The sequence below is a fragment of the Gossypium arboreum genome, chromosome 9, assembly GCF_025698485.1.
Source record: "Gossypium arboreum isolate Shixiya-1 chromosome 9, ASM2569848v2, whole genome shotgun sequence".
NCBI lineage: Eukaryota > Viridiplantae > Streptophyta > Magnoliopsida > Malvales > Malvaceae > Gossypium > Gossypium arboreum.
Window position 1 is genome coordinate 1,419,490 of NC_069078.1, and position 144,179 is coordinate 1,563,668.

The window sequence follows — 144,179 nt, forward strand, 5'->3', positions numbered from 1 at the left end:
ACATTAATGACCATTTAATATGTGTATATTATATGTTTAAATAAAGGTTAAATTTGTAAATATGTAAAAAAATCTATTATAATAAAACAAAATGTGTTATGGATGATTTATTCATCCTTTTTTGCCGAAAATCAAAGGAAAAATAAAATAAAAAGAGCTCTTAGGGTTTCGACACTTTTATTGGTGATAAAGGTATGGATTTTTGTTCGGTTTTTGATAATTTCTATGTTTTTTTGTGGTCGTTGCTCTGTGTACTATCAAGCCCATGTCTCAATTTCTAATTTTTTTTATGATTTTGAGTTATGCCATTGATGAAACTATGATATTTATGAATTTTGATGTTAGAAAATGAAAGATATGTGATAGATTACTAAGTTTTGTCGTTGAATTTTTGATGAATTTTAGTACTTTGGGCTAAATTGTAAAGATGAGATTTTGAGGGACTAAAATGTGAAATAAATGAAATATGTGGGCTTGTATGAACACCATAAAGGTTTGGCTAAGCATGAGTGTATAGAAACGTGGTGTATTTTGTGTTTTGTGAAATAGGGACTAAATTGTAAAAAATGTGAAATGTCAGCGGCAAAAGTGTAATTAGCCCATTTATGTGTTTTTAGATGAATTTGATTGAATATTTGATTAAGTAAGTTGAATTTGTATTGAAATAGATCAAGAAATGAGAAAATCGGATTTGGATCGGGGAAAGTCGAAAATTATCGAATAGTCGTTTCGGTCTGTTCGTGTTAGTACAAAATAAGTTCACAAGTAAATAAATGTTGATAAATTCAAATATATAATTTCACAAGTAAGTTCGATTTTGGATCGTTCGAATAGGTGAAATTGAGAAAGTTCTGATAATGTGACAACGTCTAAAAAGCGCCGTACAAATCATAGGAATAGTTAGGATACATATGTCATGACATAGGATTCTGATATGTGTTATCGTGTAAGACCACGTCTGGGATGTTTGCATCGATTTATGATTTACATGTAAGACCATGTCTGGGACATTGGTATCTTATATGATTTCGTGTAAGACCCTGTGTGGGACAGTGGCATCGATATTTGATTACATGTAAGACCACGTCTGGCATGTTGGCATTGTACGAGCTTATGTGCTATCCGAGTATCCTTATTGATTCCGAACGGTTCAATGGGCATTCCGAGAAAAGAATGAAAATATGAGATGTGTATCCGATTCAAGTACATATGAAATGTATATTAAGCTTAAGAATGAAAAGTAAGTATATGTTTATATGTGTAAACATATGAAGTATGTTTGTATTATATGGAAATGTGATGTACATGTGGGAAAATGGTTCTAAGTATTTGAGCTAAATGAGTATATGAATATGCATCTGAATCAGATATGTTGCGAGATATATGAAATTAAGTAATGAAAGTGAGTATGATTATGATCTATTGATATGAACTATGTGAAAATGAGATGTGGATACTAGCAAGTGAACTATGATCAAATGAATTATATGAGAAATGTGGAATTATAATTGTGTTTTGCCATATATGATTCAGGTACATGTGATTTGTATACGAAATTCTAATATGAAATGTGAGTATGATTCATATGACGATATGTGAAATATATGACAATGAACGATGTATTATATATGCTCGTTATATGAAATTGTGCAAGCTTAATTTATATGAATGATCTAATAATCGTTATTTGAAATTGAAAGTACAGTTTATATGTTCACTGATAAATAAACCTAATGAAGTTACTTAATGTGATGATGTTGGATTATATAAGATAAATGATTGAATATGTGTATGAAGTTAACTGAATTTGGCTTATTCAAGTTGAATTATATACATGATCTTGTGAAGATTTATTTACTTATGGCTTACTAAGCTCTCGAAGCTTATTCTGTGTGTTTTTCCTATGTTTATAGATTTTCGAAGATCAACTCGGGTTGGAAGTCGATAGAGACATCATCACACTATCTGGTTATCATTTCAGCAAATAATGTTTTGAGATTTGGTTATGTGGCATATATATGCTAGAAGTATATGAATATGGTTTGGTTTTGTTATGGTTTATGTGATGAAGAAATGTATGATTCGATGCATATGAATGACTAAATGAAATGGTCATATTGGTAAGATTGTGGTTTGTGCTTAATTGAAGAATAGGTAAAATTATGGTATGTGTTTGAATGAAGTAAATTGAAGTTATGAAACATATGTTTTGGTATGACTTTGGATTATGATTTGATACGATTGAGTATAGATTATAAGCTTGAATTTGGTTGATAATAATATGGCATGAATGATGTAAGTTTTGGTATTAAAATTGGCTGAAATTATAGTGCAAATGTGCTTGGTTTGGTGCTTGTAGGTTTGACCAAATTGGGTGGCAAATTGGCTTTTCAAATGGCTTATTTTTGTCCACACGGGCAGAGACATGGGCATGTGTCTCAACCATGTGTGACACACAGTCATGTTGCACGGTTGTGTGTCCCCTGAGGTACCCTTCGATTTTAAGTCAGTCTTGAGCACGGCCAAGGCACTCGAGCATGTGGCTAGCCATATGACCCAAGTCAATTTTGACCACAGCCAAGACACACGGGCATGTCTTGTGGCCGTGTGATTACGTCAGTATGTATGCCCTGATTTGACACGGTCTAGACTCACGAGCATGTGACCTCTGTAACTTAGAAAATTTATTAAAGTTTTGAAAAATTTTGTATGTGTTCAGTTTGGTCCCGAACTTTCTCCAAAGCATGTTTAAGGTTCCGTAAACCTTCTAAAGGGACTATTAATGTATGAATTGCAATGATATGATGATGTATGATTATGATTTTGTAATGTTCTGATATGTCTGGTAATACCTTTTAACCCTAGTCCGGCGATGGATATGGGTTAGGGTTGTTACATTTTGGTTGGTATCATAGCTATGGTTTAGTCGGTTCTAGGGCTACCATAGTGTATATGAGTCTTGCTACACATGCCACATTTAACCTGTGATAGTGTGATATCTCTCAACTCTAACGAAAAAAAATTATTTTAATGAGATAAATAAGTTTCCAACCGAGCTAATTCTGATAGTACGGAATGTGTACTCGAATGTTTGAATGAAAATGTGTTGATTATGAGTTGAAACTCATAAAGGTATGGATTAAAAAGTATGATATTTTGTTATTGATAAATGTTATAATTATATGAGTATATGAGATATGATATTAGAGTTATGATTGCTATCTGAAATGCTTTAATTGTGAATTAGTAATTTGAGTTGGTATATGAACAATGTGTCAAGAACCAAAGTGATTAAAAGTAAAAGTTTATAAGATGATTTGAGAATGTGAAATTAGAAATGAACTGATTATTTGTGATAGTATGTGTTATGTGCATTTATGTGTAAGTTAAATTTGAGGCTTTATTACCCTCACCCCCCTATCAGTGAAATGTTAAAACAAAATCTATAAGATTTGGTTGAATAAGTTCATGAGTGTAGAGTTACAGAAGTCCGTGTTCGGAAGATTAATAAAATGGTCAGAAAAGTGAATGAATCAGCAAATGAAGACAATATTAAATGAGATATTGGATATTTCTGGAGACTATTAGACTATGTAAAGTCACTGTTACAGAAGAAGTTAACTCCGATTAAATGACCTATTTAGGTAAGTTATCTAAGGAAAGTATTAACTGGAAGCTTCTCTAGATTGATTTCTGTTATTGATGTGATAATATGAACTTAATGATGACAGAATTAGACAGTTGAATAATGTTTGAATTATATTGATGGCTGAGTGCAATGGTTATAGTTGGGCAGTTACTATGACTTCTTTTGGACATTCTATGTGTACATTTATCTTCAGAAATATATGTGATTGTTTATTTTAGAAAGATTCTTATCGTATGAGAACATTAGTTAAACATATAAATAGATGAAAGTATCATTGGTCTATTTGAGTTATGTTCGACATTGCTATATCTTTCTCTAGTATTTATTCCATTGTGTGGATATAAAAGTCGACGGTAAAATCTATATGATGCTAATACTCTGCTTCTCTGGCTATTGATTTCTTGAAAATATGTGAAGATTATATTACTTTTGTTACTGTGGATTTTAGTATTTATGAGTAATATTGTTCTTTATGGACATTTTCTGGGATATCATCGGAGTTGATATCATTCTATATGGATTGTAATGTTCTGATATTCTGTGTAGTTACAGATGTTGAAAATTTCGCTATTCTGGTCTTCTTATAATTCTGTATGATTATCTATAAGAGATATCTATTTGACGGAAATGGCTATATCTGTTATAATCATAATTTCTGTTCTGAAATTTGGGAAGTACTGCAATATCGTTTTCAGAGTTATAAAAGTTGTGTTTCTGTATTGGTTGCTGTTCAAATCATATTTGATTTTCTTCTGGGTTCAAATGCTTTATTAACAGCCGGGATATTATCTATTGTTACGAGTGAGATATCAGTCTTATTATGATATTATGATTTCTATCTGAGAAAAAAAAGTGACTTCAGTATAATTCAGAACTTCGATGATTAATATATGAGACAGCTTTATTACAAACTCTTTTCTAGTTCTCATGAAAGGTTCGACATCGGCAGAAGTGAAAATGATAGAAGATCAAGATCAAATCTGTAAAATGATATGTTTAGGGTTATCCTTTTAATGAGAAGAAAAGATTTCTTCAGAAAGACTGATTCAGTGGTTAGTCTGATTTAAATTATTTGATTGAAAAGATAATTGGGTTTTATGTGTGAAATAAACTATGAACGCACATGTGTGAAATGGGGGATAGTTTGGAGGAAGAATTCATATTTTCAAAGACCTGATACAGAATTATATCTATCGGAACAATTCTATCTGAGAAATATTATGGTAAATTAAAGTTAATTTGATTGTTGAAGTTTTCACATTGTCAATCGAAACATCAGTACTGGTTCAATCTAGTTTGAAGAAAAAGCTTATGATCTTCAGTCATGCGTCAATGAATGATTTGAATTGTGTTCTAAAAATAGAGTTTACAGAGATATCATATGATTTCATATGGTTAAATCTGTATGAAAAGAGTTATGTGACATATTTGATGGTTACAAGAATTTAAAATGTTTGACGTTATAGAGTGAGATCCGAACTTGGCACAGCAAAGCTAGTTTGAATTGTAGTAAAACTTTTGATTCTGTAAGTAAATATTATTATTCGAGGGAAATGATTATAGTTTCAAATGATCTGAATAAGAAAATTTTGTGTGTTTATGAATGATGAATATGTGATTGATCTTAACAAAGGATGATTATATGTTAACTGGATTAGAAGTTAAATTGATGTTTATTAAGTGAATTCGTAAAACTTAGAAATGTGTTATCAAATTATAAGTTAAAAAGGGTTCATCATAAATTGGTTTCTGATTCAGAACTTCAGATGTGGAATTGATAATTGTTTATGTATACCAAGAAGCTCTAAGATTGTATAATCATTGTTGCAAGAGGCTCATAGTATCAGTTAGACTGTTCATACAAGAGTAACAAAGATGCATGATAATCTAAAAAAGTGGTATTGATAAATGGGTACAAAACGTAATATTTCTAACCTCGCATTAGATGTCTGAGCTATCAACAAGTTAAAGTTAATTATTAAGCGTCTTTAGGACTAATTCAACATGTTTTGATATCTGAGTAATGGTGAAACAGAATGTTGATGAATTTTGTATTAGGATTATCTCTTATCATTGAAAAAGATAGATGTTATTTGAATTATTGTTGACTGTCTGAATAAGTCTTTCAGTAAGCATGGATTTTTCTTTTGATAAATCAGCTGAGTTATTCGTACAGAGACTGTCAGTTTGCACATTGTGTCAGACATCATTGTTTCAGATTAAAATCTAAAGTTTATCTGATAATTTTGGAAGAACCTACAGTAAGCTATGAGTACAAGGTTTTTTTGAAAATTCTTGAAATACTATTTATTCGTCACTGTGTTTTAGAGTTTCAAAGCAACTAACGTAGATTGTTGCTGTTTTATAAAATATCGGGTGAGTATAAAAGTAACATTGTATGAGATATTGTATGTGGAAGTTACCTAACTCTAATGTTCAGAATCGAGCTTTGTAAGAAAAAGATTCATGAGATTAATATCATCAATGAAATAAAGCAGAAAATGAAGGTAACTCAATACAGTTAAAAATAGTTTCATATTGATATGACGTTTAGCGAAAGACAAATCACAATTTCAATTGTGAGATTAAAGAGATTGAAATCTAAAGCTATGTATGAATTTGAAATGTACTGTGTAGAAGCAAATCCTTAATCTACTTTCTGGTAAGATTTTTGGGGATGAAAATCCTTAAGAAGGAGAATTGTAACAGCTCGGTTTAGACCCTAGTTAGAACAGTGCTTTCGGGACTACAAATCTGAGTCAGAAAAATATTTTAATATTATATTCTATGCTTAAAGTATTTGAATTGATATGTGTGAAAGTTTTGTATGAAAAGTTTATTATTTGTGTGCTCAATTTGCAAAAATAACTTAATCGCGTAAATTGTAAAAGTGGTCTTTTATTAGTTAAAGTGCCTATTTACTATGTCTTTTTAAATGAGAGGTCCTTATGTTGCAATTATACCTTTGAAAGGGTTAATGTACATTAATGACCATTTAATATGTGTATATTATATGTTTAAATAAAGGTTAAATTTGTAAATATGTAAATAAATCTATTAAAATAAAACAAAATGTGTTAATGGATGATTTATTCATCCTTGTTTGCCGAAAATCAAAGGAAAAATAAAAGAAAAAGATCTCTTAAGGTTTCGGCACTTTGATTGGTGATTAAGGTATGGATTTTTGTTCGGTTTTTGATAATTTCTACGTTTTTGTGATCGTTGCTCTATATACTATCAAGCCCATGTCTCAATTTCTGATTTTTTTTTTTATGATTTTGAGTTATGCCATTGATGAAACTATGAGCTTTATGAAGTTTGATGTTATAAAATGAAAGATATGTGTTAGATTACTAAGTTTTGTCGTTGAATTTTTTATGAATTTGAGTATTTTAGGCTAAATTGTAAAGATGAGATTTTGAGGGACTAAAATATGAAATAAATGAAATATTTGGGCTTGTATGAACACCATAAAGGTTCGGCTAAGCATGGGTGTATAGAAATTTTGTGTATTTTGTGTTTTGTGAAATAGGGACTAAATTGTGAAAAATGTGAAATGTCAGGGGCAAAAGTGTAATTAGCCCATTTATGTGTTTTTAGATGAATTTGATTGAATATTTGATTAAATAAGTTGAATTTCTATTGAATTAGATCAAGAAATGAGAAAATCGGACTTGGATCAGGAAAAGTAAAAAATTATCGAATAGTCGTTTCGGTTCGTTCATGTTAGTAGGAGGTAAGTTCATAAGTAAATAAATGTTGATAAATTCAAATATATATATATATATATATGTTATATGGGCTGAATTGAATTATAATAAATATATGTGTATATGCCAAATTGAATCGAGCTTTGGAGAATCTGTTTTGATTTTGGATCGTTCGAAAAGGTGAAATTGAGAAAGTTCTGATAATGTGACAATGTCTGAAAAGCCCTGTATGAACCATAGGAATAGTTAGGATACATATGTCATGACATAGGGTTCTGATATGTGTTATCTTGTAAGACCATGTCTAGAATGTTGGCATCGATTTATGATTTACGTGTAAGACCATGTCTGGGACATTGCCATTGTATATTATTTCATGTAAGACCCTGTCTGGGATACTGGCATCGATAATTGATTACATTATAAGACCACATCTGGGACGTTGACATTGTACGAGCTTATGTGCTATTCGAGTATCCTTATTGATTCTGAACGGTTCAACGGGCATTCCAAGAAAAGAGTGGAAATATGAGATGTGTATCCAATTTAGGTACATATGAAATGTATATTGAGCTTGAGAATGAAAAGTAAGTATGTTTATACGTGTAAACATATGAAGTATGTATGTATTATATGGAAAGGTGATGTACATGTGAAAAAATAGTTCTAATTATTTGAGCTAAATGAGTATATGAATGTGCATCCGAATCAGGTATTTTGCGAGATATATAAAATTAAGCAATGAAAGTGAGTATGATTATGATCAGTTGATATATGAACTATGTGAAAATCAGATGTGGAGACTAGCAAGTGAACTATGATCAAATGAATTATATGAGAAATGTGAATTATAATTGTGTTTTGCCATATATGATTCAGGTACATGTGATTTGTATATGAAATTCTGATATGAAATGTGAGTATGATTCATTTGACGATATGTGAAATATATGACAATGAACGATGTATTATATATGCTCGTTATATGAAATTGTGAAAGCTTAATTTATATGAATGATCGAATGATCGTTATTTGAAATTGAAAGTATGGTTTATATGTTCACTGATTAAAAAACCTAATGAAGTTACTTAATGTGATGATGTTGGACTATATAAGATAAATGATTGAATATGTGTATGAAGTTAACTAAATTTGGCTTGTTCAAGTTGAATTATATACATGATCTTGTGAAGATTTATTTGCTTATGGCTTACTAAGCTCTCGAAGCTTATTCTGTGTGTTTTTCCTATGTTTATAGATTTCCGGAGATCGGCTCGGGTTGAAAGTCGATGGAGACATCATCACACTATCCGGTTATCATTTTGGTAAATAATGTTTTAAGATTTGGTTATGTGGAATGTATAGGCTAGAAGTATATGAATATGGTTTGGTTTTGTTATGGTTTATGTGATGAGGAAATGGTATGATTCGATGCATATGAATGTCTAAATGAAATGGTCATATTGGTAAGATTTTGGTTTGTGCTTAATTGAAGAATTGGTAAAATTATGGTGTGTGTTTGAATGAAGTAAATTGAAGTTAGGAAACATATGTTTTGGTATGACTTTGGATTATGATTTGATACGATTGAGTATAGATTATAAGCTTGAATTTGGTTGATAATAATATGGCATTAATGATGTAAGTTTTGGTATTGAAATTGGTTGAAATTATAGTGCAAATGTGTTTGGTTTGATGCTTATAGGTTTGACCAAATTGGGTGGCAAATTGGCTTTTCAAATGGCCTATTTTTGTCCACATGAGCAGAGACACGGGCATGTGTCTCAACCGTGTGTGACACACGGTCATGTTGCACGGTTGTGTGTCCCCTGAGGTACCCTACGATTTAAATCAATCTTGAGCACGGCCAAGGCACACTGGCGTGTGGCTAGCCGTGTAACCCAAGTCAGTTTCGACCACGGCCAAGGCACACATGCATGACTTGTGGCCATGTGATTAAGTCAGTATGTATGCCCTAATTTGACACAGTCTAGACATACGGGCGTGTCTAATGCCGTGTGAGGCACACAGCCTGTTCACACGGGCATGTGACCTCTGTAACTTAGAAAATTTATTTAAGTTTCAAAAAATTTTGTATGTGTTCAGTTTGGTCTCGAACTTTCTCCAAAGCATGTTTAAGGTTTCGTAAACCTTTTAAAATGACTATTTGTGTATGAATTTCTATGATATGATGATGTGTGATTATGATTTTGCAATGTTCCGATATGTCCAGTAATACCTCTTAAACCTAGTCCAGCGATGGATACGAGTTAGGGGTGTTACAATTTCATTCCAAAGGATTGGTAATTCCAAATACAATAAGTTGTGCTTGTATGTTGCAATGCTACTCATAGTGACCACAGCACGTATAGTACTGCATAAGTCATTTGCATATCTACCTGAACAATTAAAAAATGAAGTTTTTTATATTTAATATGAATACATTAAACATAAACTTATCAAAGAATAATTAATTTAGCTTCATGTTGTTCAATCATTAATTGTTGAACTTTATGCCAAAGAAAATTTTATTTATGTAAAGTTTAAAAGTAGAGTAACTAACCAGAAAAGGTCCATTTCAAAAAAAAATTGCGAAAATGGGGCGTTTTAAGAATTTTGACGCGAATGGTCCGAAAAGAGTAAAACGCGATGAGCTGGCATTGTTTTCAAGGGAAACGCAGAAAAGTGCTTCCAGCTCAGCTCTTTTCCCCCGAATGCCCATTGAAACGCTTCCATGTCAGCACTTTTATGGAAAAAGCTTCCATATGGGCACGCTTTTGCCCGTGTTTTCCAACGACCAACTCCAATTGTAACTAGCCGTTGGACCCCAACAGTAAAAAAAAATGCCAGCGGTCAAAAAAAAGCATGAAATCCCCCCAACACATTTTTCACACTCAACTCTCAAAAATCTCTCCTAAATTCTCACATTTCTCACAATTCTAAAAAATCTCTCAAATTATTTGCCTAAAATCTATTTTTATTATTTTTATCTTCTATTCTCAAATTTCAAAAATCTCTCATTTCTCCTATTTTTATTATTTTTATCTAATTTATTAAAATCTCTCACAATTCTATTTTTATTATTTTTAAAAATTTGTTCGTGTTCAATTATATATTTAGCAATTGTCGGGTCTCTAACCCGTCTTGATGACAAGCACATCTTCGTCAATCAATTGCAAATGGTAAGAATAAATTTTAATAATTTTTTTTTATTTCATAGTTATAATTTTAAATTTTAATAGCTTTTATGCAAATAGGCGGAAGATTGAATTTTGCAATGCCATATTCGTAATCTACCCGATCCTCCATCACCGTTGATCGAAACATACCTGAGGGAAGCTGGTTTTTTCATGTGGCCCACTTAAGTCGGGGTGTAAGTTGGACCCGAAACTCATAAGTGCGTTGGTGGAGAGTTGGAGACCCAAGACACATTCATTTCATCTTCCATGTGGTGAGTGTATTATCACTCCAGAGGACGTGCAATTACAATTGGGGTCACCCATGTACGGGTCAGTAGTCACTGGGTCTATTCAATCTGCTGATTGGGGAACCATATATTACAATCTTTTTAGTGGGGTACTGAAGACGATTTTCGGAGGTTGGATCAAAATGTCCTAGCTACGAAATAATTTCACGAAGCTAGAGGAGGATTCTACTGAAGAGAGAAGAGAACAATACACTCGGGCGTACATCCTCCAGATTATTGGGGATATTCTGATGCCGGATAAGTCACGAAACCTTGTACGTCTAATGTGGCTACTAAAACTCGTTGATTTTAGAGGAGATGGGGAACTTAGTTGTGGGTCGGTAGTGTTGGCGACATTTGTATTGGGAGATGTGTCAAACGACAAAACCAAAAAAAAAAATCAAAATTGGTGATTTCCTTTTACTACTACAATCATGGGCTCGGTATTACTTTCCATTTTTATGTCAAGTGGACTACCCATATACATTCCCACTCGTAACAAGGTGGAATCATGCCCTGAGTCACGTAGGGTTACCTACCGAGTTTGAAGATATACGACTTCTATTAAACCAACGATCAGAAGTGGATGTATGTATTTATTTAATTTTGAACTATATACAAATAACGTAGTCGATTTCATATTTAGTATTCAGTAGCATATAAATAACTAATGTTTTGATCATGTTCATATAGTTTGAATGGGAGCCATACGAGGACTCGGCAATTCGAGCAGTAATTCCTAAATCCCAATGCTTGGCATGTTAAGGTCCCATTGGTAGTATACGTTACTGTCGAGATGCACGAGGCAGATAGAGTGTTGCTGCAGTTCAGATTCTAGCAATCAATTCTCGTGGCACCTCAAGAGCTTAATGATCTACATCGTATCGACTTATGATGACTAGATACAAATTGGTCGGTATTCCACTAGCAATACATCAACATGTTGAATAATCGGTATGATTTTTTACCTACTTGCGACACAATTCTCATTCCGGAGTTAGAATGCGATCTAAATTACATGTCATGGTTTAGGATCCATGGCAAGCCATATTTGTTAGAGGAAGAGGCGAGGCATCAGCGTCGGCGTCGGCATCCCAATATAAGTAGGCCACGACGGGCCCCTTTAAATCCAAGGGGTGGAGAGGCGGGCCCATCATCAGCGTCCACGTAAGAACCAACCCAAGAATTGGCCCCGACGGCCTCAGCACCGCCGCCCTCATCATACCCCCTTCATTATGTATCGCCTTATTCTGGTCTATGTCTTAACTCTTTTATTTTCACACAAGCACAAAATATTGTACCACATTTTTCTACTCCTAGTCCTATATTAGGTTGAACTGTTGGTCATCCATCCACAATGTGGTACACGCTTGGGCCATTTCATTTCCTGATGACGGTCGTTCCTACAGCAATGTATAGGTCATCTATGCATGAGGCATTGATAGAGAGTCCACTCGCTATCACATCGACTTATGGGACTCAACATAGTTACACTCATTCGTTGTGGGTGACGTAAACACCTCTGGGATCTTTGTTCTATCAAGGTGGGTCATCTTCCCAATCACCTATTTATAGACTAGAGGTTGCACGAATGCAAGGATCTACATCGACCGAAGGCTAACCCCAACAACCACAACCCCACCCGGAAGCTGAACCTAAAAGAAATCCAACGCATAACCATCGACCACCCAGATGTGGCACAGATTCTGACCAGCATGTGCACTGATGAATTGTATGTTGTATCATTTAATAAAATGGAAGTTCTTTTGAATCTTTTTTGTATACAGTCTGATTTTTGTACCATTAAATCCTAATCAAAATAGAAATTTATTTTTCTTATTTTCATATAGCATACCAATAAGATTTGATTTGAACAGACATAAAATGTTTTTGTTGAAAAATCACATGGAGAAATATCAAATTTAGTTTGGATTAACAATGGCTAACAATTCCTATGAAGACATATATTATAATGTTTAACTTTGATGTGGACAGGATGGGATCGACCGAAACACAAAATCGATACTTAATAGATGAAACTCTTATTGTAATAGATCTAAAGATTTTTCGCCTAATTCTTTTACGAAGTTCTGTCAACTCTATGTTCTGGTTAAAAGTCAGTTGCGCTGTGTTCTCTGATAAAAAAGTCACATCGTTCTCAGTGTCACAAACCTTACTATCGTAATAAATAATAGCACTAATTCATCCACTCATTTTCAACCAATTTCTCTGTCAAGAGAAATTTGAAACACGAAAAATCAAAACATTATGCAATAAATATAATGCTTCATATCAATATTAACACGAAAAATCAACTTATACCTTCAACCCTAACTTCTATTCTTCTGAACTTCTTCAATTTGTATTGCTCCAACTTATGCCATCGTAGGCTGAAATATGAGTCATTTATAGCCTAAGGGATAGTATCCCACTCCTTTCTATAAAATGCCCCGGATAGTAGGGGTTGAAATTTGTAGAGAAAAAACGCTCAAAGCAGGACACACTATCTAAAGCAGTACTGAAAAGGGCATCCAGCTAAAAGCATTTTAAGTACTTTTGGTGACAGTGCATCCTGCTTGGAGCGTTTTTCCTCTACAAACCTCAACCTTCACCATTCGATGCCTTTTTTACAAACCTCATCTCGAGAATCTCAAGATATTTTTTCAAAACCATCTCAAATTTATTTTTTCAAGAGCAACAATACTGAAAAGGGCATCCAGTTAGAAGCATTTTTAGTACTTTTGCTTACTGTTTGCTTACTGTGCACCCTACTTAGAACATTTTTTCTCTACAAAACTCAACCCATCTCGTCAAAATTATTTCTTCAGAACCCATCCCCTCAACTATTTTTCCAAAACCCATGTATACAAATTATTTTTTCATAAAACCTAAACTCTAAAAATTAAATAAAACCTTAAACCCTTAATCCTAAAAAATTAAACTTTAAACCCTAATTTTATAAACCCTACAACCCTATCTCTAACCCTAAACACTTAAAAATTAAAAAAACATAAACCCTAAAAATTAAATAAAACCCTAAAGACTAAAAAATAAAAAACATTAAATCCTAATTTCATAAACCATAACCCTAACCCTAACAAATAAAAATTAAAAAAACCAAAACCCTAAAGAAAGCACAGGCAAAAGCACACCTACACCCATGTGAAAACTTTTTCCAAAAAAACGCTGATCTAGAAGCACTTTTCTGCGTTTTCCCTGAAAACGACACTAGCTCAGTGCATTTTACTATTTCAGGACCATTCTCGTCATTTAAAAAAATGACTCATTTCCGTGACTTTTGTTAGAAATGGGCCATTTCTAGTCAATTACTCTTAAAAATATATCTAAAATAATTTTAATTATTCTCATAGTCATTTGTACTTTGTACGGTTAATATTTTTATAATTTAAGTGTAACACCCCAAATCGGCCCAGACGTTATGATTGGATCCGACATGCCACATCGAAGCGTTCAAAACATTTTATATTGTTGATCCAAAAAAACCTTACTTAGTGTTTTAAAAGATAATTTCATTATAGGTTAAAGTGAATGGAAGCTGTGCACTAGGTAGGAAACCGGAAAAGAGGTGGTGAGTCCATCGGACTGCTTAAGTACCAAGCTCCCTTCGGATCCAATCCTAGACATGCATACCGCCATTTCCACACCTTAACGTCATGGATATTTCTAGGAAACTGATTTGATTATGTCATTTTTAGGAAAAGTGATTAATTTTGGAAAATACTTTCATTGCGGAAGCTTTGCTTGTTGTCGTGTTATTTTGAAATCAATTGTTGTTTTTAAAAACGTGCCCTAAAGCTATCCAATTTCAACAGTTAAAATAAGTAATACCTATCTTAGTAATACATATTAAAACCATCAAAAATAATTAAGCGGCCTTATTACATTTAAAACCCAAAACTTCAAACGTAAATAAAAGGATGTCCAGTTCACGGAAGAAAATCAAACTTTCGAATGGGTGGCCACTCAATTCCCTCACGACTCCAAGCCCACTATGGTTGGGGATTACTGCGTGGATGAAAATAAAAGGGTGAGTTTGGGAGACTCAGTGTGTAAAATAACCCAATTATAGTCTAAATCAACTCAACCCACAGAAACAGAATAAGTTGGCATTAGCCCAGAACAGAAATTCAGAATAAAGCCCATATGCCCATAATGTAAGCGAGCAGATATTACATGTTTATGCAGAAACCCAACCCAGATTCATCCATAACACCCCCGTACCAGCCTTACACCATGTGGGGAGACTACTCGACCCACCCAACCGCTACACACCACAGAAATCGCAGCGAGGCTACCAGATATTGTGACAAAGTCACCGAGATCTGAATATTATGGCGAGCCACCGAGCAGATATATGTGGCGAGCCACCAGATCGAGATAATTGTGGCATAGCCACGGGGCGATATATGTGGCGAGCCACCAGATCGAATAATTGTGGCATAGCCACCGGGCGTTCCTCCATAATATAACCCAAGTCCCCATGCAATGATATATAATCATGGCATACATCATACAGAATCAAATCGTCATGCTTTTCAGTCAAAAGTAACCCTAGGGGTATAATGGTAATTTACATACATAGGGATATTCAAGTAATTTAACTATTCTTAAGGTTTTCATACATAACATAGCCATTTACGTACGATCGAAACACTTACGCGTTTTCTTACCAATTTGGGCCCATTGGCCCATTATCCGCTTTTGGCCCATTAAGCCCAAAAATATCGAAATACAGTAATCGCGCACTCTGCAGTCTTATCACTTTAATTTACCATATACATCAAACTATTAATCTCATGAGCATTCACACACTCGCAAGATCTCAAAATACCGACTTTTCGGCATTTTGGCTTTTCGGCTTGTGCCGATCTAGTCTATAAGAAGGTGTTATTTACACACTTGTTTGCGACGATATGCTGACGAGATTCACACATGAACCACCTACAATTGGATTACTAACACGTTAATCTAACTATTCAAATGCAAACTACGTATTAACCCCCTACAATGTTCGGCCAACCACACCTATAGATCATAGTAAGCTTATAAGAAAACAATAAGCAACTCATTAAAAAAATTTTGTCAATGTTTACCACATAATCATAATTTCACTGCAAGCTGTCTTCCTGAGCAACAGTTACTAAATTATTTATAACTGGAGCTACGAAACTCCAAATCAAGTTCCGTTAATTTTTCCTGAAAATAGACTCATATATCTTCTATCCATAAAATTTTCAGAATTTTTGGTATGGCCAATCAATACCAGATTTTTCTTAAAGTTTCCCATGTTTCACTGTTTGACTAATCTGACCACTCTTCATTACGAATCAAATTTCTCATTGTACAGAATTCAAAATATGTTCCCGTTTATTACATTTGAAACTAGACTCATTAAGCTTTAATTACTTAATTTATGCAGCTTCTAACTCATCTCCCACAATTTATGGTGATTTTCCAAAGTCACGTTACTGCTGCTGTCCCAAGCAGATTTATTACCAAATCACTCTTTCACACCTAACTTGCATGCTTGTTATTTAAACATGTATATCACCAATCAATCATCACATATCTATGATTTTACTTAAGTATAATCTCCATTTCATCATTTTAAAGCACAACATGTTAGCCGATTTTCCCCTTTAGCATCTAAGGCACATGCATGCTCATTTGTTTGGCTAAACTTCACCTATCTTCCATTTTTCATCAAAAGAACATGAAACAACAACCATTTCCTTCATTTTAATTCATGACTAAATGCTAACAACACAACTAAAAACCAAAATATGCTTCAAGAGTTAAGGTGGAATCAAGAAGAACTCATGAACATCAAGATAGAAGCAAACTACCATGAACTTACCTTTAATTTTCTTCCCCAAGTGACCGAACATTCAAGAGCTTTCCCCTCTCCATTCTATTCTCTAATTTTCAGCTATGATGAACAAAGATGGACAAAACTTTGTTCTTTTCACCCCTTTTTCTTTTAATAAAATTTCATATTTCATCCATTTAATTCTTTAATACAAAAGACATGAAATGCCCATCATGGAACATTTACCTAAACCATTATCATGGAACATTTACCTAACCCATTATCATGAAATATTTACCTAATCCATTATCATGGAACATTTACCTAACCCATTATCAATTTGTACCATGAATTATGGATATCAAGTGCTCATATTGTCTACAACAATATGATGGCTGGCCACTTCATGTAAAATGGGAGGTTTGTCATGCAAATCCTCCTATTTTGCACTCCTATTTATTTGGCCACTTCAATTTAGCCTATAGCATTTTCAAACATTTTCACATAGGTTCTATTTCATAATTTCACCCCCTTTTTCTTATGGAACAAAAATTAACTAAAATTGCTGGGTTCTATCGTAAGCTTGGGCCTTCTAGAGGCCCACTAACATAATTAAACCTATGCCAACATTCACGAATTCCCAAAAATTGGGCGTTACAACTCTACCCTCCTTAAAGAAATTTCGTCCTCGAAATTTACGATCCAACTAGTTGAGGTATTGTTGACGATAGTCTCTTCGATTCCCAAGTAGCTTCTTCCTTCCATGATTACGTAAAGTACTTTCACTAGCGGAATGATTTCCTACGAGAACCTTAACATCTCGAGCCAATATTTGCACAGGCTCCTCTTCAAAGGTCAAATCGATCGAACTTCAATTTACATAGAATGGCGGGACATGAGCGAGGTCGACATGATAACGCCTTAACATGGAGACGTGAAAAGCATCGTGAATCTGTCTAACTCGAGGCAATTCCAACCGATAAGCCCTTGGGCCTACTAAGCTTAAAACCGATAAGGCCCGTTGAACCGCGGACTCAACTTGCCCTTCTTACAGAACCTTAATATCTTCTTCCAAGGAGAAACCTTTAAGAAGACCATATCACCTACTGAGTACTCAATCTCCTTACGCTTCAAATCTGCATACGAATTTTGCCTATCAGATGCTTCTTTTAAATGGTCCCTAATTGTTCTGACCTTATCCTCAGTATCAGCTACCAACTCTGGTCCAAGAACTTGTCGCTCTCCTAGTTCGGTCCAACAACTAGGTGTCTGAAACCTTCGTCCATCTGATGCTTCATACGGTGCCATTCGAATACTACTTTGGTAAGCTGTTATTGTATGCATAAATTTCGCCAGCGGCAAGTAATCCTCCCAACTACCTCGAAAGTCAATCACGCATCCCTTAACATGTCCTCCAGAATCTGAATAACCCCTCGATGACCATCGGTTTGGGGATGGAAAGCCGTACTAAAGTTCAATCGCGTCCCCAACGCCTCATGCAACTTTTTCCAAAACCGAGATGTGAATCGGGATCCGGTCAAAGACAATCGAAGCGGGACTCCATGAAGTCGTACAATCTACGCCACATGACTGACAGCTAGCTTTTGAAGCGAAAAGTCGAGACGTCTGGTATGAAATGGGCTGATTTGGTCAACCTATCCACAATCACCCACACCGAAGTCTTTCTTTCTTTGGTGTCAAAGGCAACCCACTCACAAAGTCCATGGTTACCCTCTCCCACTTCCAAAGTGGTATCTTCCTTTGGCCGCAATGATCCAGAAGGTAATTGATGCTCACTTTCACTTGCGGCATGTCGACATTTCCTACAAACTCCGTTACTTTCGTTTAAGTCCAAGCCACGGTACAATTCTCGCAAGTCGTGATACAACTTATTCCCTCCGGGATGCATGGCACATAGTCCCCATGAGCTTCCTTCAATATTGTTTGCCTTAAATCAGAGTCCCTCGGAACACAAATTCTTCCTCGGAAACACAGAACTCCATCACCATTTAAGCCGAACTCAGAAGTTTCCCCTTCCTTAACTTGTTGAAAACGAGCAACCAAAGACTCATCTTCCAACTGCTTTTCCTTAATCTGGTCCACCAGGTTGGCCTTACTTGCAATTCACCAACAAGCGCCATCATCATACTGAGACTCAAGCGAGCAAACATTGCTCTCAGATTAGATACGGTTCTACGACTTAAAGCATCGGCTACCACATTAGCCTTGCTCGGTGATACTCGATCGAGCAGTCATAATCCTTAAGCAACTCAATCCATCTCCTTTGCCTAAGGTTCAGCTCCTACGAGTCAACAAATACTTAAGACTCTTGTGGTGCGTGTATATAATACACCTCTCCCGTACAAGTAATGTCTCCAAATATTAAGTGCAAATATCACCGCCGCCAACTCCAAATCATGAGTAGGATAGTTCCTTCGTGAGGTTTAAGTCGTCGTGATGCATATGCAACCACCTTACCCTCTGCATTAACACGCAGCCCAAACCCACGTGTGATGCGTCATCGCACACAGTAAAATCCTTCCCGGACTTGGTGAATCAACACAGGTGCTTCAGTTAGAACTTTCTTCAACTTCTCAAAAGCTTCCTGCTGCTTCTCAGTCCATACAAACGGTACTCCTTTCCTTATGAGTTTTGTCGAGAGTGTCGCCATCACAGAAAACCTTCCACAAACCTTCTGTAGTATCCTACCAACCCTAGGAAACTTCGAATTTCCAACACCGTCCTAGGTGGCTTCCACTCCAAAATTGTTTCAATCTTTCAAATTCAAAATATACCAAGATATCGTCAATAAAGACAACTACTGAACTGATCTAAAATGGTTGGAACACACGATTCATCGATCCATAAATCTTTGCAGGAGGCGTTAAATGGGTCAAATGGCATAACCGAAACTCGTAATGACCATACCGAGTCACGAATCTTGTCTTATGGATATCGCCTCCTTGACCCTTAATCGATGATATCCGGATCGAAGGTCGATCTTGGAAAATACGAAGCTCCTCTAAGGTGGTCGAGCAGATCATCAATCCTTGGCGGTGGATACTTATTCTTAATTGTCAGTTTGTTCAACTGGCGATAATCAATACACATCCGCATCATACCATCCTTCTTTTTCACGAATAGCACCGGTGCTCCCCATGGAGACACGCTTGGCCTAATGAAGCCCCTATCCAACAACTCTTGAATTTGAGCCTTTAACTCCACTAACTCCTTCGGTGCCATCCTATACGGTACGATGGACACGGGCGCCGTTCCAGGCAACAAATCTATTCCAAACTCAACTTCTTGGTTCGGAGGCAATCTTGGAAGCTCCTCCGAAAAAACATCTTGGAACTCCTTTATGGTCCTAACCTTATCCACTGTTAGTCCCTCCTCTTCTGACTAACTTACAAATGCCAAATAGGACTCACAACATTTCCGAATCCACTTTTCAGCTCTTAAAGCCGACACCACATTGGACAAATAATCCCTTCGCTCACCTATCACTATAACCTCCTCATCCTTTGTGGTCCTTAACACCATTCGTTTAGCAGCACAATCCAGGGTCGCCTTATGCTTAACAAGCCAATCCATTCCCAAAATGAGATCAAACTCTCCGAACGGTAATTCCATCAGATCTCCAGGGAAAATCCTACCTTAAGTTTCTAAGGGTACTTCCCTATACAGTTTGTCTACCCTAACCGAGTGACCCAAAGGACTTAGTACAGATACCCCACTCACAATCTCCTCAGAACAGTCCAAGTTGTCCATAATCCATTCTGTGGCCTCCAACCAATATTCCGCCACATTCGGGGCTATACCAGACACGCCTCTAAAGATCTCCGCTCCGTTAGCCCGAAGTCGTTCAGAAATAGATCCCTAAACTCCATTGTCCGTACTTGCCCCGGCAACCCTTTCCAGAACACAAAGCATTGCCTGTGACAGGGCATCATCCTCGGCACCGCGGTCATGAGACTCTACCTCTGTTGCCGGTGGTACCGGTGCATCCACCGCCGACATATGTCTCGAAGACGAAGATCTCGCTCGAGCACTTCCTCGGCTCCTTCCACGGCCTCTTGTACTCATATCGTATTATCTTGATTACGAATTTTTATACATCAATTAGTATTCCAGTGTTTATTACAGATGTTTTATGAATCAGACAGTAGTTCAAAGTTTGTTTTCGCAGAATCGAAGTCTAGCTACAGTTTCAGTCTCTTATCAGATTTTCCTATGGTTTCAGTATCATCCTATCTAGAGTATCCTAATAGGGTTTCAGTACAGACAGATAATTCAGGAAAATATTCAAAAAATTTCAGAGTAATACTTACAGGCTTGGGCCGGAGATTCGGAATGCCACCTTCTAAAGATCTAAATTTTGAAAAACGCGTTTTTCGTAAAAAAAAATTTGTTTTTGAAAATCTTTGTTTTTTGTAAACCCATTCCACAGCCGAGTTGTTGCAACTTAGGCTCTGATACCACTAAATGTAACACCTCAAACCCTGCCCAGACGTTATTACCGGATCCGACATGCCACATCGAAGCGTTCAAAACATTTTATATTGTTGATCCAGAAAAACTTACTTAGTGTTTTAAAAGATAATTTCATTATAGGTTAAAGTGAATGGAAGCTGTGCACCAGGTAGGAAACCAGAAAAGAGGTGATGAGCCCATCGAACTGCTTAAGTACAAGCTCCCTTCGGATCTAATCCTAGACATGCATACCGCCATTGCCACACCTTAACGTCATGGATATTTCTAGGAAACTGATTTGATTATGTCATTTTTAGGAAAAGTGATTAATTTTGGAAAATACTTTCATTGCGGAAGCTTTGCTTGTTGTCGTGTTATTTTGAAATCAATTGTTTTTTTTAAAAACGCGCCCTAAAGCTATCCAATTTCAACAGTTAAAATAAGTAATACCTATCTTAGTAATACATATTAAAACCATCAAAAATAATTAAGCGGCCTTATTACATTTAAAAACCCAAAACTTCAAACGTAAATAAAAGGATGTCCAGTTCACCAGAAGAAAATCAAACTTTCAGAACGGGTGGCCACTCCGAATTCCCTCACAGCTCCAAGCCCACTATGGTTGGGGATTACCTGCGTGGATGAAAATAAAAGAGGTGAGTTTGGGGAAACTCAGTGTGTAAAATAACCCAACCATAGTCTAAATCAGCTCAACCCACAGAAACAGAATAAGTTGGCCTTAGCCTAGAACAGAAATTGAATAAAGCCCATAGGCCCATAATGTAACGTAACGAGATATTACATGTTTATGCAGAAACCCAACCTAGATTCATCCATAACACCCCCGTACCAGCCTTACACCATGTGGGGAGACTACTCGACCCACCCAACCGCTACACACTACAGAAATCGCAATGAGGTCGCCGGATATTGTGACGAAGTCACCAGATATGAATATTGTGGCGAGCCACCGAGCAGATATATGTGGCAGAGCCACCAGATCAGATAATTGTGGCATAGCCACCAGGACGCTTCCTCCATAGTGTAACCTAACTCCCCATGCAACAGATATATAATCATGGCATACATCATACAGAATCAGATCGTCATGCTTTTCAGTCAAAAGTAACCCTAGGGGTATAATGGTAATTTTACATACATAGGGGTATTCAAGTAATTTAAATATTCTTAAGGTTTTCATACATAACATAGCCATTTACGTACGATTAGAAACACTTACCGCGCTTTTTTACCAATTTGGGCCCGTTGGCCCATTATCCCGTTTTTGGCCCATTAAGCCCAAAAATATTGAAATGCACAGAATCGCGCACTCTGCAGTCTTATCACTTTAATTTACCATATACATCAAACTATTAATCTCATGAGCATTCACACACTCGCAAGATCTCAAAATACAGGCTTTTCGGCATTTCGGCTTTTCGACTTGTGCCGATCTAGTCTATAAGAGGGTGTTAGTTACACACTTGTTTGCGACGATATGCTGACGAGATTCACACACGAACCGCCTACAATTGGATTACTAACACGTTAATCTAACTATTCAAATGCAAACTACGTATTAACCCCTTATAATATTCAGCCAACCACACCCATAGATCATAGTAAGCTTATAAGAAAACAATAGGCAACTCATTAACAAATTTTTGTCAATGTTTACCATATAATCATAATTTCACTGCAAGCTATCTTCCTGAGCAACAGTCACTAAATTATTTATAACTGGAGCTACGAAACTCCAAATCAAGTTCCGTTAATTTTCCCTGAAAATAGACTCATATGTCTTCTATCCATAAAATTTTCAGAATTTTTGGTATGGCCAATCAATACCAGATTTTTCTTAAATTTTTCCATGTTTCACTGTTTGACTAATCTGACCACTCTTCATTACGAATCAAATTTCTCATTGTACAGAATTCAAAATATGTTCTCGTTTATTACATTTGAAACTAGACTCATTAAGATTTAATTACATAATTTATGCAGCTTCTAACTCATCTCCCACAATTTATGGTGATTTTCCAAATTCATGTTACTGCTGCTGTCCCAAGCAGATTTATTACCAAATTACTCTTTCACACCTAACTTGCATGCTTGTTATTTAAACATGTATATCACCACTCAATCATCACATATCTATGATTTTACTTAAGTATAATCTCCATTTCATCATTTTAAAGCACAACATATTAGCCGATTTTTCCCTTTAGCATCTAAGGCACATGCATGCTCATTTGTTTGGCTAAACTTCACCTATCTTCCATTTTTCATCAAAAGAACATGAAACAACAACCATTTCCTTCATTTTAATTCATGACTAAATGCTCACAACACAACTAAAAACCAAAATATGCTTCAAGAGTTAAGGTAGAATCAAGAAGAACTCATGAACATCAAGATAGAAGCAAACTACCATGAACTTACTTTCAATTTTCTTCCCCAAGTGACCGAACATTCAAGAGCTTTCTCCTCTCCTTTCTCTTCTCTAACTTTCGGCTATGATGAACAAAGATGGACAAAACTTTGTTCTTTTCACCCCTTTTTCTTTTAATAAAATTTCATATTTCATCCATTTAATTCTTTAATACAAAAGACATGAAATGCCCATCATGGAACATTTACTTAAACCATTATCATGGAACATTTACCTAACCCATTATCATGAAATATTTACCTAATCCATTATCATGGAACATTTACCTAACCCATTATCAATTTGTACCATGAATTATGGATATCAAGTGTTCATATTGTCTACAACAACATGATGGCTTGCCACTTCATGTAAAATGGGAGGTTTGTTATGCAAATCCTCCTATTTTGCACTCCTATTTATTTGGCCACTTCAATTTAGCCTATAGCATTTTCAAATATTTTCACATAGGTTCTATTTCATAATTTCACCCCCTTTTTCTTATGGAACAAAAATTAACTAAAATTGTCGGGTTCTATCTTAAGCTTGGGCCTTCTAGAGGCCCACTAACATAATTAAACCTATGCCAACATTCACAGAATTCTCGAAAATTGGGGCGTTACATTAAGTGTCATATTTCTTGTAAATTATGCATGTATTTTAAATAAATAAATATTTTTAAATATTTTAGGTAAAATACACTAAGGGTCTCTCAATCATATTCAAGTTTTTTTTTTCACTTAATTTTTAAAATTTTTAAAATGATCATCCAACTAATCAATTTTTTTTATTCATTTCCGTTAGGTGCCATCAACTATTTGATGAGAGGGTAAGATGACAATTTGAAATTGATATAATATCAAATTTAGTCCTCAATTTTTACATATTGTGTCACTTTATTTATAATTTTTAATAAAATTTACCCTCAATATTTACATATTATCTCAATTTAATCTTAATTCTAAAAATTTTAAAAATATATAAATAAGTATTTTCAAAAAATCTAAAAGTTATAAAATATTTTTTAATTTTATTTATTTATTTAGAAAGAAGAAAAGAGATTTTTAACCTCTATTTATGTATATTAATCTTTTAAGACTTTATTTTCTTAATTTTTTTAATAATTATTTGATAAACCAACAAGAAAATCTTTATTCTACAAGTTATATTAAAAAGTGTCCTGTACAATAAAATATTTAAAAATAAATATAAAAAAATTAAAATATACTAGGGTATACCACATATCAATTCTTTAAAAGTGACGTTCAAGTTAAAATTTCCAACAAGAAAGTAACTATTTTAAATGTTTCCTAAAAGTTGAGTGACCTGAAATATATTTTACCCAAATATTTTTTAACGTAAAACACTGTAAGAAAAAGATATTCTCGATCAAATATGATATTTCTATCACATTGGTTAAAAAGTTTCATGATAAATTGAACAAGACTTAAAATATTAGTTATATAATTACATATATAAACCTTGGTACTCATAAGTACTATTAGAATAATGTAGAGTCGGAGAATCATATTTCCACTTATAATTTTCCCAACAGTACAGTAGTAGTCTTGACATAAAAGCTTCAATATCAACCTAGGTCCCAGGCAGCAAGGGTAAATCTTCAATTGATGTTGTATCAATAGATATGCTTACATATTACTAACAGTACCATATAACACCTACAACATTCATGATTTATCACCTTCAACTTTCCATTTTCATTTCCTCTAAAACTTTATTCATTCCTGAGGATGATTTTCATTTAGTATTCAAGAGACCCCATTGATGCAACAGAACTTCTCAAGTCCTGTCTGCTCATGTAGTCATCGCAGTGGTTGCCATTGCTGCTGGTGGTGGTAGCGGTGGTGGTGGTAAGCCTTTGGTTCGGAATAGAAGTAGCAGGATTCTGACCTTTCCCCATTTGTTGTACTTCAAGTGGGGATAGTATCTTGATATACCACACATTGTTCACGAATTCCCTGATGATCACAAAAGAACAAAGAAAACCTTGAAACACATTAAACTATAACGCCAATGTACTAGGAATGCAAACTAGACTCAACTAGATAACTCCCAAGTATTTTAGATTGGTAATACAGACTCGACTCTAGTGAAGACTAATGACTGGCATAGCATCCAATCATACCTTCAACCTCGGTAAATGTACCATAAAAGTCTTAACCAATGTATATTAGATCAACGAGCAAACTAATCCCATTAAAAATTCCATTCATTTCTACTGTTAAAAACTGATCCCTATATATTAGAATAAGGTGCACATGGCATGCCGTGTGTAACTTTTTGATTAATCTATCAACAATGCCAGTTTCTAACAGTAGAAATAGATGAATTTTTTAACAAAAATAATCAATTTTCTCTTTGATCTAACATACAAAGACTAATTTACCAATTATTTAGTAAAGGGGGCAAAATGCAATCTGATTCCTACTTCAAGAGCCTCCATGGTACTTTTATACCCTTCCTTAACCTGTTCATTTGCTTGAGACTGTTTAGCATCAACAAATACTTTTAATTCTATACAGCACATTAAGAACACCGAAAATAATTTTCTGGTTTACCTTCGATTGATACCTCAAATTTTATATCTAAATTCTAGTAAATACCATAAAATATATTTTCCAGTACTTCTAGTCTTCTAAACACTCAACTTTCCGAACATAAAATGTGTAGTTCTAGACTTATGGTCCCCACTTCCCCCCATGGTAGGCAATGCCTTCTCTTCCATAATTTTAGTCGCTTGTAGACTAGTACCATAGATGCAATTTTAGAAGTTTCCTATTCTTAGGAACCAAGTGTAGGAGACTATCAACAAGTTGTTAGATCTTTCTGGACCTGATAATCCACTGAGCATATTCCTACATCCATTTAAACCGACTACTCCATTTTCAGTATCACGGTATCTTCATAGATGCAATATTTCAACAAACATAGCTAGAATAAGCAATAATGAGAGCTATCATCAAGAAATTTGAAACAATAATAATACAGAGGTTTTTTCACAGCTATCTTTAATAGTCCATACAATTCTTTCAAGAATAAATAGTGCAGTTTGGAACTTACTGCCATGGGTCATCACCAAGGAGAAGAATATCGTTCTCCCTGTCAACAAATACAAGCTGCCAGCCTGATCTCTGAGGGTCCTCTAATTGGCCTTCAAGGCCAAATAGTCGAGCAAGCTCACAGCGCAGCTCATCATAGCTGCCAAACTTGGAAATATCCAATGAGCGCCCAAAGGACCCCGACTTGTGAACCTGTGAACACGCATAAGATAGAAAACCATGAGAATCACATGCCATGAGACCAGTTATGAGGTTTAGACAGTCTCCAACAGATATCATCAAATCCAATAAAGTATGACCAATACACAACTTTGTGATAACTAAATGAATTGATTTATATGCCATACTAACTAGATAAGACAGCTCCACATATTTGACCAATCTAAAAATAATCAAAGATACATTTGAAAATATAAGGGAAAATGCTATTACCTTGACAAAGGTTCCAGTTGGAGGGTTTACTTGGTCCACATTTTCAGAGGACTGCAAGTAACCTGATTCATCGACACAACTTGAGGTAGTCATGTCTGAATTAAGAGGAAAATCTGTGCCAGAAGCACTTGTGAAATTTGAAGCAGCGTACGGAAGGGACATCGAATCATTCTCATTTCTGATGCTTTTCGGGTTTGTCATCCCATGATGCAGCATAAGAGACGAGGAATCAATGCTAACCCCAAAGAGAAGATTGTTCTGTGGATCAGTTGCATTGTGGTAAGCAGAATACTCCCTTCCAGGAAATGGAGGTAATAAGTTGTTAAGTTCAGCTGCATTTGATTGTGCAGTTCCCAACTGTTCAACCTGGGGAAGTACAGAGTTGGCCACTCCGGATGAAAGCCGTGGTTCAATAGCTGCAGGCTTGGACAAGAAAGTAGAAGAAGAGAGAATTGGGTTTGATCCATTCAAGTTGAGTAAATGGGAAGCTCCCATCTGGGATAATGAACCTAAGATACTTTGCATAGAAGAAACATCAGATGTAGCTACGGAGTTCCCAAGATGGTCGGAAAATGTCGACTGCTGGCATTGTGAATCAACAGCTGGCAGAGATGACTGCGCTTGGTTGGCTGACACAGAAGGAAAAGCAGGGATTACATTAGAAATCTGCTGTGGAACAGGTGGCAGTTGCTGTGTTTCTTGAGACTGTTGCTGCTGCTGCTTTTGTCGCTGGTCACTGTACAAATTGGGGCACTGCAACTGCTGCAGAAGTTGAACCTGTGAAGCAGTCTGATTCTCCTGAAAACTTGGAAGAAACCCATTTTGTGTTTGGGACTGTTGTAACATTTGCCTCTGAACTAGAGCAGGCAGCCCAGTGGATGTGCTCTGGTTTTGCTGGCATTGCAAGAGAGATTGAGAGCCTATTTTGGAGGAATCAACTGTCCTCATATCCTGAAGTGCTGCAGTCACCATTGCTTGGTAAAGATCAGGTTGTACACCTGGTATTGAAGAAGTATCAAGCCTTGGTTGCATCCAAGGTGCAACTCCAAATCCTTGGAAGTTTAAAGACTGAAGTCCTTGATCCCCGACCCCACCTTGAAGCCACATCAATTGGGAATTAATGCTCATATCACCGTCTTTGAAAGCTGATAACAAAAAACTAAACTGATTCAGTACAGAAAAGGGAAACGCCAGGTAAAGAAGATATTCTGTGCAACTCCAATCATCAAATAGCAACAGTTTTAGCATACCATGGAAGGAGGGTAGTGCAGACGGCCATGGTCGCTTCAGCCGCAGGGGGAAGGGAGATGGATACATAGGGAAGGTTGTTAACGGTTCAACCTCCCACAAGGAAACTCTTGGCTGCCTCTCTCCTGCAGTGGATTCATCCCAGCCAACCTGGAAATAGTAAAAGCTTTCATGTCAGACAGCAATGAACGCATTGTCTTCGAAGCCAATTTGAAGGGGACAAAAAGATCAAATATCAAAAATACAATAGACTTAGAAACTTCAAAAAACCTTAACAGAGCGCCAATGCGAATTTGGCCAGCGAACAGGATCTAAGTCACTAATGCCAGTTATTGTACCCATGTATCTGCTTAAAAAAAAATTGTTAAACAATTGACCACCTATATTTGTCAATGACACTAAAGTCAATTCACTGATAAAAAATATAAGTATTTACTTGACGAATATAAACCATTACTGTGGAACACAACACCATAAACTATAAACAATTTGGGGAAGCAAGAAAACATTCAGAAAACTAAGACCTACCGTCGGACACTTGACTCTTCTGTCTCAAACAGCATTCTAAACCGCATGCCTACAGAAATCCGGGTGTGAGAGATAGCTTTAACATACTTGGCAAGAGGAATGACAAACTCTGAAGGACTAGCCCTGCAATCAAGCTACTGTTAATGAACAAGTCTTTGTTGTACTAAGCATCAGCCTTTCTCAACTAGTATTAGGTAGTTGACCTTGGGTTGTAAAATATAGTAAAACGGCTATTGGTCGCAGCCGCATGAGCTGCAGCAGCAAGAAGACCAATGTGCATGCTATCACTTGATAAAACTGAAGAAGGCATAACAGTCTGAGGACGGTTTGCTCTCCGTATACCCAACAACAATTGATTCTTATCATTCCTGGTAAGAGAACCAAAAAAACGGAATAGGAATCAGAAAGATTATTGACTGTTTAGCAAGCTCATTGATCAGTAACACGACAAGAAACAGCAGTAAAGCAGTAACTGTCAACATATAAATGTGCACCCTAGAGCTAGCAATGCTGAACCAAAACTGAAAACCAGACCAAAGCAATTTGACCAAGGAAAGTTGCCCAGAACGACCAGAACTAAAATTAAAAACAGTTCAATTACAAAATATCTTGAACCTAAAGCAACCCAAACATAAAATGACCCAATTTTTACTGCCAGAAGTGACCCAACCCACTCAATTGGCACTTTTAGTGAACAGAGCAATGCATGCCACACTAGGCTCATCACTTCAGAAATGAAAAACATAGAAAATATATCCATATGCCAAAAAACATGCATTCATATTTGTTTTGCTGCCAAACCAAGCAGGATGATTTCACTAGATTGATTCAAGTCCCATCAGGGATTTGAAAGCTATTATCAGAATACAGTCAATCAAAGAGCAAAGGACTAAGTCACCAAATAAAACTATTTACCAGATAAAAAGGACTGAGTCACCGGCAACTAGTCTCTTTGCACTTACAAAAACACTCCACCCAGTTGTAAGAAGATGCCTCTTTGGCTGCCCTGCATATGAGAGCAGAGACAAACTGATTAATAGTTGGAAATGCAACCATTGAAATCCAAAACCTTTTCATCAAAAAAGAATCCATCTCCAATTTCATACAACATTGGATCTCATCAAGTAAATCGTGCATATTAGAAATATTCCCAAGTTCTCAGATGTTATTCTCACAGAATTGCTACCAGTTAATAGACATGAGTATTAAATGTTCTCAACAAAAGCCCCAACATAGACAGCTGATTAAATATTTGCATCCCCTCATTTTCTTATGAATGGAAAAGGACCTGCAGACTTAGTCTCATCAAAGCCACATCATGAAGATTATAAAGATAAATCGATTATGGAAAACTGACAGAAATAAGTTTCATTTCCATCCAACACATCCACCACATCTGAAGCATATAATTCAAAAAGAGTGGATTACATTTACTTGCGAAGATCATCATACTTCACAATGTGCTATGACCAACATGAACCAATATTTCAGTCCAGAAAAAGATGCCTGAACAAGTGAAAGGTGAGAAACAACTAAAACTTACTAAAAAATGGACATGTGGACTCAGCATAAACAGAGCATACAACCAGCAAAACAAACAACGTGAAAGCATTATTTGTAATATCTTATTAAGAAATATCCCATCCAATATTTTTTCCTTATTCATCAGAAAAAACTTCATTTGTAAGATTCAGACGTAACCGTAAAGAAAATAACTAAATCTCAGGTCCAAAGATTCTTAGCCACGATTTAACCAGAGCAATAACTAATACAGAATATAACAAGGATATATCCTGGCTCATCAACTAAATCTATCTTTGTGAATTATTGTTTAAAACTTCTAGAAACAACCATATAAAACACCAAACGGTTAAGAAATGTTACAGCACACCATAAAGTTAATAAACTGAATATAAGCTTAATACAAAAATAAATAAATACAATGACAAATAAAACAATGAGATCATCAAAATTCGGAAGTCATCAAAAAAACAAAGTTGGAACACATTTGAAAAAAGCTATTTTAATCACTCGCCTCGAAATATATGTCTAAATTTCCACTCATTGTCATGAAGATCCCTGGCAATCAACTCTTGAGCTGGTGGTTGCTGGGTGTAGTCCTGAAGGTACAATAAATATTTACTTTAGAAAAAACTAGTTACAAAGTCAACGTGCAATAATTCAAGTAAAAGCAGAAGCTAGTTAATTGAATTGCTTGTAACCAACTAAAACTTACAAGAGGAGGAAAGACTTTCTCAGCAGCACGGCGCGGAACAGAGAATCCTCCATGAGTGCTAGTGTCACTTGCTGTTAGTGTTTTACAAAAATAATTGGTTGGCTGTTTGCTGGGAGCACCTAGTTCTGCAGGCAGTAGGTAGACATCCTTTTGCTCTTGCTACAAGAATGCTTTCAAGTCAAGAAACAAGAAAAAGAAAAGATTACCAAGCACTAAATCTTCGAACAAAGTTTAAGTTCCATACTGGACTCAGTGGCTGCAAGGTCATTTGAGCATACACTTCATCTGTTTCCACATCTGCCTGTACTTGAAAGAATAAAAGACTTGATAAGCAACCAACTAAAGTTCCATAAAAACCAAGGTAGTCTATACAGGCATTTAACTTACATGCATGGTCACATTGTGAAGCTGACAGATAAGTTGTGGGGTAAGCTCGGATAGTTCGGTATATGAGCATCTACTTCCTTGTTAGTAGAAGCAGCAACCTGCAGAGGGAATCATAAACACCAAAAGTAGGCTAAAATATCAGATGAATATACATTTCCTTATAGACTGCTGTTCCTTTTGAGGAGCTTCACCAGCAATTCATGCATTAACAACAAGAAAAGTGGGGATAAATTCAGCAATACTAAAATGGTAGGCCCAAGAAAATCATATCACTACATATCAATGGGAAAAGAAATTATATACCATCCTTACATAGCTTCTTAAACTCTGTATAATCATTAAAAAACTTCTGCTAGTAAACTATGATAAACGATGCAGGCATACTTACCTGTTCACTATGACCTTGTGGAAAGTAAACAACTCGGCTTCCAACAGGTGGAAGAGACACCAAAGGACCAGCACATGCATGCCAAAGTTCAGAATTCAAACATTTCTTCTCCCCTGTACAAAAATATTTCTCAATTTCATAATTTCGAAAAAATAAAATAAACGTTCATTCAGCTCTATGCTTAAGGAAACTACTAGAAAAAAGCTAAAAAGCAGATACCTTCCTGAGTTTGCTGATTCAACCCTGATGAAGAGAGTCTCATTCTTAAAATCTAAAAACAAAAAAGGGGTATTTTTTTTTCTATTCAAACAAAAAAAAAAAAGAGTAGTTGAAAAAGGAAACTACAAGTACCCTAATTATTGAAGAACATTGAGGATTCTTATAACATCATCCATAGTTAAAAGCAAAAGAAGGGAAAAAACCCACCCCCCACCCCCCCCCCCCCTTTTCTCCACCAGAAGTTTCTAAACCTAAGTTAAAAATAACCAAAAAAAAAAAAAAAAACAGAACTACCCTTTACTCAGAAGGGCTTCATGAAGCTCAGATCTTACTTCTTTTTCACATTAAAATTCTTTTATAAATAAAAAATGAAACTTTGTAAAGCTAAAAACCCTAGCTTTTTACTTCACCAGATCTCTGGTTTCTTAAGCCAAACTCTCATCCCAAAAATGTTCCTTTCGTCTGGAGCTGCTATTAGTTAAGTTATAGAAATAAAACTAGAAAATGATACTTTTTTCAAAAGAAAATGATACTTTTTTCAAAAAAAATATATTTTGGATTTTTTTTGGGTGCGTATGTCAGAGAGAGCGCTGAAGGACTGAACTGCAGGTGGAAAGAGAGAGAACCAAAAGTAATTTTTTTAAAAATATAAAAATAAAACAGAAAAGGTGAAATCAGCAATCAATTAATACATTTTTGGTTTTGAAGTTTTAAGACTTATTATATCCAATTCTATTTAGATTATTAAATTTATTGAAATTTTCAAATACATGTGATATTTTTATATATTTATCAAACGGTAATCTATTACCCACACTATTAATAAATTTCTTTTTATTATTTAATTATAAAAATTATAAAATAATTATTTAATTTGTTTTTTTGTCACCAATTAACTTATATAAAAATAAAATACCTGAAATCCAAGATAATTAGATGAAAAAATATAAAATTAAATACTTAAATAACTATTTTATAATTTTTCATAGTTGGTTAACTAAGAAAAACATTAATAGTTAGATGACTATTTTGTAATTTTTATAATTAGATAACAAAAAAATGAAATTCTTTGTTAGTTAAGTGATATTAATATAGTTTATCATTTTATTAAATTATCTTTCAAATTTTTAAAAGTCCAATACTTGCCTCAAATGACATTACATATTGGTATAAGTATCATGGAGACCCTTTAATTAGAAGTTAAATTATATTTTATTCATTTTACTCAAAAATGGATAAATTGATTTTTATAAGTTAGATAAATGAGCAAACTATTCATACATATTAAGATTTTCAGCATTTCAACTGTTAAAAATTGATATGGTTGATGAAATAATTAGACTGCTACATATGGCTTGCCACTTGTACCTCATAATAACGACTAATTTTTAATAATACAAATAAATAAAATTAAAAAAAGATTAATTTACTTTTTAATTTCACCTTTTTTTAATTCAACTCCTAAGTGCAGAAGTGAATTTTAAAAGAAGTGAAGATATTAAGTGTTTATGAGCCAAACCCAATTTAAAACTCTGTTAAATATTGCTTATACTTAAAAATTCAATTCAAGTGATTTATACTTGTATTTTATATATACATATATATATTGGCTTTTTATAAAAAATAAAAGTTAATCTTTAATAATTGTATTAATTTTTAAATATATATAACTTAAATATATTTAAATGCTTAAATTTTTTATATAATTATAAGACTTTGTTTAGCATTACTTCTTAAATTAAAAAGTACAGTTAAAATTTTCTGTTTCTTATTTTGGTTAAAGAAATATGTTTACAAAACACTTTTAAAAAACTCAAAAACATTTTATTTAATAATACTTCTATCTCAAAAATAAGTGTTTTTAAAAACAATACTCTAAATGCCTTTTATCTCTCTTATGGCCTCAATCTTATTTGAAATAATAATATTATTTAAATAAAAATTTATTAAAGTGATTATTCAAAAGTGTCTAAAAATACAAATTATTTAACTCCTAGTGTTGATCATGACATGGTGAAGAGGATAAGTAGGCCCTTTATCCCATGCATCAGAAATTAAATATTTTTTCTATACATAACAACTTTGAAGAAAATAAGTGGTAAGAATACAAATATGAGGGATACAAGTCACTTTATGAGTGTCCACAACAATAAATTTCACTTATTAGTGCATTGTAATTGCTATTAATCATCTTTTCCTTCAAAACCTGTTTAATCCATTATATTAGATGATATCATTTACTTGATTCAATCATCGTGACAAATAAAAAATGTTATTATAACACTTTTTATGCATTTACCATATTTATTTTAATAAAATTATTATTTATTTAACTTAATAAAATCCTATCGAAAGCATTTTTGACATTTTCAAAGCTTTCAAACATATTTTGGAATCATATTGAATCATTTACAAGGTTTTGAGATATAAAACGAGCTTCCTATTATTTAAAACAATCAAAATATAAGTTGTCCAAGTATAGGAGTCAAGGAATCAGTACAACTCTTAGACGTACCAATACTTAACTTAGTTATTGTAACATTTTAGCCACTAATTTGTTAATTTCATATACAAATTTGAAAGGTATTGATATTTCCCCTATTTGTATCAATACTTTGAATAGAAGTACCTATAATTTAAATTAGTTAGAAGTGAGTAATCAGTTTTGTCAAAAAAAATTTTGAGACCGACTTAACGGACCTAAACCTATCAAAATCGAACCGATTGACCATTCTTAAGAAAATCGAAAAAGCCAGACCAATATCAATTGGTTTGTTCAATTAATTTTTTCGATTACCCGACTTTTTTTAAAATTGTGTATATGTGTTTTTAACAGACCCACCTTACCAGATCTTGGATGTGTCGGCGGCCGTCATAGTCTCCTCATATGTAGTTGCCTACTCCTATCTTCTTCGCTCAGCAAGTATGGCTTGCCAACAAGCTTAAACCAAGGCATGTACTCCGGATAGCAAGCTAACTCCAAAGTAAAAATGGCCTCACGAGGAGGTAAAAACTCGTACCGATTATCCACATGTTGATATATTCGCGTGGAATCTAATCCAATTCTAATTCGGCCTCCCTTGGAAGTCAATAGGATGCAAATCATTGAGGTCTTGAGGTATCACTGGAATCAATTGTTTGAACTCGAATTGTCGCAACACCCTATCCAACTCATGCATCTCCACGGTAGCGTAAATTACTAATGGTACCTTCACGTGCTAGATGTTAGGATTCACCAGGAATTTTGATAGGATGCATTCCCAAATTGTCGGATCCTCATATGCCATCCATACAAACTATATTAAAATAAAAAAAAAATAGTTATATATACTATTAAATCTTAAGTCAAATATCGTAATAAAATAATTCAAATTAAAAAAATACTTACCTCTGCTTCAGAACGTTGGTCTAACAGAATCATTTTAACTTTAAATTATTTTATCATGGTAAATAGGTTATCTAATGAATTTTACCTTGTTATGAGTGGGAACGTGTAAGGGTAGTTTGCTTCAGAAAGTAAAAATGACACTCGATACCGTGCCTATAACTGTAGTAGTAGCATGCAACCGCCAATTTTAATTTTCCATAGTTACATCGCCCGACACATTTCTCAGTACAAGGTCGCCAACACAGCGGACCCCCAACTGAGTTTGCCCGCTTCTCTAAAGTTGACGAGTTTCAACAACCACCTTAAAGTGGATGAGATTTCATGACTTATCTGGCATTAGGATACCCCCTGATTATCATAAGGATGTAAGCCTGAACATGTTATTCTCTACTGACTTCAGTCAAATCCTCATCGAGCTCACCAAAAATTCTTCTTAACCAAGTCATTTCTATCTGGCCTCCAAAAATTGTCTCCTGAACCAATCCTAAAAGTTCATCACATACGACTTTCCAATCAGCGTGAATAGTTCCAGTCATTACAAACCCATCCACTGGTAACCCGAGCTTTAATTGCATATCCTCTAAAGTGATAGTACATTCGCTACATGGAAGATGGAAAGTGTGCGTCTCGGGTCTCCACCTTTCCACCAACACGCTTACGAGTGTCGGGTTAAACTTACACCCTCTATCTACAAGGATCATGTGTGAAAAACCAGTTTCTCTCAAGTATGGTTCGATTAAGGGTGATGGAGGAGCAGGTAGATTACAAATGTTGGATTGCAAAATTTGATCTTCTGCCTATTCAAGGAAAAAAATACAAAATATTAAATTCAAATATAACAAAAAATATAAAAATTATACAACATTAAAATATAATAAGAAATATTCTTAGCATTTGCAATTAATCGACAGAAGCGTGGTTCTTATCATGACGGATTAGACAATTTGTCATTGATAATTTCAAAAAACCCAAAATAATGTGTATTAGAAAAAATAATTTAAGAAAATGTTGAGATAATTTAAATAAATAAATAAGTAAAATAGAGAGAGCAAAAAAAAATTAGTAAATTTAAGTGGGTATTGAGAGGAATTTGAGAGAGAATTAAGAATGTGAGAGAGAGTTGAGATTGAATTAGAAAAAAAATAAAATGGGGCGTTATAGTAAAAAAATTTTGACCATTTGGAGGGCAACAACTAATTAAATAGTCATTGAAAATGTAGCCGTTTTTTTTAACCATTAGGGGAAAAACACTTCCAGCATTTTCCAGGCAACACACTGAAAACGCTTCCAACTGGAAGTGCTTTTCCTACAAAATCACTTAAAAATGCTTCCAACTAGAAGCGTTTTTTCAAAAAATGGCCCATTCCCATATTTTTTTTCTAAAATTGGCCTATTCACATAAATTTTTTTCCAACATTAATTGGTAAATTAGTTGAAATCAACAATCAATCAATACATTTTTTGTTTTGAAGGTTGAAACCTTATATACAGTTTTATTCTATATAGATTGTTAAATTTATTGAAAATTTCAAATACATGTGATATTTTTATATATTTGTCAAAGAGCAAACTATACTAGTAGTGTAACACCCCTAACCCATATCCGTCGCCGAAATAGGTTTACGGAGCATTACTAGACTTATTTATTAAATAATCATACTTTTCATATACATTTCTCGAACCCAAATAGAAGTCATTCAAATACAATCACATAGTACCTAATACGAGCCCTCAGGGCTTAAAATAAGCATTAGAAGTGGTTGGGACTAAATCGAGAACTTAAGGAAATTTTGGAAAAGATGAAAAAATTTTCAAAGTACAGGGGACACACGCCCGTGTAGCCTGGTCGTGTGTCTCACATGGCCAAGAGACACGCCCGTGTCACAGGCCGTGTGGACATTCAAAATAGGATCACATGACCGTGTCTCAACCCGTGTCTGACCCCATGTAACACTCTGACTTGGGTCACACAGCCAACCACACTTCCGTATGACCGGCTCGTGTACCCTTTGAAATGGCCTCACACGCCCGTGTGCCATGCCATGTGCTAGGCCGTGTGAAAACTAGAGGATATATGACTTGTACCACACGGCCAAGCCACATGCCCGTGTGTTAGGCTGTGTGAAGCTACTACCTTGATTTCTAAATAAGTACGAGGGGACACATGGCCGTGCCACCTGACCTTGTGTCACACACGGCTGAGACACACGCCCGTGTCTTTGCCCGTGTGGACAAAAATAGGCTATTTTCCAAGCCATTTTTCTCACCTAAATTTGCATCAACCCAAACACATCAAGTAGCATATGACCATATCATCAATAAGCATTCCACCAATCTCAACCAAGTCCAAATCATGTAATACCAATACCAAAAACCATAAGCTCACAAACTTCACAATTTGCCATTTTAAAACATGCCAATATCACTTTCAAGAACTCACCTAAATGGTCACTTTCATATATACATTATCTTACCTTATACTTAGCATGCTAATACTTTCTCAATTTCAACCAATTGCTACTTTAAATATCAATTCATAACAAGGCATTCACATGGCAATTATAAACCACATATCAAAGGGTCATTTACACATATTTACATACCAAAGCATATAATATTGTCAAGTCACATCAATGGCTAAAACATAATAATACATATAGACTTCCATTATCCAACTAACCTATACATGCCATATAACCAAAATACATAAAGTCCCAAAGTACCAAAATAAGAGTTTGATAGTGTGATGCAATGTCCGACAATTTCCAAAATGAGCGAGCTTCCGAATCATTATAAAACACGGAAAAATAAACAAAGTAAGCAATTAAGCTTAGTAAGCTCGTATGGCTAATAAGTACAACTTACCATTCATTCACAATTTAAAGAAGCAGAAGTAAACATAGGTATGTTACAACCAAATCCAAAGGTTAGCACATAATCGTAACCATATCAGTCATATTTGAATAAATCAACTATGAATTATTTATCATACTTTCCACAAATACCTGAACTGGTTCGTATCAACCATTATATTCCCGTACCACCATCTTTACCTGTGGAACCATTTGGAATACTATCAGATACTCGAGAATCTTGCACACTAAGTGCCTAAACATGGTCGAAACCATCTCAATGTCCTATCTCATATAGATGCCCACTTTCGAACTATCACTAGGTTTGCCCACACAAGCTGACGGTCAAGACGTAGTTACACGGTGCTGCTCACACAAGCTGACGAGTAACCGCAATACATGCCAAAAAACTCAGCCATCGGTAGAACGTACAGACCAACACCCAAAACACTATAACCCCTAATGACATGTCATTTGTATCCTATCTATTCCTAAGGTTCAACCAGGATTTCATATGTTGCCAAATCTTTGTTGAATATTTCTGAGAAGTCGTATTCATAAAGAATGCAATAATAAAGTATTTAAAACACAATTACTTTAATGCTTATTAACATACGAACTTACCTCAATCACAAAAACGACGAAATAGGATCGACTAGTCCAAAACTTTATCCGTCCGTCGATCTAGACCTGTGTGAGGCTTAACTTGGTCTAAATAATCAAATTCAATCCATTTAGTATTCATTCCATTCAATTCAGCCTGAAATACATTTTCTGCAAATTTATACTTTTACCTCTAAACTTTTAACTTCTTTATAATTTAGTCCCTAGCTCATCAAAATGCAAATTCATACAATTTAACCCACAGCCATGCTAGCCGAATTTCTTCTATGTTCGTAGCAACCCATCACACTTTTACCACAATTCATCACATTTCTCAATTTAATCCTAATTTGTAATTTCATTCAAAATCACTTAATAAATGTTGTTTATCTAACGACAACCATTCATTTTCTATCATCAAATATCAAAATACATACATATTCATCAATGGTGAAACCCTAATACTTTAACAGTTTCACAAATTAGTCCCTGGGCTAGTTAGATTAAGCTACGACGACTCCAAAAATAAATAAATCATTAAAAACGGGACAAAAATCACTTACATGCAAGCTAGAGGTTGAGCCAAAATTTTCAAATCCCTAATTGTGTTATCTATTCTTCAATTTCGATGGAGGAAGAAACTGAATGAAATAAAAAATGGCTTTTGTTTTATTAATTTTAACCTTAATTACCTATTTACCTTTATACCCTTTAAAAACTTTAATAATTTCCATAAAACCAAAGTCATAAATGTCCACTAACACAAAAATGGCATAATTACCACTTAAGTACTCTTATATTAAGGTTCAATAGCCAATTAGTGCATTTACCTTATAGAACTCAAGTTTTGCACCTTACGCGATTTAGTTTTTTTATCAAATTGAGCATGCAAATGTTAAAATTTCTTAACGAAATTTTTATACAATCATATTATTACTCTGTAGACCTCAAAATAATAATAAAATAATTATTTACACATCGAACTTGTAGTCTCAAAACCACTATTCCGTTTTAACTAAAAATGGGCTGTTACAAGTAGCCACCCGACTATTAATAAATTTCTGTTTTGGTTATTTAATTATAAAATTTACAAAATGATCATTAAATTAATCAATAAATTCTAAAAAATAAGGGTTGTTTAGTAAATTTTTAAATGTTCAACTATTATTTTTTATCGGGTTGTGTTTTATCAGATTTAATGAGTTTAGAGGTTATTGGGCTGGTGATTTAAGTTTAAGTTTATTAGGTTGAGTTTAGTAGGAAATATATTTATTATATACTATACAAATAAATATATTTCAAATAATATAATATAATATAATATAAGTAAATTTTTTAGATCATTTCGGTTTTGAAATTAAAAAATAGAGAACCAACAAATAAAACAGAAAAACTATTGCTGAACTGACAAGACCGCCAAAATCGACTAAATTGTAACATACCAAATGATTATAGTATGTTCTTGCATGCATCACAAGGCTAAATATCCATTAAACCATAGCTCAAAGCCAACCATAAATAACCGTCCAATTCTATCACGAAACTAGAATATATATAACATGAATAAACCTAGTGGCGGAGCCAGGATGGTAATCTTGGGGAGGGCCAAGCTAAAATTAGACGTGCTACATAACAATTGATTTAAACATATAAACAATCGATTAAAAAAAAAAGCAACATTCCAACATAACAATCGATTTAAACATAAAAAAAATCGATTCAAAAGAAGAAGAAACAATATTCCACCATAAGAATCGATTTAAACATGTTAATAGTCAATTCAAAAGAAGTCTTATTCCAACATGACAATCGATTTAAACATATAGACAATTGATTTAAAAGAAGTCGTATTCCAACAATTAAGATGAAATATCATATCGTTACTTAAAATTGTGCACGACGTTCTTTCAAAGAAATAAAATCACTAAATATAGAGTTCGAATCAAAAGTTTCAGCAATCTTTCTCTCAATATAAACAACAAGATTATCTATAAGAAACTCATCCTCCATTGTTATGAAGGCTTTTGACATTTTTCATTGTCGAAAATGAACTTTCTGTAGTTGCAATTGAAATATGAAAAGTCAACAGAAGATGAATTAATCTATTAACAAAATTAATCTATTAACAAGAAAATATACCTTTGACATCTGTGTCTCTACTAATCCTTGACAAAGATAAAAAATTGTCTACAAATTTTGTAATTTCGGATGATTTGGAACATTTTGCTTATAATGTTGCACTTGATACTTTAAAATTACTTTCTTTTGCTCAGTGAAATCAAGAGGATAATATTTTTTTCAAATACAACAAATAATCCATATTGAAGGGTTTATAAGAATTCTTAGGATCCAAAGCGGAGCTAAGGGTAAGAAGATCAATTGTCTATTCATTAAATCGACTATTTAGCCCAAGAAGTTGAGAATTTATAACAGCATTGAATATCTTAACCCGATAATGGTGCTCCATATTGATATCAACATGTTGGTGATAACAACGTTTTACCACATATGGAGAATCTATATCAATAACCTCAATATTATGTGTTTCACAAAATGCTTTCACAATTTCCAACAAATTGTCTCAACCATCTTCTCTCAACTTCTGTATCAAAGTTTTGGTGTTTGAGACTAAGAATGTAACACCCCAAACCCGGCCTAGACGTTATGGCCGAATCTGGCGATGTCACATGAATTAGAATCTGAAAACAATTGTATCAAGTTAAAACTGTTTCCGTTTATTAGCTTTTATTTATCTTTCATCCATCTCAAAACTATTTTCTCGTTAATTGATTCGTTTAAAAACATATTCCATAGCAGAAACTTTTAAAACTGTGAAATTTGAAGAAAACCGTTCGCGCTAAGGAAAAGCGTTATTACTACTTAAACCGAGTTTTCGTTGAGGTTTGCAGTTTAAAAGTCTATGAAAACAGTTAAAGTCCAAAATAAAGGTAATAGTCCAAATTACATCAAAAGTACCCTAAAAATAATAGGAAGTAAAAACCTTAAATGAAATTAAAAGAATTCAATAGTCATGTGGTCACCATTGAGTCCTCCGCCGCACCGATCCGTCTAAGCCTAGGGATTACTTGTACATATACAACAGAAAGGGGTGAGTTTACGTAAACTCAGTGTGTAATCCTCATAGAAAACATGCATATAGACAAACACAAAAAACAGTCAAATGCAGTCTGGGCCTAAGCCATTTCAGTTTCAATAGCAGTTCTTAGTTTCAGTATCAGATATGCATTAGGGCTTAAGCTTATCACAGTAACAGTATCAAATATACATTAATCAGTAAATAGAGTCCTACCCAACCAGTCTTTACACACCATCTCCGTCCATCCTTGCACTCCATGTGGGGTTTAAAACACCCACCTATCCCTACACTCCAAGTAGTATCGAATGCGACACATAATCAGTAAATTGCAGCTGAGCTGCTAGATAATAGGCTTAAAAGCCTTTCAGTACACTTCCTCCAAATATCAACATCCCAACCCAATGCAATACAACATACAATATATAACTTGCTAATACATGAATATCAATTATACATACAGTTTAATATTTATTCATATAATCATCATGCTCAGTACATACATCATACATATAGTTCTAGCATTTAAGCAAAATACTCGGCTCATCAGATCCATGAAAACTGCTAGTGTATTAGTTAGTTTAAATGGTATCATTAGGAACTCATAGTAACCATAACGAGTCCTAAATGCCATTTTATGTACTTCAGCTTCCTTAACCCTCAATTGATGGTACCCCGACTAGAGATCAATCTTAGAGAATACCGAAGCTCCTCGAAACTAGTCAAACGGGTCATTGATCCTCAGTAACGGATACTTGTTCTTGATGGTCAGTTTATTCAGTTGTCAGTAGTCAATACACATCCTCATAGATCCACCATTCTTCTTAACAAACAGTACTGGTGCTCCTCACGGAGACACACTTAGACGGATGAAACCAAGGTCCAACAACTTCTGAAGTTGAGCCTTAAGCTCAGTAAGCTTTTTTGATGCCATTCGATAGGCGGCGATAAACACCAGAGTTGTACCAGGAAGAAGCTCAATCCCAAATTTCACTTTTCGATTCGGAGGTAAACCTGGTAGCTCTTCAAGAAAGATGTTTGAAAAAATCCTTTACAGTAGAGTCCTTAGAAATGAAAATACTAATGTAGGCCAAGAATGCCTCACATCCCTTACGAACTAGTTTTTCAGCTACCAGTACAGAGATCACATTAGCCAAATAATCTCGACGTTCTCCAATCATGACTACCTCATTATCCTCCTCAGTTCTCAAGACGACTCTCTTAATCGCACAGTCCAGACTTACACGGTCTTGACCAGCCAATCCATACCTAGAATCAGATCAAACTCCCCAAATGGAAGCTCTATCAGATTAGCCAGAAATACTGACCCTTGAACCTCTAGCGGAACATCTCTATACAGTTTGCTAATCCAAACCGATTTCCCTAGTGGACTCAGTATAATTACATCACTAGAAGTACTTTCAACTAGAATCCTAAAGTTTCCAGACACAGTACTAGCTACATAGGAATGTGTGAAACCTATGTCTATCAAAGCAAAGTAAGGTACATCATAAATTAATAATGTACCGGTAATGGCGTCTGGCGCATCTCTGTCCTCTCGGCGACGAGCTGCCTCACCCAGTCTGTCCAGCACCTTTGCTTGGTGCTCTCTGCCTGACCCATCTTGTTACCACCCCTAGCCGACCACGCCCTTTAGTGGTCATTGAACTACCTCCTGTGGGTGCAGCAGATGCAGAACCAGAGTTTGTATCTGAGCGGCCCTCAATGAACACTCCTGAATGCAGTGCTCTAATGACCCACACCTCAAACACGCCCCAGTCCTCTTCTAACACTCGCCCTGATGGCGTCTACCATAATCTCCACACAGCTGTAGTCCAGTAGGAGAAACAGGGGCCCCAGCTCTAACTGGCCCATCAGTCCTGGCCTTTTTCTTAGGCCTCTGAAGCGAACTCGAGGGCTTTGAATCCCTTTTGTTCTTACCCTTCTCGCGATCTCTGTTTTGGCGCTCAGCGCGCTTAACCACTTTGGCGATCTTCGCATTCTCTACCAGAACAGAAAACTCTCACTCCTTTTGTGGAGCTATCAACACCCTTAAGTTATCTCTAAGGCCGTCCTTAAAATGGACGCATCTCTCATACTCAGATGCCACCATACCTCGCGTATAGCAGCTCAATCTCTGAAACTCGGCCTCATACTTGGCCATTGATCGGTCTCCTTGAGTGAGGTTCAGAAACTCACGTCTACGAGCATTGATGTAACTAGCTCCCCCATACTTCCCTTGGAAGGCAGACTTAAAGAACTCCCAAAACAGACGATCGGGTTGTGTGCCCTCCTTAATAGTCAGCCACCACTGATAGGCCTCATCGCGAAGCAACGAGACTGCACCATTCAATTTCTACTCAGGGGCACAGTCTAGATAATCTATTATCCTTTCTTTGGCCTCCAACCAATACTCAGCCACATTAGGGGCGACTCTAGTGACACCCCTAAAGAGTTCAGCTCCATTGGACCGGAGTCGTTCTGTAACTGACCTTCGGCCCCCAAATCCAGTATTGGGCCCAGTGACCCTCTCTAGTATTCTTAACATTTCCTGAAACAATGTGTCATTCCCAACCATGCAATCTTGAGACCTAGTCTCAGTAGCAGGTGATACCGGTGTCTCACTCGTATCTAGATTCAGCAGGCTGCCTAGAGAGGAGCTCAGCTCAAGCCCCCCTCCGGCTTCTATCTTGACCTCTAGTACCTTGTCCACGAATACATCGTGTGCTCATGTCTATTTGGATGTATTACGAATTTTATGAATCAGTTACAGTTTCAGTATTTGTTAATAGATGTTTTATGTAAGCATTATCATAAATTCAGAGTTTGTTTTTCGCAAACACAGTTTCTATCAGTTTCAGTTTCACTATGGTTTCAATATACACTCACTAGAGTGTTTTCAGAACAAACTATCTGTAATATTATAACAGATTATCAGAATACTTACAGAATTGGCGCCGGAGACTCGGTGTACCACATTCTCAGTCAAATCACTTCAAATCATTTGAAAATCAGTTCTTAAAAACCAATTTTTAAAACCCAAAATCTAAAGCTGAGTTTTGCAACCTGGCTCTGATACTATTAAATGTAACACCCTAAACCCGGCCTAGACGTTATGGCCGAATCTGGCAATGTCACATGAATTGGGATCTGAAAATAATTGTATCAAGTTAAAATCGTTTCCGTTTATTAGCTTTTATTTATTTTTCATCTATCTCAAAACTATTTTCTTGTTAATTGATTCGTTTAAAAACATATTTTGTAGTGGAAGCTTTTAAAACCGTAAAATTTGAAGCAAACTGTTCGCATTAAGGAAAAGTGTTATTACTACTTAAACCGAGTTTTCGTTGAGGTTTGCAGTTTAAGAGTCTATGAAAACAGTTAAAGTCCAAAATAAAGGCAATAGTCCAAATTACATCAAAATTACCCCAAAAATAATAGGAAATAAAAACCTTGAATGAAATTAAAACAATTCAATAGTTATGTGGTCACCATTGAGTCATTCGCCGCACCGGTCTGTCTAAGTCAGAGGATCACCTGTACAGATACAACAAAAAGGGGTGAGTTCATGTAAACTTGGTGTGTAATCCCTACAGAAAACATACATACAGACAAACATAACAAACAATCAAATGCAGTCTGAGCCTAGGCCCATTTCAGTTTCAATAGCAGTTCGGGCCTTAGCCTATCTTAGTTTCAGTATCAGATATGCATTAGGGCCTAATCCCATCATGGTAACAGTATCAGATATACATTAATCAATAAACAGAGTCCTACCCAACCAGCCTCTACACACCATCTCCATCCATCCCTGTACTCCATGTGGGGTTTAAAACACCCACCCATCCCTACACTCCAAGTAGTATCGAATACGGCACATAATCAGTAAATTGCATCTGAGCTGCCAGATAATAGGCTTAAAAGCCTTTTAGTACACTTCCTCCGAATATCAACTTCCCAACCCAATGCAATGCAACATATAATATATGACTTGCTAATACATGAATATCAATTATATATACAGTTTAGTATTCATTCATATAATCATCATGCTCAGTACATACATCATACATGCAGTTCTCACATTTAAGGGTTTAAGTAATGTTTAATGACCCTACAATAGGTTCACAATCGACTTAGGCGACCCGTGCAACCTTAGAACACATTTCAGTTAAATGGGCTCACATGCCTATGTGGCCTGCCCGTGTGGCCCATACGACCCAATTTGGCCTTGGCCGTATGGATCACACGATTTGGCCCAGAATCCCACACGCCCGTGTGGACTACCCATGTGGCCCACACGGCCCAAAAAGTCTAGCCCGTGTGTCATACACGGCCTACCTGGCCATCACACGGTTGTGTCTTGCGCGCATGGCCTGGCCTCATCGATTACACGCTTGTGTTATGGCACATGGCCTAATATACGGCCGTGTGGCATCAACAGAAAGGTTTTCTTGCATTTCAGGTACACACCTGGTTTCGACTGATGCTAAAACGATCCCCGAGCACTCCAGAACCTACAATGGTTTATTTCCATTTTATTTAGTCTATGACATGCCAACTATATTTGATTTAGTCTAACTTTGTGTAATGGGATAAAATCAAATTCTATAATCCATTTTATTTCCATTTTCTTATCATTCTCATTTCAATTTCATTTCATATTCAAATCATAAATCGCATAATATAAAACTTTTACTTTTAATTAAGCATACTCATGCTTGTGCTTGTTCAACCATTCGAAATCATAATATTCAAATTCAAATTAAAATCAAGAATTGACTAATTTTATAATTGAAATCATAGTTGTCAATTCGAAACATAATCTTTTAAATCCTAATTAAATCATTCAAAATTCATAAAAATAAAATTAATATAGCTTGATATAGTAAATCAATTACTAATGACAAGCTTGAATATACATGGTTTATCAAGTTAACAACTTAAGTTTCCTAATCCGAAATTCACATATCTTTTGACTCGGTTAACCATTTCTTATTTCGTTTTCACTAGAATACTCACTGCTTCACAAGCTATCATTTGACATAATTTTGAACAAAGTGACCAAGATTTACTTCCTCCCCTTCACTTTGGCTGAAACTTACTATAACATTATCTAGCTATTTTTGTTTCGTTTTTACACTTCCAACAAGTTAGAAAATGTTGATAAAAAAAAAACTTAATTTTATAAGCTTTCATCAATATCCTTTAATGACAAATTTTAATATACTTGATAAAAAAAACTATTGGTACATATATGTAAAACAAGCTGCAAAGATTCAAAATCTATGAAAAATTTTTAAAAAAAACATACCTTATACTCATAATTTGGAGGAAAAATGATAAAGAATTTTTTTCTTCTTTTCTTGCTAGGCACCAATATGAAAAAGAAAGATGATAAAAGTCTGTTCATATTTTCTTTTCTTTTATATATATTATTATATTACTTATAAAATATTATTCTTTTAAGTAAAATATTAAATAAATATTAAATTATTATTATTGAAAAAATATCATTCAAAAGTCAGCATGAGTAATTTAACTTTTCAAGAAGATTTTCTTTTATTTTTATCAAGAATAAATTTTTAATATTATTTTTAATACTATAAAAATATTGGAGGGGGCCTACTTATAGTTTTAGGAGGGCTATAATATATATATATAAATGAGGCAATTGCAAAAATCTTAAACCTTGGGGGCACTTATATTTTTGGAAGGGCCATAGTATATTTACAAATGACTAAATTGAAAAAAAATTAAACTTTGGGGGGCCATGGCCCCCATGGGCTCTACTTGGCTCTCTCGTTAGATAAACCTTTAAATACGAGCCAATAAGGAGTCAATGCCATATAGTTTCATATTCTTTGAGTCTCACAATGGTGATGCGATTCGAATGGTGAGTTGGACTCCATGCACTTCACTTAAAATCTATGCGCAAGGAAACAATAATGCATTAAGCATAAATGCTTAATAAGATCTTACGGGATGTAAGCACTTACCCTTATTTTTCAAGTGTCTAGGGATACCATTTCAAATGTTAACATGGATATAATATGTAACACCTCAAGATATATAGGGTTAGAATTAATAAATCACTAGGAAATGGCTTAGTCTTGATGGTTATATAGCTAGAGTAATTTCTAAGAAATCCTAGGTTCAAATCTCATTCTTCTCATTTTCTTCTATTTTTTAATAATTAAGGAACAAAATCAAACTAGAATATATATTAAAATTGGTAGAAATATGCTAAGTGTGGGTAACAACCTAAATGGTAAGGTTTTTGCATTTCCCCATTGCTTCCTAAGTTTAAATCACGCCGCCCTTTCTCCCCATGTCCTTTTATTTTTGGGCGGAAAGAAAGATTATTTACCCAATCAGCCCTTTAAAATTTGAAAATCCTAACATTTAATCCTATTTCTTAAGCACAAATGAAATCTAGTTTCTTTTATTAATAAAGCTAAAATATTTCCTTTTCTCTCCCTATTTCTTCCCATTTTCTTTTCCATTCTCATCTTTATAATTATTTTACATCCATTATTGAAAATGTTCTTGAATACCTCGAATTAAATCAACTCGTGATTAAACTCGTTTCTTCATTAGTTGTTGAATTTATCATCGATAACCTTCGAAATCTCATCAAAGATCGGTAAACACTCTCGTTTCCAATTAGTAGAACCCATGAATTCTGAGATTTCATCTTTCCTCATTGATCTTTCAACTCAATCATGAATCTTTTACGAGTTTTCCTGAAAATCTTGAAAATCTTGACAACCAATACTAGTTCTTGTATATTTTTCCGTTGAAGAACTCGATTTAGGTACCTCAGATCAGACTTAGGCGCAAGGAATGGCATTCGAGACCCCGGAGACAGGTGTATTTTTTTATGAAAAAATTGAGGCAAAATTGAGACTAGAATAGATCACAGGGCCAGCCATACAGGTGTAGGACCCTTTACATTGCCTGCCACATGATCATGTCCCCCTAAAACCCTAAAATTTTTGCTTCTCACACGACCTAAGACCTTCCACACTGCCTGCCACACGACTGTCTCCCTTGTAGGTTAAATTTTCAAACACCACATGGCCTACCCACACAACCGTGTACCCTTTCCATACACACAACCGTGTGTCCTTTACAACTTAGAATTTATAGTTTTGACCCAAAGTTTTTATAATTTGTTCAAATTAGTCCCTGTTTGATGACTGAATTATTATAATGTTTAATTTGTTCAATTAGGTCCCCGATAATATGAAACATGTTAGAATACATGCCTTGCTTGATTAAATTAATATTATATATATGCATGAACTATGAATAGTATATATGACTGTTGTATCTATATACTTGCGATCGTATGAACGACATGCCTGGATTACTGTTAATCTGAATACATGAAAAACTTGATTTTGCTATTGATTTGCCATGTGTTAATCATTAAATGCAACCATATGTGATTTGTATTAAATATGCCGCATTGCATTGCATGGCATGGGAGATGTTATCGAAGGAAGTTTGGCAGTTTATCTGCAATAATCAGTTTTGTTGTGCACCCACAGCCGAAAGCAGATTCCATCTACAGGTACTGCTATGTATACATAGTCAAAGGCAGATTCCAATTGCAGGTTTATGTTGTAAAATCTATAGCTAAAAGTAGGATCAAGACTTTTTACTGTGAACCCACAACCGAAGGCAGATTCCAATTGTAGAAATTTACTATGTATCCACAGCCTAATGGCAGTTATTATCTATAAACCAGTAGTGGTTTATCCACATCTTAGTGTGTTGGAAAAAAAGGAGTTCTGGGCAACTCCTATTATGGTGTGTAGCAGTGGGGTAGGATCTAATATGTTAAAAACTGAAATTGTATGACATCTTTAAAAACTATGTGCATACTAATTTGGAAATTCTGTTATGATATACGTATGCATGGATATATGTATATTGTAGGCAAAACCTGAATTTTTGGTTATTCTGATATCTGTTATTGTAAGTTCTGATATATGTTAATAATGGTTGCATTGAAATACAATACTCTGAAATTTTGTCTAAATTATGATTAATTTATGTGATTTTATTTAATATATCTTATCAATCATTGCACCGATTTCCTTGTGATGGAACTCACACTGAACGTCATAGCTCACTACCCCTTAAATTTTCATCCTTACAAATAACCCATCAGGTTAGGACCGCAGACATGGCATTCAGAAGGTCTTGACTCGGAAGGATTTATTTTATTTAAATATTGTAAGATTAATATTTCCAAAGTCTGTATTACTTTATTTCAAACCATGACATGAGACGTAAGATTTGGGTTTGATTTATTTTGCTTAACATTTAATTTAAATCATTAGGATATTAAATTATGATTATTAGTTAGTATGCATGAACCCTCGATTTTTCTTAAAACCAATAAATATTGTTTTTCTGCTGCTAAATTAAAATTAAGGTTTTTAAAAGATAATAGATCGATTTGCAACTAAGTTTCTACCAAATTAATAAATGTTTTAAAATGATTATTTTCAAAACTCTGATAACCTTGCTAGGCCATCTCGGTGGTTGATGTAATCTTTCGAATTCAAGTCTAATGTCTAGGCTGAGTTGGGGAGGTTACATTTGGTGGTATTAGAGCCTAGGTTTTCTGAACTCGAATCGTAAAAAAATTAAATGAATTTGCATGCCTGCATCAGAAGGGCATTTTTGGAAAAATTGATTTTCTACAAGATCTTAAATCCGAGTCTCCAATATCAGTCCTACTTTAAATACTGTTAAAACTATAGATAGACTGTGAACTTTAGAAGATGAATATTCTTGCATAAAACTGTAGATATACTTTAAACTTCTTAAACTTTTGCAAATACTATGAACACTCAAGGTAGACGTGGTAGGGGTAAGCCGCGTAGGGTTGCACCTGTAAAGCTGCCCTCTATTCAGGGTGAGTTCTTAGTCTTTGAGGAGGAGTATGTCGAAAACTCTACCTCCATTATTGGCGAAGGCTATGAGAATGACAATAATGCTATGACATAGGCAATGTTGAGGGTCCTATAAAGGGTTGCTGGAGCCAAAACTGGATCAGGGAGCCACAGATCTATTATGAAGACACTCCGGTCAAATGAGGTAGAAACGTTTAAGGGCATTACTAGTACGACTCCTACCGTAGCTGAGTATTGAATAGAGTCAACAGAATGGATTCTGGAGGATTTAGACTGTACTTCAGTGTAGAAGCTAAAGGGCATTATGTTCTTACTTAAAGAAGAAGCCTATCATTGGTGTTAGTCTAACATTAGGTGTACACGGGCTAGTCGTATTAATTGGAAATATTTTCAAGAGTCTTTCTAGAAGAAGTATGTGGGCACGAGGTATGTAGAAAACTGCAAGCTCGAGTTCATTGAGCTAAAGTAAGGGGACAAGTCCATAGTAGAATATGAAGCTAAATTCCTAAAGTTCAACCGATATGCTTAGGGTTTGTTTGTCACGGAATAGGATAAATATGTGAGGTTCAAGAACGGGCTACATTTCGACCTTAAAGTTCAAGTTGTTCTACATCAGGAACGGGTGTTTGAAAACCTAGTAGAGAAAGCCAAGATCACGGAGGAAATTAAGCTGGTGGGACATGAGAAAATGAAGAAATATAAAGTATCGGTTAAAAGAGATTCAGGTTCCACTGGTTCGAACTCTTGTCTTGTTAAACGAGCTAGAGAAGGTATACTGCAGTAAGGGGCTGCTGTGACTAATACTAGAAATAAGACTCCCAACTGTTCATATTGCAAAAAGTGCTACACGGGAGAATGTTGGAAAAAGTTAGGTGTCTACTTTAAATGTGGGTCAATATAGCATATGAAGAGGGAATGCCTTCGATGAATCGAGCAAACACAAGCTCCGTCCCAAAATTAGAGAGTAAGCCAATTACCTCTAAGGGACCATAGGTAGAATCAGGCTGCGAATACTATAACTACTAACGCAAACTAAACTGAAACTAAGCAACCCAAATTTGTTTATGCTGTTAGGGGTCGTGAAGAAAGGGATGCGTCAAATGTCACAATAGGTATCTTTATCGTTATTCTGTTCCATACTTTACCTTGTTGATATAGGATTCACCCACTCTTATGTATCTTGTGAAATTTTAGAAAAATTGGGTGTAGGGGTAAATGACACCACTACTGTTGTAACTGTAGTACGCCCTTTAGGACAACCTGTTGTTGTAAATAAAATTTATAGGAGATGTCCGTTAGAGGTTCAAAAGGTAGTGTTTCTCGTAAATCTTCTAGAGTTACCGTCTGTGGAGTTTAATCTAATTCTGGGTATGGATTGGGTAGTGGAACATCAAGTTAGCCTAGATTGTACCTCTAAGAGGGTAAATTTGAAAATAATCAAGGATAGAGAAATTATTATGGTTGAGGAGCGTTAGAACTATTTGTCTAATGTAATTTCTACTATAGTCACTGAAAAGTTAGTTCGTAAGGGATGTGAAACTTACCTAGCTTATGTGATGGATGAAAATGTTGATAGGACCATTTTGGATAGAATCCAAACTATTAGGGAATTCCCAAATGTCTTTCCCAAAGAGCTACCAGGAGTACCCTCAGATCGTAAGGCAGAATTCGATATTGAATTATTTTCGAAACCGTTTCGGTGTCTATTGCTCCATATTACATGGCACCAAAATAATTACAAGAATTGAAAATACAACATTAGGAGCTTTTGGGTCGCGAGTTTATTAGACTTAATGTTTTTCCATGGGGAGCTCTAGTTTAATTCGTGAAAAAGATTGATAGTCCCCTAAGGCTTTGCATGGATTATTGGCAGCTAAACAAGTTGACTATCAAAAAAAAATATCCTTTGCCTAGGATAGATGATATGGTCGACCAATTTATAGGTGCCACTGTGTTCTCCAAAATAGATATAAGGTAATGGTATTATCTGTTGGAAAACCAGATTTGGAAAATGCAGTGAAAAATAAATTTAAGGCTCTTGAGATGATACTTTCTGAGAGAGATCGATGTAAGAGGTTCCATTTTAGGCTCAATCGTGAGATTCGGGTTTACTTGGTAGCTCAGAACGTGGAGATATTTGACGAGTTAGTTGAGAAAGCCAAGGTTGTTAAAGAGACTTTGGCTAAGCTGCCTTGTTTTATAGTAACTGAATTGGGTAAGAGGACTTCTGATGGTGTATTTGGGTGGATGTCTAAGAGAAGACATGAAATTCAGAGTTCTAATGGGAGTGTACGATATGAGTTTCGACCAAGTAAGTCTAAGTAGCAGAGTAAGGTTGTGGTTAGTAATAGTGGTTTGACGGGTGGTTCCAGATGGCCACTTTGTGTGTCTTGTGAGCGTAGGCATTCTGGTGAGTGTCGTAAGTTGACATGTGGATGTTTTAAGTATGGTTTGAAAGAAATTTTTCTAAGGGATTGCCCAAATAGAGTTGAGGTTTCGTAGACTCAGAGTTTGGCACCTGCTTCTGCGCCTGCTAAAGGTCGTGGTCGCGGTCGCGGTAGAGGTAATGGGAGACCAGTCAAGCAGCGAATTGTTACTCATATTGTTGCTATATCGATTGAGTCTGGAGGTCCATCTCTGGTTTATACAATTAAAGAACCTAAGGATCAAGATTCAAATGTCGAGATTGAGGGTATTTTTGCCTTGTAGCCATTTTTTTTATTCTCGCTGATAGATTTAAGTTCTACGCCTTTATAAATTTTAAATGAATAAGTAGAGAATCCCGATAATGACTATTGAAAAAATGGTTATGAGTTCTTTAGACGAGAGTACCGTAATGAATAAAGGAAACTGTTAGCAAAGTTATTATAGAATAAGTTCGTGGTAGTGAATAGGACCATTAAGGAAAACAGTAGAAAGTTGGAGAGAATAGGAATCAGAATGCGTAGTGAAAGTGTGGTAGTTAGTTTAAAAGTAGAAATAGCATATTTTGTAATTAAGCAAGTGATAGGTTAGCAAGGAATTTCAAGGACAAAATTCCTTTTAGATAGGGAGATTTGTAATACCCCAAAATAGGACTTAGGAATTTTAGGGGTAATTTAGGAATTATAGCCTTAGAGTGTTCAAAATTTTGCGACATGATTTATCGATAATGTTTTTTATTGTGGTTTTTAGAAAATTAAATCAATTTTTGAAAAAGAGTTTTAAAAACCTTCATTTTGAAAATTGGACTGCTTTGTAAAAGAGTCAAAATTGTGAGTTTTTAAGAGGCAATTAAACCAAATTATGTAATTCAACCTAATACTTCCCCCACCTACATATATTTCACGTTAGTTTCTTCCCTTCCCATTCTTGTTGCCATCCATTTATTTTCCCTCATCCTTTCCTTTCAATTTTTTATTCCAAACATTAGTTTTTTGATTTCCATCATCCTCACAACATTAAACCTCTATAATACTTCAAGAAAAAAACCCAAAAACACCATAGATTCCTCCATTGTCAAGCTTGTGGGTGTTTCGGGTTTTCGATCAAACGCTCAATTTTTCATCAACTAAGGTAACAATTCATCTTCTCATTAGCTTTAAATGTTATTTAGTTTTTAAAACCATTTTTTTAGCCATTAAATAACATGTTTTGGATAAAAGTAAAAAATTAGCTCATTAATGGTGGATTTCAGGATTTTGAGTGAAAATGTGGTTTCAAAGTGTTTTTCAATTAGTTTTGACATGATTAAGAGGCTCCTAAACTTACTTTGGAGTTTCGTTAAAGGTTTCTTGAGTTTTAATGAATTTTCAAAAAATATTCAAAAAACATGTCATAAAAGTTGATACCATGAATTGAGTATTTTATTGTGGTTTAAAGGTTGGGAATTAGTCGTAGGTGAATTATAAGATGAACATAATTTATTTTAGGTGAAAAGATTAAGTGTAGATCTAGATATTCAAATTTAAAGTTTGTTATGTTATAAGTTTTGGCTACATGGGAACATAGCTTAGGCTTATGTTTTTTATTGCTCGTGGTGAGTTCTTAGTTGATTATTGAATGCATTGTTGTGTGAATTGTTGTATTGAAGTTCTGAATTATGTAGGACCTTCTACGAATAAAAATAAAGGCAAGGAAAAGCTAGTTTTAGCTTTCGGCTTTTCAACGAAAGCATAATCGGTGAGTGTTTGGAATAATTGCTTGTGGACATGATTTAATGCGTTATTTGAGAATTTGGTAGTAGCCTAAACCCCTACTCTAAATTTCGAGTGTAAGCTTCCTTATACCTATGTTATCTTATGAACTATGTACTTATGTGTTTGTGAATATGTTAATTGAGATAAGACGTTATAACATGTGATATGTGGTTATGGTAACTGTTGTGAAAGTGCAAATGTGTACATGTTATGTATATGTTAAATGTTAGTGATAGTGTTTTTTTTAAATATGCAAATATGCAGTGATAGTGCACAGATAATCGGTAAGTGATATGTGTTTGATTTCAGATATTTTGGCCTTGCACTCTTGAAATCATTGGATATAGTTGGCATGCCATAGGATTGTGAGTACTCACCTATATGTACAATGATTTTGGGCGTTAAGACCTTGGGACATGTTGGAGGGATAATGGAATGTGAGCTAAGCTCTATTCAACAGGACATGTGAGGGGAAATAATGAGAGTGTTAGCTTTATGCTTCACTTTTGGGAAATGTTCGACTTTATGAGTCTATGTGGTGTGTTGGAGATCCGTGTATCTAATGAGTGATAATATAACTCACTTTTACGTTTCATAGATCAAGTGCCAAATTATCTTAAATTATGAATATGTATGTATTGTGTTATGTGTTTATATGATGAATATGTATGTATTGTGTTATGTGTTTATATGATATGTGACCATTATGCAATTTATCTATAAACATGTTTTTTATTATTGTGATATATGCTTAAATGTTATGGGATTATATGTATATTGTGATATACCTTGGATGTTAGGAGATTATATGTGTAATAAGATATATGCTTAAAAGCGAATATGTTTACCATGTAAAATAAATAGAAAATAATGCATGAGTAAGTATATTATGACACTAGTGTTGGAACCGTTGAGGTTGTGCTATATGGTTGTTTTGTTGATACTTGATGAATTATTTGCATGGTAGTTATTTTATGCATTCATTGAGCTTGTTAAGCTCACCCACTCATTTATTAAAACCCTTGCAAAGTAGTGAAGTGTCGGTGTGAGCGGTGTGGTTTCGAAGAGCTGTTCCAAGCAAGTCTATTTGTTATTTCGTAGGTGTTCTATATTTATTTACATTTTGGGGAATAAGGAAATTTGGTGGACTTGTTTATAGCTATGTTAACTTCTAGACATTTTGCTAGTTTTTGGTCCGATTTATAAGGATTACATGTTATTTATCTTGATAAATATTAGATTAAATTTAACGTTAAATCTTATTAAATTAATAGAATATTTATCTACAATATAAACATTAAATTTAATATAAACATTAAATTTAATTTAATATAAACATTAAATTTAATTTAATATTAAGATAATCACTTTAATATTATATTAATAAAATTCTATAAAGATAAGTATTAAATTAAATTTAGTATTAAATATATTAAAATAATAATATTTTTTGAATAGTTAATCAAATCAAATTCTCTGATAGAGTCCCAGTAGGAGTGTAATTCTTCCATTACCAAACCACTAAAGACCTACCGTCGTTGACCATTTTTGGCCATCGGAATTCACCGTTGCAGCCGCTGACACCTCGAGCCATTTTCGGCTAGACTGTCAGCCTGATTTCACATAACAAGCCCAATTCAAACAGTTTTTTGGTCTTGGTCTCGATTTTGGGCTCCTGGGCCCAAACTACGATCTCAACTTCAATTTTCAAGTTCAATTTCTTGTTGGGCCAATTGTTTGACTTAAAAATTAATTTCCAAAAATATCATATTAATTTTAAATAATTTGATTAATTTAATTTTACTTGATCAAAATTAATTTTCCCAAAAGTCACTTAGATTTTTCAAATTAAATTTTCAAGGAAATTATTTAATCAAGTTCTCTAATTGAACAATTCTTATGACCTCCCAATTTAATTCCAGATTAAATAAATCGACTCAATGAAATTATTTCCAAAGTCGTAGAATTTTCTTTTAGCCAAAATGTAGTTAGATCGAGCTTTTGTTGAGCTAGCAGAATGACCAATTGAACATATACAATTAGGCTCCAGTAATTGTAATTTTGTCGAGAAGCATTGTTCCAATAATTCACAGTTACTTAATCATGGAGTCAGTCCACAAGAACTATCATGATTGAAAACTCCTTATTGTATACTCTTTAAGAAAGCAATTCATCCAACTACTTTATCCAATGATCTTGTCATGTGTGTGTCACCCTCATATGATATCATTGATTCCTTTGAGTTAAATCTGTTCACTCAATACAATCCTATTTTATCTCATTGTCACTATTCTGTCTTCTTAATGATTAATTCTTAATGATTAATATGATCACTGTCAACAAATGACTATGATAAGTTGCTCATTCAAGAACAAGTAACCCGTGGCCACGTTCCATGTTGATCAATCCACACAATGTCAATGAGAGGATATCGTTAACTTTTTAGTTGAGCTTTGAATTCCACTTTTGCTAGTAAAGTCATGCCATACACAAGTCACATACCTAACATACCGACTATCGACTTGATCATATTTAGAGCATAAGCCTCCACTTATATCAAAGTATAAGAGTTATATAGGAATGGTCAATGACTAACTTAAGATTTATGTAAATCACACTATTAATGTCACAAGTGAATTTATTCACAAACAGGTTCAGAATTAATTCATCTTGGATCTAGTCCAATGTATCATTCTGCCAATGAATACATCTATGTCTCTACCATGGAGTCAGCTGCTCCGATAGCCAAGACTAGTCATCTCCCAAATTGGAATTGTAGACGACATAATAATCCTTCTCAGTATTTGAATCAAATACTCACTTTGATTCTTTTATGGGATTACAGACTTGTTTAGGTTATCTACTAAAGTAATTGTCTTTCTCGCAATGTAAACAATCTTACAATGCCACTTATCATTAATTTGAACTTAGATAATCAATAAGCTAATATTTGTTTGTTACAATTTCGCCATGCATGTAAAATATGAAACACAGAAATGCAAAATACATAACAGTGAAATGTGAAACTTATTTATTTATTGTTAAATACGTAGAAAATAATTACATGTTTACTACAATATGAGCACATTTCCCAACAGGCGGACGTACCCAAAACTACTTTTAGAACCCGTTATGACCACTTTGTGTTCCTTGTGATGCCATTCGGATTAACCAACGCCCACTTTTATGGACCTAATGAACCAAATTTTCCAACCCTTTATTGATCAGTTCATGGTTATGTTTATTGATGATATCATAGTTTACGCCAAAACCAAACTCGAACACGATGAACACCTTAGGAAGGTTCTACAAATCCTCTGAGAGACAATTTGTTCGCCAAACTGAGTAAATGTGAATTCTGACTTAAGAAGGTTATGTTTTTGGGTCATGTGGTATACAGAGGGTATTTAAGTAGATCTAAAGAAGATAGAAGTGATCTTTGAATGGAAACAACCCAAAAATGTTTCCAAACTTTGAAGTTTTCTAGGTTTGACTGGGTTTTGTTGTAGATTTGTTGAAGGGTTTCCCTTTGTATATTTTTTTCAATTTAGTATAGTTTTTAGATTTCTGATTAAATAAGTGTAAATGCCTCTTTTTACTCATTTTGAGTCTCAAATTGGCCAATTGTGTCATTGGGGGCCTTAACGTCTGATTGACTATTGTAAGTACTTGACAGTGGCTCGAAATTGTGCAAAAACATTATCAAAGAAAGGGGTATCATGACATTGAGGCATGGACATCGCGACGTCTTCCACATGCCCGAAATGAATATCACCTATAGTGGTATTGCGATATCCACTTTGGGTATCATGATATCCATATGCCAAAGGTCACCCCATTTCAAAACTGTCATTAATATTGCGACACCCTACCTTGGGTATCGTGAAATCAATATTGTGAAGGGAAAAAAATGACACCAAGGGTAGTCTTTGTCCAATCGAAACACCAATCAAATAAGGCATGTTTTGAGGCATTTTGGTCAATAATTTTAGGTCAAATTTTGTTGCTAAAGCAACCAATTTTGGTTGAGGAGAGAGGATACACACAAGAGGCTTAGTTTTAGATAGTTTTCCTTTAGCTTTCTTTTAGGTTTATTCTTTATTTTCTAGGGTTTCTTATTTTTCATCTTTCTTCATACTTGTAGTGTTTATTTTGCTACATTTTTCTTCTTGTTCTTGTTATCCTTTAAGTTAGTTAAGTTAGATATCACTGTAACTAGGGTTTATTTGCAATTTTAGTTTATCTCTTTTACTTGTAATGACATTCCACTCCTTGTTTAATGTTATTTTAGTTTCCTTTAGTTTCAATTGTTAAAAACTTTACCTTTAATGTTTCATGGTTCTTTATTTTGATGCTAATGCGTATCTTCATCTTTCTTTTAAGCTTTTAGGTTAAAAATCAAAACTTTAATTTTCTTGTTAACTTTATGTTAATGATTGCCATGTTTTCTTCTTTATTATTTATTAGCTTAGTTTTTATTATGAGTAACTAAACTTTAAGGGGTCGATTGATGAAAATATGGGTAAGCTGATTTTTGAGTAAGTAACTAAAATGCAATAAATTGGACTAAATTGAATAAACCTAAAAATTTATAATTGATGCCCCTAAAGGAAAGTCTAGGCAAGTGAGACCAATAGATAATCTTGTTAGGCATCTATTCGTTAATCTCGAGTTAGCCGGTGAGATCAAGAAATAAGCTAGATTAACTTGTCCAATTTGGTAAAATTGAGACTGAAAGGTAAAGTGGAATCATTTTAGGAGTTTAAGCAATTTAGATCCCTAATTTGAGGATTGGTGAACCCTAATTTGAGGATTGTTGAACCATATCGAAATCAATCAACCATCGTTTTTTACTTATCTATTAATTTCGTAACTTTGCATGCTTTATATTTTAATCATTTGTAGCTAGCTCGCAAATTAGTATAATTACTCTGGAATTTATGGTTTGACTTACTATATTGTTTAGCGATTAGTTAGTTAGACTCTTTATTGTGCATGCTTGTAGCTAAAATTGGTTCAATTGTCGACTCCTATAGGTTCGATCCTTGGAGTACTCCATACCCTGTTGTACAATTATATTACAATTGACCTGTCACACTTGCAGACGCCACATGATAGTATATATTCTGATTATTTTCTTGTTGTTTTAGTGTTGATTTCTCTCCTCCATTTGTGAGAGTAAGGGAGAGACAGTCAACAATATGGCACACTCGAGTTGTCCTCTGATAAACTTTTATGTATCTTTCGCTTGTGGGAGTAGGGAATTTCACTTTCATGCAAAAGGTGGCCACCACTAGCTTCGTCATTTTCATGATTAGCTTCCTAAAAATAGTGTTGTAGGCTACTAGGTGGTCAACTACTAGAAAATCCACCCTTTTTGTGATGGTTTGATCACAGTTTCCTAGGACTACTAGAAGGACAATGGATCATTTAACTGCGATAAGTTGATTTGTAAAGACATAAACTAGGCCTGCGGGCTTGAGTTGTGAATCCTTAAGCCTTATCTGGTAGAATGCCTTGGCTATCAAAATATCTACTGAACTACTTGTGTCGACCAGAATCCTCTTGACTTGGAAAGAGGGTATATTAATTGAGACCACCAAAGGGTCTTCACCTTCCACATCTAAAACAACTCTTTCATCTTGTTTTGAGAATCGAAGGTCTTAGAAGGAGCGCTTGGGTTTTTTAAACGTGGCTAAAATTGACAAGATGCTTTCCATGTGAGCCTTCTACTTTAAATTGGAAGCAACTAGTCTACATGCTTCCCTCCCACTAGAATATTGATAATTCCTCTAACCGGCTTCTTTCCTCTGTCATAATGTTGCGGCGGCCCTATTTCTCTGTTATGAGCTCTATTTGGCTGATAAGGTTCTTGAAATAGGAATTACTTAAGATGCCCTTTCTGGATTGTTGTTTCAATAGCATCTTTGATATGCACACATTACTTCATTCAATGACCTCTAACATTGTGGTACCTAGAGTGATGATTGAAGCTAATGCGATGTTAATTGGGCGGAAGATGTGGGGCTATTTCAAGAACTTAATGATATTCTACTTGGCCAAAAATCTAGGTTGGGAAGTAATTGAGCTCATGATAAGTCCCAAACTAGTTGTGTGAAGCTTGGGATTGCTAATCTTGGCCTTCCTTGTAGTTACGGATGGGTCCCTAGCGGTCCGTGGTATGGACATTATTCACCAATTGATGACTTCCCTGATTTGGTAGGTTGTAATGCCCATACCCATGCCCACCTTCTCTTGATTTAGTCCTCGACTGCTGGTAGCCTTGAAATCTCCTAGAAGGCAACTATCGTGAGGGATTAGCTTGCTAGGGTGTTGAGGCAGAGGTATTGACGCTAACTTTCTCAACCTCTTTCCCTTCCGAATATTTATGCACTATCTCATAAAGATGAATGGGTTTTCTTGGAGTATTCCTAATGATGATGAATCTTAGATGTTGATGGGTTGTTTCGAAAATAAAATCCTGAATTACCCATTCATCAGTGACTCTCTTCGTGATCATGGTGGCTCCATTGAACCGTCGAGCATAATCACAAAAGAACTCATTTTCCTCTTACCAGTGGTCATCAAGTAAGCTAGGGATTGCTAGATCATCTTTTTGGCTAAGAAATGACTCATGAACCATCTTGCAAACTGATCAAAAGAGTGGATAGACCCTCGAGGTAGTGACAGGTACCATTTTCTAGTTGTTTGAGAAATGGTTGTGGAGAAGGCTATGCACTTGACTCTATCAAATGCCCCCATTATATTTATATGATTGTTGTATTGGGCTAAATTGATATAACCATTTTTAAAATACTCACAAGATTAATTCTTACCTCATTGAGAATTTAATTTTATTTCTGAGTTCATAAGGTTAGGCTTGCTTAATTTTTCTTTTGAGTGTTGTGTTTTTTAAGGCTTTCACAATGACTTGTGACTCTCGTAACTGTAAGAACCACGATGAGACACCATTTGATGACAAAGAACAAGATGTTACATTTGAGAATATTGTATAGATGGTAAATTATCAACATCAACAATTGAACGAGGTACATGATACATTTGAGGCCAATGTGACTAAGTGTCAAACGGAATAAAAAGATAACATTAATCAGTTTGCCAATTAAATTCAAATGCTAACTCAAGTTGTTACTCATTTGGAGACTTCTTCGAACCGATGGTCTTATGCTCGTGACAGTGATGATGATAGGGACAATGAACAGCCTCGTACTCCTTCTAATACTAGTAGACGAGGATATTGGCACACTATTAAACTTTGGGTACACATGATCATGGCAAGCTTTCTGTAGCTAAACCAAAGTTTTTTATTCCACAATTTCGTGCAAAGAATGATTTTGAGGTATATTGTGAGTGAGAACCAAAAATTAAACTTGTGTTTCATTACTATAAATGTTGGGAAAAAGAAACAGTCCTATTGGCGATATTTAAATTTTTGAATTATGCGTTGAGTTGGTGGACTCAACTTGGAATTAATCGTCAAAAAAACTATGAAAGGAAATTGAAATATGGGATGAGTTGAAGCAAGTGATGCAAAAGCGTTTGTTCCTTCTCATTACTACAGAGAGGTCAAAATGAAACTTCGATGCCATGTTCAAGTCAACCAATTAGTTGATGAGTAATTCAAGAAGATATGGCCAAACGAAAGGAGGGGTACAACTGATCTCTCACCTATTGTGAAATGTTATTGGTGTAGTTCAAAAGATCATCAGGGTTCTTGATGTCCAATTAAATATCCAACTAGAGAAGAAAATAAGTATGACTTTGTTCCTTTTCTTGACTCTTACTCTAATGAAAAAGAGATTTGTGATGACAAACTTTGTGAATCGGAAAAAGATGATAATGAGAATTTTTTCCTTCAATCCATAAAGTAGATTAGATAGAAACGTCATGTTCTCCTACTGAGATGTACTATACTGAATGGAAATAGTCATAGTACTTGTGAGGGGGATATGGGAAGTGAGAAAGAATCATGTGAAAAGACTGAGAGAAAAAAGACCTTGAGTGATAAAAGTCTACTTAATGTTCCAAATTTGGCGAGTGAAAATCCATATGACGTAAAATTGGAGAGTTCTTAAGTGAAAAAAGAAAATGAAAAGCAAAAAAATACTCATACAAAAGTGAAAAACGATTATGTTTTAACTAACTCTAACTCAAATTTATTTAGTGGTGTTTCCTTGTTACAGAACTTTAAGGGTCCATTAACGAGCTTTAAATTATATTACTCTACCGTCGATAGACGATTTTACTTGTGGGAAAGAGGTAAGTTGAACATTGATAATTCACTACAAGTGCTAGAAGGTAAGAAAAGTAATGATACATCGAAAATTGAAATATGTAGGCATACCTTGAATATTTTTTATAAGTATGCTACTAATTTTATTTTCCCTTACGACATGCTTTTTCATTGGTCAAGTTTTAATAAACAACGATTTGAAAGTTCAATTGATTTTATGGGTTTATCTAAGTATGTAAAGCTTACATTTGTTGCATTCGATAGGTTTGTTAAAGAACCTTATGCATTTGATCTTGCAACAAATTTTTCTACCTTAAGACTTTAAATATGAATTTTTACATAATAATATTAAACTTCTTGATTTTTATATTTATGTGAAATTTTTGACTCATCGTTGGAAATTCTTATGGATGACTATGCATATTAAAATAAAGTTATAGGTTATTTTTTACTTGTACCCTCATGCGCCTAACATTTATTTGTTTAGTGTTGATACATTGTTTTTAAAGGAGATGTCCATGATTGAAGCTGATTTCAAGGATCGAAATATGCCTTTGATCCTTGAGATAGTTTTGGCGTCCAATAAAGCTTAGGTAAGTATTTTTATCATTTTCTTGTTATTAATTCTAATCTCTTTTCTTTTTATGCAACTAAAGATTCGATGACAAATCTTCTTGAGGAAAGGGAATGATGTGAGTCTCAAGGCCCAATTTTAGACCCATGGATGTGATGGACTTACACTACCCCAAGGCTCAACAATAAGATCAAAGGTCAAGCAAATTAAATCAAGATTCGATCAAAGGCAATATGTGATGATGAATCTTTTGGAGGAAATGAGGAATGATACATGCACAAAATGGGTGAAATTTATTAAATTTCATTCACTATAGCTGCCAGTTTTTATGTTTAGGGAATCAGCAAACTTGCGATGACTTTTTGGATAGGATCTAGGTATTTCTTGGTTAATATGTCTCATGATGTTCAAACATCTATCTCTTAGCTTTGAAATGCACTAATCACTCGATTTGGAGTTCGGGAGCTCAAGTTATGATTGTTTTAGTGAAGACTATGTGAGCAGAATTTTGGATGGGATTATGACGGGAATTACGAGTTTCGGGCTTTTAATTTGAGTTTAAATCATATTGGGTTCGAGTTTTAGGTTTATTTTTTGTTATATATTAGCCCAATATTGTATTTATCAGCTTTTATTGTTTTATTATTATTTTTAATACAAATTTTTTATAACTATTAAGTATTTTAAGTTATTTAAGAATTTTATGTCAATAAGAAAGTTGTTTAAAACTACTTCTTGTTTAGGTTAATTTGAGTTCTAGTATATTTAAGGGTTTTATTTAGATTTATTTAGCTAACTTATATAAATCCTTTACATTGTACACAAAAAGCAATTTGATTATTATTCAATAACTTCTCTTTTGAGTTAATAAATTCTCTTTGAGTTTTTCTTTTCAAGAATTTTCTTAAGTTTTCTTTTAAAAGAGTTTTAACAATTTTTTCAGATTGCGGGAATCATTTTCAAACTTTTCTTCCCAATTTTTATTTCATGGAGGAGAAATTAGAGCCGCTTGAAGGGAGTTATGGATTTTTATTGTTTCCAAGGCTTCTTAGGACTTCTACGCGTCACGTTCTATCTTTTCCATCTATCTTATTTATTTTCTTTTTTATTGTTCTAATACTTGATTTATTGTTCTATTTGATTTATTTATTTATTTTAATTGTTTTATTTGACTTTGAGTCGATTATATTTCAGGTTGTTTTAAAATCCAAGTTTCTTTTCGAACGTCTAGAGTTCTAAGTTAAATCCGTGACTTGGAAAAACTTTACGATCCTGCTCTGTGCTCGTCCTTTTATCAGGACTCATCTGATAAATATTCCCCACCTAGATTAGACCGAAGTGTCTTTATGGGTAAATCTAGTTGTTTCTCCACTTTTGCACGAAACTCTTTGAATTTATCAAAGGTTTCACTTTTGCGATACAGTAGGTACACATATCCATATATAAAATAATCATCTATAAAGGTTATGTAATAATCAGAATCACCTCTTGCACTGATGTTCGTGGGACCACATACGTCAATGTGTGCAAGTTCTAAAGGTTTCATGACCATTGTTTCTTTTGTATTAAAAGATCACTTAGTCATTTTACCTTCCAAGCAAGATTCACATTGTAGATGATCAACTTCCTTAAACGAACTTAAGGTGTCATCTTTCACAAGTCTAGTGATTCTTTCTTGGTTAATATGATCAAGTCTCAAATGCCAAAGGTACGTCTTGTGAGAGTAAGATGTTTTAAGTCTTTTATTTGCTAATTCAGTTTCAAGCAGTGTGTACATATTTGATTTAATAAAATAGAGATTATTAAACATCCATCCATTACAGATAAAAATATGATTTCTAAATATTACATCACTATTATTAAAAGTCATGATCAAGTCATCTTTAAATAAACATGCAATAGAAATTAAGTTTCTTATAAAACTAGGTATATAGAGAACATTTTTCAACATAATCTTTCTAAAATGATCAAAATAAAAATGAACATCTCCCACACTTATCCCATTTTCGGTCTGCGATGATAGACTTTTATCTCTAAGATCTTTCGTTTCCTTGAACCCCTATAGAGAAAAGCACACATGGTTAGTAGTTCCAGAATCAATGACCTAGTCCTCTATCAAATCCTCCACTAAAAAAATTTCTACCATAAAAAGTTTATATCTTTGCCATTAGTGGCTAAGTAATCATTTCACTCTTTGCAGTTGGCCTTGAAGTGCCATTTCTTGTTGCAAAAGAAACACTTAAGCTTAAATAAGTCTTTAGGCTTCTTGACTCTCTTCCTTTCCACTTTAGGTGGCCTAGAGGACTTAGCCTTGTTTCTTTTAGCATGTTTTCCCTTCACTTTAGAGAAAGAAGCAATCGTTAAGTTTGCTTCTACTTTTTGGACCGATTTACCGCCATTTAACATCAAGTCATAAGATTGTAATTCTTTCATGAATTATGTAAGCGTCAAATTCTTGTTCCCAAGGTTATATGCAACTCTAAATCCTGCAAAGTTTTTGGACAAGCTTTTGAATACTATCCTTATTTGTGTGTTCTAGTTCAGATTGGGCTCGTTATCAATGGTCTTTGACTGGAGTTCCGAGTTTCTGCTAGGTATTCATAAACTAGTTATAATTTATTGTTTAGTCAAGGAAACTTGGCCTTCAAACATGTCCTCTAGTTTGTTTAAAATTGCTTTGGCAATCTTACAGCTCTATAGTTGCTTATAAAGAGTGTTGGTCATGCTTGCCAATATATAGCAATGACTTATCTCATCATACTCTTCCCAATGTTTTCTAGCCTCAACTTGAGTGGCCGTTAGACATTTATTATCAAGAACTATTTTGAGTTTCTCACATCTTAAGACAATCATGAGGTTCCTTTTCCATTTCTTATAGTTATTTTTATTCAGTTTGTTCTCAGTAAGTATGTTTAGTAAGAGAGTAGGAGTCATTTTTCATTTCTTTTCCATTCTTAATCAACTAGTAAGAAAATGAATTTCAATCCAACCAATAAGTGAACCTAACCCTTTAAACATTCACTTGTACTAATAATCGCTTATTGTTTTACCATCATTCTAACTTAAGTAAAGCTCTTGGGAAGTTCCTTAATTAGAATGATTTTGAGTGTATAATCATCAACTTAACATCTATCATACTATGTACCATAAATGAGTTATCATGGGATAATCTCAATGAGTAACATGTGTGACTAGTTGTCCTCTATAAAAAGGAAAACTTCTTCAGTGAATTTCACATGTTAATACATACCTCAATAAGTAACATGTGTGACTAGTTGTCTCTTTTAAGGAAATATTCTCAGTAAAGTTCACATGGCAATACCCACCGTGGGGTAGGAAAATTATCATGCCATCACAAGAGACCATTGATGGAAATCGTAGGTCTTGTTTAGAGACCTTTTCCCACTCAATATTTTAAAAAAATGCAAGGTTTTTATTTATGGTTTTCAATCATGAATAATTACAAATGTCATGACAAGTACATGCGACATTTTTCCTTTAAACTATATTTCATTCTTATCATACATATGCATGGACATGTTTTTCAGTCAATTTAAATATCATCATGTTATCATAGAAAAGCATAATATTAAATGAATCCAACCAGCCAAAGTTTCCATTATTTCATCCTAGAAAAATAGATAATAAAAATTAGGGTTAAATATAAAAATGATTCTTGAACTTGTCCACTTCTCCTAAATTGGTACTTAAGATTTTTTTTTTGTCTCAGATTAATACCCAAACTTTTTTTCCGTCAACTAATTTAGTACTTTTTTAATATCATTAAGTTTGGGGTAGGTGTCAATACCAAACAATGACACGTGTTATTAGTAACATCATGATGATGTCATAATTTAAAAATTAAAAATCAATAAATATATTTTTAAATATCATAAATTTTTTAAATCTAAAAATCTAAAAATATATATATAAATGATAAATTAAAAAAATTCTCAAATTTTCTACATATTTCCATCGAATTTGTTCCATTTCCCTTTCTTTGCATTACCATCTCCTGCTTTATTTCTTTGTCTTACAAGAGTTTTTATTATTTGTTTTCTACTTGAGTTCGATGTGTTCAACCTGGGTCTTTATTCTGAGAGTTTCTCTTTCACGTTAAAGAGAGCATGTTCTAAGATCTCTTCATTGACCTAGGCTTGCTTATTAGAACAGAGAAGATAACTCATTGGGCTTGTTTTTGATTTAGGTTAGAATACGTTAGATGTCAAAGAGACGATTTTTTTCATGTGAATAGACCATTCTCAATTGTTCTCTATTCGCGGAAGAGAGGATTCTTTATGACTGTCCTAACAAGACAAATAGCCTAAGGACGAGATTGCTTCCTACTTGAGAATCAATATGTAAATAATTTTGAAGAAAATTGAAGAACATTATTCAAGATAATAGACAAACATGCAAACAAATAAAATAATTAAATGAATACTTGAAATGGATATTCAGCAACAATAAAAAAAAAAAACATAACTCATTTAATCCCAAAACCAATTAGAATATCAAGAAACAAAAAAAAAAAAAAAAACTCAAATTTGAAATTGTGTAAAAAGAAACCCCAAATATGCAACAATTTTATTTGCTTACAAGAACCATCAATTCCTAACCTCCATCAATCAACCATTCAATCCTTTATAATACCAAGATCCTCAAATCCCATGGTTGCAGAAAATGATTTGGCAAAGAGTCAAATACCGACTATTATGGCTGTAATAGCCAACCCATTTAAGAGATCTGAGCGATGAAACCTATTTGAAAGATCTGACTGGTGAAGAAGTTTAACATATCAAGGAGAAGTCGTGGTCAAAGTTACAAGATGGTTCAACGATCGGATCTTTAAATCGACGTTAGAAAAGTTCAAAAGTTATTTTTTTATCATTTTTGTATATATTTAAATTTATTAATAATTTTTAATCTAATTTTTATATGATGAAATCATCATGATGTCACTAATAACACGTGCCATTGTCTGGTACTGCCACCTATCCTAGACTTAACGGTGTTAAAAACAGTATCAAATTAGTTGACGAAAAAAATTTGGGTACCAATCTAGGACAAAGAAAACCTTAAGTACTAATTTGAGAGTACCAATTTTATATTTAACCTTAAAAATTACAATTATTACCCAAAATATAGTTTAAGTCTTCTGGGTGAAAGCCAAATATCCCGGGTTTTGGGTTTTCCTAAAACTTAATTTTTGTTATTAGTTCTTGTACTTTACAAAAGTTGTGGATTTAATCTCTTTATTTGAATTTGCTCAATTTTAATATATGTTGTCTTTTATATTTTAAATTTCAGTCATCCCCAAATAATAACGGTTAAATTCATTAAATTAAATTCTCTATTTTCAAAATTTGATGCAACAAACATTAATATGTATAATATTATGTTAACTTGTTATTTCTACATATTACTCACTAGAAATTCAGTTAACGACTGTCATTTGTGTCAAGACTAAACTTTTAAAATTTGAAAAGTATAAAGACTTAGAATGTTTCAATTTGAGAATATGGACTAAACATACAATTGTACGCATCGTACAAGATTAGTAATTGAATTTAAAAGTACATATTTAATTGTTGCACTTTAGGATAAATTGATTAGTTCAAAAAACACAAGAATTAAAATTAACTATATTAAAGTAAGATTAAATCCACAACTTGAGAGTAATAGCAAAATTTAATAAAAAAACACTTGCTTTTCTTAATTATTGTCAAAATCCCAAGTAGCCAATTTGATATGTGCTTTTCATCCTGAAATTATATTGCAATTAACCAAATTCAATGACATGGGTATATATATTAAGAAGTATCGGCTTCAACCTAGTTGTTAATGGTCCATTTTGCTTTCTCTTTTGTTAACCTATCACTATCAAATAGAGGAAGATAAAACGGTTTTATTGATAATTTTAGTATTTAAGGAATTCAAATAGGAAGTGCTTTCAAAGCATAAAGGAAAAAAAGAACGGAAAATCTAATTTTTATAAAGATATAGATCATCTACGATGACTAGCGTAACACATTTGATTCGAATGATTAGCAAATACATTGGGCATGGAGGGTTCATATTATATATACGTGTACTGCATGCACAAAGATAAGATTTATTGCCAATCCCTAATATTAGTAAAAATATCATGGAACACAATACATTAAAAGTTAGATTATATTTTACTTATTTTACTCTAAAAAAAAAAAAGAAATAGACAAATTGATCTTTCCTGTTAAAAATTCCAATCATTTTACTGTTTAAAATTGTTGTGAATGACAGAATAAAAAAAGAATTACACATGGCATATCACGTGTACCTCATATGGCCTACAATGACTAGTTTTCAATAGTTGAATTGGATGAACTTTTTAACAGAAGGACCAGTTTGTTTTTTGATTTAATGTATAAAAATTAATGTGCTTATTTTTTAAATAAAAGAGGCAAAATGTAATCTAACCCCTAATACAAGGGCTTCCATGGTACTTTTGCCCCCTAATATTTTGAAGTTGGGGCCAACGAGAAGGTTAATTTTGGGAGAAGATGAAATTGATACTAGTTCTATGACATGAATATCATAAGAGAAGATGTAAGACAAAATGCAATTTAACTCCTTCTATAAAAGCTTCCATGGTAACCTCCTTTGTACATACTACAAGTGATCAAACTTGTTCAAGTGATGAAATTCCACATCAGTTAAATCCCAGATTGGCAGTGGTTTTGCACTCAAGTTGAACCTCTCCACCTATTGCCAAATTAGTTTTAAGTATGATGCATAACCGGGTATATATATGATAAAAGTATCAGGAAGTCCATACACTACAAGTTATATTGCATTTTACTCCCTTTACTAAAAAAAAGGTAAATTAGCCTCTATATGTTAGACTGTTAAAAATTTCATCCATTTGTATTATTAAAAAGTTACCGTTATTAGAATAACCAAATAGTGACATTTGACGTGTCACGTGTACCTCATATTGACGTACATGAATTAAATTTTAATACTAGAAATGGATGAAATTTTTAACATAAATACAAGTTTGCTTTTTAATCTAATGTACAATGATTAATTTACTAATTTTTTTAGCAGAAAGAGAAAAATATAATCTGACTTCCAGTACAGAAGCCTCCATAATACTTTTACCCGTATATGTATATATATGTAAGTTATACAAAAATAATTGAGAACCTTACCTATCTTGCCACTTAGAGAAGTGTTATTGGCAGCAGTTGTTCCTCCATTGAGTTGGTTACTGCCATTGCTAAAGCCTAATACCGTGGGACTTTGAGGTGTAGTTTGGGAGCCATAACCAAACATATTAATTGGCTGCAACACAATAAGTGGGGATGCTTAAGATGATCATTTCAATAAATCAAAAGGGGATAAACAGGTGATACCTGAGAAGCTGTTTGCATATGTTGAAAGCCTAAAAAACGTGCATATTGTTCAGAAAAAGTGGGATTTTGAATAAAACGTTGGTTTTGAATTGAAGGCATTGTAGGTGGAGCTGTTCCCATTGCCATGGGGGACATATAATGTTGGATTCCAGGGAACATCATTGGGGCCATCCCATTTCCCATCCACATGACCTGAAACACTTAAGAGCATACTGTTAACGGACTTTGGGACAAAGTTATTGAAAGATCATTTCAAGTGATTCGACAGTATTGGTGTACCTGAAGTTGTGATTGAAGTGACTTCAAATATTCAATGGCCTCATCTAGCATAGATGCTTTATCTGTCTGCATCATTAAGATGAATTCAATAAAGCTGACCAGTTAATTGCATCAAATCAAATTGTTGAGGGGTCAATTCTCTTATTCTCTTATTGAAAGAAATTTTTAAAGTGTCGTTCTTTAAGTAGTCGATTAAGCCCTCGAACAGTAGATGTATTGTGCTCAATTTTAGCCTTGGGTTTGTCTCCCAACTCCGAGGAGAGTCCAACGGGATTCATGACGTTTTGGCGGGAGTGTCTAGGTTCACTGAAGAAATATTTTAGCATTTTGGCATTGATGGGGTTCGAAACCATGTCTTTAAAGGGTCTTAGTGGGTGCTCACCTTATTCCTTAATAATATAGTTGAAGGTCTGATTCCTACTAATGGAAATGAAGCACATTTCCATAAAGAGTCTTAGTGATAATAACACCCTTTTAAGAGCATAGGTTCGAATCAAAATGATAAAATATTTCCTTGATGAATCTAGGCGCTCCTGTCGAAACTCCGCAAATTCGTTTGAGCTCCATTTAGAGTAGGGAGACAAAAACCTGAAGCTAAAACTGATCATAAGCACCCCGAGCATAAAACTTTTATTATTCGAGTACTCAATTGGCTATTTAGAGGATGACACATCAAAAATTTCTTTTTTACTGAGTAAAAGAGTGAAACCCTCAACACATGTATCAATCTCCATGGAAACAATGGAATTCAAATGACCTTATTGCAGTGAGGGATGAGCTCTTGTAATGCTCTCATCTTCTCATTGATCCTATCCCTTCTTCTCTGCATAGTATTCATTTTCAAGCAATTGTAATGAGAATATCAACAAATACATCAAATTAAGTGTAATCAAACTATCAAACTATGTAATTTTCACACCCTCTCCGATAAATTATGAACTTCGGCAGCTCGACTCCGGCGACGATAAGACCCAGATCGTCGGACTGGCTTATCTTCAGCAAACTGAAGAAATATAAGACAATTCATGTTCATATCTTAGATGATATGTATTTTCAAATAAAGGTAGATCAAAACAATGAAAAAATTGCAAGTTTTTACCTCACTTTGACACTCATAATCTTCCCTACCATCTCCGTTCTTCCTTTTCTGGCTACTAGTGACTCCAACTGAAGTTCCTTTCTCATTTTCAACTTGGCCACCATTATAATCATCTTCATCATCTTTAGATGTCCCTACAGATAAACCAGTGGATGTAGTTCCAATTCCATTGCTTGATCCTCTGCTAAGATCTCCATCATTTCGAACTTGATTGCTTCCACAATGGCTTGACCCAATTGCCATTCCTGAAAGTTCATTAACTTCTCTTTGCATCAAATTGTTCTTATGTTTTAAACTTTTATCATCCTCTTGTTGTTCATGTTGGTGATCCATGGGATCATAAGCTGGAAATTCAGAGAAAAAGTTGGAAAACATCTCTTTCTCAAATGATTCCTCAAAAGGGTTTTGGATCCATGAGACTGTTTCATCATCTTGTTTCTTATGAGTTTGGCTTTGCAAAACTACCTTCCCATTCTGCCATAAAAGCTCTTCTAGTTCATTATCTTGACTGCAAATTTGGCCAAACAAATAAAATGATTAGATAATTTTAACAGACCCAAAAAAGATTCAAAAAGCAAATCCAAAAAAGTTAATATGCAGACCCCAAGAGATTTTTTTGATTGGAGATTGGAAGATCAGAATCAAAATTCCAATCTGAACTACAGTGGTTCATTGCTAAGCTGATAGATGCCCTGAAAGCCAATAAAAAAACAAGCCCAGATTTCTATTAACTACAAATAAAGTATTAATTGACTATTTAATTATATATTATTAATATATACTATTCCATGTCCTTAAAAAGAGTAAAAACAGAGGAATGAAGCTTAAGATAATCTATTTGACTCATGATTTATTTGGAAAAGCTTTTCCATGCAAAAGAACAAATCTTTCTATAAAAAATTGAAAACCCATGTTTAAAAACTAAGAAAAACTACAAAAAAGAAAAAACTTCTTTCCTCTGTTTTTTTTTTTTTTTAAGTTTGAAGAAAAGCTAACAAGCAAAGAGAATTGAGCAGCAAAAGAAAAAAAAAGAAAACAAACCCAGAAATGAAAAGCAGTAATCAAAGAGGAAAAAAAGAGGGGGGGGGGGAGGGGTTGATTGATTCCTGAGAAAAGTTTAAGCTGTTCGGGTTTATTTTAGAAACTGTGAGAGAAGAAAGTAGAGTGAAATGACAGAGGCACGAGAGAATTTTTAGAAGGAAAAAGAAATTCTGATATAAACAACAAAATACAATTATTTTGTTTACAGTAATGGACACGTGGCGTATGATAAGGGGTTCGTAATTTTAAAGTGGGACCAGATCAGATCAGATTAGGTCCAAAATCTATAACTTGAAGCTCATGGGGTGCGTGACTGGGAACAGCATAGTTGAAAATGCCACGTAGGCAAATGAATGCGTTTTGATTGGAGGTTAAGTTATCAATGTTGTCGACTTTAAATGTTTTTGCCAACTCACTCTCACATCCACCGAGGACCAAATAATACAAATGCTCCTTAGGTTTTTTTAATATTTTATTTTTTTATTAATATATATATTTCAAAACTTTCCAAAAAATTATTTAAAAATTTTATCTTTGTAGAGGAATAAATCTGTCCGTTGGATTAAAAACAAATTCGAAAAATTTAGCTTTATTTTTTAGAAATTGAAATCGGTCGATTTTATGAATAAATTCAACGGATTTTTAAGCTCTAAATTTTATATTTATTTTTATTTTAATCATTTATCGTTAAATTGATAACGAAATTAATGATTTGATTTTTTCTAATTAGTATAATAACACATTTAATTCTCATGTTCTATAAATTTGATCATAATTCTAAATAATTTAATAAATTTAATCTTTTACATTTACAAATTCTATCAATTTGTAAAACTTAAAAAAAACAAATCTCTAATTGCTAAATATAATATAAAAATTATGTTTTAAGTTTTTGTTGTCATGGTCACATGTAAAATATTTTATATTACATTAAAATTATTTGAAATATTCATATATTTACGTTATTACATATAGGAAAGGGAGAAATTGGGTGTGTACCATAATTAACACGTAGGAGTTTAATGGTGGGTTTGGATGGGCAGTATATTTACACGTGGTTAGTGTAAAACAACGATAATGGTGAGATTATATACTATAGCGTGAGACAAAAAGTAAGTTAAACGAACTACACCCCACCACCCATACAAACCCACCATAAGGCTTGACTGAAAGAGGCTATTTTAATTTGAGAGCCACATGTGTCCATAATTTTTTTTATTTATATTTTGTAATAAATATATTAATATAAATTTAAAATAATCTTACATATTTTTATGATTAGTTGTATCATTAATATTTTAACAATTCAATCGTCACTTTTATTTTATTTTATTTTATTTATATAAATCATGTTTTGTCAAGTTTTGAATAAAACTAGAATATTGCATTATTTGTTTTATGTAAAAACTTTAAACTTTTGAATATATCTATACAGTATATAAAGCTCTTGAATGAAATTAGGTCATAAGTTAACCGGGCACCAATTTAATTAGATCAAGTTTAAAATATTATTTTAATAAACAACAATTATTATTATAAAAGTTTTTATGTGTTTTAATATTTTTATAAAATCTTTAAAATAATTTACTTAAAAATACAATATTAAAGTTTTAACTTTAAATCTTTAAGGTAGAAAAACTTCAACCATTACTCAAAAATTTCATTCACATACATGATAGGGTTGATATAATCAAGTATTAATAAAAATAATATTCTAAATCTATTTGATCGTTTAAAATAATTTATATTTGACAAATATAATTATATTGAACAATTTAACATTTTAATTTTTAAAAGATTAATTATATAAATAATTATAGAAAAGTGTCAAAATTCAATATTTGAACAATTCTAGTATAATTCTTTCCTTATATTAATATATTTTTATTTTATAATTATATTTAAATGTTATATATTTATATGGTTTTCAATATGGTTTAATAAATTGTATATTTATTGTATAAATATAACATTTATATTTATTCCTCAAAAATATTTATATTACAAGTATGTTATATTTGCAGAGAATTTTTTTTTTCTTTTACAAATTTATAAATGTGGAATGCGTCAGTTTTAAATGCTAAAAGTTTTGGTCAGGAAGTTTGGGGATCAAATTAATAGAACTTGTAAATGTGAATGGTTTGATTTATTGAATTATTTAGATTTGAATCAAATTGATAGAATATGAAAGTATTGAGGACTAAATATGTTATTATACCAGTTGGAAAAAGGTCACACCATTATTTATGTTATCAATTTAATGGCCACGAATAGAAATTTTAGTGCTTAAATTGAAAATTTTTAAAATTAGGTGACTAAAATAAGAATGTGAGCATAGTTGGGTGACCATTTGTATAATTTATCCATAATATAAGTGCTCGTTAGGTTTTTTAATATACTATTTTTTATTAAAAATATTTTTTTTTCAAAACTTTCAAAAAAAAATTATTTGTAAAACAATATCAAATTTGTTAGAGGTGAGCAACCGCTCAATTTTATTGGTTTGGTTCAAAAAAAATTCAAAAATCAACTTAATTAGCTTCAATTTTTTTTTTTAAATCAAAATCAACCCACTTTATGAATAAAATTGAATAAACCAAATCTAATTTTTCTGGTCATTTTAATCGATTTACCAACTTTTTTTAGTTAATTATCTGACTTAACCAACATTACCATGTTTTTTTTATATGTTGTGTTTGAGTTTAGGTAATATATTTGGGTGTGTTGAATTTATTTTGATATAGGCTCGGATAATATATTTCAATATGGGTTAGATTTAAATATTTTAAATTATATTAAAATAATAGATATTTAAAGTTGGTTAATTTGGTTAATTTGAATTTAGTTTTTCAAAACAGAATCCAAACAGATTAAATTGTTTTACCTAACATTTGCAACCAACCTAAAATAGCAACCAAATAAATTTACTCAGCAAAATTGAAAACGATTATCAAAATTTTTTACACCCTTAAAATTGTTAGTGGGACTTTCAAGGAAAAGTTGAAAGCTTGAACTGAGGTTGCAGCAACAATGGACATCATCTAATAGAAGGAGAAAATAGCTCTATCATAGTCATCTTTTGCATCTATTGAATGTCACTTGTTGCCTTTCTCTCCCACACTATGCATCTTATTCCTCTTGCATCTACATTGTATAAGATCATGGTAGGGTAGAAAAGCTAAGAGCAATGGTTGTTTTGTATTTTTATTAGAATAGGCAGTTCAAACAATGCAAAGTTGCCTTAACAGCATTTCTCTTAAAGCTTTTTCACTTCTCAAGATTGCTCCACTTATTAAGGTATGTGGCAGTGGTAGGTCCTTTCTGAGGGTTCATCTTCAGGGGTGTTGGAGGCCCAATGGGTTGCATCCACTATGCCCCAACAATTAGTAGTAGTGTTTTCATTTGCATCTTTTGCTGGCAATACAATTTTCAAATAATAATAAATTATAATAATTTTGAAAACTATAATATATTAAAAATCATTAAAAATATTTATAATTTAATTTAATTTAATTTAAATATTTATTTTGATCCAGTAGTCGGAGCTGCAAACCACTTTGTCAACCTCATCCAACTACACATGAGTTTTGGTTCAATATATATAAGCTAAACCTTTGAATAAATTTGTATGCAACAATGTAATCCTAAATTAATTCAATGTGCATATGTATATTTAGTAGGTAAAATATTTTAAATTTATTTATAATTGGATATTTACAATATATAGAATAGGGATAAATTTCAAAACTACACGAGTTTTGGTTCAATATGAACTGTTATATATTAACTTTGATTTTGTGTAATTTTATACACGATATTTTGATTTGATTAAACTTTCATAAAGGACTAACATCATTGTTGATTTAATATCATTTTACTTTTACATACTACGTACACAAATAATTATACTTATCAAATATAAAATAAATTGTTGTATTTATTTCTTTAAATGTGTACAATTAAATCAAATTTATATGTATATATTTGAACCAAAGTCAAAGTGTAATGTGAATAATTGCACATTGGATCAAAGTTCATGTAGAGTTTTGATATTTATCCTTATAGAATATAATATATATTTTAGTAATAGGAATGGTGTACTGATGAGCTTTCATCTTTTTTTAGAGAACTATTCTAAGACAGTAGAAGGAAAAGAGCATATGAGAAAGGTTCCTTATGTTTCTGCAGTAGGAAGTCTCATGTATGTGGTGTTATGAACACGTCTAGATATCTATTTTGTATTAGGATAGATGAGTTGATATCAGACAAGTCTTGGTTCAGGATGTAACGCCCCTAGTCCGTCCCGGTCGCCGGGCTTGAGCTACAAAATACTATAGTACAAATAGAACAGTCACAGACCTTTAATGGATAATTCAAATAAAAAATAAATATCAATCATAATATAAGTCATTTAGAGAAAATTTAAACCTTTTTCAAGCCAAACATGAGCTTACGTGAGCTCTAAAGTTGATTCGGGATTGAACAAGGATCAAATTATAAAGTTTGAAAAAAATATAGGGCCAATGTCGTGATGAGGCATTCCCCACGTCGTGACGGCACCAAAATTCTGTCACGTCACGATACGGACCACTTGACATTAGGACGTCACAGGCTGTTGGTCGATGTTGTTACGAGAGAAGCTCGACGTCGGGATGAGAAACCTGTTTTGGCCAAAATATGTCCATTTGATATTGTTTCAAATCGACTTACCAAGTATGCCTATGTATGCCTTTGACAACATTTAAAACATTTCCAAAACATGTCAATACCATGCCAAAACATGCCATATAACATTTCCCTAATCATTTAACCAATATGCCACATTTGACACCAAATCTTAAAAATGAACATGATCATTAAAAACAATTCCATAACATTATACAATTCATACTACAAATTAGTTCATATGCACAAAACCATTTTTGCTTAATCATTCATGTTGCATTACAATGTGTCAAAGTTGTGAACACAACCTTTAATCACATTCATAAGTTACCATATGTGCTTAAAACTTTATTTATACCATAAACATACTTAACATTACAACCATTGACACTCCTATGTACATGCCACATATAACCAAGTTTGAAACAAAAAAAAGTCTACCGAATCGAAAGACGAAGGGTGTGAGATTCTTGTTGATCTGATTGACACGTTCTAAACGTCTAAAATCTACAGAGAAACTAGTAACAACGAGTAAGTATTACAAATACTCAGTAAGCTCATACAATATAAAAAATTAGCTTACCTTAATCATTTTAACATATACAAATCGCTATGCAAAACAATTTCACCTATCAGGGCATAATAAAACAGCTTCAACAAGGTGAGATTTGGTACATAATCACATTTATAATTTCCAAATGGTAATATACCAAATTTTAGTCAAGATATTTCACATACGAATTTCTATTCATCACTTGTTAGTATCGATATTTCATATCTTTTATATTTCCTGATGAATCATTGTAAAAGAACTCAATATATAGGTACATATCAGATCTGATGCTACTTCGAGCTAAGCACATACATTAGTGTTGGGTTACCTATTTAGGAACCTTTATTGACACAATAAATAGCTGGCCAAGGCTATATATATATGTAAGGTTACCCATCCGAGCTAAACCTATAAAATGACATCAGGTTACTTGTCCGAGCTAAACTTGTGTTACATGTATCTTCGAATTCACAAAAAAATGTTGGAGCATGAAATCATCGGAAATCAACCTATAACTATGTGTAAAAGACTTTTACTAAGTTCATTAGGATTATCTCCACATTAAAGTTCAATACCATTTCATTTTAATTCAATCCAATTACAACTTATGTACTAATTTGTAAATAATCCAAACCTTCAATAGAACTTATATATATGCATTTAGATACAATTTAATAGCAACTTAAAATTATTTATATCGTATGAACTTACCTGGCAAAACAACAACGGTTTAGGCGTTAAGGACTATTCAGTACTTTTCCCTTTTCTTTGTATATCCTCCAATTGTTGTAAATATCGATCTAAACCATAATTTAATTGAATTATCTATTCCAAACATCATTTAACAACATAATAAAATTATGAGACAATTCAATTTCATCCATAGAATAATTCCTCAAGTTTTGCATTTATTTCAATTTAGTCCTAAAACCAAATATGCCAAAAATTTCAAATTTGTGCTTCAATTTTGAAATCAATCTCAATTCCATCATTCTAAAGTCCATTAAAACCTATGTTTATAGAAATTTCATGCCGAATTCAAAATTATTACACTTTAGTCCCTAAGTTCAAAACTAACAACTTTTACTTTACAAACTAGTCCTTTTTCATATGTAAGCTTCAAATCTAACCAAATAACCACAAAAGCTTCAAGCATACATCAATGGTAATTTTTACAAACTTTGACAGTTTTTACGATTTAGTCATTGTACCTCATTTTCTAAAACCACTGACTTTAGGGTCAAACCACTTGTACTTTAACTAACTGTCCAATTAGCAAATTTATCATATCAAAATCCAATATAATACTATATTAAACTAGTAAATATTATTAAATAATATTTACTGACTCGATCATCAGAATACAGGGTTTCGAAATTGCCCTTTTCATTACCACTGAAAAATGGGTTATTACAACTCTCCCTCTTTAGGAAGTTTCATCCTTAATTTTTTTTTTACTTGAGAGCATATTCGAGTATTGTGCTTTCATAAACTTTTCAGTTTCCCATGTAGCCTCTTCAATACCGTGTTTGTGCCACAGAACTTTCACTAATGGTACTCGTTTATTTCGGAGTTCCTTTATTTCCAAGCCAAAATTCTTATTAGTTCTTCACTATATAACATATTAGGTTGTAATTCAACTTGTCGGGAGATATCATATTGTGAGGGATCTGAATGATAACTATGCAACATTGTCACATGAAAAATATTGTATATCTTTTCTAATTTGGCAGCAAGGCTAAACAATACGTTACAAGTTCGATTCTTTCAAGAATCTCATACAGCCCTATAAACCTTGGGCTGAGCTTCCCTTTTTTGTCAAACAACAAAACTTTTCTTCAGGGCGAGATTTTCAAAAATACTATATCCACAATCTGAAACTCAGTGTCTTTTCTTTTAAATCGGCATATAATTTCTAACGATTAAAAGCAACCTTTAAACAATCTCGAATAATCCTGACTTTATCCTTTGTTTCCCGAATCAGATTGTCTCGACTATTTTTCTTTCACTTAGCTCGAACCAATATAACGGAGCTCTGCATTTACATCTATATAAGGCCTCATATGGTGCCATTTCAATACTCGTATAATAGTTGTTATTATAAGTGAACTCAGCTAATGGTAAGAATTTCTCCCAGTTGCTTTCAAATTCAATAATATAACATCGCAACATATCTTCGAGAATCTGAATTACTTGTTTAGACTAACCATTTGTCTAGGGGTGAAACGCAGTGGTGAAATTCAGTTTCGTACCTAAAGCCTCATGTAATTTACCCCAAAATCTGGAGGTAAGCCTTGAGTCTCAATCAGAAATGATAGGCAGTGGTACTAGACCTGTCCATGGGCCGAGCCGACTAGCTCGAAAAATGGGAGTGTTTGGGTAAAAGTATAGGCCTGAAAAATAGGCTTGGGTAAAAAAATAAGCTTTTAGGCCGAGCTCGGCCGGAATATGAAAACAAAAGAAACCTACTATTTTTTATTGTTTTTTGCTATTTTTTATTATTTTCTTTTTTTTTCACTATTTTGCTATCATTTCACAATTATGTTGCTACTATTTTGTTGTTATTATTTGGATATTGTATAACTTTTGTTTTATTGTTAATTTTGTTACTATTTTTCACATTTTCTTGTTAAGTTACATTTATCTTAGAGTTATTTAAGTATACATATTTTTTAAAATTTATTTTCAATTTATTGAGAAATATTTATTTTAAGATTTTTAATATTTTTATGTATTATATATTTTTAAAATTATATAAAAATTAAAACGTGGAGGTCGAGCTTGAGTTTTAGTATTTTTATTCGGGTTAGGCTTAGGCAAAATTTTAGGCCCATTTTTCAAGTCGAGTTGGGCCTGAGAATAGCAAACGGGCCTAAATTTTCTGTTGAGCCCGGCCCAGCCCATAAACACCTCTAAATGGTACATCATGTAGTTTCACAATTTCAAAAACATATAACTTTGCTAATCTCTCGAGTGAACAGTCTGTTCTAACCAGAATAAAGTAAGTTAACTTCATCAATCTGTCAACAATAACCTAAATTGAATCTTTCTTTTCAGAGATAACGACAGTCTCAATACGAAATCTATCGTATCATGTTCCCATTTCCACTCAGGAACCATTACAGGCTATAACAAGCTTGATGGAACTTAATGCTCGGCTTTCACCTGTTGACATACCAAACACTTAGCCACAAACTCAGAGATTTCGTGTTACATTCCTGGCCACCAATGCTGTAACACACCTTACCCAGTCTGGTTGCCGAGCCCGAGTTACATGATGCTACTATAGTTACTGAAACATTTATTTTCAATCAATTCATTTAATAACATCAATTTAAACCAATTATAAGCATGATATTAATTTCAAACATCTCTAAGATAAAATAGATCAATCAAACATAATTTATTTGATTCGAGTATGAATAAGGACCAACATGTAAAATTTCAAAACTTTAGGCTGGGTATCAATACTAAGGAAATAAGTGTCGATATCTTTGTAATAGTTATCGATATCATTATCGATACCATTTTGGCATTTTGCTAATTTTAGGTATCGATACTAAATTGACATTCTATAAATTTTGAAAATTGTTCATATAGTAAAATACCGATGCCTTGGTCCTTGGTATTGATACTTTTACCTAGATGGTTAAAAACCACAAGTTTGAATACACATTTCATGCTCAAATCAGGTCACCATTTAATAGGTAACATAAGTACAATTACATCTGCATCAATTACCAATCTAATTCTTTCAAACAACACAATTCAATCATATACTATAATATACAAATTGTCATTATACATACGTTCCATAGTCATTCATTTCTACCTTATTCAACTTGCTAACTTTCAAGATCAAACATAACATAATCATAATTATTAATAACTAACAAACCCCAAATGATGCTCCTAGTTGTTTTCATTTCTATTCAAATCATAACTTATTCACCTATTCATTTTTCATATGGAAATCATTTACCAACCATTTCAACCTCAATACACCACATTTGGTAATATTAACATAATTACACCACGATGCACATATCAGCATTAACTCATTTCCAAATTCATCAACTAGACAACAATCCATTCACAAAAACAGACCTCATCAACATCTATGAACATACCATATAAGCTCCCCAAAACAAGAATTATATGCATATTATACAATTATCAACTAAATAAACACTTGTTCACCTCAAAACCTAGACACATGCCACAAAACCAGTTCTAAAATAATTCACAAGTATACCGAGGCTAAAACTGGATAGTGTGAGCTCTGGTGTGATCCGATAGACACGTTCTGCAAGAATGTCAACTACAGACATAGAAGATGAAATAGAGTAAGCATTACGCATGCTTAGTAAGTACATATGAACTAAAACATTGAAATCACCTTATTCACTACTAATATAACGAATTAGCTACTATATGACTTTCTTGTTTCCACATTTAACAACAATAAAGTGAGATCATCAAAGACAAGTCTCAAAGCAATTCAATTTATACAATGCCATATAACTCAATTCAATATAATTTATATTAGTATCATTAATTGTTTATATATTTCAATTAAATTATTCAATCATCATATAACATATCTATTCGAAACACACATCTACATTTCAGACATATAACATTCCCCATTTATATAATTCAATCTAGTATCATTTATGTATAATTTTCAAACCTATACATCATTTATTCAGTTCAATTGTATAACACGTAATATTTGTATACACACATCCATTTTTATATATCATATAGAATCAGTCAATTCCTTTCTTTTTAAACAATTTGCCCGATGAACTAATATAATAAGATATAGATACACGGGTAACTACACCACACCGAGGCACCTTAGTGCAAAGCCCATAGGCATAATATCGTATCATGTAATATATCATCCCTCCAATACACCAAATAGCTCAATAGAGCAATTACTATACCACACCAAGGCACCGAAGAGTAAAGCCCATAGGCACAAAGGTCATAACATATAATGTGTCATCCCTCTACCACACCAAGGTCTCTATAGAGACAAAGCTCGGTAATTTGCAACAAATGCAAGATTCTGGCGTAATCAGTGATATCTCTATCAAATCTTTTACTCCACATCATCTTTTACACATATCCCGTACTTGCATGCAATCAACCCTATTGGCATGCCAATTGTATCCTATCCTATCATTCATCTAGGCACGCTTTTTGCATCAATATCGTTTATTACAATTTATTTTTTTCTCACATATTGTACCATTCCAACCACAATTCAAAATATAATTATATATCATCAATTTAATCCACTTGATGTCCAACAATATATATGCCTTTTAACAATATAACAACACCATATTACTGCCTATCTATCTGTATTTATCACAAATCTCATATTTTCTAATATAGTCCTTTTTTCATATTTTTGTACCAATTTGTAAATAATTTAAAATGCATTAAGTTATTATAATTTTACAATCCAACCACAAATACTACATAGTTCCAACCACAAATACTACATAGTTATACATAATTATTCCGTGTGAACTTACCAGGTGAATTCGACATTAAGCAAAATGTCAGGGACTATTCTGTAAATTTTCATTTTCCTCGTTTATCTACCGGTTGTTCCAAATCTTGATCTATACAATAATTCATTTCACATTATCAGTTCCTATAACTCTAATTCATCTCATTTCATGAATATGATGATTTAATTTTACTTTCCATAATTTTCCTAAAGTTTTACATTTTATTCAATTTAATCCCTAAAACTGAAACAAGTATAACTTTCACATTGAAGCTCCATTTTTTAATACATTTTCAAATCCATCTTTCTATAACCCTCTATAAACATAAATTATAGAAATTTCATGGCAAAATCAATATTTTTACATTTTACTCCTTAAACTCAAAACTAACAAAATTTACTTTACAAATTAGTCCTTAAATCATTTATAAGCTTAAAAGTTCACTTTAAAAATATTTTATTGGGACCATCAGTTTTTTGGTTTAAAGAATGTTAATAATTTGTAAGGGTTTTTAGTGTTGGTTTAATGTTGAACCAATTTTTAACTGTGCTTATGGTTTTCGTTCTTTAGATATTTTATTCGTATTACAACTTATTATTTTTTTGGCATTCGTGTGTAAGTAAATAACTATATACTGAAGGGAATTTCTTTTTGAGGGTGAAATTGATTGAGGCTGAAAGATCAGTCAATTGATATATTAGTATATCTGTTATGCATGTATATTACTATAGATATTATGTATGTTATGTATATTATTGTTTATGTATGCATATTATGTATGTTATGTATATTAAAATTCATATTATGTATGTGCAGTATTTTATAATGGCTTGGGATAAATGGGTGGTACATAGGCATTTGGGTAGAACTTTTGTCACAGACGCTTGTGCAGCCTATGCAGGAGGGGAAGTGCTGTAATAGGATTTTGACCCAGATTTCCTATGTCATTACACTTTGTGTGAGACGGCAGTGGAAGCTAGGTATAAAGCTGTGAAGAACTTTGTATACTAGAATGTGGGTTAGATTTTAGTAAGAGACTAAGTGTTTGTTATGATAATTCATCATTCATAACAATGATGAACCTTATTAGAAATATAGGGTCCATACATGTATATATTGAACATGATATAGACACGACTGATGTTATTGATAATACTATGTTGTTGTCTACTACTGGAGAAAGGGAAGTGAATAGTGGGGTTAAAGAACCATGTACCGAGTTAGGTGAGAGTAGTGATGCATGTGCTAAAAATGGGGAAAGTTGTGAAAGTAGTAGGACCAGTGATACGAACAGCTCATTGGGCAGTGAAGAAGTTTTAAGGGCAGATTTTGAGGATGAAGAGGTGAGAAATATCAAGGCTTGGTATAAAAATTATAAAGGCAAGAAAAAGAGCTAAACAAAAGCAACAACTAGGGTTAACAATGAGTTTGTAAATGTAGGTAAAAGTAGTGAAAGGCGAAGAAAAAATGGTGAGGTTTCAGATGAGTAGGTAGGGGAACAAATTACATTCAGATGGTGAGGTAGTCTGTAGGAGAAGCTGACATATATATTTCGGTCCTAATAACCCAATCTTACATGTAGAGCTTGGTATAGTGTTTAGTGGACCAAAGGAATTTAAGACTACTTTAGCAAAGTATGCAGTGAAAAAATGTTTGATATTGTTTATCTTAGGAATGAAAAGGGGAGGACTAGGGCTAGGTGTAGGGAATATAGGTGTCCTTTTAGAATATATGCTATGTAGATAATAGTGATGGGTTTTACAAGATAAAAACCTTTAGAGAAACTCATGAGTGTTCAATAACTTTTTAGAAACAAAAAGGTATCTTACAAGTTTGTTGGGGAACATTTATTAAGTAAAATCAAAATGATTCCAAAGTTGAAGTTAACTAATATGCAAAAACTAGCCAATGAAGAGTTGTAAGTTGATCTGAGTAGGGGTACATGCAACGGGCTAGGAGCTGGGCACTAAAGGAGATCAATAGAAGGGTAAGCTATGAGTTTAATAAACTATGGGACTATGCAAATGCACTTAAAAAGATAGAGTTGGATGGAAATATAAAAGTGATGGTAGAAAGACCAACCCCTACTGAGGTTCCCAAGTTTAGGAGATTTTATGTAGGGTTTAGTGCATTGAGAAAAGGTTTTATGGAGTGTTGTAGACCTTTTATTTGTTTGGATGGATGCTTTTTAAAGGGAAGATTCAAGGGGAAACTTCTATCTACTGTCAGCAGAGATGATAATGACCAAATCTGTCCTATTTTATGAGTAGTTGTGGAGAATGAAAGCCGAGAAACATAGTGTTCATTTCTTAAGAATCTTATTTTAAATTTACAAATTGGTGATGGTTCTGGATTCACGCTCATGACTTATAAACAAAAGGTATGTTAGGGACATTACTTAAATAATTCTATCTTACTATGCTTAATTTATTAAAGCAGATCCATCTAATACCATTTTTTTTTTTGCATTTAGGGATTGATGGATGAGATATTTGAGTTGTTTCCAAGGGTTGAGCATAGAGTTTATGCAAGGCATTTATATTCCAACTGGATGAAAGAAAATATTGGAGACCTGCAACAAGCATTTTGGGGAGCATGCAAATCATACATAACCGTTGACTTTGAAGATAACATCAATAAAATTGATCGTATCAAACATAGTGCTAAGGTAACTCTACTTAGGACTGATCCTGAGCAATGGTCAAAGGATTTTTTTTCTAGTAGGTTTATATGTGATGCAACTGACAAAAATTTTGTTGAGTCCTTTAATGCATCAATTTTAGGAGCTAGGTCAATGTCTATCATTTCCATGTTAGAAGAAATTAGGGAGTATATAACGGGGAGTATTGTAAACAATTTGACCAAATGTAAAAATTGGAATAAACAATTTTGTCCTAAGATATGTGAGAAGTTACACAAGAGTATCCAATTAAGTTCATACTGTCATGTTAAATGGAATGGAACATAAAGGTTTGAAGTGTAAAACATTGGTGATGTTGTAGTTGTTGATTTATTTCAGTGGCCATGTAGTTGTAGGAGATGGGATCTGACTAGCATCCCATGTTCACCTGCTGTTGCAACCATTTTATGGAAAAAATCTTATACTTCTGATTTCGTCTATAAGGGGTTTAAAAAATATGTTTGAAAATTTGTATGGGTTTGTATTGCCTGCTACCCAAGTGAGAAATTTTGGTTTAAAACTGATATGGGATCAATTGACCCCCTATTCCAAGAAAAATGCTCGGGAGCCCAAAAAAGAACATAGTAAGAGAAGAATGAGAGAGAAGTGGGAGTAAATTGTCTAGAAGAGGGAGGAAGATAAAGTGCCACAAGTGTTTCATGGTTGGATACAACTCCAGAAGCTTTCAAACTTCATCTACTATAAGTGTTTTCATGACCAAGAATTTTAATGCAATTTTTGGCTAATTTGAGAACTCCTAACATGTCAATTTTGCTAAGTACACCTCTACCAGCTCTAACAGCTCCCTCTAATCTTGCTCCACCAAATCCTCCTTAAACAGTTGCATCTGAAGCATCTGCATCATCACCACCAGCTCATTCAACACAATTAACTCCTTTCACCGTGCCATCCTCTTCAACACAACAAATACTTACAACACTTCATAGTAAGGGAAAATAGGTTGTGCAAGGGATTGGGTTATACACTGATGAAAGGACATGAATGCAAATTTTGAATGTAAGTTGCCAATTGTTAAACTGTTATGCTTATTGGATTCTGGGGGACACGTTTCTTAATTATGTATTTTATGCATTGCGGCTTGGTATGAGAGGGGAAACCGTAGTGACTACCCCAATCAAGTGCACTAATTAAAGGAAGGGAAGCAGAAACATTGAAACTGCTGGTGGCACTCAAGAAAGTAGGAATATAAAAAAAGCCAAGTCCAAAGATCCACCCAAGCACAATCGTAAGACATGGAGATAGTTGATGTTAATTTGATTTTGTGGATGAGTTGTGAACTCTATTTTGTGGTTTATACCTCCTAGTTGGGTTTAGTTAGTTAACATGCAATTAATAATTTGATGGTCCTATTTTGTTGGATAATTTATGTTAATCCTTTATATGATGGTTGTATATGATGGTTATATTTTGTTGATGTTTGTTTTGGTATATGGATATACTTTTACAACAACATAAAAAGATTTCTCATTCAATTCAATTCATTCATCCTTAACAACTAATGCAACAAACACATGGACAACATTTCACCATCCACAAGCAAGATAACCCAAAAACACAATCCATGATACAACTAACAACAACTTATAAGCAACTATTACTTTGTTGTTCCTTGACATTTTAGCCTTGTACAATGTTATCTTCTTTTCCAAACGAGTTATCTTGAATTTCATTCTTCGCATTTCATCAATATTGAGCTCATCGTTCTCAAGTCTTAATCTCCCATACTCTGTCAATAACATCTTATTTTGAAGCACTATTTCATCGATTGTGCATCCTTGTTCTTCTGCAGTTGAATCCGTCCCATCACTGTTACCTTCAACCCACAAAAAAAAATCACAACCCCCGATCTTCATTTCTCACATACAACAAAAAAAAAATCAGAATATTAAAAATCTTAGAATAAATCTTAAACCCAAATTGCAACAAAATATAGGTACACACAAAACCCTTTTTTTCTCACAAACCTACCTATGACAAACCAAAACACAAACCCTAATTTACCTCTTTGAAGTTCGCACACCCAAATAATTTTCTTACTTTGTTCTTTGAAGTATTTGCGTTGCAAATGCGAGTCCTTAACCCGCAATGGCAGTACAAAGCCCTTTTTTGAGCACTTGATTTTTTGTTCCTAGAAAAAGACATGGTGAAGACGTGAAGGAGATAGAAAACGAAAGAGAGCACAAAAGAGATAGGAAGCGGAAGAAAAAATGAAAGAGATACTCAAAAAGGACAAAAAAAAAAAACAAACGGATGAACAAATGAGGGGTAAACAAAAGAGATAGAAGAAGAAATGTTTGAAGACGATGGTGAAGAAAAAATCTAGAGATAGAAGAAAAAAAGGTTGAAGACGATGATGATGAATTTTTTTTAAAGGAATAATATGTCTTAAAGGAATAATATTATTAAGTAATAATATTTAAAAGAATTCAATAAAAAAATAGTCCGGTCTTGAGAGTGCAATACGAAGTGACGCGTGAATGGCCAACATCGCCATATCAACAAAATCTTAACATCATTAGACTCAGGTACCAAATTAGCAGACCAAAAAAGAGTTCGAATACCAATTTCAGACAAAAAAAATTAAATACCAACTTGAGAAAAGTGAACAAGTTCAAATACTAATTTTATATTTAACCCATTAAATAAATCAAATCAAATTTAATCGATTCAGTCATCCGGTTCAAATAATTTTTTGCCTAATTCAACTGATCTACACAATTCTTGAGTCAACCAATTCAAAGTGCCTCTCCGAACCACCAACATTGGTTATAATGTCAAATTCAAATTTATTACCCGAATATGTTACCCACTTACAATAACCAAAAACCACATATCATCCTTCAATACTCTACGAGACTGCCAAGTTAATTACCAAAAAAGCATCTGCAACCAAGCACAGATGAGCAACACTAATAAATAGCAAGCAAGCTCCAAATTTTCATCCATAATTGTGCAATGAAATAAATTTCATGTTAAAAAAAGAAAATAGCAAATTTATTACCAGAGTTGCTGCATTGTTAACAATCCTTTTTTTTTATATGAATGTCAAGCTTTCAACAAGGTAAAAGTATTTACATTAAACCAATTATATCAGAGAGTATCAATGACTGCGGAACCAAAGCATTTCAATCTCTCAGTATCCTCCATTGCAATAATGGATGCCATTACTGCAAGGTTCTTTCCGTTTAGTGCTTAGATTATTCAAGCCCCATATCCGAATCGTTCGATCATCACTAGCTGATGCCAACATGTGAGGGTTTGCTGGATTCCAGCTCACACAATTAACAGCTCCGGAATGACCTGGTAATGTCTCTATAAGCTCCCCTGTGCCCCTATGCCATATATAGACCTAAACATATACAGTAGAAAAAAAAATTAAATTTCACTCTTAACTTCACAAGCAAATCAATTTCCACAAATTTACATTTAGAAAAGGTGCATGCATAATGTTGCATTGTTTAATCTATTTTTCTGCACTATACTTGCGACCTATGTTACTTTGAGTAGGAGGGTATGATCCTCCAAGAATTCTCTAAACACAGAATACCATAAAAAAAATTTAAACACACCCATCTCAGAAACTTGTATGCAATATTCTGCAGACAGCAAATGTCTACGCTAACAAATTCATGGCTCATAACATCCAGCCTATCCGCAACAAATAAAAATCTTACACTCCCTCTGTCTCAATTAAAATGTCACAGATGACATTTTTGGGCCAAACTTTTTAAACTTTAACCTTAATTATTTTATATATTTTAATTAATTAAATTTTACATAAAAAATATATTTAAAAACTATTTCATTAAAATTTTTATAATATTTTTTAAAAAAAGAACAAGTTACAAATTTTTGACTGCTAAAAATCAAAATGTGACAATTTTAGTGAGACAAGGAGTATCATTTTCTGTAAGATAAAGGCATTATATAGAAGTAAACAACTAATGAGGCAGACCTGTTAATCATATTATGAGAATACTGCTTTCCATATTAGTCACAGGCTAAGTTACTGCAAGAGGCTACATAGAACAATTTTTAAAAAAAGTCCATACCAGTGAGTCCTCGCTGCCGCTGGCAATAAAAGCTTGCTCAAGTCCACCAAAACAAGATCGAATGATGAAGCGAGTGCGTTTATGGCCTCTATATTTAGAAACAAGCTTCGGATCACCCTCTATATTCCATAGATGGATCTCTTGGTTTAAAAGATTTATCAGTAAGAATCTACTGTCTCTAGATAATGAGAATGAAGTTATTGGTTGATCCTCTTCGATAAATCTCTCAACTTTTGCTTCCCTGTCAAGTAATAATATTGCTGTTTCCCGACATATACTTATAATCTGCTTTCCATCCCCTGTTATTTCCAAATCAGAAATTTTTAGTGTTCGTTGCCCTTTCCAGCACTCTAGCTCTTTCCCATCCAATTCCCACATGCAGATACTCTTATCATTCAGACCTGAAAAGATCCACTTGCCATCCGGAGACCATCCACATGAAACCATACCAAGACCAGTTTTTTCATAAACATGAAGACATTCACCAGAAGAGACATCCCAGCGCCTTACAACCTCTTCTGCACCACATGTCAGAAGTTGACGGTCATCAGGACTCCATGAAACAGAAGAGAGAGGTTTCTGGTGACCAGAGAGCTTATGTTTTAAAGATACTCCAGTTTCATAAACCTACAATGCGTCAAAATATTAGAATGAGAAAAATCAACCAATTGCTAGGGCTTTTGACCAAGCAAAAAAATAGTTGACCCAGTCATTAAGTACTGGTTTAAGCATCGAAACACAATAATACAATCCTTGTTCTTGAAATTTAAATCCAGGCAAGCAAAAATCCTGATCACCAAAATGCTTGCATAATTGTAGAGGTTCAGAAAAAGAAAAGTTGGAGTTTCAATCTCAAGTATTGGGCAAAAAATTTCCTTTCCCAAATGAGAGGAAAAATGAGAATGGACTTAATTGAAGCATGCATCAATAATTTGGAGGTTTTTCTTTCGTTTTTTTTTTTTTGGGGGGTAGTCAGTAGTACATATAATGAGTACTGAAGTTAGATGGAAAAGTTCAACCAGATGGCATCCAACCTAACAGGAAAAGACAACTATCTTGGCTTACAATCTTTATTCAACAGTTTGAAAATATTTTGATAAGTGAAGAAAGAGCAGTCTTTCTTTTTTGAGGAAAAAATTAACTTGTCTGTATGAAAAGAAAATTACACATTTCAGAGGTATCGAATTGACAAGTCATATGACGAACATGTGAGGAAGGATGACCAAACAACATATAGAATAAGCATCCAAGAAGCTGACACATTACTAGATTTTAATTGAAAGTACATAAAAATTACTAAAACACATTTCTGCAATGCAGTCTGAAAAACATAGTTGAAAATGCAAATCAATTTATTACTAGATGATGGGATTTAAAAAGTTTATCCTTAACAAAATCAACAGTATATGTTATGTTCCAAGTGAACAGCAATACCTCCCAAATGATTGCTGACTGATCATTTGACGATGAAGCTAAGTATTTTCCGTTATGTGAGAATTGCAAAAACCATACTTCATCAGTGTGAGCCTGTAATATCTGTTGCAAGAAAAATGACAAGGATTTTTGTTTAAAAGAAGATAATAATAATTTGCAACTACAATTCACAAAAAGAAAAATGCAAAGCCCAATAAGATAAAATTTTGGGGAACGAATTCGCACAATGATGGAGTTAAAATCTTTAACAAAAAGACCTGAATAAAACTAGTGGACTTAAAATTGTATAGCTGCCAAGTGCACTTTCCATGAGTCTAAGAAGATATCTTTACGCTTTGAATCGCCATCACTTTCACTTGCAAGCTTTTCCCAAATAAATGAAAATGAATCATAAGTCATAGTTTTTCTAATTAATACGAGGTTTATAATTTACTTGGAGAACATTAACGGTTGTTAATTGTTTGAATCAACCAAGTGGTGTACAACTGCATGTTAAGCACTAAAGGCAAAGCTGACTTAATGAAACTAAGGTTTAGGGCTAGTTTACCACTGAAGTTGAAAGGTGCAATGGAAAAATGCTTTTGAAAAGTTTGATAGTGTTTACCATTTCTGTCAAAAGTTCTTTTAAAAAATAAAATGTCCATTTTAGACATGATGCTGTAAAGTAAAAGATATGTTGGACTAGTTTAACGAGGATAAGTAATTTCAACCAAAGTACCTTTGCAAAAGCCAAAAACTAACAATTTTGGCTTTTTGGCTTGGGTTAAATTCCCAATTTAAAAACGTGGCTTGGGGGTTTGAAAAGCTACTTGTTTACCGTTACTTTTGGTTTGAAATCATGGTTTGGGTTGAAAAGCACTATTCAACCTCAATGGTAAACGAAGCCTTAATGAACTATCAAACTTACCTGATCTTAGTTATTCTTGGATCAAACCTATGGCTACCAATGAAAGAAGATATTAATGGACATTCACCAGCTTCGAAAAGACTCACTAGCATTCTTGCTAAGAAATCACATTGAATTCCATCTTTTCCAAACAATTCTCAAGTATCATGATTGGAACCTTCTGAGCAAAATTCTTCCAATCACAAAAGAGATAGTAAAGAGCTCACTACCTCAATTACAGACATCAAATCACTTCTTCTAGTCCATTTCTCTAATGAGTTCTTCAATGTTAGATCTTTTTGTTTGGCATCATCCCTATTAAATGTGAGCCTCTAGGAACACATAAATGATAAGCAATCTTCTTTGATAACTTTAGATTGTTCTTTCCACTCTCATTTTCAGATCCTAACAGCCTCTTCAACAAACTTTCAAGGCTAGTGTAAACAGGTAGAATGGTAGAGAATACCTCATGACTGCACACAATAAATAACTTCCTATCCAATAAGTATTCGAACAATAATTTCAGTGACCATGTAAACACTGCAATTTAAACCTAACTTAAAGCCAAATGCTTAATATTGATTCAAGACATAATATTCCATACTGATGAAGGAGAACTTAAAAGTTGATTTTTAATTTGCATAAAATTAACCCAAGAAAATAAAAAGAGAATGAATTGTGTACAATCTGTTATGTAATAATGCATAATGCACATGGAAATTTGCATCGATAAAAAAAATTGCTATCTTAAAATAAAGAACAAAAGATGAATAACCAAAATAAATCTGATTAGCAGAACAGAGTCTAACCTGCAATGCTTGAGAAGGAATTTGATCTCTCCCACACTGATGATCAGAATATAGTGACATTTCCTTATCCAGAGAGTTGTGAAACATGCAAGCATCTCGTTGCAAGACAAGGGCCTGTTCAACTAAATGCTCCAACCTTCCTTCAGGGATCATAACTGTAGCTGGAAGCAGCTTCTGTAATTCTTCCAATAATTTGCTCCGAGATCTTGCCCTCACTGTATCTTGTTTCGGAGACCGAGTGGGAGAACAGTAAGATGGTGACACAATGTATGAAGAAAGCTCACGTACTCTACTATCATTGACACCAAGAGGTGCAATCTCAGTCCTCAATGTGTTCAGAGCATCCATTACTTTTTCTTCATCCAAAAGTTCAAAGAACTTCTGTTCCAATATCAGAAAAGAGGCTGATTTTACTGTCCTTTCATCTGTTAGACCAATATTACGCAATGTGACAACACTGTCATCCCAATTTCCCTCGAGAATTTGCCGCATAAAGACATTGACCACAGAAGAATGTAATGGTATCCCTGACTCTTCCTCTAGATGAGCACCACTCTTTATATAACCAAGAGAGTATAATGCTTTTGCTATTATTCGGACAAATTCTACCTTCTTTATTACCCCTTTTGAGCCAACAACTTCTTCGCCCCCTTCAGACTGTAGGGGCCGAGCCATCAGGTCACGCGAAGACCCAGCTACAGGCTCTTTAATAGTTGAACCGTTTGAAAGACGTCTCAATTCTTCAGAGGATAGTTTCATACGTTTTGAGGCTGGTTCATCATCCTCTACACCTCCCATGAAATGTGCACCTCAGCCCATATATTATATGAGTGGTAGAGAAATGGCAATATGGATAAGTAAATGCCTCTATGAATCACTAGGAGCAAGCCCCTGCATAAAATAGTCAAAAAGGGGATATAGGCTCTTAAAGTTGGCCATAAGAAAGAGATAGAAGTACAGAAAAATTCAAGGATTATCAATGTGAGAGAAAAAGAATTCAAAATTATGAGAAGGTTACATCTTATTTCCTGAAAGTAATTGATTTAGTTATCCCTCATAAAAGGTGCATGTACAAACCTTTTATATTTTTTATATCTAAATATCATTTCTTTCCCACATGCAAGTTCATAAAACCTTGATCCTCTTGATAGTTAAAAATGCCATCATACTACAATGCTTTTGAGTCAATCATCACAATGCAAACACAGAATTTCTACTGCAAAGAGAAAGATTTAGATTCAAAGAACAGGGGTAAAAGGGAAAAGGCAGCGAGGCCCCAAAAAAAATGAGAAAAGATAATAGAAAAGATTCAGGTCAGAGCCTCAATGGCATCCATAGGGCACTTCGGTTAATCTTAATAACTTTGAAATAACCTTCATCTGTAGAGACCAGTTATCATATGAGGTTATAGCTAACTCATAATAATAATAATAAGTTCAATATAAGCTTCTTTCACAAAGAAAAATAGTCATAGGAACTTAAGTTTCTAGCTAGGAGAAAAAACAAAAATCTATTTTGATTAAGACATCATCCCCCTAATATCGCACAGTTTACATTTCCAGCCATTATGTAAAATGTAACAGTCAAATCCAATCAACATTACGTAAATACCCCAACAACTGACTCGAACCATAGGATGTACATAATTGCAGCTGATCACATCACTTGTGGTTTAGCTCCTAAGCTATAACACAATAGTAACATAGTTGTCTGTCTAGAATAAAAATATTTTAACACTGTACAGCAATGGATATCGTATAGCCCACAAAAGGTACCATGGATAAGTCCACTAATTAGTTAGCCTAAGGGATCCAATGTAAATTGTACGATCTCTAAGTTGAAATTACAGCCAAAAATCAAATTCAGGTGAACTTTGCACCTATAAGGCAAATTACAAAGATCACTGAGCTTCCCTTACCTGCTTCGAACAATTTATTAATTTAATATAACTGAAGATCCTACATATAAATAAGAAAAATAATACATCATTCTCGCTACAAACATGACTTTAGCCCAATAATTTGCATTGGATGTGGAAAAAAGAAAAAGAGGAAGATTCCATTAATTTGACATAACTAAATATGGTATAAATATAAAAAAGAAAACGAATATAAGAATTTAACCTCAACGTATTTGTATCCTAAAGGAAACAAAGGGTACATACAGTACCAATATATCATTCAGAGATTGTTCTTACCATACTATTCTTCAAAATTGCAGAAACATTGCTTCCAAATTAGTCATATTTGAAGCAATTCTACTGCTATTATCATGATTTGCTAACACAATCTGACATCAAACTTTGTTGTTTTTGAAAATTTTCTTTGTGATAAAAAGATGTTTATAATCCTGTGGCCAACTATAAACTAGAAGCAATTGGGAGTTTGGTAGTACCACCTTTGCTACTTTAGTTCACAAAGCTGCACAAGTGCAAATTAACAAATTGTGGCAAAATTGGGAAACTTCAATCATTACTTAGACAATTAGAGTGAAGTTAACATTATATACATCTTTAAATCAATTATTTGTTATACATTTACATCAAACTAGAGTCAAAATGAAAAGCCGAACATAGACATAAGCATAAAGGACTGACAAAGAATAAGGTTTGTTTTGCTAGGATGGCAACGAAAATTGAGCAAAAACAATTCTTAATATCAATGTGCAAGCCTGAGAAGATTGCAGATTTCAAAAACCTAGCCGTCAGCTTAAAGGTCTAAAGTCAAATGCTGAGTTGGTTATAACATGTAATCAAGTAATGAAACCTGCATTTATAATTTATTGAAGGAATCAGGCTGCCACAATATTTATAAATGATGAAGTTCAAGCTATACAAATTACATTAAAAATAAGATGATCATAACAAAAGAATAAAAAGGAAGGCCCTTTTCATCAGCAGTAACACGCAGAGCGAAGAAATAAAATGGTTTGAGATCCAAATTTGAGTAAAGCCAAGTTCTTAGCAGAAATTATGCAAAACCCACATCAGAAATACAATCAATAATGCAGAGTCTCCAAGTACCAAGCAGATAAAACTAATAACATAGAAATATAGTTTAAAAAAAAACAAAAGCTACGCAGATAAAACTAATAACATAAAAATATAATTTTAAAAAACAAAAGCTACTAACCAATTAGCTCTAAACCAAAACTTACCCAAGACCAGCAAAGAAAAAAAGATTGCAAGGTAAATCAGCACAAAATCAGCAGCAAGACAGAAAAATCTGGAATACCCACAAAGGAATTGTGAACAAACAAGCCGATTCAGATCACAAAAAATCGGATTGAGAAACCAATTAATCAAGAATCGTGAAAGAACTGGAAAATATAATGATTAGGAACAAAAACGATTACCCTGTTCTTATTTGTCGGCACCACTTGATTTTAAGCAACAAACAGTGGAAATAAATCGAAAGAAAAAAAAAAGGTATAAGGGATTCAAATCAGATGAAAAAGTCTAAAGGGGTAACCGCACCCAAGGGCAAGAAAGGTAAGCGTTTGGTACCTTTGCAAAGGGGTAGAGCACGAGATTTTAAGAGCTTTTTTCCCTTGTTTTTTCCTTTGCGTGGAGGAAACCACCTCAAATGGGGGCTATAAAGAGCGTGAGAGGATGGCTTTGTGCCTTTGAGAATTGAGCAATTAGCTTGAGGAAATGGGGCTTTTTGAGCAGTTTCAAATCCAGGCCGTACATGATCACCGAAGCCTTGATGATAGATTGGGCTCGTAGCAAAATCAATGGTCTTATATGATGATTATTTGCTATATCTTTTGTATAATGAATGTTTTTTATTTTTATTTTGTGACAGGTAAAAGTATTACGAGTCTCTTATATTAAGAGTCAATTTATATTTTATTATATTTATTTAAAAAATAAATAAATTAATCCTTATATGTTAGATAAAAAAGTAAATTGACCCTTACTATTAAAATTTTCATCTATTTCTACCCTTAAAAACTAGCGTGGTATGAAATAATCAGATAGTTACACTTGACATGCCTCATATACCTCATGCTAACATATGGAGACTAGTTTTTAACAGTAGAAATGAATGAAACTTATAATAGAAGGACCAATTTGCTTTTTGATTTAATGTACTCGGACTAATTTACCCTTTTTTTAGTAAAAGGCAAAATACAATCCAACTTCTAGTACGAGTGTCATGAGTCTCGAATCAAAGTTTTAGAAAGAATCAATTTGAAAAAGGGTTTTCTTGCATAGCAGAAAATAAAAATTTTGAAAACAGACTCAGTTTATGATATTTATAGCAATAAACCTTAGATCGAAAACGTACTTGTGTTTCCAGATAGACAGATCCTTGTCGTTCCTGGCTTTTAACCGAACAATCTTCTCCACTATTCTTGTACCATGAATTGCTTCGAGTGTGGGCTTGATCAAATTGCATCAAACACATAAACTAGAAATACTTTTTTTCTTTTCGGGTGAAAACGAAAATTTTCTTCTCAAATAGAAACTGGTAGAATTGTTATTCCGGAAAATATATTTAATTCTTAGAGATTAAAAGTCTCTTTATTTTCGGACAAAATAATAATATCTTAAAATTGTGTAAATAGCCCTATCATTGTCATCTATTTATAAGGAGAAAAGGTATGACCCTTGTTGAATTAAAGAAGTTTATTTCAAATAGAAAAACACGAATAGGATTAGAGTGGGCGGCATACCCCTAGTATTCCTACTAAAGTTGCCGCCCCTTCATATTCCATGAGGGGATTTTGAATCTCTTTCACATTAGGTCCAATTACGAGTACTTCCCAAACTTTTCAACCTAGTACTTTGTAATCTGATTCAACTTTATTCTATTTTTCTATTTTTCGGGCTTTAAAATAGCTAAAAAACATAAACTCAATCTTCCAATCATTTTTTAGAATTCCTTGTTAATTTCTAAATGAATTCATTCCTCATTTTCATTTTTGTTTCCATTTCATTTTGAGAAAACCATATTCATTTCCAAATGATTCCATTTTCTCCATTTTCATTTTGGAGAAAACGATAACCATTTCTTGAATGTTTTACATTTCTCCATTTCTATTCATTTTAATTCAATATGCAATTCATTTATGGTTTTAACAAGTTAGCGAAGGGATCGATTTGACATATGTAATTGAGGCTAAATCATTTATAATTAAGTTCCATCTTTTTTCCTATTAATTATAAACTCATTTAGTCACGAAGCCATTCCACTATAGCATCGTACCTGAGCTCTCCCTAACGACACGCTATTATGAAAGCAACTCGATTAATACTTTTCCAATGACCTTGTCATAAGTGTGTTACCCTCATAGGATATCATTAATCTCTTTTGGATAATATTCGTTCTCCCATTATGATGCTATTTTATCTCATGGTAACCATTACATTTTCCTTCATGAAAAGCCAATTACTATAGTGATCAAGTCATCCATCACAAAAATGAACGACCTGTGGCCACGTTTACTTTTCATCAATCATGTAATGCCAATGAGAGGATATCATTTACCCATGTCTCAGGCTATGAATTCCACTGTTGTAAATGACACTACATACTATAAAAGTCTTACACCCAATGCATCAACTTTCGATTCCTTATCTATTCAAACTTAAGTTTTTACTTACATCAAAGTGTATAAGTCATACATACATAATCCGTCATCCACTCAGGATTTAGGTATGCCACACTCTGAATGTCACAAGTGAATAAATCCATAAGTGGATTCAGGATATATTCTTTTTATGTCTTGTTTGATATATTATCAGTCCAGTCAGTCACATCTATGTCTCTATCTTCTCGGAGTCATCCATTCCGATGCTCAAGACAAAACATCTCTCCAATTAGACTTGATAGACGACATATTAGTCTTTCAATCGGTTTGTTTATTTTTTATTAGACTAAGGACATGTTTAGGTTCACCTACTAATATAAGATGTTTTTTCGTATTACAATCTGATCACGTAATACCGCTTAGTATTAGTTTAAACATTAGACAACCAACGAGCAACATTTGCTTCCATTTTGCTTTGCGTACAAAACCCATATAAGGACAGTCATACAAAGTATTTTAATTTAATCAATGTTTTGTTTTATTAACCAATTTGTTTGAAAAACTTACAAGTTTGCAAAAAAAATGCTACACTTAGGGCACTAGATCCAATACAAAGTCTATGATGAATGCACACATACTGTCCCATAGAGGTCAATTGACTAAATAGGGCTCATTTAATCCACTTAAATTAGTCCGATTTGTGGAACACATGGAGAAACGCATCTACTTGAAGCCTTGGTGGCCCAGTGGAACACTCTAGTAAAACTAAAGTTACCATGATTAATATTTGTAATCCTAAGAGATAAAATTGTATAGAGTTTAAACTCTTTAGGACTCTCATCTTGTAGATAGCCATTAATCTTAATTATCGATGTAATTTAAATTATATCGTTGGATCCGGGGGAGCTCAACTATAGATAGAGGCATTCCCCTTCATTTGTAATCATCACATTCAAAGTTATTAAATATATTTGAGAGCATTTACTCAAACACTTGGTGTGCTTAGCTTTCTTGTGGCTTTTCTATTCGATTTGAGCTCCTTTGTCTTTTGAGAGTTTGCCGTGCCTTAGAGAATTTTTGTGAGAATTCTCACTTTTTTGAGAGTTAGGCTAACTTAGGTAGATTTGAAGTAAAGGTATCGCCTAAGGCCACATGGTTTTCCAAACTTAAGTTCTAAACTCGTGACAGTTGGTATCAGAGTTAAAGTTCAAAGGCGTCGGTTAAGATGACGAAAGAAGTAGACGAGCAGGTTGAGCCTAGGGATGCCCATAAGACAGGCAAGAAAAATAGCAGATCGAGGGATATGTTGTCGGCTTTGAAAAGTTGAGTGGTCAATCTCAAGGAATCCATGGGTGGTGTGAAGGAAACACTTGAGATAGTTAAGGATGCACCGATAAGTTGGACTCGATGAAAGAGTAGTTCAAGGACTATGTGGCAGAAGCTCTTAATGTTAAGTTGAATGCGATGAAAAAGGCCCTCAATATTGTTAGCTTAATTAATCAACTCGAAATGCCAAGAGGGGGTGAATTGGCCTATTTAAAAATTTGTGGTAGCTAAGAGAATAAATAGAAACAAGAACATGATAATATATAGTGGTTTGACCCCAATTGCCTAATCTACTACCTTACATTTCCACAATTAAGGACTTTCCAAAATTCACTAATTTGACATCCTTTGAGGGCAATGTTTAACCTTACAAACTCCCTTAAGGTTTTTACTTGAACCTTAAGACAAAACCCTCTAAAAAAGAATAAAAAAATAAGCAAACAAAGAAATAACCCTTACAATATCAGAATGTTTGCAAATGAAACACTAATACAAAGAGAAACAATTGAGCTGAATGAATACAATGAAAGCTCATAAGTGTGTATAAAGGAAATTGTTGAGAATTGAAAGCACAAGGTTGTTTTTGGTTCATCTTTAAGCTTAATACTCCCTCTTATTGTTGTAGACCCTTTGAAAGATGATATTTATACCCCTAATTGATTTCCAATCTTTGTTGTTTTTGAAGAAATTAATAAAGTCGTTAGGGATGAAATAACCAGTGTATTTAATTCACCTGCAACCACGAGTATTGATACTTGCTAACAAAGTATCGATATTTTTAGCATTTAATGCAAAATTCAGTAATCGTTGGAGCCAGAAATATCAATACCAACAAACTTTTATCGATACCACATGAAAAATATCAATATTGGATCGATACTTAGCTAAAATGTTTGAGAAACAAAATGTCAATTTGGTACCAATTTTTGGAGGGGTATCGATATTTTAGAAACTATCAATACTGGCTAAAAAGTATTGATAATTTATAGCCAGGACCTATACTGACTCGTTTTAAAACATTTTTAACTTTGATTGAAAAAGTCTTTTTAACTTTGATTGAAAAAGTCTAACTTGATTGAAATAATTTTAACTTGATTAAAGGTTGATTCAAAAATTTTTTTAAGAGTTTAAAATAGTAGGTTCAAAATTATATCTCTTAGACTTCATTGAAAATACAATTTTTCAATTTTGTTCAACTTTAGCTTTTATTAAAAACATTTTAATTTGTTATATCAAAACACATTATCAAATAAAGTTTGGTATAACAATCTCCCTCTTTTTGATATAGAAAAAAATTGGTAAATTTGTTTTGAATAAGCTTTTCCCTTTATAAAAGTCATTCTCAATTTAAGGCTTAGTAAAATTTTAAGAAAAAATTTGACGTTCTTTTTACTTAGAAAAGAATGGTAACTAAATTTATATAATTTGCATAATGATAATTTAGTTCAATATCAAACTTTAATCACATTATCTTTGTTGATAATTTACCTTTAATATCAACAATTTACCTTTGCTTTCTCCCCTTTTGTTATATAAAAATGGACAAATAAAGCTTAGGAGAAAATAATGGTTAGTACAATAATAAATGTTAAAAAAAATAAAAAACAAGTGAACTAACATTTGTAAAGTAATCATCAAAGTATCTTAAAATACCTATTAAACATTAAGGTACAACATACCATAGTTATAGGAAACACATAAACTAATAGTGCAAATGTCATGAAGAATGGCATAAAAGTGCAATAACTATCCTGATCATCATTACTAGGAGAAAATAGAGGGGTCGAAGGAATGATGAGCTAGAAGTGAAGCCATTTGCATTACTAACGACGAAAGCCTAGAATTAACTTCATCTCTAAATCCTCGAAGATTATTACTCAAGGAATGAAGAGCATTAAGGATGACAACATTAACATCGGAAGAAGATGTAGTAGCCTGAGGTTAAGCAACTGGTGGAGGAACATGCTCAGAATGAGGAACATGCTCCGATACAAGAATATCCTCGAAAGCACCTTTGGCAACATCTTCTTTATGAGCTGTTGAAAGTCCACTCTTTATCCATTTGCCGGAGTTAGAATAGAAACGGTAACTAGCATTGTGAAGGGCCCTATAACTAAGAGGTTGGTTTGAAATGGTAGGGATGTCTCCATTGGTGCTAATCCCTAGTTGCCTAAAAATGTATGACAAATAAGTGTCATAGGAAAGGGTGACGCTTGTAGACATTGCCTTCCTGGTGCCTTTAGTTATGTCATTGAACATTATAAGAGCAAGGTCAGGACGCCTATCGAATTAAACACAATCAATCCACTAATAATTGATGGAGTGAAGCATGACATGCTTTTTGATAGGTCGAAAGATCCAAGTGACGATAAGATGGAGGACACGATAACGGAGATTAAGTTCGGATGCGTAACTGGACTTAATATAAAGATTGAGGGTTATAAGCATAATTTTTATTGGATTCATCTTCGGAAGGTAAATGAAGAAAATTTTCAAAATCTTCCAAAGTTATACGAATTGGGGTATTCATTAAAAATGATTTAATAACAATAATAGTCTCTCATCGGACTCATAATGTTCGAGTTTGACATTTGAGTAAAAAGCTCGAACAAGATTAATGTAAGTAGGCGAGTGAATTTTTAGGAAATCAATCCAACCCCAACTATGCAAAATTGGAAAATAATAGAAATTTATACCTTGTAACATGGAAAAAATCTAGCTTTCTGGACTCCCAAACATGTTTAGGTGCAAAATTTCTATTAAACCACTCTTGTTTCGATTCAGAATAAAAACACTCACTAAGGGATGATCTAAACCTACTAGAAGGATTGGGACATGAGTTTCAGTTCTAAGATGCTTCTTAGGGGCCATGATAGAATACTAGATACTGAAAAACACACTAAGGCTAACAAGAATTTTGTTGAGGAATTTTATCGAACATTTGGTGTACAAAGGGTTTGAAACAAAATTTTTAGAATATTTTTAAAAATAGACAACCCCCTGTAACGAAACATAATTTATAGAGTCCAAAGCAATCCAAAATCCCATCAAAATTCAATATTTTAACCTACATTTCATAATGTCTTAAAATAGGAAAAGTTTAGGTTTTACCTCAAAATTGTTGAAATGTTAAAAAACTTGAAGCAATGTTGAGGAAATCTTGATACAATGGTGTTAGAAAGTGTTTTGGAGCAAAGATTTGGTGAAAAAGTGGGAGGATTTGTGAAGAAATTAGGTGAGATTTGAGAGGGTTTTCGGATGGAGAGGAAAAATAATTTTGGGGTTTAAAAACTGTTTTGAAACCTTCAGTGCAGGTATTCTTAAAACTTGACAGGTATCGATATTTTTTACAAGGGTAACAATAATTTTAGAAAAACATCGATAATTTTATAACGGTATCGATACCAAAATGTGATTATGTTTTCCAAGCGCAGTAATTTTCCAAAACTCAATTTTTGAAGTCCAAATGTACTCTAAATGTCCTAAAATGACTTTTAGATAAATTTTAATGATTTCATATACATGAAAATGCATAAAATAAATATGATGCATATGATTCGTAGATCATAACAAGTTCATTTAAAAAATTGGCTAAGTTAACTAGACAAAATCTATTCAAACAAGTTCAAGGGCATGGAAAATAAATCATGCTAGACAAATAAGGTCAAAATAGATTAATCAAATAGTCTAAACTCCCTCTATCTTTTTGCATATAAGCACCATGAAAATTATGTAAGCATGCTTTTTCAATACATTTTAAATGATATACAAGTTTAAAAAATCATTCAAAGTGCAGAGAAAAGATTCAACACAAAGTCAAGGCAAGGTAGTCAAACCTAGTTCTCTCCTAACTGTCCAAATATTTCTTTTTCTAAAGGTTTTGTAAAAATACCTGCTAATTGATGCAAAGTGTCTACATACTCTAGAACAACATCACCTTTTTGGAGATGATCTCTAAGGAAATGATGTCTTATTTCAATATGCTTAGTTCTAGAATGTTGGATGAGATTTTTAGTGAGACAAATAGCACTAGTATTGTCACACTTGATAGGAATAATATCTATATCAACTCCATAGTCCTTAAGTTGTTGTTTCATCCATAAAACTTGAGCATAACAATTACCGATAGAAATGTATTTCGCTTCGGTGGTAGACAACACAACACTATTTTGTTTATGTGAAAACCACGAAATTAACCTGTTGCCTAAGAATTGACAAGTACCATTTGAAACCTCCAAAATCTGCATCTGAGAAAGCATACAAGCTAAAGGATGAATTTTTAGGAACCAAAGTCCTAAATTAAGAGTTTCTTTGGGGTAACTAAAAATTCTCTTAATGGCTTGTAAATGTGATTCCTTAGGGCATGATTGATATCTAACACACAAACAAACACTAAACATAATATCCAGTCTACTTGCGGTAAGAGAAAGCAAAGAATTAATCATAGACCTATATAATTTTATATCTACACGTCTATCTTCATCATTTTTGTCAAGCTTTGTGGAAGGGCTTATAAGAGTGACTTGAGGTTTTGAGGATATCCATCCCAAACTTCTTGAGCATTTCTTTTATATACTTGGCTTGATTGATGAAAATGCCATCCTTCCTTACTTGATTTGGAGTCCCCAAAAGAATGAAAACTCTCCCATTATGCTCATCTCAAATTCACCTTACATTAGCTTTGAAAAGTCCTCACAAAAAAATTCATTAGTAGCACCAAAAATAACATCATCAACATAAATTTGCACTACTTATAAATATTTTCCTTTTCTCTTAATAAAAAGTGTTATGTCAACCTTCCCTTTAGACAAACCTTTTTCAAGAAAAAATTGAATGTCTTTCATACCAAGCTCTACGAGCTTGTTTCAAACCATATAAAGCTTTCGAAAGTTTAAAAACATGGTTTGGAAATTTTAGCTCTTAGAAAACAGGTGGTTGTTCAACATACATTTCTTTATTAATAAAATTGTTTAAAAAGGCACTTTTGACATCCATTTGAAATAATTTGAAAGCATTATAGCATGCAAAAACTAAAAACATCCTAATGGCTTCCATTCTAGTTATGAAAGCATATGTTTTATCATAATCTGTTCCTTTCTCTTGAGTGTAGCCTTGAGTAACAAGGCTACCCTTGTTTCTCACTATGTTACCACTCTCATCTAGTTTATTCCTAAAAACCCACTTTGTACTTATAATAAAATTTTTACTAAGTCTGTCAACTAGGGTCCATACATTACTTCTCTCAAATTAATTTAACTTATCTTGCATAGCCAACATTCAATATTAATCATTTAATGCTTCTTTAATATTTCTAGGCTCTATGCATGAGATATGTAACCTTCCAAACCTGTCTTAGACGTTATGGCTAGATTGAAAAGGCTACATTAGCCACCAAAATGGCTAAGCTAACTTACGTTACTTTTTAAGACTTTAAATAAACTCATTTTAGAGAAAATCGTAGTTATACTTTGAGTTAGCTTAAAAGCATTCATTTATTAGGTCGTGTATGCTTAGGATTTATTTTATTGTTGACAGTTTTATTTTAGAAAAACTGTTTGCTTGTCGCTCTTCTTTAAAAAAAAACTCGAAGTTAAACTAATGCAGCAGAAAAACCATTTTTCAAGTCATTTTGGAAAATTAGTTGCCTTATCGATTTGTTTTACAAAAACAGTTCCTTTGCAATGTAGTGGAAATTAGGGAACAATATCAAATTTTAATTAAGCTCGATATCATGCATTATCCCGTTAATTATGCTTGAGTAATCCATGCATGCAAAAATCCCCAAAAGAAAAGTTACCAAGCCACATACCAGAAATAATTACAAATTACAAGCCAAAACCAATAAAGATTTAATAATTCTTAATTAAAAAATAATAATCTGAGGTCCAAGTGGATTCTCTGAATGCCGAGTCCGATCCTAATTTTGAGGTTTACTTGAAAAGTTAAACACTATTGGGGGTGAGCTTATGAAAAGCTCAGTGTGAGTCGAATAATTATTTAAACGGGCAAAAACATCAAATACAGTGAAACATATTAGCATTAACAGAAGAAAACAGAACCATCATGGGAATTTCATGTCATTACATAGCCATTATCAAATTGATGTCAAATGGTGTATGAGCATAGGTCATCATTCATTCAAGTAACAATCATTAATTTCGATACCATTCAATACAACAAAATACAATACGTAGCAAATCAATAACATTCGAATATGTCGTGCACATGATGCAATGCAAAAAGGTTCCTACCCATACCATCTGATGCACACCATGAGTTCCCTAGAACCCATCTACCAAACTCCAAAATGTTATGAGCATAGCTTGATGTGGTAAAACCACCGAATAATCAATAATGTAGAAAATCTACTAGATATCAAAGAGTGCGATACAATTGCCAATAACATATAATATGCGATAAAATTGCCAATCCCCTCGGTACTCGAGGTGTAGTGCACTGACTACGAATAATATAGACTTAATATGCGGTCAGTACTCCACGAAACTCCTCCATTAACCACAAAATCCAAACCCAATGCATATGCAATATGTCACACAATCTTATAGATAATTATATCTCAATACTTTTCACATTTATTTGACATGCTCAATATGTCCTCAATACTCACATTGCTCAATATGTCCTCAATACTCACATACTTTCAGTAGATAGAAATAGTGCTCCAATCTTTCAAATTACCATTGTTTTGGTATCAATCAATATCGTTCTGTAACACCCCAAACCCGGCCCAGACGTTATGACCGGATCTGACATGCTACATCGAAGCGTTCAAAACATTTTATATTGTTGATCTAGAAAAACTTACTTAGTGTTTTAAAAGATAATTTCATTATAGGATAAAGTGAATGGAAGTTGTGCACCAGGTAGGAAACCGAAAAAGAGGTGGTGAGTCCATCGGACTGCTTAAGTACCAAGCTCCCTTCGGATCTAATCCTAGGCATGCATACCGCCATTGCCACACCTTAACGTCATGGATATTTCTAGGAAACTGATTTGATTAAGTCATTTTTAGGAAAAGTGATTAATTTTGGAAAATACTTTCATTAAGGAAGCTTTGCTTGTTGTCGTGTTATTTTGAAATCAATTGTTGTTTTTGAAAACGCCTACCTAAAGCTATCCAATTTCAACAGTTAAAATAAGTAATACCTATCTTAGTAATACATATTAAAACCATCAAAAATAATTAAGCGGCCTTATTACATTTAAAACCCAAAACTTCAACGTAAATAAAATGATGTCCAGTTCACCGAAGGAAATCAAACTTTCGAATGGGTGGCCACTCCAATTCCCTCACGCTCCAAGCCCACTATGGTTGGGGATTACTGCGTGGATGAAAATAAAAGGGTGAGTTTGGGGAAACTCATGTGTAAATTAACCCAACCATAGCCTATATCAGCTCAAACCACAGAAATAGAATAAGTTGGCCTTAGCCCAGAACAGAATTCAGAATAAAGCCCATAGGTCCATAACAGATCAGAACAGATATTACATGAATGCAGAAATCCCAACCCAAATTCATCCATAACACCCCCGTACCAGCCTTACACCATGTGGGGAGACTACTCGACCCACCCAACCGCTACACACCACAGAAATCACAGCGAGGCTGCCAGATATTGTAACGAAGTCACCATATACAGATATTGTAGCAGAGCCACCAGAACAGATATATGTGGCAGAGCCACCAGATCAGATAATCGTGGCATAGCCACCAGAACAGATATATGTGGCAGAGCCACCAGATCAGATAATTGTGGCATAGCCACCAGGACGCTTTCTCCATAATATAACCCATGTCCCTATGCAATAGATATATAATCATGGCATACATCATACAGAATCAGATCGTCATGCTTTTCAGTCAAAAGTAACCTTAGGGGTATAATGGTAATTTTGCATCTATGGGTATAACAGTAATTTTCCATACATAGGGGTATTCAAGTAATTTAACTATTCTTAAGGTTTTCATGCATATCATAGCCATTTACATACGATCAGAAACACTTACCGCATTTTCTTACCGACTTGGGCCCGTTGGCCCATTATCCCGTTTTTGGCCCATTAAGCCCAAAAACATCGAAATGCACGTAATTGTGCACTCTGCAGTCTTATCACTTTAATTTACCATATACATCAAACTATTAATCTCACGAGCATTCGTACACTCGCAAGTTCTCAAAATACCGGCTTTTCAACTTTTTCCGATCTAGTCTATAAGAGGGTGTTAGTTACACACCTGTTTGCGACGATATGCTGACGAGATCCACACACGAACCGCCTACAATTGGATTACTAACACGTTAATCTAACTATTCAAATACGAACTACGTATTAACCCCTTACAATATTCGGCCAACCACACCTACAGATCAGAGTAAGCTTATAAGAACTAATAAGCAACTCATTAACAAATTTTTGTCAGTGTTTACCACATAATCATAATTTCACTGCAAGCTGTCTTCCTGAGCAATAGTCACTAAATCATTTATAACTAGAGCTACGAAACTCCAAATCAAGTGCCGTTAATTTTTCCTGAACATAGACTCATATATCTTCTATCCATAAAATTTTCAGAATTTTTGGTTTAGCCAATCAATACCAGATTTTTCTCAAAGTTTCCCATGTTTCACTATTTGACTAATCTGACCACTCTTCATTACGAATCAAATTTCTCATTGTACAGAATTCAAAATATGTTCTTGTTTATTTCATTTGAAACTAGACTCAATAAGATTTAATTACATAATTTATTCAGCTTCTAATTCATCTCCCACAATTTATGGTGATTTTCCAAAGTCACGTTACTGCTGCTGTCCCAAGCAGATTTATTACCAAATCACTCTTTCATACATAACTTGCATGCATGTTATTTAAACATGTATATCACCAATCAATCATCACATATCTATGATTTTACTTAAGTATAATCTCCATTTTATCATTTTAAAGCACAACATGTTAGCCGATTTTTCCCTTTAGCATCTAAGGCACATGCATGCTCATTTGTTTGGCTCAACTTCACCTATCTTCCATTTTTCATCAAAAGAACATGAAACAACAACCATTTCCTTCATTTTAATTCATGACTAAATGCTCACAACACAACTAAAAACCAAAATATGCTTCAAGAGTTAAGGTAGAATCAAGAAGAACTCATGAACATCAAGATAGAAGCAAACTACCATGAACTTACCTCCAATTTTCTTCCCCAAGTGACCGAACATTCAAGAGCTTTCTCCTCTCCTTTCTCTTCTCTAACTTTCGGCTATGATGAACAAAGATGGACAAAACTTTGTTCTTTTCACCCCTTTTTCTTTTAATAAAATTTCATATTTCATCCATTTAATTCTTTAATACAAAAGACATGAAATTCCCATCATGGAACATTTACCTAACCCATTATCATGGAACATTTACCTAACCCATTATCATGAAACATTTACCTAACCCATTATCATGGAGTATTTACCTAACCCATTATCAATTTGTATCAATTTGTACCATAAATTATGGATATCAAGTGCACATTTTGTCTACAATAACATAATGGTTGGCCACTTCATGTAAAATGGGAGGTTTGTCATGTAAATCCTCCTATTTTGCACTCCTATTTATTTGGCCACTTCAATTTAGCCTATAGCATTTTCAAACATTTTCACATAGGTCCTATTTCATAATTTCACCCCCTTTTTCTTATGGAACAAAAAAAATTAACTAAAATTGCCGGGTTCTATCTTAAGCTTGGGCCTTCTAGAGGCCCACTAACATAATTAAACCTATGCCAACATTCACAGAATTCCCGAAAATTGGGGCGTTACACGTTCAATTTCACATACTTTACGGATTTTCACTGTGCATAACTAGTACCCATTTCAATACATAATATAAAAAGTATCTCACGCGTTTAAATCATACATAAGCTTAATATCTCAACACATTATATCATTCAGCCAAACATTCTCATGTCTCATAACTCAAATATGCAATTAGAAACTCCGTCAAACAATATCAAACATTCATACTTTCAAACTAGCAATTTTGCCAACATGTCAATCTTGAAAGGCTCGAAACATACTTGGTTCAACCACTCACAAAATCAATAATTTGGATATTAAGACAATCCAATCAAAAAGCTAATTTATCATATATAACATGATATTTAACATTTTCAAACAATTTTATGAGTTTAGGACCCACAACTTATTTTTCGCTTCATCGCAAGCACACAAGCGAATCTTTCAATTTTCCTTAAAAATTCCTTAAACGAACCTAAACCAAAATTCAGTATAAATTCAATCAATTTACCATTAAACCATCCCCAAAACACCCAATTATGAGTTCAAACCAATCTTTGAAATCATAACTATTTTATGAATCCAAACTAGTTAGATTCCTTACACTGTATCGATGCGAACTGTAAGTACAATCGTTTTTCGCCCTTACGAATGATCTGGGGAATTTGGGTCAGCACCTAATTCAATAATATATTGGAACAGTAGCTAATTAATGATTAAATTCCTTCATTTAATCAATTCATAACCTTTACCCAACAACTATGTTGAAATAACAAACTAGTTACCCTTAATTGCACTTACGCTTCGCGATTTGTGGGATCCAAATGACCAATCGATCAAGAACATTTTTCCCTAATTGAAATGGGTTTAAAATATGATTAGGAGGGTTCAAGAACTCAAATTAATGATGGAAAAATATAGGTAAGAACCAAGAAACAAAATAACCCCCTTTCTTGCACATAGGTGCACCACCACCACCCATGGTGGCCAAAATTAGGATTGAATTTTAAAATGGTTTGAGATCTCATTAAATTTTGGAAAAATAACTTTGAAATCATTTAAAATCCCCCAAATTATAGATCCATAAATTTAGGTTTTTAATGGATGAGATTAATTAATAAATTGAAGGGAGAAGAGACATTACCCAAGCTAGTCAATAGAAATGACAATAACACTTTCTTGATAATGTTCGAGATCGATCTTGGAGTTCAAGATTTTAGATTTGGGGCTAATTTTAATGAGGAAAAATGACAGCAATATGGTTGAGAATATGTTAACAAATCTTGTGGCAAAAAGAAAAAGAAAAAGAAAAAGAAAAGAAAGAGATGGTAAAACTAGGTGTTGGCGACGACAACAATGGAGGAAAGGAAAAAGAAATTAAAACCAAAGAGAAGGAGAGGAGGAGAGGGATGGCTAGGGCAATGAGGAGGAGGATTAAAGGCTGATTATTAGTGAAAAATTAAAATTTATTCCTAGGTTAACCAGGCTTGGATGGCCCACACATTAAAACAAGGGGTTTTTGTAAAAAAAATTAAATTATTTGCATGGAAAGGGAATTAAAGTTAGGACCTCAAGGATAAATTCACTAATGTGTAACCATCAAACCAATAACTCATTCTTGATATAATTTGAAATATTTCTTTTAAAAAACAAGGCATGTCACATACTAGGGTTTAAGGCAAAATTTGCAAAATAATAAAAATCATACGAGAGAAAAGATTTGAACTTAGGTTTCAAGAAACGTTACACTAACACTTAATTAATAAACCAATACCTCATTTATTTCCTAAAAATGCATAGATAATTTAAAAAATTAAGGCATGATCACTCTCTCTCGATTCACAAACCTGATTCTACTAACCCCCTATTTTTGGGATGTTACAAGATAAATGCAACAAAATTACATGTATTTCTAAGAGAAGATCTAGTACTTATCCCTTTGGAAGAATCTCCCAAAATCTTACCATTCTTTACATAGTTATACTCCCTTGGATAAGTGACTCCCCTCTCCTCTAATGTAAGCTCCTTCAGAGCATCTTGGGTTTGTTCTTTTATTTTCTCACTTAATGAGTGATCCACTTTCTCATTATTATTAAAAATTTCTACATCATAATCATCAATACAAGAATCCTTTCTAGGAGGAAAGTTAGAGTCATAAAAAACATGTATAGGCTCTTCTACTACTAAAGTTCTTGTGTTAAAGACTCGATAAGCTTTAGAATTTAAGGAATAACGAAGAAAAATTCTTTCATCACTTTTTGCATGAAATTTGCCAAGATTATCTTTTCCATTATTTAAAACAAAACACTTATATTCAAAAAGATGGCAATAACTAATGTTAGGCTCTTTTTTTTTTTTAATTTTCATATAGAGTTTTCTTCAAAATAGGCCTAATCATTTCTTGATTTACAATGTAACATGTGGTGTTGTGGCTTTCGCTGTAACACACCAAACTCGGCCTGGACGTTATGGCTGAATCTAGCGATGTCACATTGAAGTGTTTTTCGTAAACTGCGAAATTGTTAAAAACCCATTCTCTATTAAACCTTTATGTACGATCTTAAAGAAGATTTCAAGTCTTGTTGTTAATTTTCGAAATGCACGTCATTTGTCAAAAATAAATCATATTAAAACGTCGCTATTTATTTTAAAACATTGTTTCTTGTGGAAGCTCTTAAAATCGTTTACGTATTCGTGGTATTTTTGGAAAATATTTATACTTTTGAAAACCCGAGTCTTTTTCCTACCGCTAGCAGTATTAAAGCAAAATAAACATAAATCCTCAAATTAAAAATAAAATCCAAAAAGGCCTTATTACAAAATACTCAAATTAAATTACTTATAAATTAAAAACCAAATATGGAAGCATGAGCGGTTGTGTGGCCTAAGGATTACCTGCACAAATAAGCAGATGGGTGAGTTTACGAAAACTCAGTGTGTAATCCCTTAATAAACAAACAGTCAAAAATCAAACACAGCCTGGGCCTAAGCCCTTTTTAGTAACAGTGACAATATCAGTTTGGGCTTTAGCCCATTTCAATACAGAAACAGTCATGTGTTTGGGCCTTGGCCCATTGCGAATAAAGAATCAAGCAAGAATAAAGAATAAAGACATATATGCAATAAGAAATCCTACCCAACCAGCCTCTATACACCACTCCGTCCAGCCTTACACACCATGTAGGGATAAAATCAACCCACCAATCCCTACACACCAAAAATAGCACCGATTACGGCACTAAACAGTATTTGCAGTAAAACTGCCAGTATAATAGGCTTAAAGCCAACAGTGATTTGCAGCAGAGCTGTCAATACAGTACATTTCCTCCAATCATAACAAACCCATCCCCATGCAATGCATCATAGAGTCATATCATGTCATATTATAGCCTTTTTTTAGTAACAGTGACAATATCAGTTTGGGCTTTAGCCCATCTCAATACAGAAATAGTCATGTGTTTGGGCCTTGGCCCATTGCTGTAACAGTAATCAGTGCAGTAACAGTAACATAATAGATATGTAATCAGAAATCCTACCCAACCAGCCTCTACACACCACTCCGTCCAGCCCTACACACCATGTGGGGATAAAATCAACCCACCCATCTTTACACACCAAAAATAGCATCAGTTGCGGTACTAAACAGTATTTGCAGTAGAGATGCCAATATAATAGGCTTAGAGCCATTAGTGATTTGTAGTAGAGCTGCCAGTACAGTACACTTCCTCCAATCATAATAAACTCAATGCAATGTATCATACAGTCATGTCATGTCATATCATAGAAATCATACATGTATCCACTACAGTTTAAAAAACATGCTGAAATACAATCATACATGTACATATGTATAAATACCTCATGTAGGGGCAAATCAGTCATTTTACCACATAAGGGAAAAACAGTTATTTTACCACATAGGGGCAAAACAGTCATTTGTCAATTTGGGGGTCTAGGTATACTTATTGACCCAATAGTAGGTCCACAGTCGTCTCGGGCGACCCGTGCAACCTTAACAGTTAAACAGAGAAAATAGGCCCAAAGCTCATATTACGGGCCTGTGTGGCCCACAAAACCCTGAAATGGCCTTGGCCGTGTGAACTACATAGCCTGGCCTAATAAATTTCGCATGACCCTTTAGTTTACCTATGTGGGGCCCACACGATCTATTTCAGCCCAACGTGGCCCAAAATGGCTTAAGCCAATAAAGTCGCTCATGGTGGCCTCTACTATCAAAAACTCATGTTTTACATGTTCGGTTTACCACAAGAGGGAGCGCACGCTCGTGTAGCGTCAATAGTCGTATTTTCAACTTTTGCTGATTACAGTTTGGTCAGTGTTTACACACCTATTTTTGAATATGTGCGAATAGTTCCCAAGTACACCAACCTATATTCAAGCACAAAACACCATAAATCTCTTTAACAAAAGATTTGCAATCCCTATCAATATCACTTAACAAAACAGTATCTTATCACTTGCCTAACTCAATCGATTGGGGTTTGCACACCTAACCCGTTGCAAAAGACTAACCACTTGCTCCTTAATGATAACCTGCATTCCAACCGACACCGATTAACATATATTCCCATTATCAAATTGAATCTAAACGAATAATCACTTACCGAAATGCACCCCAAGCATAAGGGAAATGTAGCAATCAGTCTACCCCCAACCAGTCACATGTTACTCCAGAAGCAAGGCTAGCAACACCACAGCCCTAGCAATAAACGGTTGCAAGGAAATTATTAGAAGGACAAATTATTACGGTAGGGAGAGGGAGAGAAAATAGAAAAGAACCGAGTGCACCTATGGATTGATCAATTATCAATTGTAAAAGTCAAAAACAAAATGGAGAGAAAGCAATATGAAGTAATCGGCTTAAGTATCTAGAAGAAAGGGTGAGACGAGAACAAGATTGAGAGAGGGAAGAGAAAAGAAAAGGAAAGGAAATATTCAGCCAACACTAAAGCAAGGTATTCAGCCAAAGATCACAAGGGAGAACACGCAAGGTGGAAAAGTAGAGTAAGAAAGGGAGTCAACTTAACAGAAGAATGATCGAAAGGAAAAACACGATCGCAAAATGCAGAAAACCCGAATGCTCAAGGAAATGTACGGCCTCAACAAAGAAGTGAAAAGATCTCAAAACAAAAGACAGAAATCAAAATAGAGAGAATAATACTAACCAAAGCCGAATTCTTTGAGTGTTGGGAGTCGAAAATTGGCAAAACTCTCCCATTCCTTTCCAAATCCCGAATTTTCCTCCTCAAATTACTCAAATCGTCCACCAATCCCTTGATCCCCTCCTTAAATCTTTCCAACCTACTTATTTGAACTCTTTTCAATCTCCTTAGAGTTTCGGTCAACCTAGAAAAACACTCTCTTGTGCATCGTAGGATTCGAACTTCAGACCTCATGGAATACTCCACATGCCACTTGCCCTTAGACCAGTAGGCGTTTTATGACATGTTTTCCCCATAATTATTTAAAACCCTACTGTCTAGAGCCAAGGGTTTTATTCAATTAAGACAAAAATTTTACATAAGACAAGGCTTAAACCCAAGACTTCTCAAACACTTCCCAGAACACATAACCACAGAACCAGACACACAGTTATGTCACTTTCTTGCATAACAAAATATTTATGTGCAACCTCCTAACTGTCCCCATGCTCAAAACCTAATACTTCTAGGCCCAAAATTCGGGGCGTTACATTCGCCCAAAAATATTTTGGCAAATTATTTTCACAAAGCATGGTTCTAGCCATTTCTTCTAAAATTCTATTTTCCCTCTCAACAACTCCATTTTGTTGAGGGGTTCTAGGTGCGGAAAAATCATGGCTAATCCCATTTAAGTTACAAAAATGATCAAAACCAAGATTTTGAAATTCAGTTCGATGGTCACTCATTGCACTAGAAATAAAGTAACATTTTTCATTTTTGAAAATGTAATGAATTTTTCTAGGGCCTCATCTTTAGTACATAAGAAAAGAACTCAATCTAAAATAATCATTAACAAGCATAAATGCATATTCTTTTCCACCCAAGCTAGTTGTTCTAATATGTCCAAAAATATCTATGTGAATTAGTTGAAGAATTCTACTAATAGACACATCATTAACAGGTTTAAATGAAACTCTTCTATGTTTTCCCTTAGTACATGCATCATAAATTTTTTCTAAATCAAAGTAAATTTTTGGAAGCCCTCTAACTAAGTCATTTTTAACTAATTTGTGCAATATGTTCATATTAGCATGTTTTAGTTTTCTATGTCATAAACAAGAAGAATTTTCATTTTTGGCAATCAAACAAACATTTGAATCCTATAATTCATCTAGATGCACCATATAAATGTTTCCTATTCTATGACCTAAAAGCATAATCTTATTACACACAATGTCAATAATCTTATAACCTTTAGACTAAAAAATGACATTGATATTGACTGCCTCTGGACATATTAACGTCCAGAGTGTGAACACTGCAATAAGATTTAGGAATATGATATGGTATCTACAGGTATACGGGTTGACTTGTAATATAGTTTTTACAATGAAATAGGTGAGTACTCCGAGGATCGTACCCAAGGAAGGCGAGTGCTAGGTCAATTCTAATTTAAACACTAAAAGGATCTAATTAGTACTTTAAATCACCTATAGTATGAAAACATAAAAAAAAAGGTGGTTTAAGGGTTTTTATAATAATAAAATAAAAGGAAATAACATAAAGAAATAAAAGTTCAAGAGATAGAAAAGTAGAATGAATCAAATTTTGGTTATGGATGATTAGCTCGCTTCGATAATCTCTACGAACTGTTGTTTTGGGTTCCTCATCAATGAACTAGTCGCTACCCTAACAGGATCTTTCGATCTTCCACTAACATAGTGAGTCAGCAAGAACTATTTATCTTTCGACCTCATAGTTCAAACTGGCTTGGGGTGAAGGTTGTTTACGAATGGGCAATACCAATTTTGGGTTAATTCCCACGTTGATAACTTCCCGGGTTGTCAGGCCTAGGGCTTGTTTCACGTTCTTCCTTTCCTAAATAATTGATCAGTTAAATAACCTTATAAAATAGTTAATAGATCATACCTCCACTCACTAATCCCCTATAGTGGGATTAGTTTCTTATGCCTTTCATAGACAATATGAAATTGATATAAAGAGAAAGCATGATAATTAAATCGATAAGATAAAGTAAATGAAAGAGTGTAACACCCAAAAATAGGGCTTAAGAGTTTTAGGGGTATTTTAGGGATTATAGCTTTAGTGTGCTTGAGAATTTCGTCATAATTGCAATAATAATATGGCACATCATAAATTTGGCAAATACCATATCAGTTACTAAAACATTAACCCCTCTGACCTTCACAAAAGATCGCATCTGGTAAAATGGTTTGGTTGCTTCCCTTTGTTTTAATGCAAGATAAAATTCTTATACCACAGGAATTATTAGGGGTTCGTTGGATGACAAACAAAATTTTGTCCATTCACTTTCAGTTGCATTCTCTCATATTCCTTTGCAATTCTTCATTAGAGGTTCAAATCCATGCTCTTGAATAAAGGTATATGACAGTAGTTGTTGTAAGTATTTATACATGTCGCCTCATTGGAACTCAGCAACTAGAGTTGAAGTGCTCACACTATAACTAGCCATTTGATTATCTATTCTTGCTGAAATTTATTATTCTTGCTACTTAATCTTTGTTGATGATAAAAGAGGGTAGCAATGTGTCCTATTTATAGATTATAAGGAAAGAATAAATTAATCAAGAGTTATAGTTTAGATATACTAAATAATAAGTTAAAGAATAAGAATCCTAATATAATTAAGCTACAAAAACGTCAATAGTTAAGGTTATTTCAAAAAACAGAGTTTACATGGTAGCGTTGCGACATCCTTTAATGATGTTGCAACATTGAGGGCAGGTTCCGGAATCAAAATTTCGTTCATTGTCTCGATATTCGAGAGCAGCGTCATGGCATGACGACCAAATTTCTCTATGTGTTGTAAAATCACTACTTTGGTCACTTTTTTTATTATCACTTTTTATGTTTGTTGATTTCCCATTAATGCCTTGGAAATCCCAAAGTGCACTACACTGTAAAGTTTGTTCATCAAATACGGTGTTAATTGTTCCTCCAAAATAATGTTTTACTCTTTGGCCATTAACGAGAAAAGGTTGTTCCCTTTTCCGATCAACTCTATTGTTCCATGAGGAGTTACCTAATTTATTGTACATGGACTTGTCCATCTTAATTTAAGCTTCCTAGGAAATAATTTTAATCTTGAGTTGAGCAACAGTACTTTCTGTCCCAACACAAATTCATGCTTTCTGATTTTCGCATCATGTCGAAGTCTACTCCTCTCCTTATACATTTTGGTATTTTCATAAGCCATAAAGCAGAATTCTTCCAATTCCTGAAATTGAAATAGTCTTTCTGTTTTAGCTAATTTTGGATTTAAATTTAACTCTTTGATCGCCCAATATGCCTTCTTTTCCAATTGAATTGGTACATGACAGTTCTTATTGTAAACTAGTTTATGTTGAGACATCCCTAAGGGAGTTTTATATACTATCCTATAAGCCCATAATGTGTCATCCAGTTTGACTTCCCAATCCTTTCGACTTGGGTTCATAGTTGTCTCCAGAATTTGCTTTATTTCCTGATTAGATACTTCTTCGTGACCATTAGCCTTTAAGTGATATGCCATTTTCATTCTGTGTCTTATGCTGCATTTAGCCAATCTTGCTTCAAACTGCTTGCTACAGAACTGAGATCCTTCGTCACTGACCAACGCTCACGATGTACCAAACTTGGTGAATATGTTTTTTTTTTCATGTACCAAACTTGGCGAATATGTTTTTTTTCTTGAGAATATCACTACTGATTTTGTATCATTAGTAGGTAGTGCGATAGTTTCAACCCATTTTGAGACATAATCTATAGCCAGGAGGATGTACTAATTCCCAAAAGAACTCGAAAAAGGTCCTATGAAATTAATCCCCAAACATCAAACACTTTACCCTCAAGTATCCTTGTTTGCGACATTTCATTCCTTTTTGATATGTTTACAATTCTCTGACACCTATCACATCCTTGTACAAATTCATAAGCGTCTCTATTCATAGTTGGCCAATAATACCCCAATTTTAGTACATTCTAGGTTGTTCCTTCTCCACTAAAGTGCCCTTCACAACCCTATAAGATATCATGTATCTACTCTTCTGCTACACATCGTCAGACTAATTGATCCATACATTATCGAAACACGTATGGTTCCTCCCAAACATAATTTCTTGATTCATGGGCTATCCTCTTTTTCTGTTGCCAAGATGACTGCACTGGGAAAACCCCTCTTGTAATATAATTGACATAATCTTCATTCCATAGTGTTATGTGCTTACCTGATTCGGGCTGATTAATGTATACTCTGAAAATTTCTCATCCGTGAAAGTCTTATTAATTTTTTCAATATCCCTTTCTTTTAAATTATTCTCAATTCTGGATAAATGATATGTGATTTGATTCTCAATACCCTTCCTGTCCACTATCCATAATCAAATTCCTAGAGTAATAAAACCCATCTCATTAGTCTAGCTTTTCTTTATTTTTTCTTCATAATGTATTTTAATGCAAAGTGATTAGTATCCACATATAGTCGATTCGCTATTATGTAAGGTCGAAATTTTTCACAAGTGAACAATACCGCCAGAATCTCTTTCTCAGTTGTAATGTAGTTGCACTGTTCCAGATTTAGTGTTTTGTTAGCATAATAGAAAGCCACAAATAAATTATTTTGCTTTTGTCCCAGAACTGCAGCTACTGCATAGTCACTAGCATCACACAATAATAAAAGGTTTCGACAAATTCGGGGTGATAATTATAGGAGCAAATATGAGTTTTTATTTTATTACGCCAAAAGCTTTGATACATCTCTAGTCAAATAGGAAAGATGTCTCTTTTTGGAGGATTTGATTAAGAGGTTTAGAAATATGAGCGAATTCTTTTATAAACCTTTGATAAAATCCTGCATTACCTAAAAAATTTCAAACATCTTTAACATATTTTAGATTCAGAAGATGTTTTATAACTTCTATTTTGGATTTATCTACTTCTAAACATTTTCCTGATATCTAATGCCCTAAAAGTAATCATTCTTTCACCATGAAATGATGTTTTCCCCAGTTAAGCACTAAATTAGTCTATTCGCATCTTTTTAACACTTTCTCAAGGTTACCCAGGCATTCTTGAAAAGATTTTTCATTTACTGACAAGTCATCCATGAATATATCGAATCCTTCTTTTAACATATCAACAAAGATAGCAGTCATGCATCCCATGAAGGTTGCTGGAGCATTTCATAGGCCAAAAGGCATTCTCTTAAAGGCATATGCACCAAAGGGACACATGAAAGTGGTTTTCTCTTGGTCATCAAGATGAATTGGGATTGGATGGTACCCTAAATACCCATCAAGGAAACAATAATACTCTTTTCCTGCTAAACGATCGAGCATTTGGTCAATAAATGGCAATGAAAAATGGTTTTTTTTTGTTACATCATTCAGCTTTAGGGGATCAATGCATACTCTCCAACCAGTAACTGTTCGTGTTGGAATTAACTCGTTGTTATCATTCTCGACTACAGTTGGATCTCCCTTCTTTGGAACACACTGGGTTAGACTAACCCATTCGCCATCAGAGATAGCATAAACAATACTTACATCTAACCATTTAAGAAATTCCTTTTTGACCACCTCTTTCATAGCTAGATTAAGTCTACCTGAGCATCCACCATAGGTTTTTTTCCCTTATTCTAATTTGATCTTATGCTAGCAAAACGCAGGATTGATTCTTTTAATATCAACAATTTTCTATCTGATCGCGTGATTCATAACAAGTAATAAATGTTTATAATGAAGATCAAACCTAGACTAACTATTATCACGATGAAAAAGCAAGTGCACCTATCGAACAATAGTATAGTAATGGCAAGACCGGGATATTGTACCCAAAGGAACCAAAAGTACTAGTAATAACTATCTTTTTATTATCTAGCTAAAGAGTAAAAGGGTTTGTTTTAATTAACTAATTATTTAAACTAAGAACGCACAGAGAAAAGAATTGGGGAATTGCTTTTGGGAAAATCGATTGACTTGAGACAATACCTAAGGAAAAATCCACCTAGACTTTACTTGTTATTCTGGCTCCGAATCAAACTATTTATTCATTCAACTTGTTCCGTAGAGATCCCTAAGTTATGTTATTATTCCTATTCAAGACTAATAACGTCTAATCCCTAGATTGAATAACCGAGACTTTTCTCTAATTAACACTATAGGGTTGCATTAACTCAATCTATGGATCCCCTTATTAGGTTTAACCCTAATCTGGCAAAATCTTGTCACCCCATTTTTAGGCGTCCAATCAACTCCGCTTAATTATGACAAATGTACTCTTAGACAGGGTCTATTCCTCCTCTGAATAAGAGCGTGTCTTGAATCAGTATCCTGGGACATCAAAACAAGAATTAAGAACACATAATTAAGAACAAGTTAAATATTTATCATACGATTCAGAAAATAATAACAAGATTCGTCTTAGGTTTCATTCCCCTTAGGTTTTAGGGGTTTAGTTCATAATAAAATAAGAGTACATCTCAAAAGTATGAAAATAACAAAACATAAAGAAAACTCTAAAACCCTTGAAGGAATTCTGAGAGAGATCTTCAGTCTTGAAGTAGCCCCGGCTTTTGGGATGGATCGTCTGGCTTCCTTCAAGTAATTCCCAACGTGTGGTTTTGTTCTCCAGAAAAGTTCTGGAGGAGAGCCGCCCCTTCTAATTCATACTTAGGGTGTTTATATAGGCTTTGGATTGGCTTTCTTCCTCCCTAAGTATCCTTTTTCCGTGTAAAATACAACTCTTTGAAAAAGGGGCACGCCCGTGTGCCACGGCCGTGTGATGTGATTGCTAAGCCGTGTTCGATCCGTTAAATTGCACACGACCATGTAGGTCAATGGCCAGGCCGTGTGAATCGTGAAAGCCTTGGTTGATACCCTCGAAAGACACGGGCTTGTGAACAGCCCGTGTGGCAAGGCTTTGGCCGTCTCATCTTCTAGATTTGGTTCGTTTTTTCCCTTTTGGGCTCTTTTTTGGCTCCTTTTGACTGTTCGTGCTCTCTTGAGTACAAAACATGAAATAACCGGATTAAGAGCACCAAAATCCACAAATCTAGTGATAAACATCCATAAATATGCTAAGTATTTGGGGTAAAAATATGTATAATTTGGCGTTTATCAAATACCCCCACACTTAAGCATTTGCTTGTCCTCAAGCAAAACTCTCATTTACTACTAGAATTCATTCCTCTCAATCACATAATCATTACTGATAATGTTACAAGTTATTCCATAGAAAATCATACAGTGAGAATTTAACTATAGGGGCATTAAAAGCCTTAAACAATTTAACTATAGGGGCATTAACTTTAGTCCTAAATATACAAGAGATGACATCCTCACTAAAGATTCACTTAAATCATTCAAAGTGTTTAAGGTTCAGGATTAAGTACTCGATTGTCTAACATGAGAAGTTATTACCATAGGCTTGCATGAAAATCAAATCTCCACCACTTGTAAATGATATGATACACAAATCAAAAGGTCTTTGCATGGTTGTAACGAGGTTTAGGTTACGGGTATGGATATAAGCTAAAGAGACAAAGGTTAAAGTCGAGATAATTTCAATATATTACCCCACTATCAAAAACTTAATTACTGAATCACAAACAAATATCTAGAACTATATTACATAAACTCATGACAACTTTAGCTTGCTGAGAATTACAATAATAATCTGAGGTTTTTTTTAAGAACAAATCAAGTTAATACAATATAGAAATCATACTTCCTGATTCAGTAACAAAAAATGGTGAACATAGTGAGGTAAAAATATTAAAAATAATCTCGATAAAAAAAAGGGTAAATTAAGTAAGAGTATTTCAACAATAATGGGTTAATGGGTTAATGATGAGGGTTAATTAATAAAAAGGGTTAGTAGGCTCAAGGGGTTTTACTAAGGGTTTAATTATGTAGGAAGGCTTGTTATGGAGTAAGTGGGTTAAATCCTAAGTGCCTTTATCATCTCAGTATATCAAATCATACGTGTGATCTCGACATGTATAATCGAAGTAAGTTATCGAATAACAGTTCAATGTTGACACATTCAAACCACAAAATAAGTGAGCAAGAAAGAAAACCATATGCTCAAAAGGCTCAAAAATCTCACCAAAAAATTTGGGTCTTTGATGTCAATCCTGTATATTTAAGATTTCAAGATAATACCTAAATTTAGGAAAATAATCTAAAAATTTTAGTTCTCAAAATATCAATTTATCATGCTCGATTCTTTAATGTCCTATAATCAAATAATCATGCATAATTCCCATGGTCTAATTCATGACATATCAACAATAATTATAGATCAATCAGAATTCATTTGATCAATATTATGAGAAAATCACTTAAGCACAAGATCAAATTCAGGGATTTGAGAATAATGCAAAAAGTTAGGCATCATGTTCATGTTCACCCCCCACACTTAAGATGTACATTGCCCTCAATGTACAAAGATAGATTATTCAAAATAAAGAAAATCATAAGTGGGAAGTAGGTGAAACTCCCTGTTATATGGATCTGGAGCTTGATTCTGAGGTTGGAGTGTTTGGGGAAAGTGGTAGCTGCCACTGTTCTTAGTTAGATGAAGAAATTGGGTCGTTGAACATGACACTCATGAGGTATTGTTTCGCATTTGTTTCCTCATTCCGTAAAATATTCCTAGCAACTTTGCTTGGAAGTCTGTAGAATCATGAAGAGCTTATTAGAGTTTGTGTGGAAGAGAGTGTAGTGGAATTACTTGTTAGAGATACCAGAAAAATGAAGAAAGTAAAATTTACTAATATAGATATGTCTTTCAAAAGAAAATAATAAAATTGAAATAAAAATAAAAATAAAAATAAAAATAAAAATAAAAATAAAAATAAAAAGATAATTCCACAAGTGGTGGTGCTGAAGTGGCGATGTGGAAATGCTGGCACAGTTACTGCATCATGGCTTACATGTCCTCCATCTGTCTATCACGTTGCCGATCTCGCTCGTGAATCATCTCGAACTGTGTAGTGCAATACTGCTTGAAGTGAGCGAGTCAGTTGGAAAGGTGTGCCAATGAAGCAGCCGCATGAACTAGTCACTCCTTAGGTGGCGTGGTAGAAGGCTCCCCTTGCTGTGGGGGGACATTATTAGGAATGTCCTCTAGATCCTCCTAGTCAAAGGCATGAGTGAGACGGTACTGAGGATGATCGGTCCCACGGCGACGCTCAATCATCCTTATGTGTAACATAGTCGTGATGCCTTATGGGGAGATCTGACCTATTAGTGTAAGCACTGATGACTGGGCCACGGTGTTGAGGAGGCGAAAGTGTCTGGCAAGGCATGTCACGTAGGGGCCGATAGAGATTACTCCCTTCCGATACCGCTCGGTCTGATGGCGAATGGCGAAAGCGATGAAGTATGTTAAGTCAGTCACGTGTGCATTCGCAATGCACCATAAATAGTAGGCATCATGGGTGTTGACAATGCCGGTGCTCTCTCTCTTTCCGATCAAGATGTGTGCCAATATGGCATGGAGATATCGTAGGAAAGGGGCGAGAGCTGAGGCTTTCGAGCGGCTAGGGTCGTAGGTGGAAGAGAGTAGTGCCAAAGCTTTCCAGCACGAGGAGGGTGAAATGTGGATATTGCGTGGTAGTGCATTCATGTCCTCCTTCTCTATAAACTCATCGGTGTAAAGTCCCAGAGCGACTCCAAACTCTGGGACACTCATCGCTCGAACTAGACCGCCTAATCGAAAATGAATGGTGCCTGAGTCGTCATTGTTCGTCATCACCACCTGTAAATGAAAAGTAAAGCATAATTCTAAAGTTAGCCTACATAAGTGGGCTCGGTAATAGCAAAGAACCGTTCCCATGGGTCTATGGACAGGAGGGCATGGATGGCATCAGCTAGCTGGACTTGCTCTACGGCAGCCCAGTTGATGTAGTGACTTGTAGTGAGGGGTCGTGCGTATAAAATCTCAAATAGCTCCTCTTACGAAGCTTGTGGAAACTCAAGGAACGGGTGCCAAACTTCGGGTGTAGCACGTACCGAGAAAGAACCCGGTCCCCTACGTCTCTTTGAGGATGGGACCACGGTCTTCTTGCCTCTCGATGATGATATAATGTACCTGAAAATGTATGAGCACTGATATAGTAGTTCCAAGTTGTTTTAACATTTACCGATATCAAGCGAGAGGTGAAAAATTTATATGATTATTGAGAAACATGTACTGAAATAAAAAATGCATCACCGGTTACGCAAGAATCCTAGAACTAGTATATGCAATTTAGTAGTTTAAACAATTCAAATATAGAAAATACTAAAGCAAATTCCTAACTTAATTAGAACAAATGGGTAATATTAATAGTATCTTTGTAAGGTATAAAGAATACTAATGTAGCAACACAAATTGGGAAAAAAAAAAACAAGATTGAGAAAGTGAACCAAAAACTGCTGTAAGGCGGCGCAAGGGCGTGTGGCGTGGGTGTACAGTCGTGTGGAGGAAAAATAGAAGGAAAAGAGAGGGGAAAGTGAGGATTGATGCAGGGGGAGTGGATTTGAGGGTGGTTTGGGGGTTGGGGAAGTGAGAATCTCGGGAATAGTAGCCGAAAAAGGGATTAGGGAGTGGGGAAGGGGAGATTTCGACTAGGGTTTTGAAAGGAAGAAAAAAATGAATAGTGATTTACTTATATAGGGGAGGTTCACATGACCTAAAGCCACGCCCATATACTCTGAAAGTGAGCCCGTGTTTTTTAAATTTTGCAATTTAGGTTGTGCCCGGAGACTGTCCCACGCCCGTGTGTCTGGGGCATGTGTGGCATACGGCTATATCGCACGGTCGTGCCTAGCCTTATTTGTTTCTCCCACGCCCGTGTGTTAGGGTACCACGCCCGTGTATTGTTGTCCGCCCGTGTCGAAGAAATAGAATCGAGCCTTGCCCCTGGCACACCCGTGTTTTTCCATTCCCATACCCGTATTCTCCTATCAAGTTCACCCACGGCCCTGTCGCATGGCCGTGGGGATTTATCACATCTCGTGTTTTAGGGAGATCATATCCTGCTTCCACACGGCCGTATCGTACGGCTGTGTTTCTTCTCCTCCTTGGCCACGGCCTTAGGCACGCCCGTGTGCCTGGCCGTGTGTGCTGAGAAACTTTGCAATTCAAAGATAAAGTTCATGATTTAAAGTGTTAGAAATTGAAAATAAAGAAATCAGAATATGTTAGTGCTGGGTTGCCTCCCGAGAAGCGCTTATTTATAGTCTAAGCCCGACTTACCTCTCTGGTGAATGGTCAGGGTGGTTCGAAGAGTTTATACTCCTCATTCCTGCTATCAATCTCATCAAAATAGGGTTTTAATCGGGTGTTGTTTACCTTAAAAGTGCCGAACTTGGGGTGGCTCACCTTCGCCGTACCGAATGGAAAAATACTGAGTACCATAAGAGGGATTTCCTCATTTAGTATGGTAGTGACAATGTGGGGATCTGCGGTATCTAGTAAGACTTTATCGCCAACCTTAAGTTGATTAGGAGAGGTATCGACCTTGTTTTGACGTAGTTTCGGTTTATCATGTGTTCTCGATTTTTGTACTCGCCATTCGTCTAGCTCCTCTATCCGTAGCCTTCGTTCTTCATGAATGTGTTCTTTATCATTTCTTGAACTTCTTTGAAGCTTAATTTCTGCAAAGTCATATTGTCAGTTTTAGTATATTGGTGTGGACTATTACCTTCAATGTTTGATATGATGCCTGAATTACGAGCTTGAAGGGTGATCATTTCGTCTCCCACACGAAGTGTAAGCTCACCTGTGCCGACATCAATAATTGTTTTAGCAGTTACTAAAAAGGGCCTCCTTATAATCGAAGGGGTGTTATTATCCTCTTCTATTTCTAGAATAATGAAATCAACGGGAAATATGAACTTATCTACTTTCACGAGTACATCTTTAATAATACCCCTAGGGAATTTTATAGTTTTATCTGCCAATTGAATGCTCATCCTAGTTTGTTTAGGTTTCTCAAGACTAGTTGCTTAAACATTTTGTAACGCATGACATTAATACTAGCCCCTAAATCAGCTAATGCATGATATATATCTAAACTACCAATTAAGTAAGGAATTGTAAAACTCCCTGGATCTTTCAATTTGTGGGGTAGCTTATTCTGTAGGATAGTTGAGCAGACTGCATTTAGCTGCACATGCGATGCTTCGTCCAACTTCCGCTTATTTACTAAAAGCTCTTTTAAAAATTTCATTGCATTTGGCATCTGTGACAAAGCTTCAATAAACGGTAAGTTAATATGTAATTTTTTCAAAAGTTTAAGGAATTTACCGAATTCTTTATCTGAGCGGTCTTTCCTTGTCGCGTTAGGGTTTGGCACACCAGGTTTATATTCGACAGTCACCAGTTTGTTTTTACTTTGACCTACCTCATCTCTCCCTTTGCTTACCACAGTTTCTTGCCTCGGTTCTGGTTCAGGCTCAACGACTCCTTCGTCATCTTGAGTATTAACTGTATTGAGTTGTTCCCTTGGGTTAGGTTCGGTATTACTTGGCAAACTACCTTGTGGTCATTTAGAGATCAGTTTGGAAAGCTGGCCTATCTAAGTTTCGAGTCCTTGGATCGATGCTTATTGATTTTTAAGTGTTGTCTCGGTATTTTAAAAATGGGTTTCTAACATTAATATGAATTTTGAGAGCATCTCCTCAAGGTTCGGTTTCTTCTCTTGTTGATAAGGTGGCTGTTGAAAACCCTGAGGATTTTGTGGCTTTTGATTTCCTTGACCACCCAGGAGAAATTTGAGTGGTTCCTCCAACCTGCATTATAAGTATTACTGTATGGGTTATTTTTAGATCTAAAGTTATTGTTACCCATATAGTTGACTTGTTCCTCTTCGATTGTGGGATTGAAGGATTGATATTCTGTATGCACACCTCCTCCACTTGAGTCACACCTCATTACTGGATGTACCTGCGTAGAACTAAGAAAACTATCAATCTTTTTATTGAGAAGTTCTACCGATTTGACAAAGATAGTAACCGAGTCGACATTATAAACGCCATTTGTTTTTGTTGGCTTAGTCCTCATGACTTGCCAGCGATAGTTATTCATGACATTTCTTCAATGAATTCATAAGCCTCTTGGTGTTTTGTTGTTGATGGTTCCGCCAAAGAATGCGTCAACCATTTGTCGAATCGAGGATTCGCACCATTGTGGAATGTTTGTACTTGAAGCCAAAGCAGTAACCCATGGTGAGGGCACCTTCTCAGTAAGTCCTTGTATCTCTCCCATGCATCGTAAAGTGTTTCTAAATCCATCTGCACAAAAGAAGAGATATCATTACGTAATTTAGTTGTTTTAGCCGGCGAAAAATATTTTAGTAAAAATTTCTCGATCATTTGTTCCCAAGTAGTGATAGATCCTCGTGATAACGAGTTCAACCACTGTTTAGCTTTGTTTCTCAGTGAAAAGGGAAATTACCGAAGATGAATGGCATCATCAGAAACGCCATTGATTTTGAATGTATCGCAAAATTTCAGGAAATTTGCTACGTGAGCATTGGGATCTTCTTCCTACAAACCATCAAACTGAACAAACTGTTGTATCATCTGAATAGTGTTAGGTTTTAATTCAAAAGTATTTGCAGCTACAGCAGGTCTAACTATAGTAGATTCAGTTCCTGTTAAAAAGGGTTTAGCATAATCATACGTAGTGCGTGGAGCAGGATTTTGATTAGCCGCAATTGCAGGAGGTAGTTGATTGCCTTGGTTTTCAGCCATCTCTTCGGTTGGGGGTTGAGTATCGTCTTCTTACTCGTTCTCTGTGTATTATAAGTTGCGCCTTATCTCTCTTTGATTTCTACGAACTGTACGATCGATTTCTTCATAAAAAAGTAATGGTCCCGATGAGTTTCTTCTAGTCATAAACTATAAAAACTTGCCAAGAGAAAGAATAAGTAAATTAATAGATAATAATAAAAATAAAATTAAATTGTAAAAAAATTAAATGGCTAAAGTAATAAAAATTTAGCGTTCCTAATATTTTAGTTCCCGGCAACGGTGCCAAAAACTTGATCGCGTGATTCGTCACAAATAATAAATATTTATAATGAAGATCAAACCTAGACTAACTATTATCACGACGAAAAGGCAAGCGCACCTATCGAACAATAGTATAGTAATGGCAAGACCGGGATATCATACCCAAGGGAACCAAAAGTACTAGTAATAACTATCTTTTTATTATCTAGCCTAAGAGTAAAAGGGTTTGTTTTAATTAACTAATTATTTAAACTAAGAACGCACTGAGAAAAGAATTGGGGAATTTCTTTTGGAAAAATCGATTGACTTGAGACAATACCTAAGGAAAAATCCACCTAGACTTTACTTGTTATTCTGGCTCCGAATCGGACGATTTATTCATTCAACTTGCTCCGTAGAGATCCCTAAGTTATGTTATTATCCCTATTTAAGACTAATAATGTCTAATCCCTATATTGAATAACTGAGACTTTTCTCTAATTGACACTCTAGGGTTGCATTAACTCGATCTATGGATCCCCTTATTAGGTTTCACCCTAATCCGGCAAAATCTTGTCACCCTATTTCTCGGCGCGCAATCAACTTCGCTTAATTATGACAAATGTACTCATAGACAGGGTCTATTCCTCCTCTGAATAAGAGCGTGTCTTGAATCAGTATCCTGGGACATCAAAACAAGAATTAAGAACACATAATTAAGAACAAGTTAAATATTTATCATACGATTCAGAAAATAATAACAAGATTCGTCTTAGGTATTTAGGGTAGAATAAGAGTACATCTCAAAAGTATAAAAATAACAAAACATAAAGAAAACTCTACAACCCCTGAAGGAATTCTGAGAGAGATCTTCAGTCTTGGAGTAGCGCCGGCTTTTGGGATGGATCGTCTGGCTTCCTTCAAGTAATTCCCGACATGTGTTTTTGTTCTCCAGAAAAGTTCTGGAGGGGAGCCGCCCCTTCTAAGTCATACTTAGGGTGTTTATATAGGCTTTGGATTGGCTTTCTTCCTCCCTAGGTATCTTTTTTCCGTGTAAAATACAAATTTTTGAAAAAGGGGCACGCCAGTGTGCCACGACCGTGTGACGTGATTGCCAGGCTGTGTTCGATCTGTTAAATTGCACACAGCCGTGTGGGTCAATGGCCAGGCCGTGTGAATCGTGAAAGCCTTGGTCGACACCCTCGAAAGACACGAGCGTGTGAACAGCCCGTGTGGCATGGCTTAGGCCGTGTCATCTTCTCGATTTGGTTCGTTTTGTCCCTTTTTGGCTCGTTTTTGACTTCTTTTGACTCTTGGTGCTCTCCTGAGTACAAAACATGAAATAACCGGATTAAGAGCACCAAAATCCATAAATCTAGTGATAAACATCCTTAAATATGCTAAGTATTTGGGGTAAAAATATGTATAATTTGGCGTTTATCACCATCCTATCGCCTTTTTATTCATTTTTAGGACATTTAATAAAGCTTCTTCCCATTTTGCATCTAATCTTGCAGTAATAATTACTAGTAAAGTGTTTTGTTTCCCCAAGTATCCATATTTTAAGTGGTTAGGTAATGGCTTTAGCTCTAATTCTAGGGGTTTGACAATAGATGGAACCATTTTTACTGAGGTTGGGATCAATTGCTCTGGCTGTTCCTTATTTTGTCTCCACCAATCCAATTAGGTTAACATGTGATTGTTCTCCTAGTTTGCATTGTCTCCTTCTTCTTCTATTTCAAAACCCGTTGATTTTTTGGTACTGAACTCTAATTGGTTACATTCTTGCTCTTTATGGTCTACAGGTTCTAGTTCCTTACTTTGTATTTCAGGATATTCTTCCCAGGTTGATTCAATAATGTTGGATTTTTCCAATATTTCCATCATTTCCTTTTGGGTTTTTGTCCAAATACTTCCCTCATCATAATATGTAACTTTCATTTATTCTGATTATCTAACCTGTATTAAAAATGTTGTATTTGAACTACGAAATGTATGCCTTCACCTAATATAGATCTAAGGATTGACTTAAACCTTTTCCACGCTAGCCCCAAAGTTTATGTGATACCTTGGTGGAAATAAAATAACTGCATGTAACTACTTAGTACCTTAGTCATAGTCAACATTCGGCGAAGGAATAACTATACAAAATCAGTCCACGTAATGATGGGGTTTGGAGGAAGTGTCTCTAACAACATTTTTGCTTTCCCCTCAAATGCAAATGCAAATGGAACCAATAATGATTTGATAGTCTTGGTTGGAATCCTTAAGTAACTAACAATGTTGTATATATGGTCAAATTTCTACAAAAATGCTAAGGGAACTTCGTTTATGTGGTCGGCAAATCTGACATTATTAGAGATCTATATTAATAATACAATATTTAATTCAAAATGTGAACTATGGATGACAAGTTAGGAAATGCTAGATCTTAACCAGTTTACATCAAATAATGTCCTTAAAACCTGCATATTGTTAGTGATTTATATACGAATAGTATCTATAACTTAAGAATTTATTAATTATTCTTTTTATGTGAAAAAAAAATAAAATCAATCTAGTGACGTTGCCTCCCCGGTAATGGCGCTAACAACTTGACTGCTTCTGAACATACTAACGTCCAGAGTATGAATACTGCAATAAGATTTAGAAATATGAGGCGATATCCGCAAGCATACGGGTTGAGTTGTAATATAGTTTTTACAACAGAGTAGGTGAGTACTTCGAGGATGGTACCTAAGGAAGACGAGTGCTAGGTCAATTCTTGTAATGACCCGTAAGTCAGGGGTGTCGAAAAATGTATTTTTTGGACTCTGTTTTCGCAGATCAGGCTCATAAATATATTATTATTATATTTTTAAAGTTATCTTAGAAGTGATTTGAATGATAGTTAGATAATTTTAATTATTAGTTTTAAATTAAGTACAATGACTAAATTAAGTGAGTGATAAAAGTAGTAATTAATATTAAATTTCAAAGTGGGACTAGATTAGGGACTATTTAAATAAATAGGCCATTAATTATATGGATTTTGTTAGTGGATGATTATGAGGGTATTATATATAATATATATGTTAATTGTATTTTCATTCTTAAATTAGTGATTTATGTTAGGATATAATAAAAGGAAAATGAAATGAAAATGTTAATAAAATAAAGGAAACAAATAGAGTAGGGGAAAAGGAAAACAAGAAGAAAATTTAAGCTTCTTTATCTTTCTTGTATGCCGAATTGGGGGTGAGGGAAGAAACATTTTCGTTTAGTAATTCTTTTACCTTTGAAGCTCAAATTGGTTAGTAAATATTGGTTCATTTTGTATAAATTTTGTGTTTTTGAAACCTTGAGATCATAAGCTAAATTGTCCATGTTGAAATTTTTAGAGTTGTTAATGTTGTGGAAAATGTCATCTTTGTAAAAGTTAAGTTTTTGAAGTTGTTTAAGGACTATTTTGGAGGTTGTTCTTTGTGCTAGAAATTTGGATTGAATATTTTGTACTATAGGTCTTGTTTGTATTAACTTTTAAGGAGTTAAATGCTATAAATGAAATTAGCATGGTGTTGATCTATAAAATTCAAGAATTTAGGGATTTTTAATGAACCATATGTATAGTGGTTAGCTATGGAAATTAAATGAAGATGTTATTAAGTTAATTTTGAAGTTAATTATTTAATTGTGTAATTGCCATTTGTTAAGGGCTAAATGTATAAATATGATTTTTACGATAGAATGTTAAATTGAATTATTATGATTTTAAGTTAGTTAACTGAATTATATTATCATGTTTAGATCAAGAAACAAGTAAAACTATTGTTAACTGAAGGAAGGAGAAAGTTATCAATTAATCAATTTCGATCATCGGAAACTACCATAAATTCAGTAAGTTCTTAGTCTTAGAATTTGAACGTTATTTGCTGAATTTAATTAGTTAAGTGTTAGTTATTATTTAACTATGTTTTTATTTGTGTTTGGTTAAGCTCTATTGAATGGATATTGACAAAATCATAAATAGATAGAATGTGGCATTATGGAATGAGTTATGAATGATTAATAGATAGTTGAAGTGAATGTGATATTGAGTTATGAAATGTGATATTGGGTTATGAAATATGATTTTATGGACTTGCGAATGAGTAATTGATATTGTCGGTTCATCCAACTAGCTCTGGGCGCAACTTCTGTTAGTTTATCTGACTAGTGTTAGGCACACTTTCTATATCTGTCGGTTCATCAGACTGGCGCTGGCCGCAACTTCTATTAGTTTATCTGACTAGTGCTGGGCACACTTTCTATATCTATCGGTTCATCTAACTAGCTTTGGGCACAACTTCTGTTAGTTTATTTGACTAGTGTTGGGCACACTCTTTATATCTGTCAGTTCATCCGACTAGCACTGGGCGCAAAGTTTAGATATGGTTAACCGTTAGGCATCGGGTTCCATTCATCAAATGATTTAAATCGACAAGGTATAATTAATCCACAGTGGAAGATTGGTGTATGAAAGCTGTTATGGAAGATGTATAGAATATTTAGTTGAATTGAGTAGTAAATTCTATAAATATAACTATATATGCTATGGAGTATAAAAATATGGATCATCAAATTTATTTGAGGTTCTTGAGATAATGAGATCACTTAAAATAAGATTGTTTCCTCATATGTAGGTTAGGTACTATTTTTGTGTTTGATGATTCAGCATCCAACGATCAAATCTTAGACTCAACGTTGGTGAAACTCTCTTTTACAGTTTGGCATGCACCTAGGATGATATTTTCTTTTTGGTCTTAGACTTTTAGTCTATAGTTATGAATGGGTGTAAATATGTCCTAGAAGTTGAATCTTTTAAACATGTGATTATTGGTTTGTATATATATAGATATGTGTTTATGGATCAAATTTTGTGATGATTGAAATTGCTTGTGTGTTGTTTCATGCTATAAGTTCAATGAAATTGGTTTTTTTGAGAAATGTATGGCATGACTTATTGAGTTGGTATTTGTTCATAAAATGTATGGATTAGATGTATAGAAGAGTAAGGTTTGAACTAATTGAATGAATATTGAATTGTGGTGTCAATAAGGGCACATTGGTTAGGCACTTCAATTATAGGTAATTGGTATATTTGGACTTGTGTAAGAGTTTTTTTTTGTCATGATTTTAGTATGGTTTTAGGCATGGTTTGGTAGCCAAGTTAGGTATAAAATTTACCTTGTTTTTGAAGCAATTTAGGGTACACACGGGCTGCCACACGGCCGTGTGACTCGTACGGTCTATTCACATGGCTGTGTATCTTATTGTCTTTAGGTGCAGGTTCCACATGGCCTGCTACACGGCTGTGTGTCTTAAAAAAGTTAGTTACATGATCTGAGACACGGGTAACGACACGCCGTGTGACCCAACATCAAAACTCACACGGGCGAACACACGGGCTGAGACACGACCGTGTGTCTGGACTCGAATGTCCACATAGCCTGGGTTGTGACACATGGCCTGACCACACAGCCGTGTGTTCCCCTTTCCCAAATTTTTTTAATTTTTCCCAACTTCTCCATTTTGTAACGATTTGAACCCAGAATCTTTCCAATCTATTTTTAGGGCCTTGTTGACTCGTTTTAAGGTTCGTATATGTATATTAGTTTATGAATGGTATGTGATTGCTTAATGGTAATTATGATTGCATATTTAATTTTATAAAATGTTAAATGTTTCAAATGTTATCGTAATACCAAAAGGATCTAATTAGTATTTTAAATTAGTTATAGTATGAAAGAATGTTAATTAAATCGACAAGATAAGGCAAATGAAAGAGCCTGATTGTATTGAGATTAATTGCAAATCCACAACGTTTGAATGCTTTAACAATTCAGATCTCTTGAGATCAACAAGAACAACTGAAAGAAATCTAAAACCTAAGAACGAAAGAAAATTAAATTAAAATTTACAAAGAGAATTTAGGCTAAAGGCATGATGTCCATAACATGTTCCAAAGGAGCCTATTTATAGCTTTTAGGTGGCCGTCATCCTTAACCCTAGGTTAGTTGACGTCGTCAAGTTTAAAAATTGATTGTGCAGACCAAAACGCCCCTGCTTCGTGTTTTATTTCCGTCACAGAGTCGATGTCGCGACAGACTAGGACATGTGTCACAATAGAGGTGACAATACACTCCTCATTGAGATGTCTTCAAGGGTATGTCGAGACACCTTTTGTCCATGTTGCGACATTAAAGACAAATTTGAGATTTCTCCATTATGTTCCATATGTTATGACATCGAGTCATTCGTGTTGTGACATAGCGACCAGTATTGTAACCTCCCCAACCTGGCCTAGACGTTATGGTTGAATCGTGAAAGACACATTGGACACCTTAGTGTCGGACCTACTCCAATGATAGTTTAAAACCTACAAGTACACTCTTTTGTAAAACCGAGGTTTCTATTTCTAAATTTGGAAAAAGTCCATTTACTTAGTCCAACCATGCTTAGGTCAAATTAGTGAATTAGGTGAGTTTTTATAGAAACCTTACAGATGGCATTGCCCTTCAAAAAAAACATTTTGTTATCTTTTTAGTAGCGGAAATGTACCGTTACTAGTCAAATTATTAATTTAGTAATATATCATGCATAGTCCACTTCAATATATATAAATACCGTGTATTTATACCAAATATGAGTGTCATGCATGCATGAAAAAGCCCAATATCTCAAACATTCCCAAACCATAATTTAAAGAAACTTTAAAATCCAAAACTAAATAATAATAATAAAATGACCTAAAAATATAATTAAATTAAAATAATATGACGAAGTGAAGTCAGAAGTCCGTCGTACGTCCGCATGCCAATTTCAATCCTAAGTTTGATCATTACCTGATAAGTTGAGGTAATGGGTTGAGCTTAGCAAGCTTAGTGTGAGACTAAACAAGCAGGTATAAAGCATTCAAACAATCAATTTCATAGAGGTAACAATAGCACAATAAAAAATTCTAAAAAATAATTTCAAATGCACATGATCATGAAAAATGTACATGTGAGATCCTACCCATACCATCCGCTACACACCACGAGTTCCTTAGAACCCGTCTGCCAAACTCCAACGTATATTAGCAAAGCTCGATGTAGTAAAACCACCCATAATTAATAATGCAGTGGAACTACCAAATAAAAAATAATGTGATATAATCGCCAATCCCCTTAGTACTCCAGATGCAATGCACTGACTACGAATATATGCGGACTTAATATGCTGTCGATACTCCACAGAACTCCTCTGTCAACCACAAAATCCCATCCCAATGCATATTAAATATGTCACACAATCTCATACATAATCATATCTCAATCCTTTTCACATTCATTTGACATTCTCATCATGTTCTCAGTAATCACATAATTTTAATAAATGGAAACAGTGTTCCAACTTTCAAATTACCATTATGACGGTATTTATCAATATCGTTCAATTTCACATACATTACTAATTTTCATTATGCATAAATAACAACCTTTTTAGTACACAATATAACAAATATCTCATGAATTTAGATCATACATAAGCTTAATATCCCAACACGTCATCCCATTCAATCAAACATTCTCATATCTCATAACTTAAATATGCATTACAAACTCAATCAAACATTCATATTATCAAACTACCAATTTTGCCAACATGTCAATCTTTTAAGGCTCGAAATGTACCTGGATCGATCACCCAAAAATTCAATAATTTGTCTATTAACTCAATCCAATCATCAAGCTAATTTATCAAATATAACATGATATGTAACATTTTCAAACAATTTTATGAGCTTAGGACCCACACTTTATTTTTCGCTTCCTCACAGCACACTAACGAGTCTTCCAATTTTCCTTAATAATTCCTTAAACGAACCTAAGAAAAAACTCAATAAAAATTCAATTAATTTACCCTTAAACCATCATCGAATTTATAACTATTTTACAAATTCAAACTAATCAGATTTCTTACATTGTATCGCTGCGAATTGTACGTAGAATCATTCTTCGGTTCTACGAATGATTCGGGGCGTTCGAGTCAGCACCTAATTCAATGATATAATGGAAAATAAGTAGCTAATTAATGATTAAATTCCTTCATGTAATCAATCCATAACCTTTACCCAACAACTATGTCGAAATAGCAAACTAGTTACCCTTAATTGTACTTACGCTTCACGATTTGTGAGTTTCGAATGACCAATCAATCAAGAAAAATTTTCCCTAATTGACATGGGTTTAAAAGATAATTACGAGGGTTAAATAACTCAAATTAAGGCTGGAATTAATTGAGAAAGATTCAAGAAACAAAATAGTCCCCTTTTCTACACTTATGCGCATGTACCACCACCTATGGTGGCCAAAATTGAGCTGAATTTTAAAACGGTTTGAGATCTCATTAAAATTTGGAAAAATACCTTTGAAATAATTTAGTTTCCCCCAAATTCCAGATCTGGAAATTTAGGTTTTCAATTGAAAAAATCAATCAAGAAATTGAAGAGAAAAGAGACATTACCCAAGCTAATTGAGAGAAACGGCAATTACACTTTCTTAGCAATATGAGATTGATCTTGGAGTTCAAAATTTCAGATTTGGGGTTGATTTAATTCAAAAAAATGCATAAAGGTAGGGATGAAGATGATGCACAATCTTGATGCAAAAATAAAAAGAAAGAGATGCTAAAGGGAAGGTGCAGGTAACGAAAACAATGAAGGAAAAAGGGAAAGGAAAAAAATTAAAGATAATGAGAGGGAGAGGGGGTTAGGGACAGCTAAGGGAGAAGAAAAGGGAGTTAAAAGCTAATTATTTTGATGAAAAATTGTATTTATACCTAGGTTTACAAGGCTTGGATGGCAATAAAAAAAAAACAAAGGAATTTGCAAAACATCATTTTATTTTGTAAAAGATGTGACTTGAACTTGAAAACTCCAACTAACTTTCATGTTCCCACATCCATTAACTAACCATTGGGCCAAATCATTATTTGTGATGTATTTCTACATTTTATTGAACTAAAATTGGGATGTTACAAGTATTTGTTCAGTACGCCTTCTAATGGTCTTATGCACACTCACAAGTGCGTTAGCTCACCCTTAGGCCTCATTCGGCCCCTAAGGTCAATAAAAAACTCTATTTTCATATTTTATTGAATGTAAATAAAACCAAGAAAACTTAACTAAAACAAAATGGAAATGCTTGTATTCAAGCTCCTTAACTGCGAAAACTAGTTTAATCTGCTAACCAAATTACGACAGATCAGATACCTTTATCACATAATTGAATAATAATTAATATATTATGATTAAGATCGTTGAAATATAACACATTTTCAATGAATATTGAAGGTTTTTTACAAATTGAGCCAATTCCTTCAATGAGTCCCTTGGAGTTGCCACCAAATATAACTTCTCCTCCATTTTTTGGCTTTAGCTTAATTAGATGACTATTGTCACTGACCATGTTTCTTGAGCATCCACTATCAAGGTATCATGAGTTTGTGCTTGATTTTTCCACTTGAAGCAATGCTCATTTCTCGACAAACATAGAACTAAGTCTTGATTTTTGGTACCCAAATTCTTTTCGGTCCATAAGCATTAGTTACCATAATTTTAGTCCCTTTAGGTATCCATTTTAAAAGAATATCATTATCTTGAGTAGTAATGATCCTTTAGGAACCCATATACTCTTAACAAATTGTCCCTTATAAAATCTTAAGGGACCTCTAAGTTTATAGAAATTAAAACTTGTTCCAACAAAGTTTGGTTTTGAATTTTATTCTTTTTCAAATCATTTTGGAGAAACTTTGTTTGAAAAAGTTTTTTCTTTCTTGAGAAACTCAAGTTGCTTTTCATGATCTTTATGAACTTTTGAAAGTAAGTTATTCAAGTCTAAATTCTTTTTCTCAAAATCATCAATAATTTCTTACATTTTGTTTACTTTATCTTAAATTTCATAATTGGTTTTAGAAAGTAAGTCATTTTCATTTTTCAATTTCGAAATATTTTTCTTATGCTTTGAAACCATGACTTCAAATTCCAAACCTAACTCATCATAGGCATCTTGTAACTCATAAAAATAATAAGAAATTGAGCTAGATGAGTTAAAAGTTACCTTTGGTTATTCTATGGCTATAAGACAAAGAATTTCTACTTCATGTTCTTCGTCATTGGAGGAATCTTTGTCACTCCTAGTAGCAACATTTGCCTTGAGCTTTTGCTTGCTTGATCCCTTCTTCTTCTATTAGAGACAATCAAATCTGATGTATCTCGACTTTTTACACTCATTTCATATGATAGGATCCTTCTCCTTGGTGGATTCAAGTTTGATTCCTTTCTTTTGGAATTTTCTACCTCTATTGGACCTCATAAACCTCTTGAATCGTCTAGCAAAGATGGCCATCTCTTTGTCTTCATCCATGTAACAGCTCGTTTTCAATGAAATCGGAACAGTGGTTTCAGGACCACAAATTTGTGCCCGTAAGAAAAATTATTTTAAAATTATTTTATGGTCTATGGTATAATAGGAATATCGTATAAAAATTTTCTTAAGAAAATTTTACCAATTACATGATTAATTGATAAAAGGACCAAATTGCATAAAATGAAAAAGTTTAATTCTAGTAGCTACAAGGATTAAATAGCTATGGAATTCAAAATTGGAGGTCCTTATATGGAAAATAGACCATTAAGAGGAGTTAGTAGAGAAGTTTGATGATTCATCCATGGAAAATTAGAAAAGAAAAGGATAAAATTAGAAAGATGATAAATAAAGATGATAAATAATAAAATAAAGAAAATGTCATCATTTTATCATCATCTTTCCCAAATAAAATATGGAAACCCTAGACATGGAGAATTGAAGAAAAAGAAAACTTATTTGGCCTAATTAAGTGAGTATTCAAGAGTCATTTTTAGTAATTTTTATATTTCTAAGATCGTAATAGCTTAATTTTAGCTATCTCGGGGATTAATTTGAAAAGTTATTAAAGTACTAGGGTTTTTCCATGGATGAATATATATGAATTATGAAATTTATGGTAGAAAATGAAAGGTTGTTAATAGATAAATAACTTTTGTAAAGTGAATTTTCATGAAATTGTGATTTAGGGACAATTGTAAATATGTAAAATTCATGGAAAAATTATGAATTTTATGAATTACATGGGCTACAAATTTTATATGTAAAAATCAGTTAGGCTTGGAATAAGGATTAAATTGCATAAATTTCATTTTTCGAGCCTAGGGACGAAATCGTCATTAATTAAAAGTATAAGGGCAAAATGATAATTTTGCTTAGGATGTGAATTGTATTGAATTGAATTGAATAGGAATTGTATTAAATTGAGATAAATTTACTCCTATAGATCCAGATAGATCAAATATGGAGCTAGATCGAGGTAAAGAAAAAGTAATGGATTAGTAGTATACGAGTAAGTAATGGATTAGTAGTATACGAGTTCACGAACATTGTCGAGGTAAGTTCATGTAACTAAATTGTGTATATTTATATGTTTGAATTAAATGTTGTATATGTGAAATGTATAAATGCTATATGTATGAAATTGATCACATATCCGATAATACCCGATAAGTAATAAATCTCGTTTGAATAAATGAAATTTCGATGGATACAGGATTTTCCCAAATTGGTTGCGGTCCTGCATATGTTGCAGACACACCATAGCTTGAAAGAGCGTCTCAATATTAGCCCTCTTGAGCTTCATGTTATATGGTTCTTGCGAGCTTCCCGATAATAGCTCTTCGAAGCATCCAGATTGGTTGTGATTCTGTATGTGTTGTAGACACACCGTAGCTCTTATGAGCGTTCTGTTATATGGCTCTTCTTGAGCTTCCAGATTAAAGACTCTTTGTGAGCTTCTCGATATTTCTCCCTTGAACTTCCCTATATATGGTTATACGGAGTTTCCCGTTAATGGCTCTTCGGAGCTACCTGTTATTGGCTCGCATGAGCTTCCTGATTATGGCTTCTACGAGCTTCCTGTTATACAGCTCGGAAAAGCTTCCCGTTACTTGGCTCATATGAGCTTCCCATTATACAGTTCGGATAAGCTTCCCGTTACATGGCTCATATGAGCTTCCCATTATATGGCTCGAGAGAAGGCTTCCCGTTTATGTGTTCGTACGAGTATTCCCGAATATCAATTGACGAAGTATAAACTTGTACACTTTATGTGTACTACCCGGGTATCCATCGATATTTTAAATTATTCAAAGAGTAAAACCCTGATACGAAAAATAAACGAATTCAAAGTGAATTGTTACTTGTATACATATGAAATACATGGAAATTTGGCATTGATGAGATCATACACGATTCTTGAAATTTATGTGAAGTAAATGACTAACATGTTTGATGAAGTTGTGTGTTTTAGGCTATTAGCTAAATTTCTTGGAGGCATCTTATATGTTTATTTTAATGAAAATGAATGGTAAGTTAATTTCTCGTTATACGAATTTACTAAGCATTAAATGCTTACCTTATTTATTTCCTTTGTTTTATAGTATTCGAAAGCTCTTAAAGGTTGGACGCGGATCGGAGCAACATCACACTACCCTTCAGCTCGTTTTGGTATAAATAGCAAAATTTCTTTTGGATATAATGGCATGAATAGGTTAAATTGGCCAAATGATGGCATATAAATATTTAGTTGTAACTAACCATTGATATGGCTTGTGTTTGGTATATTTTGATATATAAATATGGCCTAAACATGTTTGATGTGTGTGTTTGAAATGGTTAAATGGTGGAAAGTTTATAGATCTATTGATGATTAGGTTTGAGATAGCATAATTATTAAAATATGTCTATATGCACATATGTGTATTTGGTAAGTTTGAACACTTGAACATATGTGATAATATGTCATGCATAAGATTTAGTTTTGGTCTGATTTTAATGTCTTGAATTGGTTGGTGAATGTATTAAAGTGTTGATGTAGGTTGAAGACAAATTGGGTGAGAAATATGGCCTTAGAAATAGCTTATTTTCGTCCACACGAGTAGAGACATGGGCATGTGTCTCAGCCATGTGTGACACACATCCTAGCACATGGGCATGTGTCTTGGCCGTGTGTCACCTGTATCTTAAAATTTCAAAATAGAATGCTCAAGATTTTTCACACAGTCAGGCACACGGGCATATGGCTTGGCCGTGTGACCCCTGCACCTACACATGGCCTACCACATGGGTGTGTGACTTGGCCGTGTGGCCTAACTCAAAGAGTTACATGGGTATGGACATGGCCAGGTGCCCAAATATGAATGCCCACACGGCCATGTGCCCAAATTTGAATGCATACACGACCAGAGACATGGGCGTGTCTCTTGGCCGTGTAAGCTACACGGCTTGACCACCCAGACGTGTGTTCCATGCACCAACGAAAAATTTTAAAATTTCGCGAAAAATTCTCTAAGTACCCGATTTATTCCTAACTTGTTTCTAATGTTTGTTTTGGGCCTTGAGGGTTCATATAAGGGACAATATGATTTTTCATGATTTATTTCTGATATAAATGAGAAATGATATGAAATGTTTATATTTGATATGTTTATTCTGGTAATGCTCTGTAACCCTGTTTGGACGACGGATACGGGTTAGGAGTGTTACAATCTACCTCTTCACTTGATTCACTCTCCTCAATTATTGTGTACTTGAGAACTACTCCAACCTTCTTCTTCTCAAATTTTTCTTATTTATTCCCTTATTTGATTCTCTTTTCATAAGTGAGCAAAGAACCGATTAACTCATCCAATGAAAGAGTCTCCAATTTTTTTGCCTCCTCTATGGCGATCACTTTGGCTTCCCATGATTTTGGTAGGTTTCTAAGCATACTTCTCACCACATCTTCATTTGGATATGTCTTACCATAAGACTTTAGACCATTGATGATGATGGTGAAAT

At 33.9% G+C, this 144,179-nt stretch overlaps 3 protein-coding genes, 1 long non-coding RNA gene and 1 other non-coding gene across 10 annotated transcripts; 1 reads left to right on the forward strand and 4 right to left on the reverse strand.

The window, feature by feature from the left end:
* Positions 1 to 21,569: 21,569 nt before the first annotated feature.
* On the reverse strand, positions 21,570 to 109,627 carry LOC128280733 (uncharacterized). Its single transcript, XR_008270866.1, has 2 exons — positions 109,523 to 109,627; positions 21,570 to 21,762 (listed from the first exon to the last, which is right to left on the reverse strand). It is a non-coding gene; the product is annotated as an uncharacterized LOC128280733 (long non-coding RNA).
* On the reverse strand, positions 25,062 to 31,967 carry LOC108456997 (auxin response factor 6-like). 2 transcript variants are annotated; one of them, XM_053019035.1, is made up of 13 exons: positions 31,860 to 31,967; positions 31,472 to 31,569; positions 31,329 to 31,390; positions 31,085 to 31,243; positions 30,884 to 30,968; positions 29,764 to 29,854; positions 29,052 to 29,216; positions 28,849 to 28,971; positions 28,591 to 28,666; positions 28,323 to 28,470; positions 27,073 to 28,217; positions 26,642 to 26,832; positions 25,062 to 25,539 (listed from the first exon to the last, which is right to left on the reverse strand). In XM_053019035.1, exons 2-13 carry the CDS (start codon positions 31,539 to 31,541, stop codon positions 25,323 to 25,325), a joined length of 2,532 nt encoding a protein of 843 aa, XP_052874995.1. In that variant the 5' UTR covers positions 31,542 to 31,569; positions 31,860 to 31,967; the 3' UTR covers positions 25,062 to 25,322. The 2 variants fall into 2 exon arrangements, with proteins under 2 accessions (XP_052874995.1, XP_017611274.2); XM_017755785.2 differs by having other exon boundaries at positions 31,329 to 31,385; positions 31,860 to 31,875.
* LOC108455997 (transcription factor PIF4-like) lies at positions 70,183 to 73,911 on the reverse strand. 2 transcript variants are annotated; one of them, XM_053019039.1, is made up of 9 exons: positions 73,771 to 73,911; positions 73,332 to 73,421; positions 72,730 to 73,237; positions 72,550 to 72,633; positions 72,388 to 72,453; positions 71,631 to 71,696; positions 71,352 to 71,543; positions 71,148 to 71,280; positions 70,183 to 70,698 (listed from the first exon to the last, which is right to left on the reverse strand). In XM_053019039.1, the coding sequence occupies exons 2-9, from the start codon at positions 73,400 to 73,402 to the stop codon at positions 70,646 to 70,648; spliced, it is 1,173 nt and encodes a 390-aa protein (XP_052874999.1). In that variant the 5' UTR covers positions 73,403 to 73,421; positions 73,771 to 73,911; the 3' UTR covers positions 70,183 to 70,645. The 2 variants fall into 2 exon arrangements, with proteins under 2 accessions (XP_052874999.1, XP_017610078.1); XM_017754589.2 differs by having other exon boundaries at positions 73,332 to 73,905.
* Positions 90,186 to 98,130, reverse strand: LOC108456870 (WD repeat-containing protein 26 homolog). 4 transcript variants are annotated; one of them, XM_053019036.1, is made up of 7 exons: positions 97,907 to 98,130; positions 97,756 to 97,778; positions 97,558 to 97,625; positions 94,402 to 95,292; positions 92,707 to 92,808; positions 91,273 to 91,899; positions 90,186 to 90,569 (listed from the first exon to the last, which is right to left on the reverse strand). In XM_053019036.1, the coding sequence occupies exons 4-7, from the start codon at positions 95,197 to 95,199 to the stop codon at positions 90,354 to 90,356; spliced, it is 1,743 nt and encodes a 580-aa protein (XP_052874996.1). In that variant the 5' UTR covers positions 95,200 to 95,292; positions 97,558 to 97,625; positions 97,756 to 97,778; positions 97,907 to 98,130; the 3' UTR covers positions 90,186 to 90,353. The 4 variants fall into 4 exon arrangements, with proteins under 4 accessions (XP_052874996.1, XP_052874997.1, XP_052874998.1 ...); XM_053019037.1 differs by lacking the exon at positions 97,756 to 97,778; XM_053019038.1 differs by lacking the exon at positions 97,558 to 97,625.
* A 19,845-nt stretch (positions 109,628 to 129,472) lies between the features above and the next one.
* LOC128281072 (small nucleolar RNA R71) lies at positions 129,473 to 129,579 on the forward strand. The gene has a single exon (XR_008271287.1). It is a non-coding gene; the product is annotated as a small nucleolar RNA R71 (small nucleolar RNA).
* Positions 129,580 to 144,179: the final 14,600 nt, after the last annotated feature.

Excerpts from the sequence above, each read along its gene's own strand:
- LOC108455997 (XM_053019039.1), bottom strand. The coding sequence starts at position 73,402 with ATGAACCACTGTAGTTCAGATTGGAATTTTGATTCTGATCTTCCAATC. Across the intron at positions 73,238-73,331 it reads AATCAAAAAAATCTCTTGGG|TCAAGATAATGAACTAGAAG; the intron begins GTCTGCATATTA and ends CCAAATTTGCAG. Across the intron at positions 72,634-72,729 it reads ATTATGAGTGTCAAAGTGAG|TTTGCTGAAGATAAGCCAGT; the intron begins GTAAAAACTTGC and ends ATATTTCTTCAG.
- LOC108456997 (XM_053019035.1), bottom strand. The coding sequence starts at position 31,541 with ATGCTCATATACCGAACTATCCGAGCTTACCCCACAACTTATCTGTCA. Across the intron at positions 29,855-30,883 it reads ATTTAGACATATATTTCGAG|GGCAGCCAAAGAGGCATCTT; the intron begins GCGAGTGATTAA and ends TCTCATATGCAG. Across the intron at positions 25,540-26,641 it reads CTTGGTGATGACCCATGGCA|GGAATTCGTGAACAATGTGT; the intron begins GTAAGTTCCAAA and ends TGTGATCATCAG.
- LOC108456870 (XM_053019037.1), bottom strand. The coding sequence starts at position 95,199 with ATGGGAGGTGTAGAGGATGATGAACCAGCCTCAAAACGTATGAAACTA. Across the intron at positions 92,809-94,401 it reads TTCCTTCTCAAGCATTGCAG|ATATTACAGGCTCACACTGA; the intron begins GTTAGACTCTGT and ends TTCTTGCAACAG. Across the intron at positions 91,900-92,706 it reads AGTCAGCAATCATTTGGGAG|GTTTATGAAACTGGAGTATC; the intron begins GTATTGCTGTTC and ends GACGCATTGTAG.